Source organism: Echiichthys vipera, assembly GCF_963691815.1.
Source record: "Echiichthys vipera genome assembly, chromosome: 17".
NCBI lineage: Eukaryota > Metazoa > Chordata > Actinopteri > Perciformes > Trachinidae > Echiichthys > Echiichthys vipera.
The window spans coordinates 16,388,906-16,533,084 of NC_139842.1; the positions used below are offsets into that span (position 1 = coordinate 16,388,906).

At 38.7% G+C, this 144,179-nt stretch overlaps 1 protein-coding gene across 1 annotated transcript; it reads left to right on the forward strand.

Moving 5' to 3' along the window:
* Positions 1 to 22,761: 22,761 nt before the first annotated feature.
* Positions 22,762 to 98,807, forward strand: hs3st4 (heparan sulfate (glucosamine) 3-O-sulfotransferase 4; the record flags this gene model as incomplete). The annotated part of the gene is made up of 2 exons (XM_083931432.1): positions 22,762 to 23,393; positions 98,153 to 98,807. The coding sequence occupies exons 1-2, from the start codon at positions 22,798 to 22,800 to the stop codon at positions 98,805 to 98,807; spliced, it is 1,251 nt and encodes a 416-aa protein (XP_083787558.1). The 5' UTR covers positions 22,762 to 22,797.
* Between the last annotated feature and the right edge of the window lie 45,372 nt (positions 98,808 to 144,179).

The window sequence follows — 144,179 nt, forward strand, 5'->3', positions numbered from 1 at the left end:
TTGTGCAAAAAAAAAAAATGATGTAAGTGATTTTATTTATTTGAGAATGAGAATGCTTAATTCAGGAGGTTCTCCTTCACCTTTGTACTTGTAACTACAAAAAGTAACACACTAAAGTTCATATAACTCATGGGATATTACAACAACATTGATCTACTAACTACAAAAGATATTTCTTAGTATGTGATCTTGTGTAGAATACACAGGGTCCAAGAATCTGGAATCCAATTCCAACTGATTTTGTAAATGTATCCAGGGATCTTTTGAAAAAGAAAAAGAAATCTGTCTGGAAATGTTTCATTGTGTATATCTTTGGAACTGCATTAAACCCATTATAAGGTCATGCTATATTTGTATTATTATTATCTATTGTTTATAGATCTACGCTTGAAATTATTTCCTGATGACCAATGTGAGAGAGAGAGCTCGTTTGGACCATTTTATAAATGCACCTATCTGTTTCAATCACTGCCTGAAAAGGATGATTAATAAGCTTGCAAGAACAGTGCCTATACATACGTCGATAAATAAATAGCTCTAAATTGATCAACATAAAATAACAAAGTCTTCTTTCCAGCATGTTGATGAGATTATTTCACAGTAGCACAGAGACAGGAACGGAAGATCTAATCTCTTGAAGGAACAACAGTATCTGGCATGAAGGTGGGCTGCAATATGATGCTCATACCTCATAATGAAACTTTACTTTTCAATCTACAGCCCATTTCATCTTCACCCCTTTAGTACAGTATGTCCCAGGTCCTTGAGGTGTGCTAGATGAAATGTTCCCCCAGAGTGAATAAATGTCGTGCAGAAACCTGGTTAGATGCGTTCATTTTGTAGTCTGTTCCCTTCTGTGCCTCCAACACAAGACGGGTACTTCTGTTAACAACCCTGCCAGCTGAAATCTAACCCAGCTACTTGAAGTCTGCTCTGAAATGATATTCCCTCCTCCACCTAACAACCCATGGTCTTAAAAAATGCAGCACATATCAAGGTAGCGAACAATAGAGGCCTTAGAGGAGAGGTGTTGTCCCCTAGAGACAGAGCAGTTATTTGATTTATAAAATTATTTAATTTTGGACTGAGGGGGGATTAAGCTGGAGGAAACTTTTTCTATGATGATGGGGATCAAACAGATCATATGAATTATTAATCCCAAACATTTTGTCCCTGCTTCCCCGAGGAAAAAGTGGCTCCTGCTAGCACGATCACCATCTCATTTATTTTATACAAAGTATGTACTTAAAATCTAACTGTTGGTGCGGGGAGGGACACATGAAAATAATGAATGTTATAGCCCCGGTGTTAGAGAATACGTCTTTCAATCAGAAATTTACTCTCGATCTATGGCCATTTATTATTATTTTTTTTAAATATGCCTATTTGTTCACCTATTTTACTCAGGACCCAGTGCCGGAAACTGCTTCATCCATGCAGTAGGACTTTAGAAGGACCTTTGGCTAATTCTTGAAATATACCACAGGCAGCAGAGACAAACGTCTCCTTCAAATCTCTGTTAAATATGAATGAATTATCACAGATGCTATAATGAAACACTGATGGCTATGCAAGCAGCTCTGTGTGTCTGTATTAAGCAAAGCAGTGATTTGAGCTAAACGCTAATGTCATTATGTGAACATGCTGATGGTTAACAGGTATAATGTTTAAATTAACATTTGCTAATAAGCACAAAACACAAGATAGAGCTGAGGCTGTTGGGGATTTCATGAGCTCTGCAGGTATTCAGATAAAAACTAAAACACTGGACAAACTGGTACTGTGACCTGACGATGGGGATCATCCCTATTTTCCTCAGGTTCTATGTTCCCCGGTCCCATAAGCATCTGCCTTCACAGATTTAATTCAGTATTTTGTTGCTGCTAGAGGTAACGGTTAGGGTTAGGGTGAGGGGCAGGGTTAAGGGGTACTGTTAGGGTCTACATAGGTCTATTTGCCGGAGAATTTGACACTGATTGTGGAAAAAATAACAGACTGGGGAACATAGGACCCTTTCTGTGAACAGCAGGGAACATGCAAAGCGAGGAACATAGGACCAAGGGAACATAGGTTCTCTCCCGATGATGGAGCTAGATGAAAAGTATAGAATCACCAAAGTTATTATGGTTCATACTGAGGGGAGTAAATGTCAGAACCAAATTTGATGGGTTCCATAAACATTTAAGACATTTCACTCAAGCATAGTATATCATCATTGAATGATGAACGTCTAAATTCTGTAGCAATTCATCTAGATGATGTTGAAATATTTTACTTGATTATTGAAAACCCTATCTCCAAGAAATAACATTTTATATCCTACTGATTTGCAAAGGAAAATGCATCTTTAGAGAAACGTGGTGCCAGGATTACGTTCTCTATCAAGATAATCAGGACAATTAAATAATGTATCTGTTGATACTCAATATAACAGCAAATTTTCCATTGACTTATTAACTTGATAACTAACCTTTTTATATTTCCTACAAAGCATAAATGGTAAAACAAATTAGTATATAAATATAATATCTAGGGGTTATAGATAAAAAAATGTAACCCAGTCGCTGGATTAAAATGTTGACATTGTTAACTAAAGATATGTTGAATATCAACATTTCCGAACTGAACATTACAAAACTACATGGTTAGGTTTCAAAAAAGTTTTGGGTTTGGGTTAAAATAAGTACGTATATTATGTATGTAATGCGACGGAACATTAATGGAGCATGAACCACAGTCTCCTGGGTGCAAGTCTGTTGTGTTTTTGACTCAACCAGCCTCTCCCTGAACAGAGTTTGAGTCTTTTCACCTGACTTCCAAAACTCAAAAAAAAATGTCTTGAATTTCACATTGGAGTCAGTTAAAACCGCGGTACATCACTTACATATTTGAAAGGGGGTTAACAATGTTAAACATCAATGATTCTGTGGTTTGCAAAAATGTACAATACCAATCAGGCTGGAAAAATCGGAAGATGAATAAAGTAATTGGGAATTTTCCTCTGAAGATTATGAATGTACCAAATACTGCTTTAAGATATTTTAGTCTGGTTTAAGTGGTGGACTGACATCTCTAGAGCCCAAACACCAGCGTGGATTAACTTGAATAGAAACAAGATGATGGAGCAGGTAACCTCCTACTCCTACACTCAAAGCAGCATCCGCTTCTGATAATACAGGTGCAAATCATCATGATTTTGAAGAGTTATCATTCTTGAGAACTAGGGCTGTTTAATATTACTGTTGCTGTAAATACTGCACTTAATCTAAATATACAACCTGAATCATGTGAGTAAGCCTTCAGTGCATCATCGAGTGCAGCAGAACATCTCTGAAATCCATTCAATCAAATTGCTGCTGTCTATCTGAATTATCATCATCCCGCATTAACTGTGTAGAACTACATATGGTCGGTGTTTTTCTTCCATATTCATTAATAGAATAGCCTTGAGAGAAATATTAATGTCAACCAAATATTCAATCATAGTGGCCCAGCTTGCTTATGTTGATAAAAGTCTGCGCCGTATTACAGTGCGATGTAAACTTGCTCCAATAAAATTGAGGTTTTTTTATATCAACGCTGTGGGCACTTGGGCCTAAATTTTGCCAGGGAAATTATCACTACAATTCAAAGCTTTGCACTCCAGAGTATAGGGCTGTTTTCGGTCGGCCAGAGAGTTTGGTGCCCCCCTCTAGTAAGGATGTGGATGGCGCCCTCAGCACTCGTCTGTGATGGGGAGAGCTGATGAAGAAGTACAATGCCATGGCCAGCGGTCAGCAGTGTTTATGAGAAGTGTCATCACAGCTGACAGCCTTCCCGCTCTATGATTTATACACTTCCAATCGCAACAGGCACCTGCCGAGAAGTAACAACTTGCCTGGGGAGGAGTATAGAATTGTTTCAAGCGAGATGTGTCCTTGATGCCAGCAGATGTAATGACACTGTTTGATGTTTGAAATTCAACCGCAGGAATACTGTGCAAACATTTGCCGGGAACGCATTTCAGACATGTCTATCATCTAATAAAAAAGCTGCACACAGCAGTCACTTTTTTTCGTACAGTTAGAGTGTCGTCACCCTCATGAAAACATTTACCTTTACGTGACAGCAAACTGAATATTTGCAATAGTTCAGATGGACCTTGATACAGCTATAATCTTGTAAGTTTCTGCTGTGGTTAAACTAAAATAAAATCTGTCAAACTCAAAATCCCTTTTTATAAATACTCTCTAAATTGTTGTGCATCCCATGGGAGGTTGATTTATCTCAGCGTTTCACTCGTATGACTTTCTCCTGCACGTTGATGTGCTATAAAGTATTGAATAACACACCTACTGGCTGTGTAACACTGTCTATAAAACCAGTATAATTTTCCCTCTTGAAAGCCATCTTTAATTAGAATCTGCGTTTGTCATTCTGGGTACTATCGCCCATGGCACCCCATAAAACAGGTACTGACATAAGCAGAGATTTAAAATTATTATATAATTATGTGATATATTCTGTTCTTGATTCGTTGGACAGTTGCATTCACACATTTCTATCACATTTTTCTATTAGATGACACATTTTTGTTCTTGCAAAGCCCTGATAAGACTAATTGGACAGTTGAGAGTCTCATGAATTGATGGTATAGCTTGAGTTGCTTTTCATTCAAAACGTGGCATGAATTGATAAAAGGTGCCTCTGCAGCTTGTGCGTGTTTCCCGTGACCTTCACTGGGCTTCACACACTAATTTATTTGTTTTGATTCTTTTAGTCCCTTTTAATTTGTGAACCATTCTGAAACTTGTGAGTACACCTCATTCACACATGCAAGAGGAAACATGTGGCACTATGGTTCAAATATTTCCTTTACTATGACGTCATAAATCAAGTGATCACACTAGAACATATCCTCTCACTGCTTTAAGGGGGTGATTGTGGCTGTGTGTAATGAAGAGAAATTCAGTAGTCTTTGGTTGGATTTAACTGAAATATTTAATTGATCGTTCAGCAGCATCATTAGCACGCAATAAAAAGATGGTTTTCTATACTAGGAATGATGCGAAAATTCTACATGAATAACTGATTTAATACATTTAGCAATTACGGTTGCATAAGAGAGTTTGTGTTGTTGTTTTTTGATATAAAGATGGGCCAAATACTAGCCAAGTTATTAACTGCCTGTGCATTTGTAAAACCATTTGTGATTATTAAAATGAACAGATTTACAAATGTAACATTTAAAAATAAAAATAAAAATTTTCACCGGAGGCACCAATACGACAGTTCAGAATCTGAAGCTTTTAAGGCTCAGCCTGCCTAAGAAAAAATGCATGAGCAGAACGTTTTTAAAAATGTTAGATAAATATCTGAATCTCATATTCTTTTTTATATTCACAGTCCCATTTTTTAAGAAATTATAAAACAGGTTGAAGTGCAATACTTACTGTGGAAGTATCGAAAGGCTCAATCCACAGAGAAATGTACATCTTGTGTTTATAGAAGTGCTGTTACAGTGCCGTTACAGTCATTCCCTGGCTGCAATGGTGGTACAATAGAAATAGTAACATAAAAATGTTGACTAATTAGAGCCGACTTTTTTGGGAGGGGGACTTAAAAAGACAGGCACTAAAACTTTCCCAACTGAGGGTGAATTAAGTTATATTCAGACAGACAGTATGAGAAAAAGGGATGCTTACACATTAAAGCATATAAACATGTTCTAGTAGAAACCCTGATACAATAAAGTGTTGATTAAATAAAAAGTTTGTCTTCTGTTTTTGTGTTGCCCTAGCGCCATTGTATTTTACTTGCAGATCAGTCTGGTAACCTGAAGAGGAAATTTGGAGAAGGTATTTACAATCGACCAAAGAAGTGTGACGCAATGAGAAGCCACTGTTCAATGTAAACAACGGTGGCTTCCGCAGATGAGATAAGCGCAGCAATTGAGCAAGCCGCTCGCTAACGCTTTTTGTTCTTGAATCCTTCTGTTGGAATATGGACCTGGCACCTACTTTTGTGCCTTTTATCCATAAATTCACGTTACACAAACGGCAAATATCCTTTAGCAACATGTTGTTTACTTTTCCTAGTATGCTTCGTTTATCTGATAGGTGGTGATAGACAGGCCAAATTAACAACAACCAGTATTTCCGCCCCCTTCCCAAAAGATCTCCAACCGAGAGTTCCCAGATGGATATGCAGAACAAATGTGAATTATGCAAATCAATCAATCTGGCGGAATCAGGTTAGTTTTGCCCAACATTACAATAAAAAATGGCAACAATTTAAATATCATTCATCTTGTTAAGCTTCAAAATATTAACTGTGTAACTAGTCCATTTATAACCAATATAATCAGAAATACTCTGTCTTTAGAGTGATGTTCCGACAACTTTAGGCTTTCTATTTTTCCACCATGTTACACTTTAGTGATAAGAACTCAGTATTTCCTGGAAGAAATGGAAAAACCAAACCAGAATCTTTATCACTCGACATAGTGGATAAACTTAACCCCTGTCAGGGTGTTATCAAACTCCAGTGAGCGGGGCCATATTTCTTGTTCATGTGAACATTTCCCCTCTGGTTTTCTCTGAATGGAGAGGCACTGTATATCCTGAATCTCACGTCTGGACAAATGTTCCCTTTGCACCCTGCATGTGCTGCCCATGATAAATCTGTTAAATTACTCAATGCTTGTTCACAGGTTAAAAAAACACAACTGTCTTTCTCACAGTTCCCCCAACCGACATTAAATAAATAAGACTTGCATGGAACAAATTGTGGTGTGAGCATGCAATACAAACAGCAAACAAAATCTGATCTTCTGAGGCCATTTAAGAAATGTCTTCTTTAAAGACACTACACTACTGTACACTATATTAAAGATATCCCACATGCTGGCCTAATAAGAACATAAGGGTTAAAACGCATGTGGTTAACAGCTTGACAAAGGTACATCAGGGGGAAAGCGAGCATGCCAGATACAGTGAAAAGCTAATTAGTCAGAATAGGGTTTAAGAACAGTTTAACCATTGGCTGATCTGATGCTTTGGGGATGGCTTTTCTATTACACAGTCTAAGGGCTGCCAGAGTTAAAGCTTCATCACACATCAGTCTTAACTAGTGTGTTGAAAGAAAACAGAGCACAGAGATTTGCATTATCAACCCTAATTAAGATATAGTTTCCAGATTTGAACATTGAGGAGTCTTCCCAGAGAAAGTATGTCTTAGCGTTGTGTATTTCGTGCTCAGCAACACTGTATTACATGGAGGAATGGCTCTGAAAAAAGGTAGAGGGGGTGTTTAGCAAGAAGAGATTCAGGTCGGGTAAGGCACCCAAGGGAAGACTTGAATCTGAATTCTTTCTGATGCCTGCAATAAGCACTGACCCTCTTGTTTTTCTGACATCTGATGCAATGTGTGAAACAAAATCCCAGCTCAGCAGAGCAGAACAACTGTGGAAACTGGCTCTGCATGTCAGTTATTGGTGTATCAGGTGGAGAATCAGAGACAGCTGCCTCCAATATTCTATCTGTGCATTAAAATGTGCAGCCCTCTTCACAGCTGATCTGGGCCTCCATCTGGAAGAAAGTATTGTCATGGCGACTTTTAGACAGATTCAGTCTTAAGATATGTAATTTATATGACAGTTTAGGAATTTTCCAGGATTTCTATTATTTTTCCATTAAATAATTTAAACACATTAAACTGGTATGTTATTTAATCAGTATGTTTTTAATGTTGTGTATTTATTATGCTTGTTTTTTGGTAACCAATATGGCATCTGAAAAAGTAAAGCACTTCACTACTCTTCAAGACTACTTTCTTACATTTCATGCAGTGATATTGTATTGGATTCTAAATGCTACCAAAATATGTTTGACCTACACTCAATATGGTGATTGAGCTTGTCCTGTAGATGCAGACAGAGAACTGAGGCTGCTGTATACTGATATATAGCAGGTATAATATTCACCATCTTATTTGAGTGAGTTAGCATGCTAACATCTGCAAATAAGCACTAAACTTGAACTATAGCTGAGGAATGTTTTTCGCTGTGCTGCTATTCAGGGAATGACCGGTAGGAATCAAAACTTTCAATATGGATGGACTGCCAAGTATCAACATCATGGTGGCACTACAGAAAAAGTAGATCTTAGAACCCAAAGTTTAGGATCTACTGTGTGGGAACTGTGAATGTTGGTACTACATTTTAAATTTTATTTCACTCAATAAGTCAAAAGTTCAATCTTCTAATGGTGCTAAAAATCATGGCATCATCATCTTCATGAGGATTCTTTGAATATTGATGACTGTAGTGAATTTAATTGAAATCCGTTGTGGACCAATTAACGTACAGTATGGACAGACCAGCAGACTGAATCCTAGAGTCTCCTAAAATACATAGTTAACAACAAGTTGTATATTTATAGGAAAATGGAGAGAGAGAGAGAGAGAGAGAGAGAAGATGACACAGCAAAGGTCTAAAGATAAGATCAGAACCGGGGCCGCTGCCAGGCACTGAGCCTACAATATTTGGGGCACACACTATACCCTGTCAGCTAGGCTAGAGCCGACCAAGAAGCATCTGATTCCACCAGTCACACTGCACCCGTTCCTAGCAGAGAGCATGTTACCATTGTACTTTTTACAAGCTGGCTGTGTGCAAAGTACTGGGTTAGAGGGAGAATTATATGGAGTGAGCAGAATGCATTGCGTTTATTTCTGTTGCCGTAAAAAAGGAAAAAATAAATAAAATAAATAAATCATAGAAACAACAACAGTATAAATAGGTTTTACCACTCATGTATTATTTAATAATTATCATAGGCACAGTAATCTAAAGCAAACTCAATGCATTTTTTATAAGATGGTTGATTATGAGCAATGCTTTAAAGGGGCCATACTCAACATTAAGAACATTCATATAGCAGCTAACAAATATTTTTTATATTATGGTGCCCTGAGCAGAGAATGAAGTCACTCTCCCTCTGTGTGTCGTAATACGAGTTTCTCTATTGTTTGTTTTGATAATCCATGTTGATCTCGTTCCAGCTCGTCACATACTGCTGTTTTGTCACGAACCTTTGGTGTAACTAGTCAGTGTCCTGAGTAGCCTCGTGCGTCAAAAGCTTAATGCTCCCAATGCTCCTGGTCTCTGTTTTAAACATGTGTGATGCACAGGACAGGAACGGGACACGATCCCCGGACAACCTGTCTACCTATGTGGAGTTTTGTCTTAATTCTGGAGCACTTGCTCTGAGCGTCTAGTATCACCGCAGACAGGTTTACAGTTTTCAAAATTGGCTTAACAGCATCTTTCAAAAAATCTTATTTGCACATTAATAATTGCAAGGGTTATTGGCCAAGTTGCCTGGTCCTACAGACAAATCATCACTGTGTGGAGGGGGGAGAGATTTACATATGCATCACCAGCAGAATGCAGATGCATTTCTCTGCCAGCGCTATTAGAGGTTATCTCCATTCACTGCACATGGTTAGTGAACAGTATGGCATTCTAATTTGGTCATTTCAGAGGTATGGTGCACACACTATGCCGCTCAAGCCCCCGGGTCAGAGTCCACATGTCTCATCTGCTAAAGGATTTGAGGCCACAAGAATGATTTGTTTGTGAAACACATCATAAAGCCAACTGGAGGTGATGGTGAGGTGAAATTGGTAACGCCTGACACTGACTCATCTCTTACTGGGCTTTTTTATCTTTCAACTGAAAGGAATGGCTATGGTGCTATTCCCAATTGTTAAAATAAACCATGCATATATGCAGAAGAATTTTTTTTTTTTTACTAGCCACATTATATATTTTAGGTTACATTTTTCCTATAGGTCACACTAACATTTTATATATCTACCTACTCAACAACATGGGAATATTTCACATGACAGTCCCCCACACAAGCACAGAAAAACACACTCACAACCACATAGAAAGGACCTTTTCCAACTGTGCTGCCAGATCAGATGCATTGGCTTTGTATCATATAGAGCACATCCTTGTAATTACACATATCTTAGTCACAAAATATGCAAATGCTTCATATTGGAAGATTACTTAAAACTAAAAGAAGACATTTTGATGCAAAGCCAATAGAAAAAAATCTGTGGCCTCTTGTTCCCTTTTATAAAGTCTCTAGTCAATTTTACGGATCATTCAGATATCTTAAAAGTACAAGCTGTAAAATGTTACGTTTTATAAGTATTCATGCTGTGCCAAGTTTCTGATGTGCTCTGCTGCGTATTTGTTTATGTCTTGGAGACGGAATATGTGATTTATAGTTAGACTGGTGGGGGTGGCAGCAAGGGAAACTGTTATGTTCTTCCTTTGCTTGTCGTGCGCTGCTGTTCTCTCCAGCTTTCTGTATGTTCACCCCGATATGCACCCTCAGGCAGTATGCCTTTCATTATTTCTTTTGAAACTTTCATCTGAAGTCTCTGAGGGATTAGCCCTCTTGATTCCTGACACAGTCAATGAAAAACAAGCCTCATATACAGGGAGGCTTACAGGAAAGCCATGCACAGCCCTCCCCTCTCCTCTCAGTGTGAAACTGTATAATGGTTTACACAACAAGTGGAGTGCTACTCTTATTTTTGGTCATTTTGGCATATTCAAATTTTTGTTGGATGTGGTATGCAAGTGTGTTGTTACAGAAAAATGTATATATTTTTGATAGATGTATATCCAAATAAATGTAATGTAATGTAATGTTACATTCTACAGCACCGGGCTGGTTTAAGCTGCTTTTATGTTTTTGTCTCCCAGGCTGTACCCCCTCATTGTCATTCCCAAGGCGTCAAATACCGGTGTCTTGCCAAACACAGAGAGCTGTGACAAACGCAACAGGCTTTCAACTGTAAACCCATCCACGGTGATATTAGATGCTCAGAGCAAGTGCTCAAGGATTAAGAGCGCCAAATTTCATGCGAGGAGGCAGGTTGGGGTGGTTGAGGGGTCAAACAAACATTTTCACCCAGGAGAATGCGGTTCATGACCTGTACATCCGGTGCGTCACTTTAGCTATGCTTATTTTAACTACACCCATGATTTATTTCCTTATTATAAAAAAGTGGTTTTGTTGCCTAAATTTAACAATGTATTTTTGTGTGAATTCACAACATTATCTACGTGTTCCCCATATTTAAAACAGCACCCCTAGTGGAGCGGCATGTGTTTGAAATGCAGGGCTAACAATGGCACAGAAAAGTGATGCCAAAGGGTCCTGACAAAAGGGCAGTTTGTGACATGCTGCACATAGACAATATGATTGAGTCTCATGGCTCTCATTAACCCTGCATAATATATAGCCAGAGGCAGCTGTTTCCAGTAAATGAAACAAGTGTTGCCCTGCATGATATCAGACACATATGAGGTAAATAACAAGGCGGTGAACATATGTTTAGCAAGGTAAACATCCAGATATTTTCCTTAGAAGCTGGAATATACCAAATATGAGGTAACTCTTTCATTTTTGGGCCAGAAGTAAACAATAGTATATCTGTGAATAAGTGCTTAAAATCCACTGAACACTAAATGCTCAGCATCAAATGGCAGATAGACAAAGATAACGACAAAGAGCTGGAAAAGACCAAAACCAAAACTAAAAGCATACTAGACATTCATCATCAAGTGCCCACAAACACTTTAAATTAATTAAAATGTTGCTCTTTACCTGCCAGATGTCTACATAAGCAATTGTTTTCTATTTGCATTTTACTAGGAATTTAATGCTGATACGTTTCAAAAATGTTCATGTTTTTTTTTCTTTGCCATCATCATATTAGTATAGTATTTGTACTAAAAAAAAACGAGTACTACTGGGTCATGGTATTGTAACATACTCATTTCAAAACTTTGGATTTTTAAAATGGCGGTGCATGATTATAAGCCGGATTGATTTTCCCCAAACTGTGCTTTGATGGTGAAATGTTGCAATCTCAACTCATCACGCTGTAAAAAAAGAGTTATTAAATATCTGTGTCTCTTTGGGATTTACATGCTGTGTAATGATGCACTCCCCCCTCGTTCTTCTTTGAGCTTACTTTTGTCAGCAGTTTCATTACTTTGCACTTTGCTACGAAGCAGGTGGAGCTAATCTATCTAGTTTGCCCTTCAGTTATGGTTTACTGTCCGGGGGACTGGACACAAGTGTCTCCAATAATCCCTTAATTAGGCAATGATGGACTATTCATTTAGTATGCAAAGCTGCAAATCTCCCCATCCACTGAGCGGAGCCCTCTGCAGTCATACGGAGGCCAACGCTAATGATCTCAGCAAGTGGCAGCAATCCATTCGAGCGCTGCAGCAAGTGCACATTAATCTTGCAGGTGATCCAGTTGATGAATGACCCTGGCCCAGAAGCCCTGGCAGATCCCACCTTAATTATGCTGAGGGAGCCACACCTGGAAGGCACCAGGGGACTTCTTGCTAACTCAGGAACAACGACTCAGGAGATGGCCCGCGGTCCAAAGGCTGTTCGCTCCAGTCCATGCGCCACTGTAATGCCTTGGGAAAAGTGAGCCTTTAAAGCAACTCTTTGGAGGAAATTATAGCTGCAACTGACTTCCAAAGCACAAGTTTTGGAAAGGGCAAATGGATTTCATTAACTCAAGACATAGGTTAGGAAGTGATTTTTAGGACAGCTCCAAAAACTAATTCCAGACAATGTTTTTTTTTTTCTGTGATGCTTTCAACAGAACAATTTCACCACTGCTCTAATTGTACCCCATTACTTGGCTGTGCTCTGACATGTTAAAAGAAAAAAGCAGGCAAAGTGTTACATCAGTATAACATCAACACCCTAAAGATAGAATACTGGCACAGTGAGAGGGTGAATAAAGAAGAAAATGGGATCAAAATGCTTGAGTAAACAATATGGGGAAGAAAAACATCAAATCCTCTGCAAACTGTTTGATGAGACGTAAAAAATAGAAACACCATCCTTCACCAAATGCCTTATCTTTTAGGGAATGACCAAGGTCATATCAAAATAGTTGGTATAAGAGGTAAATAAAAAAAGCACTGGCAGGCTGGATGATATATTCATATTGCAAATAATTACTTAGTAGTAACACGTTTGTATTGGGGTTTTCCTTTTTGACTTAAGAAGAAGGTGTTTTATTTCTTGTCACTGAACAGCTGAGAGAGTGTGGTGAGTAGATGAGAGGAAAAGATTGGGAGAGTCTTGAAATTAGTTTTTGCTCCAAAACAGAGTATTGGTCATTTTGTGCTGTTGGAAAAAAAATGTCTCTTTTTCCCCTGAGAGACATTCACTTCTTTGCTTCTAGTCAACACTTCAATTTCTAACTACACTTTCTTTAAATTCCCATATTGTAAAAAAGTGAGATTTTTAAGAAAAAATATAAAGCAGGTGAACGTGTGATAAATAATACTGTGAAAGTATCAAAACATGCATGCATATTGATATATGTAGATATTGTCTTTAAACGCTGATGCTTACCAATGCTGAGCAGACTGGGTTTTTTTTGGGAGGGAGTCTTAGAGACAGGTGCTAAAACATAACATTAGTTTAACACTGAACCATGCAAACATGTTCTAGTAGACAACCAAGTACCACCCAAATATGAACCTGGGAATGAACATATTATGGGACCTTTAAAATATTCTGAATGTGCGATATCTTGATGGTAAAATAGGCCATATAAAAAAATATTCTGCCGTTACTGTGTAAGGGCATTGTAGTGGCATCTCTACTGGCCGTGTGGGTATACACGATCCATGTGAACTCCAAGCTGCCTTGATTTACACCATTCTTCATTTTCCCTCCGGTAACGGTCGACTGGTTCTCATTGGATGCTATTGAAATGGGTTATTTGAGTCTCTGGCACAACAATCTCCAGTAGGGACAATTTGGCCCTTTTCCTGCAGCAAAGCCACTGTGACTTATATGAGACCAAATTTGTGAAATCTCATTATCTTGGGTTTTGAATTAAGGATCAATAGGTATTTAGGCTTTGTTATATTCATATGCGTGGGGTGGGAAAATTGACCCATTGTCCCTTTTCAAAAATCCTTTATCTATCTATCTCTATACCTATATTTTTTCGTTTGTTTCGTTTTTGTTGAGTAAATCAATGTACCACAGGCCAATTGCTGCATCACAAACATCCTACAAATTGATATAACTGAATCCACCTATAATAAAGTTAGGATCCAAAAGGTCAGCTGGAAATAGGACAAAGCCCAAAGGAGTTCTCTTAAGGGCCAGCTGAATTTAATACACATCCATCACTTTTTATCATCTAATTAGTCCGCTCTGTGACAGCCTGGTCAACATCGGAGAGAAGCAGAATTATTGATCAAGTAAAGGATAGTATCTATCATTTCATCTCGGCATCGACACTCTGGCCATTTGAAAACAGGGAAGACAATAAAGCTGCAGCAAAGTGCGATGAGAATCATGATTTCCATTCAAAACAGGGCCCATTTGTTCTTTCGCCTCAGCCATCCACTAATAGACTTGTTGTTTTGACTTTGCAGTGTGACAAATCCTCGGAAAACAAACAGCACAGCGAATTCTGTACTTTGAATCATAATGTGATATACAGTATTAATGTAGTTCTTTGATAATAAAAGGATGTCTACAAGTTCAACACCGGGCCAACCCATAATTGATATAGATCCTAAGTAGTTAAGATATTTATCACTGCTATTTTACACCGAAATAGAGGACATAGTCATATTTATTACAGCATTACACTCACAATATTTAGTAGCAACCTCATGAGATAAGAATTATGACATATAGTGTATATATATATATATATATATAATTTGGATTGATGGTTATTTTGCGTAAAATCTGAAAAAAGACCTGTGAAAAAAAATAAAAAATAAAAAACAAACTTAAAGTAAGGTAAAATCCATCTGAAGCTGTTTTCCGCTCAAGCAAAATCTAGGTAAATGTGTATTTTTGCCTAGGGAGAATACTCAGAAATCATAAAAACCCCAGAATGAAAAAGGAATATATAGTATGGGACATCATAAGACAGTAGGCCCGAAAAATGTGTATCCTTTAGAGGACTTAAGGTTTGTGAGCCTACATCTCTTTCACAAATAAGATGGTTCAGCACCAGAGACCAAAACTAGTGGTGCATTTTTTGGTGGTCGACACAGGTCAACACAAATACCTGATAAATATATGTATATAATATATTCTAACTTAAAAGGATATCCTTTATGCACCAGTAAAGACTTGGCCGAGGTGCAAAGGATTGCTGCATTTTGAGAGCCACAATTGATGTGCTGTCTAAATTCAGCCAAACAAGGATGCCTTTTTTCGCCACATTTGGAGCAGCCTTTGAAGAGGGACAGGTCTTGTTGACCTGTTATGATCTGATTTTGGAAATTAAATGAATCTTGATTGAGGCAGCTCCTGATTTGGAACACAGCTTCAACCATCTCCACTGAGAACTGTATTGTTAGAACCAACATATCAATACTGTCAATCCCAACATCAATTAGTCATCCTGACAGTTGACCCTGCTGAGTTGTGCTAGCAAGTTCAGCAATTCAAAAACAGCTTTCCTGCAACAATAATAGGCTAAGGTGACAGATAACTTGCCTTGTTTAAAACAGCCCACTCAGGAATTCAGGAGTTTTTGCAGCTATATGCAAGGATTACAACAAGGGGACAATGGACAGTAACTATGCAGTGTGAGTGCTGGAATACTTCAGCACTTTGCATGTTCTGAAAAATTGTGCTCCAAACCTGTTTTTATTTATTGCAGGATCAGATGATTCATCAGGGTATGGGTGTTTGTGAAGAACGACCAATACAAACAGTGCACACATCAGGGGCAAACATCCACACACACACATGCACACACACTTTTTTTCCATTTACAAAATGATCTCATCAGTGCAAATGAGCATCACTATAAATCACAATCATGTGAAATTGTACATTGCACGGAACAAGCTTAATAGCTAACTAAATCAATAGCTTTCAGCCCCAACAATTAGCCATTATTTGTTATTACTTTAAATGCTCCACTTTATTCCATTTGGCCTTCAGTTTCTCTGTCACCTCATTCTTTTCTGTCAACAAAATGTGCATAACTCAGAACGGTAATATTAAACACTCAAACCTTTGCAGATCCAAAGTCGGTTAGATTTAGGTCCTCACAAAGAGGATTTTTTAAATTAATTTGCTCAAATGTGTCTCAAATAAGGGAAAGCACAGCATTTTTGTCAAGTGCTGCAATATTAAATCTGTTAAACTATCTAAACTATTTAAACTACTGTTTAAATAAAAAAAATATGCATCATGTCTAAAATCCCTTTCCTGCCAAACTCTTGTTTAAGAGTGCCAAAGCAGTCACTACACATTTTGACTATATATATATAAGTCAAATGTGTAGTGATATTTTAAGCCTAGGAACAAATATTAATAATAATAATAATAACACCAGTTAGTCAAAATATATTCATGTTTTTGCGACTGCATCAATTAATCAATCATTTCACTTGACCCTCTGTACCATGGAACATGCCAGATGGAAAAAAAGGAGAAGACCTCTTCGAGTGTACCTTTAGATTGCGTCGTCATTTTGTGTTCCAGCAGGGTGATGACCTCAGCATACTGCTAAATCCAGGGTTGTAGCCTGGAGTTATGGGCTCAAAACACTGCGTGTAACTCTAGTCTGTCTCCATTTTATCCCTGTTCCCTCACAGACATTACTCACCACATGAATTACAACAGCTGAACAATAACTGACATAACCAAACTTTTATTAGACAGCTGTTTAAAAAAAAAGTATACTATACAGTTTACAGAGTATATATATATATATATATATATTATAGTTAAAAGGTATCTTTGCGTTCTCGAGTCCATGCCCGAGCACCAAGCACAAAACAACACGAAAAATAACAATAGAAAAAACATCGGACACGATGCACAAACAGTTTGAGTAGAAGAGTCGTGTCGCTGCCAGAGGCTTGCTAAGCTGCTGGATGTATTTCACTGCGGCTCTTTTTAGTCGCGCACCCTACTTTACCTGCCCATAATTTGATTTTGGTAGGGTCTAGAATTACGCCCACATAGATTTTTTCAGTAGAGGGTCTGAAGATAATTATGAGCATTTTGATTGGTATCCAAAAAAGTGCTGCAGTACCGCGCTTGCCCGGTAAGCCCATAGTGGAATGCGACGAGAGCGCCTGTCCTGGGGACCTGAGAGACACAGGGCACAGATGTGGAAGACCGGGAAATGCCGACCAATCAGAGCAGACTGGGCTTTTTCAGGAGGGGGATTAAAGAGACAGGTGCTTAAACTGAGCATTTTAGACAGAGGGTGAATACACGTATATTCGGACCGACAGTATCATAAAAATGTGTTTTTGAACATTAAAACAGGTTCTAGTAAAACCCACAATACAATGAAAGGCAGATATTTAATTGATTTGCATTAATGTGATTTCTGATTATATTATGTATGTTAACACAAACCAAATGCTTTCCGCTGAGCTTTGTGTTATACTACTAGAAAATAAATGAACCATCATGTTTGGCGTTACTATTGAAATTCATTATTCATAGTTGTTTTTAATTAATATTAAAAAACACTGTTATTTATAAAGATGTATACAAATAAATATGACAATCCTTATTGTCCCAATACTGTTTTGAATCTTTGTTTTTCCAATCTTTCTGTGTAGGAATTCTTCAAAGACATTCATGAGGAAAAAGCCTTCAAGTATCGCTCAAGGTATTTCCCTCATGAATTTTGTTATCTTCATTAAATGCAGTCAATGAGGCTGTAGACTCTACTAAACCTGCAGCACTATACAGTGCAGGTAGCGGTTCATGCATGCTTTTTACTTCATACATTTCTTCATAAGAATACAAAATGCCTAGGGTACTTTGACTTTGTAGCTAATGACTCTTTCAGAGGTTGAAATTTATGCAATAAATTACCAGGTCATGAAATATTGATTTACGATTACTTAGTGTGTAGATTTTCCTACATTTCATGGAAACATTGCTCCTTTCATGACATTTTGTACAGCCCCTTTTGCCATTGTTTGGGGTCCTTTAATAATGGAGTTTAACTGATAGAGAGATGGTTACATCCTCTATCTAATTGCAGTCTGGTAAACCGTCTCTGCTGTCAGCCCCTGTGGAATAACAGGGCGTCCTACTGGCAAAAGTGCTCTGACTTAAATTACACTGAGCATTGTAACAGTCCGGACTGCGGTACCTGCCAAAACCTCCCCACAATAGCCTGATCATCTCTGCTTCACCAGACAGGCTCAGACTGTGGCAGAGTTCAGAATAAGGTCATTTCATATTACACAACCCAAATCTCAAGGTGGTGGGTCAGCTCCTGAGCTGTAATTGTATTGAGAAATTGCCAGGAACCTGATGTATTTTGCATTGACAGTAAAGGAACTTCAAGTGTGATGCGTCCTTAAAATTTGGACAGCAATGATTTAAATTCTTTGGAGGTTTTTTCCTTAGTATAGCACAGTGTGTTGCATTTGATGCTCTGTACTGCCACACAAGCCATGGCAGGTATTGTATAAGATGCAGTTTAGTCGTTAACCTTGTCTGTGCTAACTGCCTCCAGGCTGTCTAGGCTGCATCCCCAGCAAAGCCCCCTAAAAGGACCAATGCACTGACCATTAATAACTGTTGTGGAGCAGTCTGGTTTGGATAATATCTGCAGCTGATGGTATATACAGTAGAATGTTACGTAAGATACGTATAATATTGAAATATATTTTTTTCTAATATTGTCTATCCAGTTGTAGTTCCACTGAATACTGTGCACTGAATTTAGACATTCAAACAACAACCAAAACAGCTATGCCAATGAGTGCAGTAAAACATGATAGACCAGATGTGTCATGTGGAAGAAGACACACATGTACTGCACTAGAATAAAGTAGACGCAGTGCTGCAGCCTCCTCTCAAGCCTGTTAGATGATATTTTAAACGAATTAGATTAATAATTCTGCCTCAATTGTGAGTGGATATTGTCCGGATTGGAAGTCATAATTGCAGTGGAACTGCAGACACATTGTGTAGCAGAGACACATTTTTAATTCCAGGTATAAATGTAATATGGATAATTCATATCTGAATACAATCTAGACACGCGGCGAATGTAAATGCGAGCTGCAAAGAGGGCCACTGTGCTTGTGTGGCTCACAGCCTCATCGTGATGAACACAGAGTGTGTGCAAGTAGATTGTGACTGCAGTGGTTAGCTTGTGCCACGCTTACTGGATCAAGACGATAGGAGTCATTTCTAACCTCATATGAGGTTTTAAGACATTTAGCTTCATTTCAATAAGACCTGTTGCCCATATCTAAGATAGAAAATGATAATTTGATATCAGCCTTTTGACACGAGCAGTAAATTCTCTTCTTGACAAAGCAGCAGCCAGTCTTCAACTAAACTTCAGTAAACCCCATTTTTCCTGAGTGACTACTTGTTTGTAAATGCAAATAGACACAATCAGACCACTCAGCTTCCACAGGGATAGACAATGTCTGAGCGATTTATGAATGACTCAGATAACAGATACAACAAAGGGAAGATATAACAGGTCAATATATTTCCTCTTGAGCTCTGATAATAATTTATCATCAGCAATGAGTAACGGCAGCCATCTTAATGCCACTTCACTTGTATTGTTAACACTGACACGTTCTGTTGCAAGGGCTCCATAGCCAGAGTGTCTGAGCATGCTCAGAAATCTCTGACAGGGTGACTCTTAGACAGGTAGGAAGTCTGATAACAGTGAGAATTTACAAACAGGGCAGTTTGCTGTTAGAGAGCTCTCCGCTTCTCCGAGTGGCAATTTACGAATACACCAATTTCAACAAACCTATTGAGCTCTCCCACGCTCTCTTGACTGCCAAACACCCAGCAACCATTCTGCTCCAAACACTTGTCCATGCTTTCCTCCCCCTCACCCAATCACCTGCATTGCTTAAGTACAGGTCGAGATTGCTACTAACACGATATCCCAACATAATATTGTAAATAAAATAAGTAATCCTTACTAAATATCATTGATTTGGTAATGCAATAGTATGCTGGATCAAGTTTTCACCAGCAAAATCAAAATGACTAACTTTTGTTTGTTATTTTAGTGACTTTGAAAGATTGCACCTTCATAACCATAACTGAACATAGATGAGAGCATCATGTAGGGTTATTTGACAAAACTTTGTCATTGACATATCATTGACTTGTTATATTTTCATCTCTTTTTGTTATGACAAAAAAAGGTCAAGACCTATATGTATACTGCAAAACTAGCAAAAAGTAGGGTAGGGTTGTAATGCCAAAACCATTACAGAGTCATTATAGAGTCATTCCCTGGCAAGATCAGACCTGGAAGACCTGGAAATGCTGACCAATCAGAGCAGACTGGGCTTTTACAAGATGGCGCTTAAAGAGACAGGCACTAAAGCAGAGCATTTCAGACAGTATGAGAACAGTAATGTGTGGGTTTTTTTTATTAGTAGAACCCCAAAATTGAGTATGTAAGTATGAACCTGAAAATTCGCAAAATATGGGACCTTTCAGTTGAAATGGTGACGTTGACCAGCAGTTACAGAGAAACTGAATCAGTCAGGTTCCTGGCCACCTGTTGAATGCAAGTCCGAAATTCACTCTGTTTAGCTCTGTTTTGGCTCTCTACCAACTCCTGAGGGAACTTCCTGGCTCTTTGGCTGCTAAATGCTCCAGTGTGTTCACCAGTTAGTCGTAACTTTGTCTGTTTGCCATTTGGTGCTGAGCAGGTACAGTTTGTTTTTAGAGTTGTTTTGCTTAAAACAGATGTCTGCTGCAGCCGAAAATGATCCCATGAGAGCAGTCAGAGTGAAGGAAGACAATAAAGTTGGAGGCCAGAAAGCTAAATAATGAGCTGATACTTGCTATAGAGCTTTGTAACAAATCAAGCTTTTCTCAATAATATAAAAAATATGGACACCGGCTTTAAGTTTAGACAGCACCTGCTATACCCGCATTTCCAATTAGTTCAAAAATCTTGATTGTGTTAGGAAAGTCAGCGATAAGATGTTTTTTTTCCCTCTCTTTTCTGGTAGCTCTCATTGGATGACATAGATTTTCTGATTTGGTGGCAATGCACTGGCTGAATGCAAAAGAGTTGTCCTTTACTAACACTGCAACACTCTATAATGAAATGACTTTGTGTCACCCCTGGTTTGCATGCCGAGCCAGCGTCAGACATGTAGAAGAGACAAATGTGATCCAGCGACATACACATATAAATATTTTCTACATTACGACTGAACTTAAAATATAACAGTGGTGTGCTGCTCTGAGAGGCATGCTTTACAAATGATTTGAGACCCTGTGCTTAGTGTGACACTTACTCTCCTGGTGTGTTGTAGGTGTGTGATGAATGAGATTCACTAATACATGGAGACATTTCAGTGGCATGTAATTTTAAATCATCATATTGCGGCAACAAAGTGTACAAGTTCAGGTCTAGTGAATATTCTCATCAGTAATTATAGTCTGCACCCATGTATAATAAATGCAGTGTATAATACGCCTAAGCAGCATCGGCATCCTCAGCATTATGTAGAAAACAGGATTGTTTTCTGCATGTGCTCTCTTGCCTTTAGAAATATGTAGAGGAGAACTATTACCCCCCATGACTCATTGTTTAAATTCAAAACCCAGTGTTGCTCGTTATCCCTCTTGGTTTATAGAAGATTATTTTAGATTCATCAGACTTTTGCAAATTAAAACCATCAGTGTGTCCATTGCTCCACATAAAACCAGCAGGGTGCAGACATGAGCTTTGTGTAAAATGTAATCTCTATCAAAATAATATTTCAGAGATTGAGTTTTATAGTGAACTTTATACAGTATGAAACAATTCACAGCGTGATAAGCTCTCGCATACCCGCTGCCAATATAATTCCCATCTCTGCGAACAGTCAAATGAATGAAGAGAAGCCGGTTTCCACGCAACTATTTCACATGAGGAAATCTGACGTTTATAGCGCTACTTGTGCACGGATAGAGGAAAAAGTGGGTGTACACACCAGTTGTGCTGTGTGGCTCTACAGTGCTTCAGCTCAGATGAGCTCACTCAGCCGATGCGCACATCGTAGGAACCTACCAATGTGAGAAGGCGCAAGGACGGAGAGCAGCAGCCCGGTAGTCAGTGGCAAGAGTGGGTGCTTTTGTGCAAAGACTGCGGACTTTCTGCTACACAAAGTAAGAAAATAGACAAAGGGTTCCTCTCTTACTGGAAGATACAATGGATTTTAGCTTCCCTGGATGGATGTGAATTCACTCTTGGATCGCAGACTGGACTGGACTTCGAGATGAGCGGCTGATGATAAGAAGACCACTTTACACACTCAGCTGTTCCCTTTTCTCTTTTGTCTTTCCCCCCTTGTTATAAAATGCCAGGATTTTGTCCATCATACTCTGTCCAATTCAAGCCAGGCTGCTCATTTGGAAGGACGCCAGACCTCCAGCCTCTCAAATCTGCAAGTTCAGTCCAATAAATTGTGACATTGTCTGTCAGCCTTGGAAAAAGAAATCGATACTCAAGAAAAGGGACGCGATATTCTTCCGGAATTTTAACGATCCATTTCTTGCTATCCTTATAAATATGCGATTTGGTTGGATTGGGTTGGTTTGGTCCAGCTTCACGCTGTTTTAGCTGGAGCAGCGCTGATAGTGACTGATTATTGCTGTTGATTTTGTCCATGCAAGACTCGGGGTGGAAACATGTCTGGCCACTTCTTTGAGAGGATCACTGCTATCAGAGATGGCATTTTGGTCCAGCACTTCGGTTTTCACCTCTAAAGTGCCCCGGAAAATCTTATTCATGTTCACCCTCTCCCTCTCTGTCACCTACTTGTTCTATAGCTTGATGAGCTGCTACAACTCGCTGCAGTTCCCTCTGCAAGAGAACTACGCGTATCAAGGGAGGCTGGTGACGGAGGAGACAACTTTTGTGACATTGAGGGAAAAACTTTACTCCACTTCCCAGGGCTTTACTGAATTCACCGGGGCCGAGGGAACCACCGCGGTTTCCACCGAGAAGGATCATGTTGAGGCCGAACAAAGGACAGTGGAGTGGATTAAGACTCAGGCGTCTCCAACTAAATCGGCGGCGGCGTATCTCACCACCGCGCTGGAGAGGGAGCACCAGGAATTCAGCACCACAGACAGCGAACTCAGGGTGAACTGCACCATGGATTATGGAGAGAAGAAACTTCCCCAAGCCATCATCATCGGGGTGAAGAAAGGTGGGACCAGAGCCCTGCTCGAGGCTCTCAGGGTGCATCCGGACGTCAGAGCTGTTGGAAATGAGCCACATTTCTTTGACAGGAACTACGAGAAGGGGCTGGACTGGTACCGGTAAGTTATTTCAGTCAGCCTGTGTTTTTTCCCAAATTATTACAAATGATACATACTTAAAACTCCTGTTTACCATTTTCCCAAAAAAATGCCTTGTGTGTTTATTGCTTTCTACATAGTCACTGGTCTTCATTATTTACTTGGAGGTAAGGAAATACATTTTCAAGAGACTGAGATAGGTAATCAATCACAATGAATACTGCCCACATGTTCGTTAAACTTAATGCATTGTTGCGTGACAATTCAAACGTTTCAATCTCTGTTCTTCCAGCTCTGATAAAAAGAAAAAAAAATCACTTTTTTGTTCACTGTGGATTATGTGTGGTGAATTTTATCACTCCAATTCGAAAAACTCTGCAACTTTATTTTTATTTAGTATATTGTGATTTGTTGAAATTGGTAAAACTCTCAAATGGTCCTTTAAGACACTGTCATTGTATCGGAATGAACGGAGTTCTATAATATGTCTGAAAAGAGTTGTTCAGTTTCTACCTTGATAATTAACCTTTAGGTGTATTCTTCTTATTATTATGTGCTGAACATACATGAAGTTAGCTTAAGTTTAGACCTTTCACACAAATAGGGGCATGCACTGAGGAGTGTCATGTTGTTTAGTCTGTGAACCAAAATCACATTTTGTTTTACATGTTACATGGGTATTTTGAACAGAGCCATTTTGTTTTTCTGATTCACTTGTCCACATGTGAATGAATGAAATACACAGTGATGACAATCATATGATTGATGAAAAATAGTCTAAACATAGGGATAAAACAGAGGGGATTAGTTATTTGATAGGAGTACATTATGTGATATGCATGGGACTGTATATCATATAATGATTTAGATGGAGGTATTTATAGGAGAGGTAATAAAGGGTAAATTTTCTTCCGCGCTGGCATTTATTTTGATTGTACAACTCCACCAGTATTGCCATTAATTACCAGACCAAATTGCAAATCATATAACATGTAATAAGTGCTGTAGTTTCTGAAACACACTCTTTGCTGTCCAGCTGGTATTGAAAGGAATTTGTTTACACCACCTTTCATGTGTGTGACATTCACTTTGAGTGTAGGTTTATTAGCCAGGGAAGAACCTGTTTATCACCGTGTTTATGGGAGGAAAAAAATCAATTTGAGGGTTCATTCATGGTCAGTTGGTCATGGCTCAGTCAGGCATTGCTCTCATATAATGATGTTTGACCAAGGGGATTTCAAGATGTTTCTAATGGACCCAATGAGCTGATGAGAATGACACGGACTCAGAGTCCCCTCTGTTTCTCCGTAGGTGTATTACACTGGTGTTTGGGTTGCGAAGCATCTGCTTTCATCTTGCTGCAGAGACATGGGAGCTCTCGGCTGTTCATTTAGCCTGTGTTAATGCAAGCTGTTTCATTACGCTCACGGTGAAAGGCTCATTAGACAGGAAGATGACGTGCTTACATAAATAATAATAAGTGTGCTTGTGTATTTTAGGGCCTCTGAGCCAAAAAAAACCCTAAAGGAGCCTTGATTGCCATTGTCCTGTGTAGACCGTTCCCTTCAGAATGATGCATTCAGGAGGGAAATAAATACACATTGACTGTTGTCAAAGTTGATGGTTAATTGAAAACAATCACACGCTGAGACACTTTTTCAGATACCAGACACTGATATAAAAATTCATTCAGACCACGTTTGTTTGTTTTCTTCTAAATGATGCATTATACTGCATCTCTCTTCTCTGTCTGTGATGCTCGGGATAATGTGGACTTAATGGAAGTGAAATTATGATCAGTTACAGATGTTTGCAACCATTTGACACTGTTGTAGTTGAATGAGACCAGTAATCTCATAAAATGTGATTCATAAATTTGGGCCTGTCGCAGTAACACCTGCTCCACATTTTGATGGATATGATAGACTATAGGAAATGCGACCCAAAGGCATCTTGTAAGCTCTTGCATGTACTCAAATGCTCGTTCAGTTGGTTCTCAACACAGTGATCCAATAATGTTTCTGTTTTATTGCACTGGAAGCTTTGCTTTGCTGGCTGGTGATTTTGATCCTTTCACGCATTCAGGTTTAGTGAAAGATTGTATGTTTGTTCTGTTTTGCGTGCGTTTAGGGGTTATTCATTTCAGTTATGTTCTTACTTTGTTAATGCACTTTCCTCAGTGCAAGTGAAAGTGAAATGAAGGAAAATTCCATTGAGTTTTGTGTTGCAAAATAAAGGATAAAGGAAATATACAGTGATTCCTGTGTGGAACCTTTATAGAAGCCCATATAGAAAATATTGATTGGCTCACTGGAGATAGGTTTAGCCCACTTGAATAAGACTGTAAAAAGGTAAACAGACTTTAAACATATCTCCATGCCAATTTTCAGATCAATCTTGAACATTTAGTTAAGTTGCCACCTCCTTGTCCAGGAGAAGCCTATAGTACATGCTTTTAGTGTTACTTTTCTATAGGTAAAGAATCTTCCAAGGATGTTGTGATTATCTTAGCAAATGTCTGATATGGTGAAACTTCAGTGACAACAGCCAGAAGAAAAAGAGGAAATGTGTGCTCTTTTATGTAGGCTGCAGCACCCGCCCCCTCCTATTCCACAGTCACTGTGTTGGGAGGGAAAGAAACTTGGCTCTCACTGAAGTAAATACAGGCAGCAACTTGCCAATTTAGAATTTAAAGGCGGTACGTTTGTTATATAGAGGAGTGATGCTAATAATAATAATAATTATTATATATATATATATATACATATATATATATATTGAACATATGCTTAAGTCCTATTTTCTTCAAGAATAGCACAATATTGTTTTTACAGTCTTGAGGTAGTCCAAAGTAGAAAAGGAAAGGACAGCAAAATGAGCAAAAAGTAAGCATAAAATACGAAATACTGTAGGCAATACATCATATGCTGAATATTAGAGTAAACTTTGAAAGTAACTGAATTCCTGAAGAGAAGGCGGGAGGAAAATAATGCCATCAGACCTTTTGTATTTTCTTATTTGTAGAATTTGGTTTGGAGTTTAAATCTCAGAGTGAAGGCTTCTGAATGTGGCAGACAGAAATGTTAGCTTTCTGCAAAGACTTTCACATTCATGAAAATGTCTGCAAAATTCCAGCACACATCTAATATTCTCATCAGGATTCGAAGTTTAGTGAGGGTCTGGTATGAGCCTCCATGGACGGGCCCAGATTGGTGATTGGTGCCGCTTTCCTGTTTTTAGCACTCTTGGACAGTTTCTCCAGTGCGTTTTGGGCTTACTTGAACAAGCAATTAGCAATGTAGTGCCATCATTACCATTCACAGAGGACTTTCATCAGCCAATTGGCGCTTCAAATTTTGCATCTATTTCTGAGTAAAGAGGATGAGCCACCACCGCAAGGATTTAACGTATCTTTTCTTTTGAGCGTGCCCCAACCTGGTGCAAAGGCCCATCCTGAAATAGGAAACGCTGGGTGTATGATGACAAACAAATGTTACTCCAGCTCTGTGCCAGCATCCATATACTATAGTGGAAAGATAATGTGCCTCATAAATTCTGCTAAAAAATGTCATTGATTGTCAATCTTACATGGCGATCTACTGTATGTGTGCTGTGGTTGAGCATTCTCAGCAGGATTTCACACTAGTTAGGGAGCCGCCTAATGAGGGCTTATTAGTGAGGTTGACTACTTGTTGTTGGGTTTTTTTTTTTATAGATTTTACAAATGCCAAACAAATACATTAGGACTGACAAATAGGGTTTGAAAGGATCAATTGCCAGAGCAAGAAGCTAGAAAGAACAAAAACTAATAATACAAATGTTGACCTGCTGTCTGAAAAAGTATTTGAGACAGGTAGAAAAACATGGCATGATCAATGACAATGCAATGTAGTTGTTGACAGTGCAGTTATTTATCTGATTGCATTACATAATAGAAAAATACACATTTAACGTCTGAGTTAACAGGCAGATTAACAGTGTAAGTATCACTCTACCACATTGTTATAAATAACACCATTTTGAAAAGTGTCAGATTGTCCGATTTGATTAATTCCAGTTGAAAAGTGTGTGTGACCAGATCAAATAATTCAGCAGGAGGAATGAGGGTTTTCATCTATTCAGGCCCGATGGAATTATTCTCTGCATTGGTGTGTGAACTGGACAGTCAGCAAAGTGGGAGCAGTTATATCTTTGCACAAGGAAGAATAGCTTTCTTTGCACTCAAAGAGCCTGCTCTAGAGCAATTGTGCTGAGAAATATGCAGTGTAATAATGGAAGTATGTAATAAATATGTAATTGAGTAATTTGGGATGTTGAAGCATGAATGTGGGCTAAAACAGCTGCAATTTATGACCAAAAGCTGCTATGCCTTGGTACCATAACATTGGGCATTTGCAGTATCTATACCTGCCAGGAGTACAAAAGTTGAACTGGTACCTATCAAAAAATCAATATAAGAGTCGGAGACACAGCTACATTGATACAGAACCACAGATCTGAACAAAATTATGTGTGAAATGTATCAAAAGTCTGTGAAACAGATCAGAAAAGTTCAAGTAACTCTGTCTCTGTACCAGTGTGCCTCTGGTCTGTGTTAGTGTATGCACCCCACCGATCTCAGACTCCACGACAACACTGGCTGAGATCGCAGGAACTGTTATGCACAATGTGCAACAATAACGTAAAATATACTCACTAATTTAAAAGTTGGCACAACACCGAATAATAGGACGTCAATAAAACAAATGACCTGATAGAATCACCTTTGAATCACAATGAAATTTATCCGTAGTGTTGGCCAGCTCGCTCATTTCCACATCAATCCTTCTGAGAGGAACAATAAACAATGTTCTTCAACAAGCCTTTTTAAATTAACTAAAGAGTTAATACAATCCACTAAATTTTGTTTAAACGCAATCGACTGAAATGACTGGTCCATCCATTAAATCTGTGTTTATGAACATGTTTATAGTTTTACACTCACTTTCTGTCCCACAATAATTGTCATAAAAGTTATGAATCACTTACCTCGTAAAATGTAGAAGTATAAGACTAAACAGGATATAAAAGTGATTTATTTACTGTACTTCATCAAATAACTGCCATTAAGAGCATATGAGGTAACAGCAGTGAGGGGAACAGAAAGTCATGTGTGTTAAACATCTGTAACAGGACTGTAGATCCTGCATAACAAACCACAAATGGCTATCTTGAATAACTTATTGCTCTGTAAACATGCTGCTACAGCTGCCACCTTTTGTGTTTCACCACAGACTCTATGGTTTTGATCCAATGTAAAATGATTTATAGCAAAGCTAAAACAGTTTGTGGGGTGAATAAATCATTTATCAAAATCATAGCCCCACAGTCAGGACGCAGACAAAAATTAGGGCATTTTTTAAGGAGAAAAACACGAAGCAACAGCGGGTTATAATCCAAACAACTTAAGTTGGAAGTAGACTTTCATTGCACTGCACAAAGTCCTGAACCTGATTTACCAGCATTAAAATAATGAAGATTCTTTCAGTAACTTGAAATTTAGTCTCCTCTGCAAAGTATTTATACATAAGTTAAATCAGGTAACTGTGAGCCAGAACCAAAGTTTTACAGAGGTTTGCAGGCTCTAATATCTCTGTTTTATTAAAATGACACTTTAACCCCCTATGCAATAAAAGCTGAGGGGATGTGCCTATAAATCTTTAGAGCGGTGTTCCTGTGCTGAAAAAAGAGTCAGCAGTAGCTTCTAGCTCCATGGTGATTAGTCCCAGTAGATATTGTTTTCATTCGAACATACTCCAAAACTACTTTACTTTTGTTGCTAATGTTTTTCAGTTGTCTTTTCTTGATAATTTATGAGAGATTGGCCTTTTAGAAAGCATGTCACTGAAAAATCTTTGCCATTTCCAAGGACTTTTCTCATTGTAGGAGTTGTAATGTGCTCAAATCAATAGATCCTACACAGGAATTTTTTTACCTCAGCCAAGGTCATAAATGAAAAAAATTCAGTCTCAAAGAAATGGATCCTTTCTTTTCACTGTGAAAAAAAATTAACATCACTTTTTTTAAACATTACAGTCTATTCATGCAGGTTGTGTCAGTGTATATCGTGCGATTTAGCTGCTGGGACTTTTCAGAACAGTGTGTACTGCAGCACAGGCCTTAGTATACCTGCAACCTTTGGTTGTAAGAAATGACCCGGCGACAGGAGGTGTGTAATGGAGACATGGAGCCACTGCCGAGCAGAAAGTCTAAATCCAGCGTTTATCCCTTGTTTAGCCCTGCTTTCCTTCTCTCAGCAGCACCAAGGGCAGCTTAGCCCCTGACTCTTGCCACCTGACTGGGAGCCTGTGACTCCACTCAGTGGGGAGATGGGAAAGAGCAAGGTGGGCCAGATCCCCGGGTAGGCAGGATGCCATCCCTTCCAGCTGGGCCTGTGTGCTGCTGCAGTGCCCCCCTGTCCCACGCCTTCCCAACATGGCAGAATCTGCCTACGCCTGATAAGACGGCGCCAAGACTCACAAGGACGCACCTCTGAGTGCTCCGATGCCAGTGCTGCAGTTCTGGAATTAAACTTTTTAATTAGCAGCATACCCCTACACTGTCAAGAGAGTGGACTGCTTCAGTACAGTCACATTGCCCACCCTCCTTCCACTTGATTAAACTCCCAAACATCATGGAGCTTTGAGGTTCCAGTTACCACAGGAGTAATCATGTTTATTTCTTGTTTGAGGATCTCTTTAGATGCAGCATAACATAGGGAAGTTACTCATAATATCCTACAGCAGCAAAAAGCAGCCTGCTCTACCTCACACGGAACCACAGAGATCAGTGTACTAAACAGTAAAGTCTATTCCATGGCATTCCTTTTCACGCTGTTGAATCAAAACGATGATGAAGTCATCTTCTCTATAAGCAAAGAAATGAATTCTTATTATAGAATACTCAGTGATTATCAAACAGGCAGCTGATTGAGAAGGTTAATGGTGGAGTACCAGTGAGCGTGTGCAATCTTAAAGGTAAAACTGCATATCTACATATTTCACACTTGACGTAATTCTCATTAATTGGTCTCTCGTTTGGAAATGTGTTGTTTGCATCGGCTTACGTGAATCATTAATGGTATCTACCGCATGTATGGTCTACTTGTATGTATTTATTCAGTGGAAATCAGTTCAATATTGTTTATGTGCAGGGACACGTTGGTGCCTTAGGCCAGGAATCCACTCGAACCCCTTTGGGGATTAATCTTTTCATTATAATATTTTATAACAATTATGCTAATTTTTGAATATCTTTTTCTTAATGCAAGCGGCATGCCATCAGCATGTAGTCTTTCATATAGTATATTTACATGCACACTAGTCCCTTGTATGTCTTATCCTGGTTTCAATCATATTTGGGATATTGTATGGTATGTAAGAAACCTGGTTATTAATATCCCTATGTGATTTAATATGATAAACATTATGCTGGCTTCTGTGCAGGGGTGTGTTTGACTGTTCAACATCAAAACAGTCTCCGTAATCCCTGTGCAGACTTGTTCTTATGAATGTCCGCCACATTTTACGTTCCAATATTTATATGAATTCTATTTCTGACAGTTTTTGTTCAACACTTTGGGTATACATTAAGCAATATTTCAAAATGTAAGGAAAAAGAAGACAGGATCAGGGGTCGCATTTATAAAATAGTGCGTAGCATCCATACTATAAGTGTAAGTGCCAACTAAAGCCAAAAATTGGCGATCCCCCCACCCCTCCACCTGTAAATGACTCAGCCTTGAATCCCGCCTTCTACACACCCACATTTAACCATAAAATTATCAACGCAAAGCACCACATGAATAGTAATGCATAGTAATTAGCCTGATGATCATTGGTTCTCTACAGTGATTCATGGAGGAAGACCAAGGATTGTGTGACAGAAATCGAGTTGCTTGTGGAGAGGTTATCAGAGAGCACATACCGTAGTTTGGTGGCCCCAGCAGCAGAGTCACAAACAAAAGAAAATGCATCAATTTCAACGTGTTGCTGCTGTTGTTACTGCGGCAAATGCATTATACTTTACCTGGTATTAACCTCCTCGCCATCTGTGTCTGTATGTCTGTACGCACGGGTCGCATTCTTCTGTCAAGTTTCTTGTCATACATCAGAACTTTGCGTGGGGAATCGCATACATCTCTTTAAGCACTGTCTTGTGCGTGCACAGTGTTTATGAATGCGACTACAGATATGCAAATTCGATATAAAAGCTACTGCCTGAATCGAGTTAGCTTAGTTTAGTACAAACACTGGAAACTGGAGGAAAAAAATGACATACATCTTTATTCAGCCTTTTGCTGTATGAACTGTATGTACTTTTCCAAATTACCTAAATATGTCATTCAGGTGAGAAAATACAGGGTTGCACCGTAATTATTTTCCAGTTAAATTCCATTTTCTATAGATATATACTAGCACACACTTTATATAAAGGAATCAAATCATTAGGTTTTGAATTAATTAAATCTCAGGTGAAAATGCCCCTTTTTGTAATACACTGGATTTGAATTTCGACATAACAAGTGCACCCCCGAAGCGGCAAGTATTTAAGCACAACTAATTAATACAACCGTTACAAGACTGTTCTCGAAATTTCACATTTTCTGCTGCGAATATCCTAACACTGTACAGAGCACAGTGCTGAATTACCTTTCAGGAGGTTTTTCCTTTCAGTGGTTTTATTTTGTCTGAATAAACACATTCATTTTTCCATTCCCTTCCAGGATAACAGATTGGTTTGATCTTATTGTAGTGATCTGTATTGTAACATGGGAATTATGGAAGAAGTAATATGGCACCATCCTTTTTGCATATGAAGAGAAAAAAAAAACCTCTTGAGAAGTTAATGGGTATAGCCAATTTCATCCTGCCTTTGGTCCTGTTCAGAATTCACGTGCATTCCTCATCTCTCACACACACATTCATCTGTTTCTCCTGCCGTGCTGTAGCTACACTCTGATGCTTTCAAGTGGAAGTCTATTTTACTTATGGTTAGAATTTAATTCACCATTTTTCCTCCTTCCATTTCTACGAAGTGGCCGTGGGTTATGGTTCACCATCAAGGCTCATATCCACTTTATTTTTGTGTCCATCAAAAGGGCCGGATAACATTAACCTTCTCCTCCTTTGTTGCAGAAAAAGGAGGGAGGACTTGTGTTTTTGTTTTATGACATGGATAGATTGTCTCAAAATGAAAGACATAGCTTCATCTGTTTAATTATTTATTTAGGACCCAAAATAAAGTAATGCATAATCTGAAGTCATTTTATGCTCAAACAGATTCATCTCTCCCGATAGATTATTTACATGCAATAGAATTGCCAGGATGTGCTTCTAGTCTAGAGGAACAATGATTCTGTTCAGTAGAATGCTGGTTTACAGACGTCTTTAAATCTCTGCAAATAAGACTACCTTGGGACAAATACGTGTGTCAATCACACTTGTCAAGATTCCAATTTTCCTTCCACATCTCCTGGAGCACTTGCGCTGCTCATGCTCCTTATTGGCTGCGAGGGATGTGGTCTCATGACACAAGCTGATGCATTTGTTCAGTCAAAGGGAAAACCCTGACAGGAATGGTCATGGAGCCAAGATACAGGGACTGCTGGGAGTGTGTTTCAAATGTGAGCCCATGAGCTGATAGGTGCCTCTGTAGTGTGTTATGCTGAGGGATTGAGAGGAATGAAAATGTTGGCTTCTCCCGCTAGTATAGGCTGCATTATCATATGACCATTATGCAGCAGATATATGCACGTATGCAGCATATACCCCCCCCCCCCCCCCAACAAGAAAGCATTGGCCATTTTGAGAAAGCACAGACATTACCCTCCAATACTGGTTGCTTAACATAGATGCCCTTTTCTGCTCATTTTCAGGATTCTCACTAATTATTTTTTTTTAATGATTTAATACAATTAGAAGTCAGGAGAATTTATAGAGGTGATCTTTGGGGCCAAATGCATGTCATGCTCTTTGTAGCACCTACAGTTCACCAATAACCTGACGGACTCAATTCAATTATGGTTGTGATGTGTTGAGACTCTGGAGGTGTGAGCTAATTCCTCTGTTTACACCCCTGAGTCACTGTCACAAACAAAGACAAACACATTCATTGGCTTCCAGGATCTTGTTTACTGTGATTGTCCCATCTCCTTTGAAGCTTCTCATTGCTTTATGTTGTTTACTTATTCATGCTCTTTCTTTCCCTCAAATCACCATGGGGTATTCCTTTTGAATAATTTTAGCACTGTGTGAAACAATGTATGAGCTGAGTATTAGATGTGTAAACTGCACTCAACACACTTTGAACATACAGTAGAGACGCAGCCACGGATTTACAGCTACGATCAGTAAAATTCTGATTTTAGAACTAAAATAAATGAAAAATATTGTCAATGCCTCAGCCACCAGCACCAGTATGTTGGAATTCATTAATACAAGCTGTGGCATTTGGCCAAACTCCCCTGAGACTTGGATTAAGACAATGGAATGCAAAATTACGCTTTTAGGGATTATGCTAATTGCTAATGGCTGTATCAGAAAGTCATTGTTTTTCCCGGACAATTTGGATTATTGACATTAGAGATTTACAAGAGAGTTGACGTGTTCTGCCTTACTAATAAGACGGTTACCTGCTGTCAAGCATGAAGCCAACTCTCCCCTTGCGGGGCCTTTGATATGCATGATATTTTTCTCTGCACATAATGCACCACACATAACATCTGCACTGAATAGTGATTCGGACAAAGAGAAAAAAAAAGACTTTTAGTTGAAATAGTGCTCATAACACAGTGTCCTGTGCTGCCCTAGGGCTACTGCAGAGTTTAGTTCACCTTCACAGCCTCTTTTCATTCTGCTATTGTAAAAACAACATTCATAATCCACATTTGCCAAAGAAGCATTAATTAAAATACATAACCTACACTGCTGCAGTATGTTTTTAAGTAACAGGAGTGTAATAAACAGTTTCAAAAATCAAACCAAATCTTTTGAATCATATTAAACATTGATTATATTTTCCTAGCACCAAATGGACACATTTTACTTCAGCAATCCAACCTCTTCTTCTAAGTGTAAATATATAGTATTCTCCTGAAAAATACAAAATACCTCTCAAGTGTGTGGTGGTGTCTGTATCTGCAGAGACCCTGCCCTCTGCCTGGATTTTGTGTTTACTTCTTATTTCGAGGTGGATAGGGCACGGCCCATATGGATGTTTAACCCCAAGCCAATAACAGCGAGCAGGGTGAGCAGCCCTCTGATTCCCAACCGCCACTTTGTGATGCACAAGCAGTGTGTCCGTTTTACCAACACGACACGACACGACACACACACACACACACACACACACAATGAAGTTCTGCATTCACTCATAATCCGACAATGTACCTAGTTTTTCCTAGGTACATTGTCGGATAGTCCTCACCTTCTAGCAGGACTCTGAAGGTGTGTGTGTGTGTGTGTTTGTGTGTGTGTGTGTGTGTGTGTGTGTGTGTGCGTGTGTATTTGTGCTTTGGAGCTCGCTATCTTCGCTCACTTGACCGTTGCTGCACTCTCTCGCTCTTCCTCAGCCAATTGTAAATGCAAATTGTGCAGCAAATACATACAAAGTCAATGCAAAGAAGCAAATTGACACAAATCTGCAGCCGGTGATTCAAATGGCATCGAAATAGTATTTCAACGATAGCAAGAAATGTGTATGACACCGTTGCGAAATCAATGTTAGATCCTCCTGATGTCCTGACGACAATGAAATGAGACAATAAAATAAACAAATTATTGTACCCATCTGTGGGTACCCAGAGCTCTATAGTACTTTTTTTTTTTTTTTTTTTTACAGAGACTGGATGAAAAGGAAAATTTCTTTGAAAACTAAAGCTAGGATGTTGGACTGTCTCAGTGCTATTTCACAAAACCTAGGTAGTGGATTAAGCCTGGATTTTCCAGTTATCCTGAGGATTTCATGGAGATTTATTCTGTGCAGCAGAACAACAGCCAGGCTTTATTAATCCTGGAACCTTCTCTTATCAGTCAGCAGTCACTGCGAAAACCACTGTTTGTTTTTTTAAAGTTATTCCATTATCTTACTTTACCTGATTTTTATTCGCTAGGTAGGCTACATTTTGCCATTCTGTTATTATGTTACGTTGTGATCATTATCATTTTCAAAAGCATTCATATGATAGTCATTGTTACTGTTTATTATGTTTATGAATACTTCTATTCATATTGTTATTGTAGGTGTTGTATGTTTAATGAATACATTATTGCTAAGATGATCAGAAATGGCTGATAAAGGGGTTTTCAATAGAACTTAACAGAATTCAATAGAAATATATAAACTATCTCTACAGTATACCGATATACAAACACACATTTTTCTTTAAAACACACATTAAGACACTGGTCAGAGACCAAGACAATGTTAAATTTTGTTAGTTAATTGCTTTTTGTATATATGCTTTAATGGTAAATGATCATGTAGGGCTATGCTGCTCTTCCAAGTGCATGTGTATTTTCACCTATCTCAACGAACAGTTCTGGAGCTACTGGAACAGGTTCAGTCCAGGCCTTGTGATCTACTGGTATGGTTTCATAGGAGAGTTGGACTGCCAGAGAGACAGAGGTATACTGCTCAAAGACTGCTTCCCTACAGACATTGTCACCCTGTGCCATGCCGCCCAGCAGGCCTGAATGCCACAAGAACCAGAATGAAAGAATGAGAAAAGCAAAAAAAGAAAGAAAAAAGAAACCTAATAAGCACACAATTTGTGGTTATTAGGTTTCATAATTGTACAATCCTCCCAGATTACAGTCCCAGTTCACTGGACCTATAACTATAGTGTACTGTACAGTCATAAAACAACAGGGGGGGGATACCTCAATGTTTTTTTTTTTTACCTTTTATTAGCTAGGATCAAGTGTCTGCTGGTAACATGGGAGAGAAACAAAGTAATTGATTAATACATTACAATCATGCTCACAATGTGCACATTTTCCCTTGATTCTCTTTGTAGTTTTTGATTGATTTGAAATGCAATTTCCTTAATGTCAGTGCTCTTTCCATATATATGAGGAAGCAAAGCATATAAATACGTAGACACCTTTTCTTTGCATAAAATTATTTGAATTTGTACACCAGACATGAACAGTCCCCTGTTGACTTAATATTAATCAGTTATGTCTGTTTTTTGTATGTTTGTAAGCTAGGATTTCTGGATGCATTCAACTGAATTTATGTTATTTAATTGTATAAGAATCTGAGCCATGTGAAAAAGCTTATGCCAAAAACACATCTATAGCTATAGCACCTATGAAGTAGCTTTACCAAACTCAAGATTATATTAATTTATGTCAGAAGAGGATACTTATATTTTTACTTTAAAGACAAATCACTATAGAAAAACATTCAGCACTTCATCATGTCTTTTATTTCAGCAGTCTGACAGGTACAACACTGTAAAGTATACCAGTCTACTTTCAGACTGTTGCAGGATTAGGATCTTTGACTTTTCCTTAAGGTATGTGAGCTGCGCTTGGTTATTCATTCCATGCATTTTAAGTATGCCCATCTCCCAATAGTTGCTCTTTACTCTCCTCGACCTCTAGTTTGTTTCATGTCTACAAGACAGGAGGATGCAGAATCCTAAGTATGAATTGATTTTTGAATGAGCATACATTTACTTTTAAACACCCACAGAAAACACTGGGGCTGTGCCATGCAGAAAACACAGACTGTCTTAATTGATTGTGGTAATGAACAAGGACATGCTTTTTGTCTTTTGATTCAAGGTCATTCTGCCATCACAGTCTTAAGCTATGCCCTCTGGTCTTTATAAAAGGACCAACTCACCATGAAAGTGTATCTGGGCCGGGGTGAGAAGGTAGCTACTGTAACTAATGGGTTTATTTAATTCAATTTATTGCTTCAGCCGCTGTATCATATGAGACATGCTGGTCACTGTAAGATTGAGGTTTCTTCATGAAAGAAAGCGAGATTAACCCCCTTTTCAAAAGGGCAGAATACACCCTTATGTCATGCTGGGTTTACATGCCTATAGCTGGATGTATAAATCTGCAGAACTAAATGAATATAGGTTTGTGGTGAAATGGGGCTCTCAAGCTTATTTCGTACAAGCCTTCTAATCAGCCTCACGCTGGGGCTGTGCTCGCCAGGCTGGAGATCTGTAATAAATTAGGGCTTTGTCAACATGCCCACTGTTGGGTGGGGGAACCAGTGTCTTTTGATTTCAATGTGTCAGCCGAAAGGCACCGTGGCATATTTGCCCTGGCAAATGTTTAATATTCAGTATATCTTTATCATCTATCATGTATTTGTATGGATTGAGGGTTGCATTGTGTTTTCACCCTCAGTATATTGTAATAATTAATTAATCCACAATACTATTATGTTGGTGTCGGTCCATATCTGCCTCTTAACACACTGTCACCAATAAACATTTTCCAAATGTCTGATGCAATCTGTAGAATGAAAATGAAGCTCCAGACGGTGTTGTATTAGCTCAGAGAAAATTACATTCTCTTAAATTTATTTTGTAATACACCTACATTTTACAGGAATAAACATGTACGCTCTGCACATTGGGGAAAGTCAACAAAGGCTTCAGGGTTTAGAAAATTAATGTGCCATGATAATTAGTTAAGCAACGGTGCAATGCCAGACGAAGGAATTTTACACCTAGGGTTAATGTATAGTGTAATTTACCTTGGATTTAATGTGCATATGTTTTTCTATGTTTTTTAAATGGTCCCGGTGCTGTATTGTCACATTTTAGCAGATGGATTGTCACATACTGACACAATGCCAGCTAGTTATTTAAAAACATCTCTATTCGTCAGGATATTTCAGTCCATGTCTTAGATGTTTGTGTGATGTAAAGTATGGCAACGTTTTTAAGATGTTTATACTTGTTACAAATACTACTTCCATACTTTTCTTGTATGTGGTTTGAAGATTGTATGCTTTTGGTAACTACTGGAGGAATGTTGAGTTACACATTTTCAAGTATCACCAGTGCATTAAAGATGAGTATTCCTCAGAAAAAACTCAAGCTATAAAGATATGGTATTTTAAACCACCTTAACAGCAAACACCTTGTTACTAGATTCAATGCACTGCTTTTATTATTTCTGTACAGCCATTCACTACTCTGGTCTTGAGGACACAGATCACTGCTTCCCTCCATCCTGCCAGGTAGTTGATTGCAGGTAATTGCCTTCACCTGGCGTCCCAGGTGTAAGCCACATTCTGATTACATGTTCAGAGTGAAAACCAGCAGGCCTTTAGGTCCAGAGGGCTTGGATTGAGAACTACAGCCTTGAACACTAATCTACTTCCAAACCCTTTTACTGTAAGTGCTTTCTAGCAATTAAACAAATGTTTTCTTTTAAAGAAAGTTAATTTAGTATCACATTTCATCATAAATGCAGCCAGAACAATGTCAACAAAATTTACTCTAGTTCACAGATGAATGTGTAGGTGTTCTGGCAAAAGATCCTGACTTATGAAACAGTGGGTTGCACATGCACTTTATCTGAGGGGTTATGCCCCCTGCCCTGTATAAGTGCTAACCCACAGAGTCAAACATAGCTCCTTTTCTCCATGACTCGTTTAGTTTTTGTTTCCAGGGTTATTTTCTGTGACTTGTGATAGCTCAAAATCTGAAAAGCATTACTGTGTCCACCGCACATTCTGTCAATGATTGAAAGGCAAATAAATTATGCTGTGAAAATTACCTAACTACGCAGGCACCCATTGTTTTTACACAATTAAAAAATATGAGCATGCAAAATAGGAAAAGACATCCTACCGCCAACTGTATGTGGTAGAATAACTGTGGCTGGAGGAGGTTGGGGGAATAAGAAGCATTCTTTTAACAGAAGTGAAGAAATTGCTGGGTTCCTATTGTGGAAAACGTATAAAAAGGAACTATATTTTTAGCATGTACAATTTTCTCTATTATTCCAGCAAAGTTGATTGAAGATCTATGAATGCTGAACACAGCACACACTTTTCTAAAGTCAGTGACTATTGTGCACTACAAACTGAGATTTTGTATCTTTAGTGCTCAATGTCTCAATGTCAAAGATATAAAATAATACATGCTTATGATGAAGCCTTTCTATTCCCAGTTTTTCATTCAAAAATAGGGCTAACAAGGTTTTGGGTAAGATTTTGGTCCGTTTGGTACAACCACTGTGATAGATTGCCATGCATTTTTTTTTATTATCACATTTTCCAAGCCTTTATTATACAGGACAGACGGGAAATGGGGTAATAGAGAGGGGGATGCCGCAGCCGCTGCCTCAAGGACCTTCAGCCTCTTTACATGGGGTGACGTCTTGATTGCCAAGCAATTTTTTAGACATTCAGGGTATAGCTATGATCGGGCTAAAACAAAAAAAAATAAATCAGGCCTGACCCTAAATAAACCTACATAGTGTGTCTACGCCAGACCCAAGCCACAACAGCATTGGACACTACTGTGTCTTCATCAGAGTCAAACACAAGGCAAACACATATATAGTCAACCTAAAACATGTGAGCAATCCTCATTAGATGATTGGTTGAACAGATGTATTCTATTGGATGGTGAATCCACAAGTAGGAGTTGAGAGGTAGATCAATTATCCAATGAGGATTGCTGACCTGTTGTGTATATATATTGCCTATTCTTTGTTCTGTTTGACTCTCATGAAGACACAGTAGTATCAAAATGTTAGTATGTCTGCACTGTTAAAAAGCTGAAAATTAATCAGTGCGCTCCAGTACTTTCTTTACCCTTGGAAGTTCCCTGTCCTTGAGCTGAGAGGCACCTGATTTAGCAACATGCAGCTGAAAGATACGCAGGGTCCCCTGTTTCAATGCTGATTATGATGTTAAGCTCGAATCAGCGCTTTGAGAGCAACCTCACGCATTGCTTTTTCACCAACATGGAATGGGTTCTTTCCGGTTCGTGCATGTGATTTTGAACTATCTGTTTCGCCAGATGGCACAAAGGTTCTAAGAGTCCTGAACAGACCCGGGTTCAAGAACGAGAGCGAATTTGGTGGACAACGGGTAACAGAGCTGCTAGCATGGCTGTAGACTCTTAGTCTTGAGAAAACAAATACAGTAGTAGGGATATATACTGAGAACAGTTTGACAAAATAACAATAAAAAAATTATAAGAATGGAAACCCTCTGAAATGAAAGGAAAAAGTTTTCTTATTTATGCAGTTTTATTTTATCTCAAACACCTAAAGGAAAATAAAGGAGTATTGTGTTAAATGATGCCTAACCTTACATTTGACAATGAACAGTTAGTAGTGTTGCTGTTAGTGATACATAATGGTGGACTTCAATGTCGGTTTTGTGTGTATGAGAGAAGCCTCTGGGTGTGATTTCAGCCTCATCTATGCTTGTGTTGTGGTTTGTTTGTTTTGGAGAAGGTTCAATGCCTTAGCTGGCCTCTTTATTACTACATTCCCTAATGTCTTGATTAAATGCACTCTCAGAGGTCAGATATTGTGCTGGCAGCCACAGACCACTTCCTTAACACCATCCCATTAATAATAGCAAATAAATCAGAGCACATTGACTGAATTTCCTCACTTGCATATTGGAGCTATTTGGGATTGCTATGGGGACATCTTTATTGCAGAGAGGAGGTAAATTGCCAAACACTCATCTATTTACACCTCAATCCCAAGTCCAAAACATGTGGACCATGTCCAAATTAATTAAAGGCACTACTCCCTGTGGGATGCTTACATTCGCATTCCATTAGAAACCCCCAGAAGGCCTCAAATGTATTTGTGGTAGATAACATGTAATGTTTTCAGAAAATTATTCTCATGAGAATTTTTGTTTGTTGTCGTTTTAGGTGATTTCATGAAAAAAAGCAAACATACACACCGTATCAAGGCTTTGGTGTGTAGTTTGTAACAAACACTAACATGGTACAAGTGCATCTTTCCTTATTTGTAGCCCAATATGTGTAACCAAATGAAAGACATGCTTAAATTAGTAATTCTCAGAGCAGTACGGTGCCAGACATTTGCCTTCTTAGCAGGCTGTTTTCTGCACATATATATCCGATTTCATTTCATCATTCGATGATACGGATGTGGTCGGATAGAAGAATTACTGTTGTCAGCATGTGTTTATCTTGATTTGGCCCTGTGTAATCATCGGTACCCAGCAAGCACCTTTTGTTTGATGTGCCATCAAAACCCTCATGTGTCTTTTGAGATTCAACTTTGAACAATGCCAAATATCTTCTCTTGTTGCCGGGAACAGTCTGATCATTTAGCACAGATGCAAACTGAAAGAAACACTGTTCTGCTGTATCTTTAAAGGACTGAAATTACTGAAAATGGGCCACCAGACAACCAAATGAGAATTGGCTTAATAACGCAAGATGTTCACCATTTCCCATTGTGAGTGACTCATATTTGGCCAGCAAACTAATGTTTGGACTAGTTCTACTGTAGCTGCGGTTATCAAACCTAACATATCCTCCTAGAAGGGATTTTTCAAAAGATAGAAATTAAGCAAATCTTGAAGCACTGAGGTTTAGATCTACATGTGCAAGTACGAGATAGGTGGGATAATTCAGCTCTACACTGTCAGTGCTGTTAACCTCTCAGCAAGGCATCTGTCTGGGTTTATCCTTTACAGAATTGCCTGAGACTAAACGCATTTTTAAAAAACGCATTTTTAAAAAATGCACAAAGATAAAAAAATCATTCACAGTACACAGGTTCTATTCTTACATCTATATTGTTTGCGTACCATTAATCTTCCACAGTGTTCTACCCTTCACATTTCACATGAAAGCAGAAACTGCCCCAGGCCATTCTCAGGCAACAATGGCTTATACTGTCCATACTGTAACAAAGGAAAGCATATTCCCATAACTGCTCTCCAAGAGTAAAAGATTCAGTCAATAAGAAAAAAAAAATACATAAGACTCCACTGCTAATGGTTTGAGAGATTTCATTATACATAATTACGCTGTTGTGGAAATACATTTTGCCTGGAGTAGAATATTAATTTCAAACGTCTCTTCTGAAGTAATCAAAGATTCTGAATTAATTATATACACGAAGAATGGAATCTTGTTATTGATGATAAACACCAACGTGTGCGCGTGCGTGCGTGCGTGCGTGCGTGCGTGTGCGTGTGCGTGTGTGTGTGTGTGTGTGTGTCGGAAGGATTACATCTTCTATATGGGAAGTCCATAATTCTCTAATGATTCATGATTTTCTCAAAGAAAATCAACATACTGGTCTGCCCGACTGAATAATCAACATCATTAGCCATTCTTTTTTTTCTCCCCTTTCTATTAAAAATGAACAAACCCACTATAGCATCAAAAGTAGGCAGCAGGGAAGGGCCAATGAAATGTGTTGGCGGGGGCGGGCATTCTCTCAGATGTTAAGATGCATATATTATGCAGAAGGCAGTTCTTCCAATATTTATCATTATGTGATATTTTTTATTGCATAGGAGGAAGCAGGCATGTCAAATTTAAATTTCCCAATTACTTGAATCTGTTGTTTAAGTGACAAAAGGAAAGTGTCCAATTATCTGTTTTTCCATTCTTCAATCACAATAATCTCATTACAACCCTGCTGTCATCTCAAGTGGATTCTAAGAATACAACTGGGAGAGTGAGAGGGAATGGATCTTGTGTTTTCACTTCCATACTCAACTAAAATATGCAATGGAGCATTGTTTATCCATCAAACCAGGCCCTGTTCCAGCGATCCACTCACAAAGAAATCCAGAATTAATTGGCAACACCAACGTGAAGACACAACAAACAGACAACTTTCTTCCTCTTTCCATGATGCAAATAATATCCAGTATGGGAAAAGCAGAGCTTGCTCTCTTTTATATCTCATCCCCTTGGTTCTTATGCCAAAACTCAGTTGCTCTGTGGAGTGTTTAACCTCTCGCCCCCGGTTCCCCAAGGCTCTGGCAGGAATATCCTCACTAAAATCAATGCAGTAGTAAGCATCCACAATTGAGAAGGTAAATGAAGGATTGTGAATGACGTTCTGATAATAGGGGTCTGCTGCAGTTCTCCGGCCTCGCTCTGATCTGGGGACAGGAAAGGAATGGGAATGGGGAAGGGGCAGCAGGGGCAGCAGGGCTTACTTGGCAGAAGAACCCATTTGAAGTAGGGGCACACATCCCCCTTCAACCTTTTGCTCTAATAATTAATAGCCCTTTAGTACTCTCTTTAGTGACTTGCTTAAATATATTGCGTGTGACTTACCTGTTTTGAAAGTTACTCTTCAACTACGCTATCAGCAACCCTTATGGAGAGTGCTGTTCATGCTCGAGGGGAAGTGGAGGGGGTAGCTGCTAAGTGGTCCACCTTGGCGGGAGCCGTGTTTACCCATGAGCACTCAACACAGTGACACATGCTTTCACTTTGACTAATAAATCATTAAAGGTCTGATGTGCATCGATGGGAATACAGTGTCAGTTTTGATACTTGATTAGCATTTCTGTCACTTCACCTTACGTTAAACATAACTCCAGCTGTGCAGCTCAATTCACACTGCCCATTACCATTACCATATTACCATTATTTTTTTTAGGCATCAAAACTGCATTGTTAAGTTTAGGGAACAACACTACACGGTTATGTTTAGGAAACGCTCATGGTTTGGGTTAAGAGATGAAACGGTATGAACATTTCCTATCGAGATTATAGTGACCAATTATCAGTATTATCACAGTATTGTTAAAATCTTTTAAAATGTCACCAAGTTTTATATTGAAAACTATCTACAACAAATAACAGGACTGCACATTGGTAAAATGTAAACACTGTTGTACTGTAACTCCAAACTCAAAGTATGTTTTATATCCAAACTTTACTCAGCTCAAGTACTTCATTCAATTCACTTCTGTAAAGTCAGTCTGTAAATTGTCATTAATTAAACTAAATAAAAAAATAAACTGCTGTTCACTGTTTACCACTTAATTTTCCTCTGAGCAAAAACTCTCCATACTGTTGTGTTTAGCTGCATTAGCTCCATTAGCTGTTTGCTCTATTAGCACAAATATCAAGGAAAGATGACCAAATATGTAAATCAACCAGATTGGGGAGGCAAATGCAAATCTGTAATGATCCTGGCATTTATTTATTTATTAATTGATTTGGATCCCCATTAGCCACTACTAAGGAAGCAACTAGCCTAACCTTCCTGGTGTGGTCTGAATGATGTTTGCTCCTTAGCCACACACGACAGACTCTGCTGTCCATTGCCAACCAGCTGCTAGCAGCTAACTAGCTCACCTCCTTTTAGTTTAAATAGGGATTTGTTGTTTACAATATAATGTTAGCATTATCAGGGAAATAATAGGGTCCGCCTCTTGCATGCATCAATAGTGAGCTTACTGCGTTCTTTTGGATTTAGTAGGCTGAAAAATCTCTATAGTGGAGCACTACCACTACCTTGCATGCTGTACCTTTATCTGGGAGACTGTTGCTAGCTTTGATTGTTGCTGGAGAGTATCTACCATGAGTTTTTAAAACCATCATCACCAGGAATTTTACCATGGCTTATCATTCAACCAGTAACAATTTAATCCCTAGTACGTCCATTGTATGTGTGTGCGTGTGTGCGTTCATGGGTGTGTATGTGTGTGGAGTTTGGAGCTTGTTATACTACCTCACCTGAGTCCCGGAGCTCTTATATTGACGTGAGTGTTTTCACATTGGAGTCAGCAATATATTTTTCACAGCAATCTATTACATAATTATCTACATTATATATATTTTCTTTTTTTTAAACATAAGAAGATATCCTGTGAAATTATGAAATCTGCACATTCTCCTTTAACTACACTGGTGCACTTTGCCATTGAAGGGATGCATCATTTGGTAAGATGGGGTGTTCAGATGGTTAATTGATACCACGGAGCCTGAGAAAACATTCCCTGCACCAGCCCTTCCTTGACTTCATGTTTATTTATCATTGCACCATTCTTAGTTAAGTATAGATGCTACAGCTTGCCAAAATCCCTGAAGATCAACTGTGTCTGTCTGTGCCGCTAGTCATGACACCTTAGAAGTTGCAATCGCACGTCCTGCCTGTCGGAGCGTCTTGATGAACCTTGCTAACCCTGTATGCATGTTTTACACCAATGCTTTATTCATATACAATGTGACTCAGTGGTTAAAATTAGCTGTTTACATGCCCAGTAATGCGAAATTATGAAGTGTATAACATGCAGTATGTGGTTCACAACTCCCCTTAGAATATTATGTAAACAGTGTGCCTCTGTACCGATATGGGAATTACCATCCTGCCTTAGCGTATGTTAACCTACGCTCAGTCCTCCCCATCTGTCAGCTGTTCAAAACAGTAAAGGGGACAAATCCGTCTGTGGAGCAAAACAGAAACTTACTATCTTAGTTTAGTATTCACATCACTAATACAATGGCATCACCTTTCTGTTATCAACATGTAGCATTTGTTCACACCTCCATCATTTTGAAGATATTTTATCCTTTTGGTGAATATTTCAGAAGAGTTTGAGTCTACAATATCTGAGCAAAGTTATCTCTGCTCAAAGCACAAGCATAGAGCATGAGCAAAAAAGATGATAAAATACAACAAACACCCTCGCACTCACACAAAACACTTACTAACTTAGCTGATAAAATAACGCCCTCACATTGTTGACCCTCATTTTTCAGAGCGAATATCTTGTGCTTTGAAAAACTGATTTATTTTGACTTTTTTAAGGATCAAAGTTAATCTAGAAGTGATCTTGGGATTCAACTGTGGTTTAATTGAGGTAAGAACTTGGGCCACATTTTCATGCAAAATGTTAATATGGTAATAAGAGGATATGTAAATACCCACCTTCAGTATTGTCCTCATTCATCTTGGCTGTAGTGATACCTGTCCGTGGTAATGCCCGCTGCAGCCTTCCTGATGGAGGCTGGCCTGCCCGGTCACTATTTACAGTAACGCTGTTAGGGCAGAGCCAGAAGCGGGATGCACTTAACCCTTTCACAGATAGGACTGGCTTCCACTTTCCTGTTAAAGAGAGTGCAATTCCTCATATCAGGGTGCATTCTTTCATTGTGGGACTAGCAAATATCTATTCAATAAGTCAGTTACTCTTGACCAGGTACAAACTACCTTTAAATGCAATGGGAGTGTGTCTGTAATATTAATGTAAACTAAGGTGTGTCTTTACTTCCAAACGTGTTTTGCTGCATCAGTTTCCATTTTCTATTGTTAAATGTGCAGTCGGCAACATTTGTTTGATCATATTCACTAAAGCCAACACTATGCTCCGATAGAACAAACACAAATCATACCGTTTAAAAAATTAAGTAAAAAAAAACGTGCCTCTACATGGACGTAGAGCCTGTTATTTTTTTGCAAAAATCCACAGTTGATACTCATAGATAGCAACTGTGAGTAAGTTAGCCAGCCTACTTCCATGTAGCATGTACTCCATGCCGTCTATTAATGAGAGAAGACACGGACATGTTCACAGGAATCTGGTACATGCGCACTAACGAGCACTTGTGGAGAGCGTAAATGAGCTCGGTGGAAGTGGGGGAGGGGCTTGAGAGTTGTAAACATTTGAAATTTGACTGAGTCAACTCAATCTGCCAGATTTGCCAACTGTAGCTTTAATTTAAACCATTTTCTGTTACCAAACCTTAGGTTCCTGTCAGAACATCCTCCTCCAAAAACATCTGGATAGGTCAATTGTGCATGCAGCTTATTATGACCCATATTTGCCTGACCTTTACCAAGTAGTTCCATTTCACAATCTTAGCTATGTGTTTAAAACCGCCCCACCGTAGGATTCTTTCATTTGCGCGACCATTTATTTAATTGGCAAACAACCTAGTCTGACGTTTAGGTCGTCTTTGAAATATTACCTTGAGGTGTTATGAGCAGTTCTAGATCACAGCATTTCATGAGATGATTCTGAAATACCATGTACTTTTTGACTGTTAAATCTTAATAAACGCAATAGCAACACTGGTCACAAAGGCAAGTGTTACCACATGTTTCATTTTTGTACAGTATATCTGAGTTCATGAATGCTTTGATCATTGATTACTTTGATTTAGTATCATTAGAACTTTACTGAAGCAAAATCCTCTTTTGAAATGGTGAGATGATCAATGCGTAAAACAATTTTCCATGGCAACAGTAAACAATCTTTTTCGCTCAGCTAGCCATCTAATCAAAATCAGCTCTTGACACTGCTCAACAGATTTGCCAAAGAACTACCCTTGAACCAAGGAAAGTAATGAGTCTCGCTTCTTGTGACATTATTCAGCTGAAGAACGTTCATGTAATTTCCCACTCTGTGATGCCGAATAAATAGGGCTGCAAATGAATGCAAAATGTGCTGAAAATCCCAGGAATCTCTTCCATTGTAGTCTTAACTGAGTGGACACTGACATGATAGTATGAAAGATGGGGGATGATAGGAAATTAGCATGCAGAGTGCTCAAAGGTGTTTTAATACCAAAACTGTTCCAATAGGTTAAAGGATATCTAACAAACACATTTTAAAAGATTTTAAAGGCTTTGTCTTCCGTCTTATGTATATCTTATTTGATTTTTGCCTGTAAGTGATGAAGATAGCGATGAGGAATAAATGTGTAGACAGGGTGTTGATTTACAGATGTACAGCAGACTTATTACTTGTTAGGTCAACATGTTATAGGAATAATGTGAGCAATGCAGTGACATTCGTCTAAACAGGAATATAAACAAGGCTTCAAGACTGTCATCTTTCTAAAGTCACTTATCATTTTTTTTTAAATGCAGTTTTTACAAGCTTTCTTATGCCACTCTCAAAATGTTTTCAGTAATATGTGAGTGTCAGCAATGGCTCATGGAATATTAATCCTTTTAGAATGAACATATCATAGATAGACATAGATTTTTTTTTACATATTTGTAATTTGTAAATTTGTTTATTATTTTTTTCTGTCTTTAAAATGATTGATTATATTTTAAAATCCCTGAAACCCTGTATAAATCTGGGGTTTTGTGAGCATAGTTAGCTTCAAATGTATTATAAAAAGCAGTGCTGGTTTAGATTCTGTATACATCTTTTTAATTAAGTTGCAGACTCTACATTCATTACCTACAGCCCAGGGCTACTAGCAAGAAAAAAAGCTAAATTACACTTATGATGGTTTAGTTTGTTTTATGAAAAAATAGTGCTACTAATTCCAGATCATAGAGGAGAGAGGCACCAAAAAGGGACATTTCTTACACAGCAGAAAAATGATTTGTGTTCCACTAAAATATGTGTTTGTTTTACTACTGTACAGTATCTAATAACTTAGTAGAGAATAAAATAGTCTGGTTTTGTGGTTTTCTTCCAGAGTTGGTCAGAGAATGTCCTGTGGGGCTTGACCCGTGCTTTAAGGCTTATGGCCTACATTGTATTGCACAAAGTAAATCTTTTTGTCTTCCCCTCTGAGAGCCTCTGAATCTGAAACATAATAGATACAAAAAGACATGGTTTGGGAGGGGAAAATGCTCTTGGGTATGGTTTCTTCTTGCTTTTCTGTTTCTATTATAATGATATCATAGCGTGTCCTTGTTTTGGACTTAGGGATGGATCCACACACAAAAACACTCCATTTAAACTTTAGCTTTATTCGTGGAGACCAGCCTGTGAAGTCAGTCAGTCTGAAAATCAGAAATGAAAGCATGACACAGCTTTTAAATAGTCTCATCTTTCAGTCTTTGGTAAATCTACGAGTCTTTAGATGTAACGGCAGTTCATGCTGTCCAAACTTTACACAAATGATTATCACGCCATTATTCTGAAACCCTGCAAGGTTTAAAATCATTGCAACAAAGCAAAATTACATAATTGATTGGAATTCATGAAGTAAACATTGACAGAATTTAACATTTTCTGTTATACATCAAAGACATCTGTCAACTGGTGAAATGGTCGACAATGAAAAATACTTTAATTTTAATTGGATTCTCTTTAACTACCAGTTTTATGACTCTGCATCCACAGCTATCTCTATATGATTGTTGACTGTAGCACCAGTAATAGCATTTTAGAGCTTGCAGCTGTACATCTACCCTGCTGTTACAGACTCTGACAGGTTTAGTGGGACGGCTGCATTTACCCAATACCAAAGGAAAGAGCTGAGTCTGCCGGTCCCATTTCCACAGGCTGATCTTCCACCGGAATAAGCTTTGTATTTTGATCCGTTGAGCAAGTTCTGCCAGAACATCTCAACTGCCTCTGACTTTTCTCCTCAATCTAGCTTCAGATATGTCCTTGTTTCGGAGGGCACAAAAGAAGAACTAAAATATTAGGGTTTAGGGAAGAAATGCATTTGCCTGAAAATATAATAAAATTGCTCAGTTGGATTATAATTGACGTTGTTAATTCATTGCTGGCGCACACTTCTTTTAACCATGTTTTCATTTTAAAACTTGAACTTTAGTACACACTTTTGCATCTCAATTTACATCCGTTCCTGAAGTGGCACACAATGATATTAATGCCTTTTCAGTTAGACACTGTGCCAAGTATTGTGCTCAGTCATCTCCATTTCATAGAGGCTGACTCCCTTTGTACTAAACTTCACAAACATTGCATATTCTGCCTGTTTATTTTGAATTTGTAAAAAATATTACTTTATTTAAAGGTATGAACAACAATACATACAGGCTTGATTGTTGGCATTTCACCAGCAAATGTAAGCAAAGTCAAAGAGGTGCAAATTGGGGGGGGGGGGGGGGGGGTCACTCTTCTCTCATCTTCACACTCCCTTTATCATTTTAAATGGAGTTTAAAAGGACACCACAGCTATAGCGTTGCAATGCAAATTTGGTAATTGTTAACAGCACTGAAGGTCATATATTTGAAGTAATTGTTACTCAAAGTCTATGTAATTATGTTGTTGAATAGCTAATTAAAATCCTTGTTAGAGGTTGAGATATATTCCTTTATTTACCTTCTCTCTGTGGACCTTCTTTGCTCTTGTCATTGCTTCAAGCTTTGCACACATTCACATTCACACACACACACACACACACACACACACACACACACACACACACACACACACACACACACACACACACACACACACACACACACACACACACACACACACACACACACACACACACACACACACACACACACACACACACACACACACACACACACACACACACACTAACACACACACACATACTACTTGCAGCCGTTCTCACGTCTGCTCTTGTCATGCTGGTTTAATAAGAGATAGCATAGAATTAGAGAAAAGACAATACTGGGTGTTTGCACTCCCCCATACTGGGGTAATGGTCTGGGGAAGCTGATTAAATACCATGGGAGCTTCTGTCCAACCAGCTTAATCTGGACAATACAGTATGTGGGTGAACACTATTCCCTAGTGTTCACACCCACTTATACTAAAGAATGAATTTAGCCACACATCCCACACACTCAAGTCTTTTCTTTCTCTGGAATTTCTTCATGTATTCTGTCACACACCATAATTATATCAATTGCAGAAAGAAAGCTATGTGTTATTGAAGCAGTATGGGTTATTTTGAGGAAATGCAGCCAACAGACAACAAACTACATGAAGAATCCTCCTGTCAACACCTTCACCTACAGTTTTATCAGCTCTGGAAATTTGAGTCTCCAGGTGGAACTGTGGGGAAGTGGGAGGGGATGTTAGAATCTGAAAATAAACCTACCGATGAGTAGAAAAAACAGACCGAACAAATGTGTAGGGCTCACTCAACATATGTGCCTCTCTCTTGTGTGTGTGTGTGTGTGTGTGTGTGTGTGTGGGACCGACCGTTCCCCAATCTGTGAAATACCAAGGGTTTTTCACGGCCTCTTGCACTAATATGCATGTGTTGCTAGCTCAGCTATTAAAACAGATACTTATTTCTTTGCTCAGGACACCATTTCTCCTCTATATCTTTACAGAGCAAATATTTGTCTGCTGTTATATTAATGCTCTGAATGTTGAGTACAGCTCCTTTAAACTGATGGTTCGTCTTTATTGCCATGGGGTTGTATGAGGTACTTATCGGTAGTCAATGTATTACCTACAGTAGATGACGGTTAGCACGCCGCCAGTTTGAAAAAGCAAGGAGGAGTACCGACACAGAAACTAAAAAATGTACGGCTGTGGATGGAAGAAGCACATATTAGATTTTATTATATTTAAAGCTATGGCTATGACTGTGTCCTCCTCTGAATACTTTTAAAGGTCCTATTTCTAGGCCTTTAGTAACTAACAACCATACCATAAATGCACTGCCACAGTGTCCCCAGGGGTTTTCCAAAGATGCCACACTAAGCATGGACGATCCTTTCTTATTATGGTACACTCTGCACGTTGGGCCCATCATGCCTTGAGTGCTTGCTTGAGCAACATGACATCATTCAGCTCGACCACTCTCAAATTCTGGCTTATCCTCTGATATCCAGGGTAACAAGAACAGAAAAACTGGAAGAGAAAAAGGTAGAATAAGGGTTTTTGGCAGGGGCGGGGGGAGCAGGCAAAAGCTCGCCCGGGGCAGAGCACACCAGAGAGCTCTCTGTGGTACACACTAATCTGGCCACCCACTAGTTGTGACCCATGTATTCCCCATGTGAGCAGCATACTCCAGGACAAGCCCACCCTTCCATCACTGTCACACGCTGTACTAATGAGTGCCAGAGGGCACAAGGTCAATGACTGGGCTGATTTGCCTGCTGATAAGTGATCGCCAGAAGGTACTGCAGTGGAGAAACTGAAAAGAAGCCCTCCCTGCATTTACCAGAGCAGCTCTCTGTTTCTTTTCCTTTTAGAAAAAAAACAACCTTGTTCTATATTCTTAACAGTGAAACATCTAGGCAGCTAAATTAAGAAAATTACCAATCCACTGCGAATATTACATTGGCGTTATTTAGAGAATGGATGTTGCCCTTGGTATAAACACACCCCAGATGTGTTTAAATCTTAAGAAGTGTTTTGTGCATTAAAAATTCCAACTCTTTATCATTCTTCACACTTGAGTCTCTGATATTCCTAATGGCAGAATAAATTATTCGAGAGTCAAATTGCCCCTCAGTGATTTCAGCATGCCATTGACAAAGGTAAGCAATATCGCCCCTTAAAACTAATTTACATGTGATTATGCAGCTGTTACTGTAGAAAAGAGGATTGCTGTAATTGTCTTACTTTTAGCATGTAATTACATAGCAATTTACTTTCTGTAATCTGAGATGCTATAGTGAAAGCTATGTGGTGGAATTAATGAAAGCGGCGTGTTGTCTTGATACACAGTCCTGTTCTTTCTTTACATCTCATCAATCCTCATATATTTTTTTTAATGAAGTGTGCTTTTTATGTAACACTCAGAAACTTCTTTAGGGGCACAGGTATAACTTCTAGCTTTCCTTTTATGATGTATTGGACTCCATATCCTGTCAGAGGTAACATCTAACACGGCAGTGGATAAAAGGAAGATGGGAAAACTGTGGTGTAATTATCCTATACCTTGTAGAGCTGAACATATTGTTTATTCTTGCTGCGTTATATGGACAGCTCCTTATCATGTTTCCAGTCTATCCAGCTCTCTTTAACTTCACCAAACGCTTTTGATGACTTTAATCTTCCCTAAAATGAAGCCTACATTTAAGAGAAAGATGAAGCCTTGAGCATATGGAATTTCAGCTATCAGATGGTGATGTGTCTGTAGTCCAGTTGCAGAGTGTCTTAGTTTTGTAATTGTAGATACACACTTGATGCCTTTATTTTGGCAAGACATTGGATATTGGCAGTTCTCAGGGAGACTGGCAGTAGCCGTAATCAATCAGGTCATTTGGTGCCAGGGGGAGACAGCTGAGCTCAGGGGCTGTCTGTCCATCAGGGAGCATGGCAGCCATCCCAGGCCACAGGACTATACCTGCACTGACTCCAAACAGAGTTTTAATTAACCAGTGCCTCCTTGAAGTTTATTCAATTTTCAGACTGTTTAGTGTCATTAAAAGGTGGTTAAATAATAATCAGGGGAACAGGGAAGAGAAAGTTTTTGTGTTCCCACTTTCACAGATATCTCTGAAATATTTATCAGATTGAGTTGAAGCTTTTACAGTAGAATGGTTTCAGCCTACCTCAATGGGAACTCATGCAGACAACAGTTTCAGTAGTTCAGTTGATACAGGGAGTTCGAAAGTTAAAAATTCAAAGAAACTAACAAAACTTGTCTGGTGGTTAGTTATCAAGTGCCAAAAAGATACAATCATCCAGCATAGTTTTTGCGTGACTTGTGACAGAGAATGTGAACTAAAAGTTTTGTACTCATTTTGGGTCCATTTTGAGATCATTTGATTAGATTTATTTTAGCAGGACGGAGGCAACATATGCTATTGCAGGTGGTGTTTGTTATGAACATACCCAACAGCAAGTCCATAAAACTAAATCCATTAAAATTTCCTCTTGATTTTGTCGGTATTACATAAAGACACATTCAAACATCTTGTAGGTGCAGCTGTGAAAGTAAACACTGGCAATAAAAATATATATGTTTTATGCTTTCAGACTCTGAATCCCTGCCATGTTGAATACATTAAAGAAAAAAAATTCCAAAATTGAAAGGACACTTTAGAATCTGAATATATTGTAATTTCTTCTTACCAAATTGGTTTCTTCACATACATTGACAACTACAGTGCATTAAAGTTAACATATTATTCTCATCTTTTTGTTTTTTTATTTTGGATATGTTATAGAGCATGTCAACATGAATTGATGTAATTTTTTTTCCTACTGTCTATTTATATATACCTGTAATGATGCTCTGTCTGAATCGCTCTGTTTAATCGCCTGTCTCTTTAAGCCCCCCTCCTGAAATAGCCCAGTCTGCTTTGATTGGTCAGTCTTGTGCATCTGTGCTCTCTATGTCTCTGTACAATATTTGTCGGGGAATTACTGTAACAGCACTGTAGCGTAGCACTGTAAAGTAGAAAACTACAAAATAACTTGAATAACAATCAAACGGTTCTTATCATCATGCATAAGAATTAGGTCTTTAATGAAGTCAGAAATTGATTTTAAACTTGTGTTCATTCTGTACGAATTTCTACCGTCTGTGTTGACAAAACGAGATTTGACTTGTGTGGGTGTTTGTGCATATTTCTCCTGAAACGTGGTACAGAATTTAGAAAGCCAAAGTTTTACGGATTAAGGAGATGTAACTACCTTGAAGGTCCAGGACAGACTATAACACAAAGCAGAGGGATCAAATACTAGAATGTTTAAAAAAACTCATATAATCTATAGAGTTTATTTAATTTCAACTATTCATCTTTTCACAAACTGCTATAATGTTCCTGTTTTCCTGGAATCATATTTGGTCTCTGTTGTTGCCAGCCCATGAATGATGCATGCACATGTAGCGCTGCGGGGGCTTTCTAACAGTGACCCTGTGTCGCCTCGCTCCCAGGACTGCAAAGAGAAGAAAAGTGGCAGCCTGTAACCATGCTGACATTTTGGAGTGAGTGATCCACAACAAATGTCCATTAATGGTGTGCTGAGTTTCATGAGAGTCTGTTGTATTCTTCCAGCCCAACACAGGTCACCCTAGCCTTGCCAGCAGAGGTGATGCTTCACCAAGCTGCACAAATCAGCTTTCCATTTCACTATGCATGAAAGATATGGTTTATGCAAGATAAGTGGCGGCTTCCCATGATGAAAATACAAGTAATACTTCCACTTCCATGAGCAACAACCACATCGTAATAGTCTCACATTGCCATGATGGTGAATTAATGCTCTGCTGGTGCAAAGTCTACACTCCGTCTCCCTCCTGCTGAGTGTTTGGTAATCAGTGCTTAGGAATGGAGGAATGGGAGCTATTAAATTGGAGTTTAATAGATATGAAGCCAGGCATTATTCTGCTCCCACTGTACCTCAAGACAAGGGTAGTTAATGTGCATATAACCTTAAGAATTAGTTTTTTAGTAATGACAAGTCAAGTCACTTTGTATACAGGAAATTGAAACTACCTTAACACCTTAATCGTTTTAAAGACGGGGCCCTTTTTTCCAAAACCGCCCCAATCACGTTGTGACTTGTGAAATGAGAAGTGGGATACAATGAGTGGTAATACTGCTGTTATCCCACTATGTATAGAAGAAGAAGAAGAATTTCTTTTATATATGTATATATGTATACATGTTGTATGGGCCTTTAGATGTGTCCTGCTTTTTCTGATGATGGATGTTTATACCATTATCTCTTCAAATTATAGGCTGATTGCAGGAATATGTGCATGATGTCCACATATTCACATTTGACTGAGGTGATGTCTCATAGAAAACAGTATGCCAAGGAAACAACAAGTTTCCCTCTCCACAAACACACACACACACACACACACACACACACACACACACACACACACACATGCCCTGTTAATTGCCTGACAACTCGCTACCATGAACCACCACTGGGTCCTCAAGCTGAGACACACCTACCTGCTAGATTGTACTTAATTTGTGCCATTTATCCCCTGGGAAATGAAGGACTCAGACATTGTATTTACTTCAAGAACTTCAGATACACATGATAATGAGAATAGTGTCGGCATATTGGAACATCAGGGGCACAATAAGGCTTAAAGGAGGTGTTCTGCAATGCACTCAATCCCATTCTCATGTAACACTCTGAATCTTAGCAGATTATTTATCCTCTTCTTATCCTTTGATTGAAAACTTGTTATTGTAACCATGTTTAAGAGGGAAGATAAAATGAAGCTTCAGGTTACAGCTTGGGAATCTAGTCCCAGTTATCACTGTGCGTGAAAAGAATTCTCACAGTCTGCTTTCATGCATGCAAATAAAAGAAACATAGGACATTATCCTGCCAAAGGTCCAAAAATACTAATTACCTGCTGTTTACTGGGCTTTGTACACCCCACCTTTCTTGGGACAATCAATAATTACACACAAAGGCTAGGAGACTAAAATCACCCTGATAACCATTAGCATGAAACTGGATGAAGTTCATTAGCGATTCTGCGGGCGTAGTATGTAATATCCAATATCGGAGACAACTAGCTCTGTTATCCCTTTGTCTTTTGTTCTCAACCTGTGAAGAAGGCACACTAGTTGGTATTCTCTGACAATTCATTACAGCGTTACACAACATGCAGTCTAATATAGTGCCTCATAATAGCAAGATGAAGCTGTTTTTATACAATTTCTGACTTTCCTCAGGTGTAACATTTTAACAGGTTGGATAAAATCCCAAATGTTAAGGTGACAAAAGGAAAAATATCTGTCAGGTGAGACAGTTGTTTCTGTATCTCACAATTATCATGGTGGCTTGTAGACCAATAGCATATTATCTTTTCATTATGTGGCAAGTTCCAAGAACACAATTACAACCATTTTCCATCCCTGTCAGAATGCCTTTGAATGCATTTAGCGGTCATTTAAATTCATTCTGATTCACTAACCAGGTACATTTCACAGACACACACACAATATGGAGGGAATAGGGTTGAACATGGGCTTTTAGCCTAATTCCACTAATGGTTTAATAGTTGTGTTGTGAAAAATTAGGAGATTATTTGAATGCGTTAAACTAGGAATCCTGTGCCTCACCGTGGATACTGTGTAGTCCCTTGTGCTTGAACATGCTCTTGCTGCATGCTCTAACATTACCCTGCATGACTGACTCCTGATAGTGCGGCTCCTCTCACATTCGGGATGGACGACACAAAAGGACCGTGCATGCAGAGAATGAATAAATGAAGAGATGTTAAAAATTAAATATCTCTGCTTTCTCCCCCCGAAATGACCAAGTGCTGTAAACCTTTTGATAGGCGAAGTAGACCGGGGCTCAGGATCGTCACTTACTTGAGCCTCACTGGCTCTCAGCCTACTGTAGTGACAATAAACAGAGGGGAATACTCTGATTATTTTCTGGTAAAAACTAAACTGATTTTTTCTCCCTAAAAGTGGGCCCCAAGCATTAATTCCCTGTTCAGCATCCTTGGTCATCATCTGTGTTTACTGGATTTTTACTGTCTGGGCAGTGGACCCTAATTTGTATCCAGTATAACCCACTGTGGTATTTTAATTAGTATGCGGAGGCATATTTACTGAATATTTATATTGAATTGCATGTTATTAAATCTTATCGAAATGTCTTATCAATTAGACTAATTATATGCATATGCTGCTCATTAAATCAAGTAAACCGTAAGACATAACTGAGACACAGTGTAAATACATCAGAGATCAGTGTTGGAAGAAGTACTTGGAGGATTTGCTGTTGTAATACCACAATGCAAAATACTCCATGACAAATAAGTCCTATATTTAAATCCCTACTACTGAAGTACAGAAGTATTATCAGTTAAAAGTACAAAGTAATAAAGTAGATCCGCAGTAAAATATATAGTTGACTAATGGGGCATTATTAAATTGTTGATGGTGACTCATTTATATGCAACCTTTTTGGAGTGGCTAACATCTGAAACACAACTAAGAGCTCTAACTAGGCACAGCTTTATTAAAAAGGGTTACAAGTCAAAAAGGTTGGGAACCACTGATTTATTTTACCTCTTATTGTGTTTTTTTATGTAGAATCTTAAAATGAGGCTACAGACTATTTATATTCAAATAAATGTTGTGGAGGAAAAAGTACAATATTTCTCTTTGAAATAAAGAACAGTAAACAGTAAACAGTAAAATACAAATTGTAAAGTATATAAGAAAAGTACTGTTCACAGGTAAACATATATATTTAGTTAAATTATACCACAGGAAAAGACCACAAAGACAGGTTTTGTCTGTGTGGTCTAAACAATTGAACAGTGTTGAGATAATTAGAAGTTTAAACTTAACATGTACAATATCAACATGTACCTGATAGGTGACTTCATTCTCAGCTGCACCAGCTAAGATTTAATTTGAAATAGTCTCAGATGGAACAAAAACAGGATCATTCACATCTTTATCCTGTTACACTCTAATTACATGCATTTACTGCTGTAAATGATGAAGATACTTATCCACCTAGTTAATGCCTCTAACTCCTTGTGAACCTATTGGAAACTAGTCCGTGTGAAGTGTTAAACATAGAGAATGTTTGCCAGATGTCAGGAGCAGAGAGGGGAATCGTAATTTATCACAGGAAAGACCTTTTCACCTCTTTATCAGTCACTGAAGGGATATTACAGACCTAGTACTTTATAACAAGACATTTCAAGGGAAGATAACATGTTGTCTTCTATGGCAAATGTTACTTTTATGTTCAGTTTATTCTTGCACAAGAAACTCAATAATGTCGGTCACTGCTCCCTACATTTGCGCTGTTTGGGCCGAATTAGAAGGCAGTTTAAATGCTCTACAGGGAAATTGTAAGTACTGACATTTGCACACAAAAGGCACAGAGGGCAAACTTGGAGTTGCAGGCCTCTTACTCAAGGGTTTCTCATTGCATCTAATGACAGAGCTGTGGGATAGCAATGAGCTATTAGGCATGTAAATGTCACAACAAATAAAGCAACAGTCCTTTGAAAATGTTGATTAAAAATACTGACAAGATATGAGCTGCAGCACAAGTAATCTCTATAAACAGATAGGGGAAACAAGATTTTTGGTATTGAAAGCGCTCTGCCTTTCATTTGTAGTCCAAGTAGTATTGATCAATGACGTTTGAGTAACCTTTGTTAGCATGCAGGTCAACAGTCCGTGAAGAGCAAAGAAGGCGTAATGCATTGACCAAAATGCAATCTCGCAATACATTCTCTTGAACAGTTCAAGAGAATGTATTGCGAGGAGATTGTTTTTTTCTGCAGAAAGATTTGTATGATATCTTACGCAACTGTTGCTTTTGGTGTAAGTTAGGTTTAGGCCCCAAAGCTACCCTTAGGGGACTGGTTGTAGCCTACAAAAGGTGATGTTTAGGGTTAGGCATGAAAATGACTTGTTTGGGATTAGAATAAAGGTAGTGGTTTGGCTTAGTATGTGAACGAACTGTGTTTTGGACGACCAGCCTCCTTAAGCAGATATTTGCTGTTTTATACTACCCTGCTTAAATACATGGACAACGCACAAATCACTGAACATTACTTTTCAGTGTTATATGTATGAAAAATGCATTGGAACAGCCTGAACCTGGGATGTGGGATGTCTATCATGTGACAACAATTTAGGTTTTCATTCACTTTGTATCTACTCATGTATCTGCGTTCATATGCAGCTATCTGTTTATAAGGTCAACAAGAAGAACTGTGAGACAAGTAATGATCATGGTGATGTGCTGAAGAATTTCACATGCAAACATATACAATGTTTTTCTACAAAAAATATATCACTCTTAACAGATGTCCATCTTTCCCCAAAAGGCTGTTTCCCTAGTTATACTTCTGCTTCTAAGTTTCAAAGTGAAAAAGATAATTTACTGTGTGCTGGGGGAAGCCTTGCTTCACTCTAGTAAACCTATGTCTTTCAAGTTTTCTTCTTTGCAGTCTCTCCAGTAAATCAAATAAGCACACTTCTCTTTTCTCCTCTCCTGAGACATATTTTGTTTCAGTTTTCTGAAAATCACACAGTTTAGTCAGGGTTTGAGAGTGTTGTTTACTACAGTAGAACACTGCTTGGGAGGAAAACTGTTATGAAACAAAACACTTTTCAAACTGAATTTCGAAACTAAATGGGTTCATATTTTGCTTTGCATTATATAAAAAAGTCACTGTGTCACTCAGCTACCGATGTTTGAATTGTGCAGTGTGCTCAGGCTGTGATCGTTAATGGTGGTACGTGATGACCACTGATAACCTTTCAGCGTGCTTCTCAGTGATTGGTTGGATACTTGATGAGAGACAAAGAGTGTCTCAAGAACAGAGGGGATGTTAAAGAGCTCAGCATACCCTTCCGCTGACACTATCTCAAGTGAGACTTACTGCAAGTAGAGAAGAACAAAGAGCAGAAAACCTAACAGAAAAGGGAGAGATAACATTGATCAAGGAGAAAAATAGGATCCTAATTCAGAGTCGTTCATCATCACCTCGGTAAACGCTCCAAAGGATACGTACCTCTGATTACTGTTTAGAATAACAGGGTTTGAATCCTGCTTTCTCTATGAAACCAGAATAATGAAATGATTGTATCTGTTTATCTCAACATCTCTTTCATTTCTCCTTCACTGCCACTAAAGATGCCAAAATAATGGAAAGACACTTGTGCAAGAGTCTGGTCCTGATGTATCACAATGAAGGTTGTATTGCAGTGGTGTACATAAAAGTCAGGTATTTTGCAAAGCCTGAACTTAACTCAAGATATTGAGTAGTATTGTATTTTTTTAAATGTCTAAAAACAACTAGACATATATTATATAAGTTGTTGAGTTGTGTACATTATCCCAAATATATCCAACAATGTGTAAATCCAGAGATGTATGTAATTCTAATTAAAGTAATTGACCGACATTAAGTTACTTGTCAATGGGTCGAAGTCTACTGTATCTCAGTTGTACATGCACCAGTGCTGGTTGTCTATCATTAACTTTTTTATCCAGTTTAAAGCCTCACTTTCATGATACACTTTTTGGATTTTGATTTGTTTTTAACTATATATTTTTGCTGGATGAATGATTTTAGTCATCCAACATCTGGATCATAAGTTAACAGAGAAACAAGCTGAGGGTTGCAGCCCTTCTGAGAGATCCCCAGAGGCAGAAAATTATATATTATACATTTAAACGAAGAGATGAGGAAACATCTCATGGACAAAACAGAGTTAAATCCAAATCGATGATTAGTGTGTCATATATTAAATTATGAATTATTTCTACCTTATTTTAAGGCAATATTGCTATGGTTAAAGGAAAACATATGTAGTTTCATAGAGGTGGGCTTTTTTGCAGTTCATGTTCTCAGAAATGTGGAAAAATAATGAAAAATTGGTTGATGGTTATTGAAACATTTTGTACTCGTAAACCATCTGAAGACATACAATAAAATGTCAAAAGTAGTAATTTTCCCTTCTTTAAAATCAAAAAATTCGTAACTCTTCAGACAAAAAGGAAAAAAATAAAAACACTTCTGTGACCTCATTAATTACTCGAGCATATATCAATAGAGATGCTCCACCACTAGCATTACAAACATAAAGAAACATCAGTCCTGACCCGACTAAGTGTTTCCATGCCATTAAGCATACAAGTGGAACTTGAGCAGACCTAAGCTTTTAACGCCTTTTCACCCCAAGCTTATTGCTTACAATGGCAGAACACGGTATTTTTTAAGTCCCCATCCTATTCAAGGGATATTTTCAGCAATTCTGAGAGGAAGAGTACTTTGTAAAAATATCCTATAACAACTGAAACATCGCAATAAATAAATAAACGCACATACTGGTATGCAGTTTACCCCTCAGTCTGAAGTAAAACCACTGTAGTGCATCCTCTGTTTCAAAGTATGACAATTTAAGAACATCTATTTGACTGGGTTGTTTACTTTAATACATGCTTTGATCAGCAGCTAAAATTGTTTGCTTGCTCAGTTTTATTCAGTGTTTATCCATTCTGCCTGCCTCTCCCATCCGGATTAGCTGGGAATCTATGTGGCAGTTTAGAGAAGGGTTATCCCTACTTGACAGTTTTTCCTATCTCTCTAAAATGACAAATGCCATCAATGAATCTGGAGGCTATAATAATACTCTTTGGCTTGCAGTTTCCCTGGTAATTAAAATGGGAGGGCAGCTACCTCCCTAATGTCAGAGGGATTTTGTTATCAGCTTCGCAAGGGGCTATGAAATGAGTCTCTGTGCACCATAGTCTTAAGCGTTCATATCTTCCTCCTCAGACTCTGGCTTGAGTTGCAGTTTTAGACAAGGTTGCCATCCTGGGCCTGTGACTCGATCATTAGAAGGTCAAAGACACACAAAAAGAGACAGATTGCGCCACCACCTCTCAACAGGACTCATCTCATCTCGTTTACAGCACAGTGGGTTGCTTTCACAGTGCTATGTACGAGGATGTAACATGGCTAACCCTGACAACTTGAAATGTACATAAAACGCAGCGAGAGCCGGCGTTCTGTCCCGCCCAGTAGAAAAAAAGATTTGTTCTGAGATGCAAATATTTCTCCCAACACATTTCTGACAGTGTAGTCACATGGCTGAGTACTGCTCCCAAAGCATTCAGCCTAATGATGCTGCCATTGATGAGGCAGAGTTTGATGGCACACTATTTAACGTCCAGTGAATAAGAGCACTCTGCATTTACAATATATGCAGAGAGCTGGTAGGGAAATGTATGATGAAAAGGGTGAATTCCTCAGTACTTTCAATAGAATGATAGCCAACACAATACAGTGGAAGTGAATGCAATATCAGCTCTGAGCATTGAAAAAAATGACATTCAACAGCAATGAGACTTTATAGAACTACTTACGTACAATCCTTTTTGAATTACTTTCTACCAGAGAAAAACTATTCACATCAAGGTACCTTGTATTTCCACTTATTCTCATCCCAGCTCATGGGTGAAAGTCCTGTGTTTGTTTGACCTGTCTACCACACTGACCTCCTCCCTATGTGGACTTTGTTGTTTGGCCGCCAAATATTGCCACAGATGGGTTAACAGTTGAAAGCGTAGTACGTTTCATACTGAGACACAAGGCTCCCTTGAGCCTCGGTATCAAACGCTGAGGTTCATGAGAATGGGCTGTGTATTTGACTGAAGGCAAAAATCTCAAACGGATATGTCAAAGCTAAGAGGAATCAAACTAAAACTATCCATGGTAAGTGAGAAAATATGCCTTATTGAATTGTGGGTGAATCAATCGCTTGAGGAGGGCAGGGCATCCTTGAAGAATTTCAAATGCACATGACAGCGTTCAATGATCTGGATCCTGTGTGAAGTATGCGGGGGAGTGGACTGTAATGCTATGTTACAGGACAAAAGTTCATCAGCTCCAAATCTCACTCACTGTTTGACATTTCAACTTCATGCTGGATCAAAATATTGTGAAGTATTTCCTTGACACTGTCATCTTAAGGATTGATGCTGAAAGTAAAGGCTTCAACCATCATCGCATGTCTCCATATTGCTTTGCCAAATCTGAAGCACTTTTTTACACACATCCTCCACACTACCAAGAATTCCCTTGCACTTAGTAATGACTTGTAACATCTCCAGTAATGGCTTTCTCACCTTGCCAACTTCTAGCTGATGGCTGTGGTTGTAATTTACACTGCAGGTTTCTGGATCTCAGTTATGCTAAAAGTGACTCTCTGTATGAAGCGCACACACTACAATGTACTGTGTTACATGGTGACTGGGCCCGATACCAAAACTGAGCATCATCCTCTTGAGTGCTACATCACCTCAAAAAAACAAAAAAGCAGTGCTCTCTTCATCTACAGCTTTGGGGAATAATTACATCCACTGCATATGTAGCAAAGGAGTATTTAATTATATCAGTTATACACTGTGAGGCACTACTCCTTCTGGCTGTGTTGATGTTTAAATAGAACTACCCCTTATTTTCTGGTGTTTAGAAGAAACTGTTATTCTTCTATCTTATGTTTCCCATCAATCTCTTTTGTTTTCTGTGGTCTGCATTTAACTCAGAGGGGGATTAGCCGATTTGTTAGATCAGCCTCAAACTTACTCTCCCACTTAAGGTTTCAGAAATAAGAAGTTTTTAGAGACCTTTTAGCTGGAAAAGTGAACAAAAATGATCAATTCTCTGCCTCTTTCTTTCCCTGCTTATAAAGCTTTTCAATATTGATGGTGCCTGCAGAGGGCATGGAGGCCCACGTGGGAGGAGAATTAGTGACCTCAGGTGATTTTGAGCACCTGGCTCTCAGGAGACGTGTGCGGAGCGCTTCCGTAGTTTGCTTTTAGACAGACGTGAGTAACAGACCCACTTTTTTCAACTGCTGATGAATTCCTTTTCTTCTCATCTGTCCCAGATGTGCCTTTGATCACCATGTCTATTTTTACAGTCTTTCATTGTCACCAAGACGTAAAACTAAAAGAACACATAGAGACCAGTATTTTGCGGTATGGAAATCTGGAGGAAACGTGTCTCAGGCTCAGATGTTTGACATCAATGCTGTAAATAACTGATTGTATTTTCATCTGTATTTCTTGTGTCTGATTTCCTTTAGTGTTTCTTGGAAGCTCAACAGACATCACAGTGTAATGAAAAAGACAGGCAAACAGAGCACACAGCTTATTTATGATTTCCACCATAGTCACAGCACATTTAGAAATCATGGGGTTGTTCTTTGGCATGCAGTTTTCTGCTGATTACTGATTTTACCTATCTGGCATGGAACCATGCCCCTGCAAGCTGTGGTGTTTGGTAAAGAAAGCATTGACTCTTTGTTTTTCCAAAACCTAATGCTGCTTCATATTTCCAAGGATGCATTTAGTCATCCCTCATTTGGTTTGAGGAAACTTAACATGCTCAATTAGATGATCAGTTTTTGCTTTCATTCATTTCAATAATGATCATTGTCAGCTTCATTTTGAATGAAACAATCATGGCTTATACAGCACAAACCTATGATCATGTGAATCTTTGCAATTCGCTGTTGAAGCTGCACATTACAACTGTCTCCCCAAACATGTGCTGAAAGACAGTAATTTAGATGTCAAAACCGTCTCTGTTCACCACGCTGCTGTGCTAAAGCAGCATAGGCATATCAGAGTGGTCAAGCATAGCATTAGTTTCCCAAATTCCCTGAATTTGTTGGGTTTTAAAGGATAACCAGGGAGTACACAGCTCAGTGCTGCTCTACAACTTCCAGATTTTTGTATTTGTAATAGTTGATATTTACAGCCCTTTAAATCTCTGGCTGATTTTTAATCTATTCAGGTTATATATCAGGGGTAACCCCCCCCCCCCACACACACACACACACACACACACACACACACACACGCACACACACACACACACACCCTCCCAGGCATGTGGTGCACTGAGAATCAAATACATTTTCTTGTAAAAGAGAAATGGATCTTTGTAATATTTATTCTGGTATGTGTCAAGGCAATAATAATATATATGATTGATAAAACACTCACAGTAACATTGATTTTGTCTGAAAAGGGTAAACTGCATGACACACTCCTTTCTTTCATACAGAGACAATATTATTTTCAAAATAATTCAACTCTGGTGGAAAGGATAGTGTTTCCCCCTTTGGCCATTGAAATTAAACCATTCCATGAGGAAATGTAAATAAATATCATAAACTACACTCAATGTACATTATCATTCATAGCCATACTCATATATAAACCCATGAAGGCTTATAATTCAAACACGATCCATTAAATGCCTTCTCTAAGCTATTGCTCATTAACGCTTGCTAAAAAATTCATAGTGTTAGCATTTAAGCAGCAGTTAGCAATTAAGGCCAATGTAGGGACAGGCACTGCAAATTACCTTGAGGCTATGAATGCTATATGTGGCTTTAGTCTAATCAATTAATATTTTGTTTGTGATCCTATAAAAATAAACAAATAATTTATCATATTGACAGGGGCTTCTCATTACATTTTGTTTATAGAACTACATGTCTGGTTCAAACGATCTGTTGACTTTAGATACCTTTATACAAACATGGATAAACAAACAAAGAGGCATTTCATCTTTCTAAATTTTATTTATTTAATTATTATTATTTATAGTGCTCGGTTTGGCTCAGGTCCAGTGGGTCTATACTGCTATCGTTATTATAGCATATGAAAAAGCAGTGAAATGAGAGAATACAGCTGTTTGGGGAAAATAACTGGGTTAATTTGTTAGTAAATTAATCAAATAATTTTTTTTCTCTGATGTGTATGTGTTATGATTTGAGTATAGGCAGCATGACACTAAACAGAGAATGTAACCATTGCAAAGTGACACATTCTTCAGTAAAACATATGACTAGAAATACACAACAGGCTGTTTCAGTCATTGCTTGTTGGAATATAACATCCTCTTATGATCCCAATTGGTTATTTTCTTATGCTTGTTACCATCTGGCTCAAAGATGGCAACAAAAAGGGAGGCGTGTTGTTTCAAAAAGTAATTTATTAAACCAAAATTAAACAAATTAACTATTCATCGGTGTAGAGTATGTAAGTGTATTATATCAGTTGTGTTAGCAGTGTGTGGATGAGTGGAAATATGGTGTAGGCATGTTGAAAGGTGCATCAAACCAAACAAAGGAGAAACTGGTGGTGGTGCTACAGCAGGCTTCAGTCAGAGCTGAGCTCCCAGCTGGCAGGCCTTTTATGCCTTCTTGAGGCCACGCCTAAAGAAGGTGTGGTTGATCAAACAAGGCTCTCCATACCTGCCAGTAAAGCAGTAGAGAAAAGACTGGCAGAGAAAAGATGCCGTAACATACTGTACCTCCAAGATGAACAGCAGCTGACTGTTTCATGAATTTAGTATAGTGTAGACAATTATTTTTTTTATTTACTTTGTAAATATGTGGATTTATTTATAACATTTTGATACATTTCAAGGTATTTCTTAACTCTGCAATGTATGAGTACTCCACTGCTATTGAATATTTTATTACTGAATATTAGAAATGCACAATTTTAAGAATATTTAACACTTAAATTCAATTATTTATTATCTTTTAACACATGCTGGTTTTAGTTTGGAAGAAATGTCAGCCAACATTTGAGCCCCACATCTGCTGAATTTTTCATGTGCACAGAATCACATGTGTATTTAAATGTTTTTTTGTTTTCTTTATTTCGCTGCATGTCTTATTTTTTTCTCCAATAAACAGATGGCCCTGACTTCATCCTGTCTTATTGTTACCATGGTAACCACGCAGTGCAGGTGCAAGCTTACCCCTCACCCAGGTCTTAAACGAGGTTTGAACAGGTTTATATTTACATTATATGTATGTACATTGCTCTACATTAGCGATACTGTTTTTCCTCATCTGTTGACATGTCAGTGCTGTGTGTTTTTTTTCATGGCTGTCATGGCTGTCATGATCAGGGACATTTCCTTTTGCCGTGCCATTTCATTTCTTCCTCCCCATATGAAGTGATAAGAGTTTAAAAGTGTTTTGACATGTAGATGATGAACGGGGGAGCGAATGAGACTCACGGCTATTCACTTCAGATAGGGTCTAAAAGTAAAACTGAACAGAGGTTAAGTCTTCCACTGGAGATGAAAGTGGTTATATACTAATTGACAACTATTGCATTGTAAATACTACTAGTAATGCATTTTATTGACAATTTTAGCTTTTTCTGGGACCGCAGGCATCTTTTTAAGGCAGACGGACTTGTCTTAATAAGCTGGGAGTAAAGCTTTTCATGACCAACATGTCTTAATTTCTGCGTCATCCATCTATCATCACTGCCAAGGACAAGAGACGAGGAACCAACGAAAAAGGAAGACACAACACAGCTTATCATGAACGTCGAAGGAGGACCGCCATAGCAAAAGGAGAGCGCTGACCATGAGAGACACCAGAGCAAAGAGGAGAGGTGTCCATCCCCCTCTACCGCCCCCCCTATTTCGAATGCGCATGAAGATCCCTCCCTCACACCCCCCAAGCCTCCATCCAGGTCTCCATCCTTCTCCCTTCCTCAAGTAAGCCTTTCTCCCCCCTTCTCCCCCTTGGAGTTCCGGGAGCTACCCCCATCCACTCCCCGCCCTACTTCTATTTTTACCCCCCTTGACCGACCTCAGCAATCCCCCCCTCAGCGTCATCTCAGTGGCAACCCCTTCTCACCTCCAGCCCTCTTTCATTGTCTGATCACTTCTGTGTTTTCTTTTATATTTATTTAATTTCGGAAACACAAACAGAATCAAAGAATGTCAAAAAGCGCTACATCAATGAACATGCTAATGTACTCTTTAAAAATGCCATCTCCTCGCTACCACCTCTAAACGAATGCCATGTTTATGATCTTGTAAACAACTTTAATTCCAAAGTTGTGAATATCATAGATGTCATTGCACCTGTTGCAGTTAAAACGATTTCTGGTAAGCAAAAGGCACCCTGGAGAAAAGCTGCTGTTGTAACAGCGCAGAGAAGAGCGTACAGGAAGATTGAACGAATCTGGCGAAATACAAAACTTCATATTCACCATGACATCTATAAAGAGAGGCTCCAGGCCTACAATTTAGTCTTAAAAAGTGCGAGAGAAACATTCTTCTCCAATATCATGAACAGCAACACTAATAAGGCCAAAACCCTATTTGCAACTGTCGACAGACTGACCAACCGCCCAACACAAATACCAGCCAACTCCATTCCACAGAGAAATGCAATGAGTTTGCATTATTTTATACTGATAAAATTGAAGGCATCAGACGTGCCATCAATATCTCAAACAAAAAAGTTGGATCACCACCCTGTTTAGGCTTCCACAACAACCTCCAGTCAGGATTTAGACCTTTTTATAGCACAGAGACGGCCCTTATTAAAGTTATAAATGACATCCGTCTTAACACAGACTCTGGCAAAACTTCAGTATTAATGCTATTGGACCTCTGTGCTGCATTTGACACTGTCGACCACTCAATACTTTTGGACAGGTTGGATAACTGGGTGGGGCTCTCAGGCACAGTCTTAAACTGGTTCAAGTCATCTACAAGATAGGAACTATTTTGTCTCCATTGGCGACTTTGTATCAGAACAAACCAACGTAACGTGTGGAGTCCCCCAAGGTTAAATCTTGGGGCCGACTTTATTTAACATCTATATGCTCCCACTAGGACAAATCATGCAAAATAATAACATTGACCACCATTGCTATGCCGATGACACCCAAATCTATGTAGCCCTGTCACCAAATGACTATCGCCCCATAGATTGTCTGTGCCAGTGCATTGAGCAAGTCAAACACTGGATGGTCCAAAATTTCCTTCAACTAAATGAGGATAAAACTGAGATAATTGTTTTTGGTGCTAAGAAAGAAAGGTTTAAAGTCATCCAACACCTTCAATCACTGTCCTTGAAAACCTCAAATAAAGCCAGAAATCTTGGGGTTATTATGGTTTCTGATTTACATTTCGACAGTCACATCAAATCAGTAACAAAATCAGCCTATCACCTTAAAAATGTAACAAGACTTAGAGGGCTCATGTCAGCTCAAGACTTAGAAAAACTTGTCCATGCCTTTATTACCAGTAGACTAGACTACTGTAACGGTCTCCTTGCAGGTCTTCCCCAAAAAACTGTCAGGCAGCTACAGCTTGTTCAGAACGCTGCTGCTAGAGTTCTAACAAAGACCAGAAAATGTGAGCACATTACACCAATTCTTAAATCATTACACTGGCTTCCTGTACGTCAGAGAATTGATTTCAAAATCCTCCTGCTCACATATAAATTACTACATGGTGTAGGGCCGAAGTATATCACTGATATGCTACCACTACATAAGCCTTCTAGATCACTAAGATCCTCTGAGGCCAATCTGTTAGTGGTTCGCAGAGTAAACTCAAATCAAGGGAAAGCATCTTTCAGTCATTATGCAACAAACAGCTGGAATAAACTTCCTGAAGATGTAAGACTTTCACCCACTCTGACCACTTTTAAAACTAGACTGAAAACTTTTATGTTCACCTTAGCTTTCTGCGAAATCTTTCCACTTTGAACGTCCGCACTGTTTTTATTATTGTCTATGTTTTTATTCTCTTTATCTTTCTGTAATGCATTTGAATTCATGACATGTTGTGCTGTGAAGCACTTTGAGTCTGCCCTGTGTATGAAAAGTGCTATACAAATAAAGTTTCCTTACCTTACTAAAAAAATATCTGAAATGCAAAAAGGTTTTTGTACCCTGAAGGTAAGAGATAGAAGGAAATTATATTTATAGATAATCTTTTTGGGTGAGTTGTTGTTATACAAATACCACACCTCACAAACAAGCAAGATGGTAGTAATTAGCCAATAGCAGACAAATCCATATTGATTTCATTGACATTTGACACCGGTGGTCTCACAGTTTGATCAGCTCACCTTAAGCGAACTGCAGAAAGACACAGTTGTGACACTGATGCAGAGGATACCTTATTGGAGGCACATATTCAATATGTGTTTTATTTATTTTACAGCTGGAAAACATCGTCTTTTTGATATTAAGATATTCAAACCATGTCATGACAGAAAGAGAAAAATCAATACATTCCCATCTATTAGTGGCATTGGTGCAGTGGTCTGCTAACACTTATGCCAGTTAGCAGACCGAGAGGAAAATGGAAGAGGCTATTTAGACAAAAGCACGTGTCTGACCAAGTACAGCTCAAGGACTTAAAGATGAGCTGAAGAACCAGACTTGATGAACATTGGACATCAGAATAAAACATCAAAGACGATAAAATGTAACTGCTGAAGACAGCTTGTACAACTATGTAAACCATGTAAGTGTGTGCAGTTTTCCCAAGCACTTCCACTACAGTATCTCCCCACTGCAGAGTAGTAATGTTTAAGATATGCACTATTTTTCATCGCGATCATGTTTTCTCAAAGGGCCGTATTGTTTTGCTTGAATAGCCTTTGTGTCTCAAACGTTATGTGAAAAATCCATTACTTGGTCAAATACGTTGTTTTAGAAGAAAAGGCAAACATCCATATTTAATGATATTGTTTGTTTCTGACTCTCTTTTTCTCCAGAGGGCCATCCGGCGCTAGTGTACTGCATGTAGAGCATCAGATCATCCAAATTCAAGTGTATTTTTTTTATTGTGTCAACCTGTTTAAAACTGGGGCTTTAATGTGGCTGAGTGATCAACCTGTTAAACTCCAGGCGGAGTGGGATGACTGCCTCACAAAACTGACAAAGGGCATCAATAATTCAGTACCTGGTCTGCTGAATGCTTAAGGCTGGAGCTTAATGTTGCATTATTTGTTTAGTTGTAGCCAGTACATAAACTCTGATATTGCACTAGGGATATCAGGTTCTATGACAAAACAGCCTCTGGAGCATCAGGGTCCTCAAATATATTATTCTTTTATTATTATTTTGCATGCACCAATGCAAAGACAATCATTAATAAAATATTGAGACGAAAATAACATGTATAATTTTCAACAATAGAGGTTAGATTATAATACTCGGATTTAGGACTAGAAGCTAAAATAAATAAGGCAATCAGGCACAGTGACAATATCCAATGTGTGTAGGTCAGGATTAATTTGGCAGTTCTGCTGAATTGCACTAACACCGGTTCAATCAATACAAACACTTCATTTAAATATCTATCACTTCCTACATAATCAATCAAGGTTGACTTCTTTTATTCACCACACATTTGCTACTTAATATCGAATTAGTTTAAATCTCAAAAAGGCAGCATACCCTCAGTTTAAACCATCCAGTCAGCTTATCTTCTTTCATGACCGCTGGGGGAATTAATGGCAAACTGATTTTCATTTCCATCTGTTTGTCACCATCACTCCAGTTGTTGCTTTTCTCCCCAAACGCAAGCACTTCAAGTGCAGTCCCTGCCAAAGTTTTAAATAGTTTGAGTCAATAAAGCTTTTTCAATTAGTCTCTCCTGATGAAATTAGCAAAAACTTGTTGCCACTAATGTAATAATGTCACAGAGGTTTGCATATGTGATCACTTTTAAGTCATACAGTTTCATATTTTGAAACTGTGCAAAACAGGAGCAGAGAGTTCTCGTTACATTGGCCTTTCCGCTCTGTACAAATTGTACACATTTTATTCACCGTTGCTGTGTTTATATTAGCAATGTTGGCATTAGATTTTAAACCTGAGCAAAGGTTAATTGAGTGCAGACAAAAGTACAAGCACAAGGTGAAAGTGTATGAGCTGTCTGGCTCGCATGTTGTTCCCTGATAACCAGGTTTATCATAGTTCTGCTGAGGTCAATGAAAAAGGTATATTTGAAAAAGAGTGAATATACCAATGTGCTCATGTCACTGTATACTCAACACCCCCCACTCGGCCTTGTGTTTTATGTCCTTTATATTCCCTGCAGTTGTTTGTGTGCTGGAAGACAATGGAGGTAAATAATTGGAACCACAGGTCAATTTTAATGGCAATGGTAGAACATTAAAAAGGTCATACAAAATACTTCTTTATTGTTCAACCTCATAAAGGCCCTTTGTTGGAAACATGAAGGGCATCAACAAGCGTGGGGTGAAACATGGCTTAGGGGCCATGGGAACTGCCCTCACCGTGATATGTACATGTTACAATCGTAGGAAGCACTGTACAGAAAACTTGACAGGCTTTGAGGCAGCAAAGGTCAAAGGCTTTGATGCAAGCTAACTGATGTCACCTGTGCCAGGTCTACAGAGCACCTCACACTATGCTGAGCATCTCAGCCGTCACAAGAACTTTGACTCTACAGCAGACTAATTGCTATGAAATAGACATGACCTGATAACCTAATGTCTATCATATGAGTCCATGGCATATTTATCTTTAATTGGCTGCAATGAAGCTGTATTTTAGACAACACTTAACAGCTCTGACTGACATGTTCTTATTTTTATTCACAATATTTCACAAGACCACCCTATCAAGACAGCCATCAAAACACTTCTGCCTATACGGGTAGTTGCCCCACCATCCCTTTGTGCAACCTTTTAATAGCTTTGCTCTGGAGAAAGGACAGCCATTTAGACAAGATTTATTCTAATGTTAAAGTGCAACAAGTGGTTTGTGTGAGTGAAAGGAAGAACAGAGATTCAGGATAACCTTCTACAAAATAAAGACAGAAAAGTCAGAATGAATTCGTCTGTGAAAAAAGAATGACAATGTGCTAAAACATGGTTATGGGACAAAAGCATGAGCATTTCTCTTTTTTCTTTTACCACGTCTTGACAGATTTAAAAAATACTCCTGGATTTGCATTTGTTATGCAGAATCAGTACTCTATTTCAGACGATCTCTTTATGTGAAGGAGCGCTATTCCCTATAGAAATCCTGAGTTTGTTGATCAGTGTCTGCTGACTCTTGCTGTAATGAATAAGAGCCCATGAAATACAGTCAATCTGCTGACATAACTAGGTGTAGGAAGGAGAGTATTGTGCACAACTCCTAGCTTTAATCTTCACCTACACTGTTAATGAGAGAAGATACAACTCAAAGACTTTGAGAGGCAGTTGGTTAGTTAGTACAATAGCAATGGTCTAGAAGGTAGTTTGAGGGGCAAAATGGACAAAAGATACTCATCTGCCAAATGATGATAACGACACCTAGTAACTTTGACATTAAACTACATATAACTAACACGTTTGTGTGCTTTTGTTAGTGTTTGTTTTGTGGGCCATTATTTAAGGAAAAGAAGGGAATATATAGGAATATAAAGGAGGGAAAATGTGCCTATTTCACAGAATTGGTCCTGCATTACTTTCTTGCTGAGAGTCACATCATTGAGGTCCGCCATTGACCTTGAATGGCTCAGGTTAGCATTGACCTCTAATGGTTAAGATTAGATGGTTAAGGTAAGGCATAAACCTAGAATGGTTAAGATTAGATGGTTAAGGCTAGGCATTGACCGAGCATGGTTAAGGTTAGGCATTGCCCTTGAAAGGTTACAGTTAGGATAGGTCAGCAATTTCTCTTACAAGGGATTCCACGAGTTTTCGCAAATCGAGTGTTACCATCTAGACACTATCCTGTTCGCCCTTGCTTCCCCTAAGCTACGCTAACTGGCTGCAGCTGCATATTTATCTACAGCCTTGAGGTTGGTATCAATCTTCTCATCTAACTCTCGACAAGAAACCGAATAAGTGTATTTTCAACAATCTAGGTTTTTCATTTGTGACAGAAAAAACTGCATCATCAAGTCAGGTCATGTGTCTCCATCAGTGTGGTGAGTTTTCTTTGTCTAACCACAGAAAAAACTGTGCTGTGATGTCATTTGTTCTCAATGGAGATGACACTGCTAAATGATTTTTGACACAGATAATGAAAACACTAAAACACCACCAATTTCAGTGTCAGCACAGCTGTTAATTATTTTGTTCTCTAAGGCATTGCCCCTGGGGTGGTATTGAAGAAGTCTGTTCAGCATATTTAGGACAGCTTATGTTAATTGAAACAAAACAGTAACAACTAGCTTAGTGCTACTTTTGTGCCAACAAATGTGAGTGTCTTGGCAAGTGATGTATTGAATTCAAATCTAATTTAGAAGAACATCTCCATTAATGGTAAGATACACTGGGTTTGGTTACACTTAAGCAAATGTGTCATTGCACACTGACAATTAGGTCCAATAAAATATGATGCAAACATTAAAGAAATTGTTTATTGTTGTGAAATGATGCATTATTTACTTAAAGTAGAATCAGAGAAGTGGAAGTTTTCCACACAACAGGATGTTTGGAATCATATTTTTCTAATATGGATATGTATGTATTAGGGGGATTGCTGTCATGAAAAAATACAACAAATTGTCAGCGTAGTTAAATTTGCTAAAAGTAATAACTATGATGTGTCTTGATAGATATTCAGAGCCACCTCAAAACTACTTCTGTTACAGACAATAGCTTTAGCACTAAAGCTTGCAGGGTCCAAACACAACATTCTAACTTAGAGTGGCAATGGCATAACATAGGCAGATTCAACGCAGATGAATGTGACACTCAGCTAGCAGCAGGAGTCTGAAGATTGTCAGGGGCCAAGAAGCCTGTTCTTGAAAACACTGTAAGAGTGGGTGTCTTGTCATCATAACACATTTTACTGCAAGTGAAATAAGACTGGTGCAGAACTTCAAACATATTATGAAGGAAAGTGCATTGTGTTAAATAATGAAGTTTGTAAAGATAAGACAGTGATTTATGTAATTGATTATCCGCTTAACCCCGCCCTTTGATAGCCGGCAACCTCATGTGGTTGTAGTCATTTTCAAGGAAGTCAAGTGACGTAGTATTAGAGCCCCAAAGTCTGCATTGGGAATAAGGTTGAGATGGTGGATGGGTCCAACAAACACAGAGTTCATGTCCGGCATGAAACCAAAAGTCAACTTTTCTTTTTAACCAACTTTGTTATAGGCGCATTTCTGGAATTAGTTCTGTTTGTGTTGTACTTACATCCGTGACCAGAAAATGACATAATTTTAAGGCAATATTTCTCTACCCTTACCCATGTATTTTTGTTGCATTACAACATTAACCACATGTTCAAAACTGTGACCCTTTCACAACCTTGAATAGAAACGCTATAAATGTATTTATAATTTAATTTTTTTTTCAAATTGGCAAACAGTTTGGTTAAAGCAAACATTTGAATTACATTAGTACTGTATCATAGGTACATAACTACCTATACCCAGCAGAACATGTCTTCTACATGGATAATCATCTGGTGAGCATGCTACTCTCAATTATATATAGTTTTAGCCTCAGTATTTTAACATGATATCATGTTTGTAACCCAAACGCATGTTCATGGCTTTCATTTTTCAGGGAGATACTCAGTATTATGTTCTCTTCCACTATATTCTTTGGGACTATACACTGCATGTACAAACTGGCTTTTATGACAATTTTGTCATCTGCAACTTATAGAATCACTCCATATTTGTTTAACACATTTTCCTTTTTTTAACTTTATCGTGGTTTCCCAGATTGCACTGAACATCTGCTCTGAGAATGGCAAGGACATATCATGGGTGCACTATGTTGCTAAATACTAATAAAATCACCATAAGTGTCTGATTTGATTTCTAGCATGTCTGCGACATTACAAAACACAGTCTAGGATGACAAAATTAACCTTTAAGGTATACAAACACGCAACTTAGACATTCTAATTACCTTGGAGCAATTAGTGTTATAAAATGAGTCAACAACTCTCTTTTAAAGACCTCCTGGATTTGCCAGTGCTTTCAATGTATGAGGATTCCAACAGAATGGAGAAGAAAAGTCCAATTTCCTTCAAGCAAGCTCTTTCTCTTCGTAAATAAGTCAAACCGAACACTTTATCCGTTTGTGAGCACTTAAGCAACATGAATAATTACAGGCTTTATTGAGAATGTCTGACAACGTGGTCATGAGATCGGTTGTGCTTGTCACAAGCTGCTTATTAAGTCGTCATGAATACCAAACTGTTCAAATGGGACTTGTGCCATATCTTTATCAATAATTTAAAAAAAGTATGTTTCTAAGACTCCATCATTCTGTCCCAGAAATGTCTGAAGCAGCTGTGTAGAGACCTTTGTTTCCTCTTCTTTTTTGATCAGGTTAGGCAAAGATCAGTTTAAGAGATGCAATGTGTGAAATGAGCACATAAAAAATAACCTTATCCTGATTTCACCTCCTCATTCATTGGCCATTTAAACAAAATATAAACACAGGGGAAATTAATGCATATGAGGCTTATCTTGACTCCCCTTGACAGGCCTGAGGTTGGTAACTCTTTGTTTGAGATGTCAGCATCCTTAGCTGTGAGAAATAATGAACATCCAGAATAAAGCATCTTTTAATAGCCCTCTGTCTTGCTAAGGTAAAAGTCAGTGTGGAGACCATTTATAATGAGGCAATCATCAGGTGGACCTCATGATAATATTGTTGCTCATAATTTGCCCTGAAAATCTCCTGGCTCGCAGACCCTCACCCCCACCCCCTCTACATTATATGATTCCACAGTGTGTGTGAAAGGTTTTGCACACGGCATTCTGCTGTGCTTGTAAAGATTAGCAGTGCCTGTTGACTTGAAAACGTACATTTGAAATGTGAAACAACCAGGCAAAGGATTAATTGAGGAGAAAATTCATTCCGTCAGGCTTTTAACCGCTATGCTCAGATATAAAAACTATCCATTAAAAACATTAATAACTATACCCCTTTCAGCTCATCTGAGATTATCCCTGCTGAAACCACTCTCATTTTCATCATTTCTAAGAGATACAAGTGGTTGGACAGTTTGATATTTCTGGTTTAAACTGTGAAGCATAAATCCTTGTTGTGTGAAAGATGACTGTAGTGTGCAATATTAATTACAACAAACATCTGTTCAGAAAAAAATGCAGGAACTGACAACAATGAATGCACAGAATCCAATTCTACTAAAACAGAACAGAAACAAACATATTATGTTCTGCATCATGATGGCATGAAGCTGAAGCACATAATGGAATATATTTCAAAATGGCCTGTTGCTCTTTTTTTAAAGATACAAGGCAACACAGCATACAAAAGTATGTGGACACTTGAACATTACACACGTACAGGATTGTTGAGCTACCACTCCAAAACTGTGTGGGTTAATCTGCTGCGATAACAGCCTGCTCTTCTGGCAAAGCTTTCCACAAGGGTTTGGAACCTCGCTTTAGGGATTTGCTCTAGTGAGGTCCACCACTCATGTTGCTGATAAGGTCTAACTCACAGTCTGTGTCAGCAACGTGTCAGTCACAAAGGTGTCGGATGGGCCAGTCAAGCTCTTGAACACCAAAACTGTGAAAACCATTTCTTCCAGGCTTTGTGCACAGACATTTGCTATGTTTCATTAGTAGTTCCACTTCTCCTACTTCACTTTCTATCAACATGCAGAGTTTGCAATCTATATAATGATATATCATAATTAATATTGCTACAAAATCAGCATTTCCCATGCATTTACAGATACTTTTGGGAAAGTATGACACAAGCTGAACATTACCACAATGCAAGTAAATATTGACTGCAAAATATCAAACTACCATTGAGGTATTCTTAAGAAATTCTGCTCAATAGGTGGAACTAATTTCCTTAATTTATTCATCTTCTCCTTCTTTGGCCAATTGCACATTACTGACACCTAACCATGGATGTCTTTTTTTTGCACCAACTGCAATACATTGTGGGTGATATACGTACATCTTGGGAGTGACTATTGTTGTGCCCTGCTGGAAGCACAATGTATTGTTGTCATAGTTTCTACTTAATATTATTGTACATTGTCATTGTTAACATTGACTTTAATTATGTTAAAATAAAATATTAATAATATTTTATATAGTATATAAATTATATAATATAATAAATGATAATAACATACTTATCTAAGCAGAGATAATTGACCTTTCACTGTGCAGGCAGTGGGAATTTTGTGCTCAACTTACTATAGAAGTTTTTATGTGCAGATTATGACAACTACACAAACAACTGCTGTACTGGTAACGGTTTCCTTAGAAAAGGAATACACTAAATGCAATAGCAGCTGTATTGTCCTGCCCTCACCTGCACACCGGAGAAGCATTTACAATGTCTGACTGGTGGAGATAAACATACATCACTTCAATAAACTGTTTGCCTTTAGCACATTTCTTGCATTTGAATGATCTGGAAAAAAACACTGGAGACAGTCTTTAGCAAAGTTGTTTTGAGCTTTGTTTGCACATTTATTGCCCAAACAGATACTTATTGAAGAAAATATAGAGTCACACTATTTTGTAAATTATATCTGAACTTCTTATACAAGATTATAAGACATGTCTGCTAACAGGGAGCTACAAAGGGCTCTTGTTCACTGCTTTTGTAAGCTCTTGACTAAAGCATACGCCTTTCAGAAGCCCTCAGTTCTATCACTGCTTTCATTAGAATATATTGTTTGTATGTGCAAGAGTCATTAAGCAATTCATTTATTGTGTAACTTTACACACCCGGGTGTCTATTTCGATTCATGAGAGTGTAGTGATTGTGAAATTATATTCTTCAGATGACCGTAGCATTTCTTTTATGTGAGGGGAAGGTCCACTGCAGAGAGTTCAAGGATTGGTCAGCTCCCCACAGAGTTGACCAAAGACTTGTTTTTCGTGGATGATAAATCAGTGAAGTGCTCACATTGGTTAATGATGTATAACATAGAATTCACTGCCTCACTGACAGAAAAACAACATTGAAAGGTTAATTTTCCTCTATTTGAATGACAGAACATCACAATAATTTGGCATGTGTTATTTAAATATTGTGACATGTGGGTATCCACATAAGACCACATTCATGGGATAAAATAACATCTTAGTGACATGCTTTCAGTGTAAGATTCTCTTCGGTAATAGGAGCACTAAAAAAGCCGCAATGCAGTTTGCTCTTCCAAATCATCTGATCACTGTGCTTAATTGAATACTGATGTGAAACGAAGACAGCTACAGATAGCAGAGCAGGTTCCACAAGTAATTAAAGCATGCTACTCAGCCCATATGGATAATTTGCTTTAACTCATTTATCCTCTGTGGTGAAAGCATACCTACTTTAAGTGTTGGTTATTGATAAGGGATTTTCATGGTTAGCAATATGTTTGCAGAAAATGAATGTGCAGCTGCCAATACATACAGTAGAACTTTGCAGTAATGGAGTGCATCCAGCTTTATAATTTAGCAAGTTTCACCAGGTAGACATCTGAGATTTTCTCCATTGGAAAATTAAATCAGAGTCATTCCCCTCTGGGTACAGGAAGCAATCAGATGCAAAAAGTGTACAGGAATGTGTTTGGTAGTGCAGGAATAAACTGTTAAATTATATTTTAACACAGTAAATATGGCATAACATGGTACAAGGACAACAGGAACTTTGACTCCACAGACTATAGAGTTTACACATTGCTTTGCAAATATACATTTTTCAGTTAATATGTATGCATATGCATGGGGACAGTGTTGGATGTAGTGTATGACTCCCACTGCATTATCCAGTCAGCAAGATATGGGCCAAAATAAACAGCCTCTCTGTGGCACAAAATTGGTGGAGAATGATGTCAAACTGTGACATATCATTACCACAAGTTGGGAACAACTGATGCAGCTTTCTACAGAATTAAATTTCATCCTCTAACCAGAGGAGTCTGGTATGAGATCATGTTTAGGTGTGTATGCATACCAGTGGCATTGTTGAACAGGCTGAGGTGCAGTAGGGATTAAAAGCTGCAGCAAATTGGATGGTTTTCAAAGCATAGTTACCATGTTATCCATCCATCCATCCATCTTCAACCGCTTGTCCCTATTAAGGTCGCAGGGGGGCTGGAGCTGAACCCATCGGGCGTGAGGCGGGGTACACCCTGGACAGGACGCCATTCTATCACAGGGCACATAGAAACAAACAAAGACGGACAAACATTCACACTCACATTCACTCCTACGGGCAATTTAGAGTCATCAATTAACCTAACACGTGCATGTCTTTGGACTGTGGGAGGAAGCCGAAGAACTCGGAGAGAAAGACACGGGGAGAACATGCAAACTCCACAAGGAAGGGCCCCAACCGGGATTCGAACCCCTTGCTGTGAGGCGACAGTGCTAACCACCACAACACCGTGCCGCCCGTTACCATGCAACCCAAAAGCAAATTATTTTCCATGATGCTTTCAATGCCTCTGACTATGGAGTAATTGTCAAACATACATAGTGAAGGCCCCCATGTGGGTCTCACATTATGCTCATTTTCAGGTTTGTCTTTTGGCTTTCGACTTAATTTGCAAAATGTTTTTGTCCTACAGTCTGTCTCCCTCTGTCTAATGTCTAATATATATATATATATATATATATATACAGTGCCTTGCGAAAGTATTCGGCCCCCTTGAACCTTTCAACATTTCGCCACATTTCAGGCTTCAAACATAAAGATATAAATGTTTAATTTTTTGTCAAGAATCAACAACAAGTAGGACACAATCGTGAAGTGGAACGAAATTTATTGGATACTTTAAACTTTTTTAACAAATAAAAAACTGAAAAGTGGGGCGTGCAATATTATTCGGCCCCTTTACTTTCAGTGCAGCAAACTCACTCCAGAAGTTCAGTGAGGATCTTTGAATGATCCAATGTTGTCCTAAATGACTGATGATGATAAATAGAATGCACCTGTGTGTAATCAAGTCTCCGTATAAATGCACCTGCTCTTTGATAGTCTCAGGGTTCTGTTTAAAGCGCAGAGAGAACCATGAAGACAAAGGAACACACCAGGCAGGTCCGAGATACTGTTGTGGAGAAGTTTAAAGCCGGATTTGGATACAAAAAGATTTCCCAAGCTTTAAACATCTCTAGGAGCACTGTGCAGGCAATTATATTGAAATGGAAGGAGTATCAGACCACTGCAAATCTACCAAGACCCGGCCGTTCCTCCAAACTTTCATCTCAAACAAGGAGAAGACTGATTAGAGATGCAGCCAAGAGGCCCATGATCACTCTGGATGAACTGCAGATAACTACAGCTGAGGTGGGAGAGTCTGTCCATAGGACAACAATCAGTCATGCACTGCACAAATCTGGCCTTTATGGAAGAGTGGCAAGAAGAAAGCCATTTCTCAAAGATATCCATAAATAGTCTCGTTTAAAGTTTGCCACAAGCCACCTGGGAGACACACCAAACATGTGGAAGAAGGTGCTCTGGTCAGATGAAACCAAACTCGAACTTTTTGGCCACAATGCAAAACGATATGTTTGGCGTAAAAGCAACACAGCTCATCACCCTGAACACACCATCCCCACTGTCAAACATGGTGGTGGCAGCATCATGGTTTGGGCCTGCTTTTCTTCAGCACAGACAGGGAAGATGGCTACAATTGATGGGAAGATGGATGGAGCCAAATACAGGACCATTCTGGAAGAAAACCTGTTGGAGTCTGCAAAAGACCTGAGACTGGGACGGAGATTTATCTTCCAACAGGACAATGATCCAAAACATAAAGCCAAATCTACAATGGAATGGTTCACAAATAGACATATCCAGGTGTTAGAATGGCCAAGTCAAAGTCCAGACCTGAATCCAATCGAGAATCTGTGGAAAGAGCTGAAGACTGCTGTTCACAAACGCTCTCCATCCAACCTCACTGAGCTCGAGCTGTTTTGCAAGGAAGAATGGGCAAGAATTCCAGTCTCTCGATGTGCAAAACTGATAGAGACATACCCCAAGCGACTTGCAGCTGTAATTGCAGCAAAAGGTGGCGCTACAAAGTATTAGCGCAAGGGGGCCGAATAATATTGCACGCCCCACTTTTCAGTTTTTTATTTGTTAAAAAAGTTTAAAGTATCCAATAAATTTCGTTCCACTTCACGATTGTGTCCTACTTGTTGTTGCAACAACTTTTATATCTTTATGTTTGAAGCCTGAAATGTGGCGAAATGTTGAAAGGTTCAAGGGGGCCGAATACTTTCGCAAGGCACTGTATATATATGAATATGGGCTGTGGGCATTTTTCTATGGATAGAGGGTTTATGGTATTTATATAGCTCCTGAACCTTCTTCAAACAGACATGGTAGCTCACATTTTACTGTTCCATTAATCCATACCATTTCTGAACCAGTACATTATCTCATATGGCACAGCATGATATCACTTGGACCAGAATTGTGTCTGCTCTCTTTTATCAGTGCAGTCTTCAAACAAAACATCACAAGAAACACAGCGGCTGCTTTAGTTTTATTTCTGTGACTTACTGTCAGAGAAAATGTGACCTCATATTGCTCAAAGCCGTTTTTGGAGCGATCAAGTGTGACTGCTCCAGCTAAGGAGTTAATTACTGGATACATTTTGAAATTCATTCTTTTCCCTCTCCATGCCCTCTCCCAAATGCTCTATGCAGAATACAAAAACATAAACCGTTACACTCACAAAACCATGTTATTATGCAAATCCCACAACTGCACAGTAAACATATAAAAAAAAAAAAACTGGACATTGTTTTTCCTTTTTAAAATAACACAGAAAATGAAATCACCATCAGAAGATGTGTTTTAAATGTCTGTTACTACAGGTCGCAATTTATTAAGGTTATTTTTTGATCCAACTACATGGTTATTAAAACTACATTTTTTGTATCACTTCACAATTGTCCAGTTGAGATAGCATTGAAGGGGCTGCACATCTCCCAAAAAAATAACTTTTGTTTATGTGCTTAGGGCAGCGGGCACCCTTTTCTTTCAAATTAATTACAGATTGCTGTGTGACACTGAAGCACTCAATCATTCCATTAAATTACTTGGAAAACCCATTTGGATGAAGCTGACTTAACTTAGTTCACCAAATTCCCTTTTGTTTTAGCATCTGGATTTGCCTTTAAATCCCTGACATTTATTCAAAGAAGTATTTTGTATTTTGTGTGATTTAAACTGGAATAAACTTAAAACCATCTGTTTTGCAACAACGATTTATGCAGTTTAAAGGTGAATTAAAACTAGTATTATTAAAAGTATTTTACTCCATAGTTTTGTAAAATATATATTATTTAGGTCACTTACATCATTGAATAGAATTGTAATTGATCTTCCCTATACTCCCAGAATAGAGCAGAACATGTGAGGACAACAATAGATAAAAGCCATTGAGATTAAGGTTTAATATTTGGTTTTATTCTATCTATAAACATTTGACACATTTCTCTTTAAGCTCTCCCTTTGGCAGCCTGGATTACACAAGTTAATCTGTGTATCTCTAAAACATTATCCTGCATTTTTTACGTGTGTTTATGGCAGATTCCCTTCACGTGTCAAATTATCTCTGCTGGGGAGATTAAGGGTGTGTACGGGGGGTGTTACTGGAAGTGCTCAAAGAAGCTGCTCAAATGGCTGAGGGCTACACGAGACCTATTCAAGGATTACACCCTCATATCTCCTCCCATCTTGAGTATTGAAAACCATGCAAGATGTTCAATGGCTTGCAACAGCCATTTCACAGCCGAGGAGTGTGCCTGTCCATTTTCTCAACGATAGAGGATATCTTTCTCTTGGTTTGGTGCTGTAACTAGCAGAAATAGTGTGTGAAAGATACACAGGTAAGAGGTCCTGCATAGGCTTTCTGTGCAGTCATGTGAGATGTTTGGTGGGTTTCGCCCAATATTTTGGTTGCAGGTCTATGCGTTGGTGGAAGAGAGGTTCTTGGCATGCTTTGATCCTGAAAATTATTAAATATACATGACTGAAAGAGAGACATTTAATTGAGTGTTGAGTGAGTTACGTCCTTTTCACAGTAGCTCTAATCCCTTCAGTCTCTTGCAGGTACGAAACTCCAGGAGGAGATGCAGTCCGTTGCGATTAAAGTGTTAGATTAAATTTTACAGTGATTAAATAACCAACCATTATATGGCTGTAGCAAATGAATTTCCCCTGAGTCATGTTAACCTGTCTAACACAATGTAGCTATGGAGCCAACTGTGAGCTACTGATTAGCTGTAGTCATTCAAGCTATGGAGTAAAATGGATAATCTAGTGTCTGGACTGTGCAAAGGTCACAGTACAAGTCTAAAACAAAATAATTGAAAGATCCCACATTATATGCTCTTTTTCAGGTTCATACTTGTATTTTTGATGTATACTGGACTTTTCTTACATGCTTTAATGTTTTAAAAAAATATCATGAGGTCTGGCTGAATATACCTATATTTTACTTTGGTCTTAAACACTCTAGCGCCTGTCTCTTAAGCCCAGATCAGACCAAAGATTTGCAACTAGTCAAGTTGAAACTTGAAACTACTTTCAACATTCAGGTCTGCAACGTTCCGAAACCTGCTTGTTCAGACCAAGGAGATGAGACGAGACAATGTACCGTCTCCATAGCAACACCTCTCTGTACTTGGGTTCTAACCTCCGACTTTTCAGGCTTGTTTTCATAGCTGGCTATAATTTGTCGCATTATAAAATATAAATTAGGAAAGAGATAGTGAGATACTTGCTACAGCTGCATTTGTAGTTGTGATGAAATGGCGAAAATACCGTTTTATTTCCCTGATTCACTGCTTTGTTCTCGATTACAGCCGGCACTCCCTCTCCTAATTCTTTGTTTTGCTCACTCAACCCTCTCTCTTTCCGTCAGCTTTTTGTCAGACATAAGTGAAAACACTAATGTGCATGTGCTGCTAGAAGTAAACACGATAAATCTTACATTGAATAACTTTTTCTGTGCTCGCCCCTGTCTGCAGTCATGAATACAACTGTCACTCAGTACATTTGAATATGATGTAAGGATGGCAGCAGGGGCTGTTAAGCTTGTGTTGAATGAGAGCACGCTTAAGGAACTTCAGACTGGTCATAGCTGGCATTTATGTGGTAAGCAAATAGAAAATCCTCCATGACAATGTGCTTCTCTGACTTATAAAATGGCTCAGCGTTTGTGCATATATGATACTGAGAGATAAATATCTTATAAATGATAGCAGCATGGCATGGCAGGTGAACTATTTTTTTCTTAGTGTCTGAATTGAGCAATCTCTGCCAGCTAAAGCACAATTTGGATTAGCAAAAGCCCCACTGATAGGTCAGCTTAGCCCGTAATGGAGCAGCTTAGGCCTTGTCTGCATGATTATAACATTCTTAGCAGCCTATTTTCATGCATCCAGATGTTACAGTACAAATATCTCTGCCTCCCTTTAAGCCAGACACACATTTTGATCACAGGGCCATGTAATGATGCCCTTTTAAAACATCTCTATATGATTTGTTTTGACGAAAGACCTAATTACTGCTAAATAAATTTGTAGCTGTACATTATTTCAAGCGACACATGTATTTGCCACATGTAATTAATTGAACAGGGTATTATCTTGGACATAATTTTGCTGAATCAAAGCATCATAATGTCAACTTTAACCACATTTCTTCACTACTTTGGATAAACCAGGCATTTCAGACACTTTACTGAGATGAAAAATGTCTTTTAGTTAATTGACATTTAGCAGCTCAGTCTCACAGTTCACACTTTGCTTTTAAATTGCCATAAATCCTTGTACAGAAACTATATTTCTTAAACCTTTCACTTGTAATTCATTTTCAACAGCTCAGTTTGTGGCTGCGCTTTAAATAAGAGCTCCCTCTAGACTGTTCAAATTCCAGCTGTTCTAATGAAACACTGACACTAAAGTGAATTATCCCTTGTCACAGATAATGTGTGTGTGTGTGTGTGTGTGTGTGTGTGTGTGTGTGTGTGTGTGTGTGTGTGTGTGTGTGTGTGTGTGTGTGTGTGTGTGTGTGTGTGTGTGTGTGTGTGTGTGTGTGTGTGTGTGTGTGTGTGTGTGTGTGTGTGTGTGTGTGTGTGTGTGTGTGTGTGTGTGTGTGTGTGTGTGTGTGTGTGAGTGAGTGTGTGTGTAAAACTCAGTGCACTCACCTACAACAAGGATTCGAGGGTGTATTGGTAATAATAATATATAGTGATGCTCAGCAGCATTTTCAGAACAATTGATAAACAGACACAACATGTCAAGACAAGGTTAAAGGTTTTAAAAGTTAATAAGTGGTGTTGTCAATGATGGAAATTAGTAGAAAAGGAGATTACCAGAAAAATCTATATTTTTTCTTGCAAATGACATAAAAAATGTGTGTGTGTGAACTACTGTGTCATTGAGACAAGTGCAATCTGGTTTAAAAAGTCTCCCAGGTTCTTCTGATCACAAGTTTCCGGACTTTTACCTAATCATTTCCGAACACTTCCACTATATTACTGTGTTTTCACAAAAAAATAACACATGTACTATATGGCATTTTCATCAACCCCTCCACCCAGACCCATCCACAATTTTATGAGTGGCGCTATATTTTTCCAGCAGTTTTCTGTAGGGCCATCCCAAAGATTTTTGAATGCAGGCTATCCAGGAAGAAATGAGATTCATATTTGCTTTTGGATGCACAATGTAATTGTTTAGCCTAAAAAGACTGGAGTTATCCTGCACAAATTAATGTGGATAATCTGATCAATTCATTGTGGTTTTTTGAAAGTCTTTTACATTAAAGTACATTTAATCAATTTGGAATCTAATAGAATAATAGAATGAAGAAGAATGGGGAATAAGATGATGAATATTTTAGGCTACACATATTATTTTGATAGTTTTAAAGATATGTGTTATGTTAACTGCCTTAGCTGATCAGTTTTGTTGTTCTTAATATATACTTGGGATGTTTACTGTTGTATTGGATGGAATTCATTTAAATATCAGTTAAATACCAAACAAGCCAAAAATAAATGTGCTGAAAGATCAGTCAATGTTGAGCTAGTGTTTAGAACAGTCGCGATAGCTCTACGACTGCAAGGGAAGCTCAGTTTCCCCTAAAATGTCACCAAAAAAAAGTGGTGCATATTCCTTCTCATTCATCCCCACAGCATTCATCGGACGCTCAGCTTCAACTGACTTCAGTGGGGAAGTGTAGAGCGGGTTGTTAAACTGCAGTGAAACTAGATGGTCATTGAATAAATGCTGGGCTTTGTCCTGCCCATCTGACGCTCAGCATCTCTGGGGTCTATGGGACAGTGGGCTGGCCCGGAGGCTCGGCTTCTGCATGATGATTGGATGAGCTGTCTGAGGCGGAATCCTTTTTTGATTCACAGCTAAATGAGTGAATCAGAGATCTTGAAGAATAAACATCCAAGAGCATTTTCCAAGTTTTTCATTCCATTGTTCTGACTTTACCGATCCCCAGCAACTTTGTCTTTGTTAAAAACGACTAGCGTTGTGTTTGGGGACTCTGTCACTATGCGGTTTATTTCCCCAACGAGCAGTGGCAGCTACAGAGCTTCTCCCCCCCGTCCCGATCACTCACAATCACAGGTGGTCACACTTCACAGTAGCCTGGCGCAGCAGCTCCAGCTGGGCCAAGGCTGTTTAAGCAGCCTAGCTTTGTTGGCCATTGAGAGGACACTGGTCAAGTCCCTGGAAAAGACGCCTAGTTGGTAGGACAAGGTCACAGATAATTTTCTTTAAAAGGAACGAAAGGTAGAATTTACATATAAATAAGCAAACACATGTATGATGTAGGCCGGAAAAATTAGCTTCCCCTCCTTGAAACCCCAGCAGCCACCACTGGTTTAGAAACATGCACAAATCCTGAATTTTGGATGATCCTGGAGACTAAAACTAGCACCAAAAAACCCTAAAAAAAGCTTCACCACACTGTAGCCTTCCTCCATATTTACACAGGGACCCACTTCCATCCATTTCCTCTCCTCTATCTCTACCAGCTAACATCAATATTTTACAGTGAGTGCTGGTGTTGGCCAACCTGCTCAGATGACCTACCACAGCAGCTGAAAAAAATGTAACTTGTGCCACAGTATTTGACTGGTGTTTAAGGTGCCTTTGCGGCACACCGCTTACCATAGTGCATTTTGTCTGTATTAAACGTGTTAAATATCTTTCGGCAAAAAGAATAGACACAGAGACTAAATATATCATACAAAAGTAATGGCTTTACTTACATCACTTAATGAATTGAGTTGATGCCATATGATTGGCTACCTAGATATTTGCATTAACAAGCAGATGAACATGTTCCTTAATAAAGTGGCCAGTGAGTGTAGGCTTATATAGTGTTAAACGCGGTAAAAGAACACGTCATTACAGAATCTTCCAAAGTGTTTCACTTTTTTTTGCCAGACTAGCACCTCGCATAATCTGGTGCATCTGATAGAAACCTGACCTCGACTTCACTGGCTCAGGACTAAAGAGAGTTACACGCTAGAGGCACTTCTCTTCTTTTGAGGTTAGACATTCATCCACTGAGGATTTCAAACATAAAAGAGAAGGCTGGAGACTCTATATAGACAGACTCTTGAATCGTAATGTATTCCACATTAGCTTAAATTCAAAGTTATGGATTGGCAGGCTAAGCCCGCTAATCCTTTTCTGCTGATCATTATATAAATATTTCAGGGATGTGGATGAAATTGGCCGTTGTCATCTTCATTTCCTTGCTCATTTTAATTCATGACAAAGCACAAGACACCCACACCATTTATCCATGCGAAAGTCCTGCTGAGCTTGCTGAGAATGGTGCGAATGCATGTTGTTTTTTGTCTGTTTTAGGGCGCGGAATGCAGCAAAACTATTGATTTCAGTTATGACTATAAAATTGAACGTGGTCATTTATAAAACACGTCAAGTCTAGTTTTGCACATGGCTGAAGGAGATCCCATTTTTCCCCACAAGTCCTGAAACAAATCAAAGTGTAGCTTTAAGAACAGGAGTTGTGTCCCTGTGTGACTCATAGCTACTCAGAAATGGATTCTAACGTGCACTAAACAGCACTATTTAGCTTTTGAGACTAACTTAGACAGAGAGAACTAAGGTTGAAATGATGCCATGAGTTCATTTTAACTCACATACCATTTTGCTAATAAACTCCCAAAAGCATCTTGTTTATTCAAAACTTGGTCTGAAATATTTATAGTCCATTTGGTATAGTTTTAGATTTGTGGCATTGTTGCAATTAATGTACATTTGATATATTTTGTGCAGTTACTGCAACCCTCATCTACCTTTTGCATTGTTGCTTTATACTTACTCCTTTTACTATATTTTCAAATAATGCTGGTAGACTAACAAATGCATTTAAAGAACAAATGTGGATCAATAAATAGACAACTCAGAAGCATCCCTTGGTCTGAAAGTGTAAATACGTAAAGGCTGATTTAATATGTATTGTAGACCCAGCGGTAGCATTGCTTTTCTCTGGGAGACAAAGACCAATGCTGACATTTCTCAACAAGTTTTATAGCTCACATACCCATTTTTGCAATATGAGAAACGGCAAAAGTAACAACTCTGCCTGCCATAATTTTTCCCTGATATTCGTCCTGACATTTTATGGGTTACCTTAACTTTCTATAAAAGGAGAAAACTCTCAAATGGTCTGAGTCAAGTTCTGTCTCTCTGGATATATCCTCTAATGTCTCGCATGGAGAATGGAAAGAGTTTGTGCAGCCTCCTCCTTCATGGTGTCACACTGACCTACACCTCTGTAATGAATTGGAAAAATGGAGAAAAAAGTGACTCTGATAGGTAATTTCCTTGAAAGGTTCGTGTTCAGGCGTTTAACTCAAAGGGCTGCCAAAAGAAAACCCTGGATATAAAAGAACACAAAGTTTACCCTACCTCCGGGCAACATGCAGGCAGAAACAGGTATTAAACAGTATATCATATATCAGTATCATATTCAAAATAAAGCAAGAATAAGTTTTGGTCTCTGTTGCACGGAATGGAATCAGACACAGATGCTGTTTATTTAGTGTCTTTAATGGACGGATTTATTCCATTTGTTTCTAGTGATGGCTTCAACATATGGCTTTTCTCTGATGGAAAGCAGTTTTTACCTTCTGTAGCCTCTTGTTTATCTAAAAAGTAACTGATGCCTTTCGATTGTGTCATCTTGTCAGATGCTGTATCGCTGCAGAGTTGGTGCATAGTATGTAAAAGAAAAATGCTAAGAATGCTCTCATTTTGAGAGTACTTGGACAATCACTTCAAATGAACCCAATTAAAGTTATACTCCATAAGATTCACATCTTTTTTATTGCCTGATTGATCGTATGACCCACTAATGAAAGCACTTCTACTTGCCTTTTTGCCGAGTATTCCTATATTTAGTCTGTGGCGACATTCCCGAGCTAGATGTAACTAAGCTGCCATGTAAGTGACGCTGCTGACAGCAGTTGGTATTCCGGCTGAGTTGGAGTTAACTTGTAATCAGAAATCAGGAATTGCAACTTCTGAGTCAGTTTTGTAGTAAGGGCAGAAGTGTAGTAGGAACGTGTGTGTGTGTGTGTGTGTGTGTGTGTGTGTGTGTGTGTGTGTGTGTGTGTGTGTGTGTGTGTGTGTGTGTGTGTGTGTGTGTGTGTGTGTGTGTGTGTGTGTGTGTGTGTGTGTGTGTGTGTGTGTGTGTGTGTGTGTGTGTGTGTGTGTGTGTGTGTGTGTGTGTGTGTGTGTGTGTGTGTGTGTGTGTGTGTGTGTGTGTGTGGATACAAGTTTAACCAACTGAATACCCCTCACTTTTCAAGCGTTTAGTATAACCCATGGTGGCCTTCAGGTTCTGTAAAAATGCAACAGGCCCACTCCAGAGACAATGTTTGGTTTGTCAGTTCTGGGCTACTGTAGAAACATGGCAGTGTAACATGGTCAACTCGATAGAAGAGAACTCTTCCCCTTCTATGTGGCTCTTTCTAAGCTAACAAAAACCCTACAGTTCTTAGCTGCAGGTGATTATAGTAAAATTAAAGCATAATATTGTATTCCATGTCTGCCAATAGATTCCAAAGGTGTCCTTTTAACACAAACGTGCCTTATAAAATCTTTTGAATATCTGCTTGTGTGAATGAGCATGATTGAGCAAAGCAGGATAGCTCAAGGAAAATATTGTTTGTTTGCTGTGGTCAAACAGTGCAGAGTTTTCCGCGGTCAACTTCAGTAAAATGATTATATCCTGAAGGGCCAGCCATTTTTCTCAGACAAGGAAATCTATCATGTTCAAACTGTCATATTAATTGGTTCTGCTTAGCTGAGCCGGATCTGCAACATTTCCAGAATGTAAATTTAAACCTTTGACTCTGATGTATTCAGGTGTAACTTCCAATTACAGTTGGCCATTTAGTGCTTTTCTTTGAGTTAATACACATTTGAGAGGTTTTATACTGTCGGAAGATGTAGGGATGAATGAATCTTTTTTTCTTGTTTAAATAAAAGTCATACTTTTTACTAAACTAACGGGATATTTAAGTCAACTGTAATTTAAGAAATTTGAAGAAAAGGCAGTAACTGCTATTTTCCATTGACTGGCCTATTAATATTGTTAACCTGTGAATACAGTTGACATAACAGATGGTATGTTCTCTTTTAGTTTTCTCTCTGTTTCAACTAAATCAATAAGTGACACGGACATGTGTGCTTGCTGCCGCTGCAGAACTCAGAGCAGCACAACACAACTGCTTGTTTTTGTACCGGCAACATCAATAACAATGAATATTGAGGGCAATTGTGATAAAATTGAATGAGCTCTCATCATCTCATCCAAATAAAAAAAACAAACAAGCTAAGAACAATAATAGAGCCAAATCATCTTTCAGAAGAGTGGCAGACCGCTGTTGTTTAACTACAGCGCAGATGAGCCATTATGTAAGAATTTTAGAGTTTTAGTTTAGGGATTGTACTGTATATTTATTTCTAGGCTTGTGAGGAGACATCAGTGTCTTTTTATAGCCAGTACTGTTAAAACTAGACACTGAAGTTGAAAAAAAGCAATATCCTCTGAGTCTGTAGTGTGAGATAAGATTTCTTCCAAATTCTCCCTGGACTTGAATGCAGTTAAAAATAGACTAATTTTCGAGCTCATATACAATGTTATGGACTAATGATGCAGGGTGGTACAGCATCCCAAACATCCTCATATTTTCCCTCATCGCCCCGCTTTTATTATATGATGTTTTATGGCTAAAGGGCATCTGAACACAGCTTCAGATCTCCTTGTGCAGCCTGGTGGAGAGAAGTACCTGGCTTTTCCACTGTTGGAAGTGGAATAGTCTTTAGGGGATATCAGGAAGAGAGCTGGGAATAAGGTTTTTGATCAGGACCAGCTGTCATTTCTGTCCTAAACTATTCTGTTGAAGCCCACAGTCCTGTAGACGTATAATCGGCTTATTTAGAGTGTGGGGCTCTGTTGTGTTTTAATTAGTCTCCTTGTTTTATTTTTTTGCCATTCAATAGACATTTTACTAGTTTATTCAGTAGAGACTAACAATATCATTGTAGATGTACTTAATCATGACAGGATAATTTGGCTTAGATCCCACCACCGGACTCGGACATGGATGGGACACATAGAATGGTAAAGGCCTGGACACTGGAGGTGGTATAAAGCAGACACAATAAAGGACAATAGTGATCAACATAATGTATATGATGTAAAGCATTACAGTTAGGGGAGATTGGTTAAATGATATTAAGAGCCTGTTTGCAGCAGACAAATAACTGTTTTGTTTGTTCAAGTGTTTCTTTACAATAATATATGGTCTTGACTAGATAAACAAAAGCATTATTTATCATCACTCAAAAGTTAATCCTATTCATCCAAGCGGCAACCTCTGGTTCTAGAAAAATGAGGCGTTAAGTTTTAAAAACTGCAGTTTCTTGAATGGCCACTTGAGGCCAGCTCCAAAAGTGAGTCAATCCCCACAGACCTCCATATTAAAATGCCCACCTTAACTGCAGAAATAAACATGTTTACTGCCTTAGCCAAGATGGCAACAGCTGGAGCCACCCGCATTGAGCTTCATTTTGGCTGTTAAAAAACCTGTGGGTAACATGTAGGATCCTAAGGCTCATGATAAGTAGGTGATCGAGACAATATGTTTTGCCTTGACCTTGTAAGATAACCCATGTTCACAGGTTTCGTTACTGCCTACACCTCACTTCTGCTAGAAGGTCACTGGTCTTTGTGGGGGATACATCTGGACACTTTAGTATTTACATTACAAAACATATGTGGTCAAATGCATCCCAGAACACCATGGCAAGCGAATTAAGTAATAAAATGACATTGCGTCTTTGTAGTTGTTTACACTTGTATTTAGCACTGTCCACTTGGGATTGGACTGCCAAAGATGCTTTTAAAAAACAAGTGTAAACAGACACTTACTTTGGAGGACTTGTTGGATTTGGAAGTAACCAAAAAAAAAAAAGAAACTGAAAAAATGGTAAACCAAAAAGAGCAAAACAATTTGTAATCTGGTTTGGGAATAAATGTGTGAAGAAGATGAAGTATACTAAATGATTAAAGAATATGGAGAAGTAATTGGTTTGAGTGAGGAGTGTCAGCGCTAGCTAGCCTTTGTAGTTTCCAAAAGAGCTTCATTACACGTCCAATTAAAGAATAAGAAGGCAAGAAAAGATATGATAAAATATGTTGTTATGTCCATTTCTGAATATTATAGACATGTTTTTGAGTTAAGATTTCATAAATTTCATGATACTAACAGATGGTCTATTTATATTACATAACTAGATTTAGTGGATTCAAGGCAAGCAAGGGATTCTTCCACTACTCTCAGGTGGAAAGTTTAAAATATAAACAAAAAACTCCCCACCATTACTTCAGTTTGATCTGGTTACTGAGAATGGCAGTATACACTTTGTTTGTTTTCTTCTGTGAAGCTGCACCTTAACCGGAACAAAAAAATTGCCTCCCACTCCATAACAGACCCAGTAAGACCCCTTGTCCTGGCCTGTAGGCTTGTTTTTCTATGTGTGGCAAACATGGGCACATCCACTTGTTGAGAGCTTAGTGAAGAATGACTCATTTGACCGACCGTTTTTTTCGTTTGTTTTCCTCCACCTAGTGCTGTAATCACAAAATCACAGACTCAGGGTGTAATAATGGGATTATTCATTGCAAAACTGACCACAATATCTCTCACTTCAAATGTCTTCACTGACTGTTGCTGATGAATAGCCGCATACACCCTTGATTGATATTTGAAATCGGACTCAAGAGTAACACCTTAATATAAATACCTCCCGTTATCCTTTCTATTATCGGCCTGCACTGACAGTTAAGGTAATGGTTTAATAAGAAAATGCCAGATATTTGAGAAAACACTTTACAAATTGACTGCAGCTTTCATCTTTCATCTCTTCTATAAAACATACTTGAAATGTGTTTTTTTTGCAAAGGGCAAAGATTCCTACACCTTCCTAATAGGGGGATTAATCACTGTCTCAGTGTTGAAAAAAACAACAACAGACATTTCTACTACATAATTCACACTTCAATATTATTATTTTTGAGAAATGATTTAGTTGGTCTGCCCACATCACTTGCACCATCTCCAAAATGTGTTCTCTGAGGACTGAGGAGCTTATTATGAGTGGACTTCTTTAGAATAATTGATTGTATTTGACATGACATGGAGAACGCTTGGCGGATTGATACTCTGTAGCAGAGCCCTGATCAATCCATATGAGAGACTGGGGGAGCTTTTATTTCCCTGCCAGAGTTTATTAGAAAGAACTCAGCATCTCTGGAGAAACTCTTTTCCTCCAGAAACAGCTTGGACCTATTAGTATCTTGGAATGTAAATTAGCATGATCCCTCACCTCATCATGCCTCAAAATATTCCCCGTACACCAGTTTGACAGAATATAATGAAACATTGAGTTAAATGCTGGGCCATGTTCCAAAGCACTTTTGCAGTGGGCGTTAAGGCATGAGGAGTTGTGATTATCTGCAAAGCTTAGTTTCTGTCTTAACAAACACTGATTTGCTGTGATTTGGTATACTGTACGCATTCTGAATGATAAATCAACTTGGCATCCTCCAGACCTGAATTTCATGTGGAATGGGTGTGAAATGGATTTCCTTCCTAAGTTACAGTCCACAACCTCAATACAACTGTAGTTTTAAAGGTTGATTTTCTGCTTTATTATTTATTTGTCTGACTTGGATCATGTTTTTTTCTCCATTTAATGGATCTGGTTGCAAGGGATTTTTCATACCATTTACAGTGCAGTAATGACACTACATTCAGCTGTTTTCCTAAGAATTTTAATGGCTCTCAACTTGCTGTTAAGTGAAGTATCACAGTCATATTGTGCATTTGCTGCTGTTAGTTTGTCTGTATTATTTACTTGCATCTACTATTATCTCTCAAAGCAACAGAGGTAATTATCTTGCATGCCTCTCACCGTAGATATCATTAAAAGTTACTCCATGCCCCAAGTATAAGTTGCATCTATCTTCTGTTTCATCTGCTTTGAACATGCGTTGAAATGTGAGAAATTAAATGTTATGTGCTATGTCCTTGGTCTGAGGCAGTAAACAGCAGATGGTTTGCAGAGCCTCTTTAGCGCTATGTATTTTATTTACCTACCCACCTGAATGACCTGTGTAGAGCTGTGCAGCTGATGCAGAGAAAAAAAAAAGAAGAGTTAACAGTTTGCTCTTGTTTACTCCAGTTCCACAAGACTGCAAGGCCAGAGGAGTCATTTGCCTTGCACAGAAGAATTAGCTTGTTTATCAGCATTTTGATTTTTGTCGCGCCACATCGTCCCACTGACATTTTAGATGTACATGATCCATGACTGATTCCCAATCAAAATGAAGCTTCTGTAACATAACATATTTTGCGTGTGCAGTTTCCATTGCTCAATTAAATGTATGATGATTAGCGTGGAGCCCATGAGGACAATAGCTTATGTGCACGCCTTTAAAAAGGTAACCTTGAACATTGGACATCTGTCCTGTCAATTGGATATGCTCCAAAGACGCACAGCACATTACCAGTGAGATGCTTCAGCTCGCATCCATACAGTAGGATATGGGTTGTTTCAAGGTGATTTGCAATGGTATAGTTGAGGTTTTTTTAAATACCATACATGGTGGTGTTGCACCCTTGGACCACCTACTGTACTGAGTTAGATGGTACACCGAGCTGAAGTCCTTGAAAGGTTACAAAAATCTTTAGCCATTCATTACTTTAAGGGAGGAAGTGTGGATAGTGATGGAATATAATGAAAACTAATACTCTTTCTGGTCACTATGCTATCAGTAGATATGTTTAATATCCCATTACAGGCCCAGAAGTAACCACAGTTCTATGCTGTCAAGAGACAAACATAATCCAGAGGGAAATTACCCATCAGGAAGGCAATACTGTTACTGAGATGCAATTACCAGGCCACTTGTGAGACTTTCAGCCCAGTATCCATTGGTGCATGTGTGTGTGTGAGGGTGGTCGATATGTGCATAACAGCTCTTATGTTTTGCAGAGTAAATTGGATTCTTTGCTGGAGAACAGTTAATTTAGAACATGTCCAAGATGCAAATGATTGATGTGACTATATCGTTACAACTGTAGGTTTGTGGTGCAGGCACCCTAATGGAAAAAAATATTGCAGGGAGAAGGAAAAAGCTTTTATCCCAGAATTATAGAGATTTTCTTTTGCACTGACTCTGTAAGTTTCGGGGAAGGAATAATTAAAATTTTTGTGTTGACTGTGTATACATTAATTTCCAAGCAAACATTCCTAATTTGGGGAGGAAAAAATTGAGTGCGTGCTCGGATTTAGTTTCACTTTATATTAAATTGTAGAGCTCCTGTGCTTGTATTTGTTAGTAGTGAAATAAATAGCGTGTCTCACAGAGGATTTAATGTACCAATTTAGCACTGAATCACATAGCCTACAAACAAAGAAAACAGCACGGATTGGAATGAACATCAGTGTAAACATTTGATAAGGATTTGCTTCAGGCGAATGCTATGCTTTATTATTGATGCAAAAATAGAAAGTGTAGAAACAAGACTTGCTTCTGTGCATATGACATACCCTGCACCGGCGTATCCTACAACTCATCCTCACTAACCAAGTTGAACATAATATTTGTGGCGGTGGGCGGTGGCAAATGGCTTCCCATTGTTCCTGAGATAAATGTCTCAAGTTGGGGAAATTTTTATTGTACTACAAATTATCACCTTGAATCTGGTAATTAATCACTGCTGCCTTCAATGAACAGCCCCTAACCTTAAACGTATCACAGAGAAGAGAAGAAAAGCCTGCACCCATTGCAGGGGAAGTGCATGTGCATGAGAAATAAAACTGTCTGCACAGAGTATGAGCCTTGCATGCATAATAAATGTATGACAAAACAATACCCCAGGCACCCCAGTATTAATGATATGCAGCGAACTCATTATTAAAGTTCCAAAACAGCTCCTGGAGTAACACAGATGGAGTCAATTAAGCAATGAGCATACTTGCTTGCTTGCCGTTTCATCTTCCTTCTTTTATCTCTTGAATATTACTCCATGGATGTAATTAGCTGTACGTTTCTCCTCACAACATAATGTCCAGTGATAATAACAGTTATTTTCACTTGTAATTTCAAATAATATACTGCTTAATAAATGGACCAAATTTGCTTGCACTGTGTCCTTGGGTATTCCATTTGCACAGCAAGAGGTGTTGAGGATAATACTGTGCTAAGCTGTTTTGTTTCTCTCCCCCTGTTTGTGTTCCCAGGGACCTGATGCCTTCGACGCTGGAAGGGCAGATCACCATGGAGAAGACACCCAGCTACTTTGTGACTAACCATGCCCCAAAGCGCATCCACTCCATGGCCAGGGACATCAAGCTTATTATAGTGGTGCGTAATCCTGTCACTAGAGCCATTTCAGACTACACACAGACTTTGTCCAAGAAACCCGAGATCCCCACCTTTGAGGTTCTGGCTTTTAAGAACCGGACGCTGGGTCTTATAGACGCCTCTTGGAGTGCGTTACGTATAGGAATATATGCGCTCCACTTGGAGAGCTGGATGCAGTATTTCCCTCTCTCCCAAATGCACTTTGTTAGCGGGGAGAGGCTCATTGTGGATCCTGCGGGTGAGATGGCCAAAGTGCAGGACTTCTTGGGACTGAAAAGGATTGTCACAGACAAACACTTTTACTTCAATAAAACTAAAGGATTTCCGTGTCTGAAGAAGCCAGAGGACAGCAGCACTCCCAGATGCCTCGGCAAGTCTAAAGGGAGAACTCACCCCAAAATTGACCCGGATGTGATTCGGCGGCTGCACAAGTTCTACAAACCCTTTAACATGATGTTCTACCAAATGACTGGCCAGAACTTTGAATGGGAGCTGGAGGAGGACAGTGAATCTCGTAGCTCTCAGGACTAGTAGACTGCGGCATGGCACGGCACAGCCACACCACCAGCCTTCTTCAATAAGACTACTATTGTCTCGCTCCATCTTCAGAAAGAGTGCTTGAGCACGCCAATCAATCATGGCTGTCTTTGCAGTGTCTGTATCCATTAGCAAGAGTTTACTGACATGCTTTTTCTCTCCCTTCAATACTAATGTTGTTGATGATGGCAAATCATTATTGTATATACTAAACATAAAATATATTTATATTTGTGAAAAGGAGATGATCTATTCCTTTTGTTTTTAAAGCATAGAGCTGATATGAAAAAAAATAATGTTGACTATGGCAATGCATGCGATAAGTTAAGTGTCCTTACCTCATGAGCCCTAAGGCTAAACTCTGCCTGTTTCTTCTCCCTTTACTTTCCTGCATTTGTTGCCCTCACACCCACTCTAGAGCATTCAGTACAAAAAGATATTCTATTTCAATGGCTAAGGCCATGAAGTGCTCTGTATTATGTCTTTTCACACTGTCCAGCTGCTTAAGAAGAGAAAGAAAAGAGAAATATGATAGATGTTACAATAATCCTCTGACAATTACTCATCTTTTCAGTTGTGCATATTCTGAATGGAGACAATCCTGTTTTTGTCAGTCTAAGTTTACCAAAGTGTTAATTTACTCAGTGTCAGTGTTCTGGTTGCTCTGCACTCATTAATTGCACACACATTGAATAAGAGAGCTGATGTACAGTTGCCATCATTCAATAATTGGATTGTTTCACGGCATAGTTGATCATTAGCATACTGATGACCATGCACTCAGTTATGATGCAGTATCAGTGATTTTGGCATAATTTGACAAATGAATCCATGTACAACAAATATCAAGGGTAAACTGTGCATCAAACAATCCTGCATCGTGACAAAAACAATTTCCGGTCACTGTAACGCACCCAAGATATCATTCAACTCTTGCGGCCCTCAACTGCTTGCCTCGTGACCCTCCTCTTGTTGCCGTAATACATGTCAATGAGGGTGAAGAACAACACCGAAGGACCGAGCAGAAGTTTGTTAGCAAACATCTGGTGCAACGCTGTCGTCTGTCGTTAGAGATTAATGGCGTGTTAAATAAACCGCTGCTACTGGAACAATGTCAATGTCAGTGAGAATTTGCTGTCAAGGAAAAGCTACATACATGCCCAGGTAAATTACTAAATCATAACTGTATGTACCTTAAATGAGATGATGTGTGAAAGGGAAATGTGCTGTAATCAGAGGTTCACCTGTGATCGGCAGGTCTAACTGGGCAGATGCTTGTGTCGAAAACAACAGGGTTTTTTGCTGTAAAATGCTCCTTTACTCACGCAATGAAATAACATTACCCATCATATTTTCTTTATTCTTTTTTTCTTATTTTGCATAACTCACTGTGCGTCTGTCTGTTGTCTCTGGACATTTCATCAATTGAGACAATCAACACAGCCAATGAGTCAATAAATACAGTCTGCTACACGTCACTGGTTGCTACAGCTATGATGCATTACTCTGTTAATCCTCCCTGTTCTCTGGCCATGGATGGCTGGATTGGTTCACTCTCCGCGGACCTCTCTGTCACCCTGGGGAGGCCAGCACCAGCAGCTACTTACACAGAGCAATTGATTCAATCAAAGTAAGCACTATACTGCCTTTTGTAGCACCAAGCCTGAACACTTACCTCTGAGTCTCACTATCCCAGAGTCACAACTTCCACTTTGAGGTTTTTCTGTGCAGCCATCCCTCTGTGTTTACTTGACAATCTCTCTGCACTTATACCTTCTGTCTTTCTCTCTCCAAACACACGCCATCCTCTGAGCTGTTATGATTTTCTGAAAAGGCATAGCGCTCTGTAATAAGATAACTACAAGCAAGACATGCTAATCATACATTTAAGAAAAGCCTTTATCATTATTTATTTATTCACAGCTTTAGAACGTGTATAATCCACCTCCTAGACCAGACAGTCCCTCCTACTGAGTGTAGAGATGCTCAAATAAATCCTCAGAAGACACCCTACAGTGTTATTAGGAGGATGAGGACTCCATTTTCCCTTCTATGAATATGCACTACTGCTGTCATTTGCATTCCAGGATCACACGCATGAGGGAATTCCTCTCCGAAGTTAAAACTTGGATCCAACCTCTCATTAACAGAAACACACGCACACACGCACACACACCTTTTTCTTTTATGCCTTTTGCTTGTTTTAGGTACAGGCTGAGTACTGTGATTTTTCCTGCGAGAGTTGCGATGCATGAAAGGCATGCCAAGCTGCCCTTCATGTGTTCCTCCCCCCGAGGGTCATGATTCACTATGGGGTTTATCAGCATCAAGTAAAGAAGACTGTGATGATAGACGCGCATTGCCTGCTCATCAAACTGTCACTACTTAAGTGCCATCTTTTGAAAAACAAATTACAAACTCATATTTGTCAGTCATTCCTGACAATTTGCCAATGCGCTGAATAGCAATTCATGGCATGAGAAAGCTACCTGGGTGCAACTAAAAAAACATTTGCAGTTGCAGCTTAAGTGTGTTTAGCTTTGGTTGAAAGGCTGTAATCTCTGTATTTTGAAGTGATCCAAAGTGTTCACTTTTCCTTTTATATCATCTATTATTACATAGCGCTGTAGGGCATAATGAAAGGGTACAGCAAAAAATAAGGTCAGTTCGTAAAAAACAAGTGTGAATAGTTTGGCTAGACAAACATGAATATTTGTAGCCTCTACTCCTGACTCATTTATTTTCACTTAATCTGAGTGAACAATTACCAGCTGTGTAAAGAGGCCCAATGATGTGAACTTCTACAACTAACTTCCCACAAATTCACTCTGAATTAGCATCTAATGTCCTTCTATTAATGCCCACTGACATCCAAAATCCTAGGAGCGATGCATGTTGTGCTGTTAAAGCAAAGGTTTGAAATTCAAATCACAGAAAACAACAATAATGTATTATATATCATAAGCACAGTCAAGCTTTTTTAACAGATGTGAATCATTGTAAAACAAATATCCACAAAATGAAATAAGCCAATAACAAGATATAACTGTACACACTGCCAACACGCTTGTTTTTCTCATCCGGAATTAAATCATGCATTTATCCATACTGCATTGTATCAGCATGGAAATGTCCCCAACCTGGTTTACTAACTCATTGAATTTCTCTACCCATGCAACAAAACCTCACTGATCACCAAATTAAGGATTAAGCACAACCCCTGTCTCTCTCTCTCTACAGTCACCTTTTCTCTATTTTTCAATATCTTTGTCTTCAGGTGTATGGAAGTGTGAAGTGTGATCAGGAATTGAAGAGAATGCATCTATTGCTTGTCAAGGACAACCTGGACTTTGGTAGCTGAACATACTGAGATTCACAAGCCATACGTAACAGTTTATCCTCCTGTTTCGTCAGCAAGACTACTCATTAATGCAGTGATATTTAAAGCAATTCTTACCTTTCTGGCATTTTTACACTTTTCTTTTGTAATCTTAAAATGCTCTCATGAAGGCTATGGCACACTAAAATGTGAAAGAAATCCACCCGGTCTCAAAACTCATCAATATTCAATTCTCATATATTTCTGATGAAAGTCTGACTTTTTTTCAGTCAGAATAAAATTATTTGATTTGAAACCTACTTCCACCCCTGTATTAACCCAAAATACAAGTATGAGCCTGAAAATGGGGAAATGCTATGGGACCTGTGTTGCTTTGTGGAGTATAAATGGTGTTTCACCCAATCTCAGAGCTGAAACTAGAACTTATTGTTTAATAGGTCTTCAATCACACATGGTTTCTATATCCTCAGCAAAACAGCTCCTGCCACATCTAGAGAGCAGAGTCTGTACCATAAGTAATCATTTCAGCTACTGCTGCTTCCTGAATCAGGTACGTCCTCTTCAACCACCTCAGGAGAGGAAGAGCATCCTCTCATAAATCTTGACTCAAAACCCATTCTCTCCTCTGTGCTGTTGGAGTGATTTTCCATGCCAACAGCCCCACTCTCCAGCCTCGTCTCATACACAGGCCTGCATGAAGCTTTCCAGCAAGTACAATTTGAGTCATCTTTTGTGTTTTAGCCATGCCTGAATGCTCCGAAACATCTATTTGTGCTTTCTGATCAGAACCATTTCCACTGCAGATACAAATGAAGAGAAATTGTTAAATAATTTTGGTATTATGGGATGCTTAAATGGTCAGCTTGAGTGAGGGTAAATTCAAAAGCAAAATAATTTTAAGAAATGCCATTTGTCGTCACAGTTATGATTTAATCACCAATTAAACACTAATCACTAAAAGATAAAGCTGTTGATAATATAGACCAATAAATTAGGCATACATAATTAATGTATGTTTAATGAAATCAGCAGAAAATCGAATTGGCTCCTCAAACTGTGCTATGATAATGTGCAGTAATCCAGTTGTAACTGAATAATATTAACCCAGTAGTCCCCCCCCCCCCCCCCCCCCCTCCTTGTGTATTATTACTCACAATGTGACGACTACAACAACTCTCTCTCCCACACACACACACACACACACACTCTCTCTCTCTCTGATTCTGCTGCTTTGGGGTTGACTTTTTAAATACAATTGAGGAAGTCCTCATTCACTGTTTTTACATACTACTACCAAAAGTAATGCAATGTAATTTGTGTGTATTCCATGTATTTATTAATGACTAAATCATATGAATCCTAAAACACAGGACTTTAACCTGTAGGACTGGTCTCCGGAAATACCAAGCCAAACCACAAGCTTTATTCCAATCCTAATTAAGTCATTTTGATGCCCAACCTTAACCCTCCACTTCTGTACACTGGTTTATGGCATTACAAAGAATGTCATATTTGGTATATTATCATACAAACCTGTTAATGAGAATATGTTGAACCTTGCTAACAGTACTTTTTACATGTTAAACAACAAAGTTACCCTGCAAATGTGAACAAAGATTACATCTATTTAAAAAGTCCCATAGTAAACTTGTCTCTTTTTAAAAAATATAAAGCAGGTTTGTGTTTCTTATTGTTAGGTTTCACAAAAGAACCCAATAGCATGACACAAAAAAAACAGGGGGAGGGGCAGGCCAGGTGAATGGAAACAGCAGATAATGCAGAGCAGGAGGGAGTGGCAGAGTCTGAAATGACGTGAGAGTGGATATGGCAAAAACAGTAAATGAAAAAATGTCTGTCTCAAGTTGTGACACTTGTCTTCTGAAGAAATCTTGATACCTCTGCATGCGACTTGGACATGTTAACAATAGGCAACTAGACTGGAAGAACTGTCGAAAGACATTTTCATTTCCCAGGCTACTCTGTAGGGAGAAATTAAACATTTTACTTCCCCAAGGCACCTTAGTCTTGTGCTCTTGGGGCCAGTGTCCTGCAAATGTCTGATCCTCCTTGACAGTTAACAAGCCACACTTGGTCTGCACTGTACTTGGCACCAAGTGGGGCACATTAACTATCAAGGAGGATCAGAAGGAGGATCAAAAACCTGGAGGACACCAACCCTCGAGGAGCAGGATTGAGTGCTTTGGCTGCAGGCCAAAACAGGGGCTTGTCATGAAACCCGGCACACCGGTAGATATGCTCTTCTCAGGTGGTCGTCTGTAACCTTGAATTGAAGGCCTTCAAACTGCAGAATAGAAAGCAGTAGTGTAATTTTTTCTCGAGGAAATACACAGCAGAAACAGGAACTCTGTTGAACTTGAATGTTTTGCACCAGACAACCATGGAGAGTTCTCTGAGAACCTGTGGGACCTTTTCGGACAGGAGTCGATCTCCAAATGACATTAAAGAAATATTACTAATGTAACATTCAAATGGGTGTAAAGTTGTTGTATTTTCTGCAAAATATCATACAAGAGAAAGCAGAATCTTTAGAAAATGACAGAACTGAGCTTTTTAAAATAATTTTCTATTCATTTCTTTTAATTCTGTTAACAGTGAGCCCTCAGAAGGCAGTATGAGTAAGCCTGAGGCAACTACGCCATAGTTGGATTCAGTTGGATTCGTATTCAGAAGCAAAGCCTTTGTGCTAATAAACATACTCTGAAGTCTGTGCTCATAGTTGGCTGAAGGACAGTGATGTATTTATGAGCTGTGGTGTTAGAAAATTCAAGCCAGAGGAAAACCATGTCTTGTACTTGTGTTAAAAAGAACCAGATCCAGCAGTGTGATGTATGTATTCATAAACAAACTGAGCTAAACAGTTCCCAGGATCAGTAGTGTTGTTTGGTTAATTATTGAAGTCACTGATGGTGTAAACAACAGCAGCCTGTCAAGAATAAAATGGGACATTTTTCTAAGAAATTAGGATTTTAGCTGAATATGGGACAAATCCGTTATTCAACAGAGTCATTAAGAGTTATGAAAAGAAACTAAAAAAATGAACCAGATATAATAGTGGGTGCCAGTCTCGGAAAAATAATTGAGATTACTTGGCAAAAACAACAGAAGAAACTCTTTTTTGTCACTATAATTTTAGAAAATTATCCAATTCAAAATGTGGAAGTATTAAGGTCAAATATCGGCTAAGCAACTGGCTAATACAGCTAAGCTGGATTTTACCTTGGCAGGGGCCAGCTCAGGCTATACAGTAGAGCTTTAGTACATAAACTGGCATTATAGAGAAAGGGCTATAACAAAAGTAGTAATAGAAGATTAGAGATTAGAGTTTCTAACTAAAAAAACAAAGTGCAACTCAGTTGTTACAACACAACATAAAATACACACAGTAGATATCTAAAGACAGATCAGTTTAACTACTACAAAACAGTGTCAAATTCACACAACCTCTGTTTGGCCTTTTTTTGTTTTCATCTTTTACAAACAAAACTTTATATTAAACCATGTTCCCCTTTTGACACACCAGCGTGTGTTTCTTTAAAAGCTGTTTATTATGATCACTCATGACTTTTCACTCTTGTCTTTCTGCTCTCAACCTCACAGCAGATCAGCTTTAAACTGCAGTGGTAGACTTTTGCCTGCATACATCAAACTACACTACGAGTGTTGTGCACATGATCGTTTCAAATAATTAAAAAGTAAAACATTGTGGTCGCATAAATAAGCTCAAATAAAAAATGCAGTAGGTAATGGGACTTTAAAAAAAGATAAAACAATAATAAATTATCTATAGCTACTACAGTACTTTTTCAGAGAAAAAAGTTAAAACATATCAGAATCAGATTTATAAATACTTTAATAATCCCAGTGGGGAGTTATATAAGCATTTAAGCATAAGCATAAAAACAGCAGTTACATGACTAGAAGACACCTTTAGGTTGTTGTTGTCGTTTTTGTCAGAGGCTCAATATAGTCACTTGGACATTAATGGTAGATTTTTCTTTACAAAGACAAGCATCTCTGTCACCTGAAGGGCAGCTTTTTTTTCTCACCTACCTGTTTCTGCTTATCGTTGTGGAATCCACTTGTCGCAGGTCAAAAGTTGCACCTGAATGCACCATGAAGTGCCGCCAGTGCACTACCGTTCATTGTTTGTTTATTACTCACAGAGAAGGCAAACCTGTTTCCACCCCGGTGACAAGGAAAACAAGGGGACTTCAAAGTTATGTTATGTTATGTTTCTCCATCATCTCGGACTATGGTAGTGGCCATGGTGTGGGGAAAAGCTCAACTTCAGGCTAATGGTAAGCTAACGTGACGCTCACGCTGCACGCTTCCGCTGGCGAGTGTGTGTGAGTTTTCGGTGTTGTTCCTTGCAAGCTTTCTGTCTTCTTTTACGGTGTAGAAATCCCACACTGAGGACATGCTGACTCCCTGACCTTGGCGGGCAGCGTGTCTTTTTCAAAATAAAAGTCAACTCACAGTTGGCTAGTTAAAAGCCGTAACTTATCTGCACTGCGCAATAAAGATTGTTTAAGAAAAGGACAAGGTATATACCTCAGCTATAGGAAAGGTGTCCTTAATATAATGGCAGGGTAAACCAAGCCCCCACCACAGCGACTTCTTGGTTGATCCAATAAGGAAGTGCCAAAAACTGCAGTTCTCAGAGTGTCCAGTAGGAGTAGTTTGCACAATAGAGCAGTTTCTCATTGACCCCCATGTTAAACAGGCCGTTTTCACAGAATAATTTAACCTATTTAAGGGCTGTTTACAAAAAACAAAAAACTTGTCTGTATGTTTAGGTCATATCTCCATGACAACACTTTGGAGGGTGAATTGTTTTGTAACGGGCTAGTTTTTGTTTAATTGGAGGTTAAAGTTTACGAATAAATAGGGGCACTGCCTCTTGAGTGACAGTTAGCCTCTGGCCATCATTTCGCCTCAGAGGCTAGTTGTCAGGTTTATCACGCTAACTCTGTTATCTCGACCTTGACTGGGGTCATTTGTGTGAAGGTGTTACTATAAATGATGGTTTGCTCTTCGATCAACTGTACCAACAGATGGTTTAGGAACACACTGTGTCAACGTAAGCTTTGTTATGCTGATTAAATAGCCTTGCCCCATGACTTGCAATACAGCCTACTATCGATGGCACATACACCAGATGCTAATATGGAGGATTTGGGCTGTGATGGTAGGTGTTCTACACACAAAACCATGAACCAAATGTTGTTAGACCTTCACCGTGCTGCCAGGAATACAATTTGGGGAGATACTTCCAAATGAGGTTGATTATAGAAAAATCGAGGTAACCAGTTGTCTGTTTTGTAAACATTTAGTTTATGTTATAATCTTGAGAAAACTAAAAAGCTCACTCCAGCTGCAGGCTGGTGCTAATATGAGATCTCAGTTCTATTGCAGATTTTGTTTGACTGGTTAACTTTGAAGTGTTGCTCAAATGAAGAATTGAAAGATGAATCAAACCATCTCTTGGGTCTTCTCTAAGTACTGTCTGACTCCCTGCCAATTAATAACCCTGCACAATTTTCTGCAGAGACATATTTCATGTGTATGAATCACTCCTGAAATTACTGTGGGGACCTGCTGATAGTTTAGCTCTTCAAGACTGCAAAAACAGACCGCTGCAAGAAAAAACCTCTTCAGTAAGATTAATACGAGAACTTTTACACTGCTGAAGAAATACACTATTATTTTAATATAAGTGAAATTTAGAACTAGAAAAAACAAATTAATGTCAGTTTAACACTCGCCCAATATCAACAAAACACAACATTTCTTATCAAATGTATGAAATTCCACAAAATTTTAAATAATAAGAATGACGTTTCATTCCAACCGTAACTGTTTCATTGGCCGTGACCTCCAACAGTCGGAATCGCTCAGTACAGGCCATCTGGTCAAGGGCTTCACCAACAGATGCATCTTTCTTCAAGTCAATACCTCCACATCCTAGAAAGTCCTGCCTTGAAAGAAGACTAATTTCGTTATCAATCCATGCAGGTAATGATCTCATTAATTCACTGTTGATTCATTTTCAGCTGAGTGGATATTAACCTTTTGCCAGTAATCATTAATTTTCTGTGGGAGAGGTGTGGTATGTTGTGATTGGAGCTATAAACAAAACAATTAATAGGCTCCCGACGTTAGAGGTCCTTCATGATGTCCAGCTGACTTCTTACACTATAATGATCGATTTATTGACCCACTCTCCCTGAACTACCAACAGAACTGTTTTAATCTCTCACCTCCCACAGTATGTTTTGTCCCAGAAGTGACAGGGGGGATTATTTGTGTTGTTTTTGTGAAGTCATGCATGCATTTTGAGGACAATTATCATGCTCTGAATACTCATAGCTTTGCAGAAGGAATTACCGTGCAGCACCTGGTCACATTATTTTCAATAATATTTTTCAGTTTTAAACACAGCTCTTTGCAGGAGGTATAGGGATAAAGAAATGTATCTATTTGTAGATATTTAAGAATAGTAATGTTAGTATGACAATTGGTGATAGACAGATACATCAACGATATTATCGGCCAATATTTTTCGTTTTTGAAGGTGTATCGGTATCGGCCGAAGCAGGTTGCTGCGTTCGCCTATAGTTTTTTCACAGCATTATTTTCAGACAGGCGTTCACAGTGTGTGTTGCTGGAGACGCCTTTTTAAGTTCAATAGATGTGACTTTATTTGCATATTTGTATTTCACAAATATTATAAGACAAACATTTGCAGAACATTTCGGCATCGTACTTCCCAAAGAAAAAAATGGATATATAAGACAGTCTCCTTTTGACTCGTAACATTTGTTATCATCGTGTAATTTTTATGATGTAAAATGAGGGACCAAAAGAAGTATCTGCTCCAAATATTTAGTTTGTCTGTAAATTAATTTATTTTTCTCTTTGCTGATCCTACCCCAGTATCAGCCATGACTAACGCCCCAGCTATCACTGATTTCAGTAATTGAGTATTCTACCGATTAGTCCATTGGTTAATTGAGTAATCGGATAAGAAATACTCTTGCTTAACTAAGAGCAATTGCCGCCACTGCTCTTGGCAGTGGCAGACTGACATACTACTCACTGCAATACTTTCTAGAAAAATGTAAACATAGTCTTCGGGGACAGCCAATGTTCTCACTGTTGGTCTCGTTTTCTGATATAGGTCGTATAGAGGCATCCATATTAAATCGAGACTTCTTTTGTAAAGAGTTAAAAACGCCTTGTAGCTGCTTTAAATTTACTGTTTTTGCTTGCAGTACCACTGACATGAGCCTCACTTCAGTTGATGGGCTTCCACACTCATTCATTTTTACAGACTGCTCTGAAAGGCACCTACAACAGAAGTCCAGTAAATCCTCCACCAAACTGGGAGATTTACAGAAACAGGACAACTGCAAAAAAGATCTGTAGTGTATGTGCTTGGAATGGTAAGACCTGATATAGTTCAGTCAAGTTTATATATTGATAAATGCAACATGCCAGTTGTATGTGGAGGAGAGACATTCTCCATTCTCCCTGAAAAATGCTTAATGAAGAGCAAAGGATACATCAAATTAGAAGTATCATGAGTATGTATTGGGTTAAATAAAAAAACAATTTGTTTCTTAAAAGGATTCAGAAATCAGTGTCCTGATGGAGGACGAACTTTGCGTAGGTAGAAGAAAGAAGTGAGTGTGTTGCTTTACAGTGAGACTAAAGGGAGGCAGAAACTTTCACACTTAAGGAAATCAGCGCCAAGTGGCCCACTGTCTGACACCAATGAGGGCAATTTGTGTGGGGAAGTGTCAGAAGTGTGTGCATTCATTTTCCAAGTTGATTTTTTTGTAAATACAAAATGTGAGCATGCAAAATATGAAATATTTTAAAGTAATGGATGAATAGGTACAATATAAAATTTTAGTTTTCACTTGTCAGTGGCCAGTGTTGTCATCAGAGTTATCTAAAAATTTAGCCAGTCTATGTATAATCTTGATATAGTTATTTAAGTGGACTGGGCAATCAATGAAATAAAATGTCACTATTTTTGACCATATACCTGATTATCGATATTGAACAGTTTACTATTGGTTCTTTCAAGTAAGATTTACACAATGTATATATTATTTTCCCCTTGCGTACCTACCTTCAGACAAAGCTGGTCAGGATTGTTGACAAATCTTTTTTTTATCATAATTGATTGCTCAATTTTCACTGTGGTCATGACAATGGTTTAGATTTCCTGTCAACATTATTTCCCACCCTAAATGTTACTAAATTATATACTATCCACTCCTGCGCCACCAGTACCTCTGTCAGCCTGGAGATAAAGTTTGAGTGAGTACACTTGACCCTACATGTGGCAGGCATAAATCTTAAAATGATGAAAAGCATTGCAGGCTTGAATGCAAATAAGACCAGAAACCTGATTTTAGGCTGTGAGCAGTGTAGAAACTTCACTACTGACACACTGTATTTTTCAGCCCAGATGGTTGCAGATGACGGGAGTTATTCCTCCACCTTAAACCAGGACTTGTTATATCTTCTGCAATTTAAACTTTGTTCAATCAAGACTTAATTTTCTTCTCTCTGATCTCAAAAACAATCTTGATCATACTGCATCATACTTCTATTCCTATGAGGACCCTCTACTGACAAGTCATTGATCTTTAATAGCTTCTTCAACAGCTCTGACTATTTGGTGGATCCATCATTACTAATGCATGCTGTATGGCCAAGTATTGTGTGAGCTGATATAGCGTAATTATAAATTCTTGACAAGATTCTGAGGTTTTTAAAGACTCCAAATAATTTCACAAATTCATCTTCATCGTAACTATTTTTCATGCTTTTTGCCCTGTGTTCATCTGCTTGATCACTAAAGCCGAAACTCCACGAGACGCGGGAGCAAGACAGCACCACTGCTGCCCGAGCAAATTGCGACCATTCTAGTCAATGCTTGTGATTCCACCAGGCACACTGCGGCACATCCTCGTGGCTCTCCGGAAGTCAGAAACGAAAGGCATGGAGCTACCGGTGAGTTTTTCAAAAAATAAAACTTCATGTGCAGACGTCTGGTCATATATTAAATCATTACATCAGTAAACAGTAAAAATCACAGGTAAACGATCAAATCACCAGCAAGTTCACAGGAATAGTAACCTTTAATTTGGTCACTGTCATCTTCAACAAGGCAATGTAGGTTGAGTAAGTGATATCCAGTGATCATTTTCAGGGTGAAGTATTTCTTTAATTCTGCCTCCCTGATACCGTGCCTGATCTCCCTTGGATTTGTCTGCCTGCCTGGTTTTATGACTAATGTTTATTTCTTGGACTAGATTAAAAGATATTGGACACACAGCTACTGCCTCTGAATTTGTGCTTTGGGATTTCTGGGTCATTAAAGGACGGTATATGGTGCTAAATTACAAATAAATGTGTATACAAATATTAATTTCTAGTTGATATAATGGTGCAGCATTTAGACAAGACTGCATGACTTCAATTATGTCAGCGCCATTGTCATAGTCTTCATCAAGAGGTCATATTATAATGCATGAGGCAGCACATAAGGACAAACCCCTCAGGTGGAGTCACTTCACCTGAACGAGAGGACACTTCCTTGGTTCCTTTGTTCTTTCTTTGACTTCAACAATGTTTTGTGTCCTACTGTAGCTTAAACCAAACACACACACACACACACACACACACACACACACACACACACACACACACACACACACACACACACACACACACACACACACACACACACACACACACACACACACACACACACAGATACAGAACATATAGAAATCTACAAAGAAATGAAAAGGAAAGAAACATGCATTTTGAACTTGCACTCCTGACTCATCTATGGGTGTCTCAAACATACTTAAGCCTATGCACTATGGCCATTAGAGTTCAGAATCTAACATTCATGCTGTATACTGTACACTGCTAAAGCAGCAATAGAATTTAATGTGACATGGGAAACTCAGACCTCAACCTTTAACTCTATGAATGTGTATTAAAGTATGTGCAAAAAAATGACCTCACTTTAAAGACATGTTTTTATTCTTGAGGTCTTCTGCTCAAGCTGGCTCTCACAAACAAAAGAACCCAAAATGAAAAACCTGTCAAGGCCAACACAAAATTCTGCATTCGCTAAACATGGACAGATCCATTCATGTGCACATATATCACACATTTATTTGTGTCTGGAGAATTTTTGCTGTGAGCATTAATCCATTTTTATTCCATATTCTCTATCATCTCTAATGAAATTACGTTCTTCTCTTAATTTATTTGTCTTCACTCACAGCTGACGATGAAAGCAGTAGTATGAAATGCACCACAAATGCAAAAAAACTTTTTTTTTTTTTTTTTTATGGAATGGCATGGAGCGAATTGCTCCGATTGTAGTAGGTGGCGACATGTCAATATGTTTGTTCACTGGACTGGGTCTGTTGCAACCATTGCATCCTGATGCTGACAATGCATAAATGATGCAGGACTCAAAGTCTTGTTAGGTTTTCGCCTCAAGCAGTCCAACAAAGCAAAGCAGTGAGGAGCAATGCTAAAGTGAAATCTATGTTTAGTGTATTAGTCCCATTAGTCTCTTACAGAACTAAGACTTGTGTCCCTGAGACACATGCTGGGTCATATTAAGAGTATTGATTTCAGTATTTAGCATCATATGTCACAGTACAGATGTTAACAGTGACAATGAAGGAAAGGCAGTTAAAAAAAGATGAAGACAGTAACTTAGGAGATATGCCGTCTTATACTACATCCCCAGCTGTTAATACGTTGAGTACCCAAGACATAAATACACAGAATACACAGCATATTTTGTTGTTATATGTATGAAAAATTCACGAGTATGCAGGTATGTCCAGCCTGCTGGCCAAGCCTTCAAAAAACAAGTGATATGTTCATTAAATATGACTATATCGTGTATGTTGGAAATGTCAACCTGTATGTTTTTTAGCAAAAACCAGCTCTCAAAGATTTGTTTTTTGATCAAGAGAGAAGATTTATATAACCAGAAGTGCACGCAGATTCAGGGAACATACTGCATACTGCTGCGGAAATTGCACAAATCCTTATAGGTAGAACAACTGAGGAACGTTTGGGGTTTCAAGGTAAATCTTTTTGAACAAAAGACCTTAAATTGTAGAAGAATCACCTCTGTTCCTGAAATTGTTTGGACACTCCGTCTTCATTTGAATAGTGAAAAAAAAGGCTTATCATTTAATTGAATAGGAAATTGACAGCATGAACAGCAGATAGTAAGATGAGGGAAGCTGTGCAGAAGAGACAAAATAACGGCATCCCATGATGGTCTATAGAAAGACAGAGCAGGCAGGGGTTCATTGTGGGGGAATTAAGTTTTAATGATCCAGAAACCCCACATTTGTTTCAGAAATGTGTGGATGACTGGCAACACAGGAGCATCACAGGAGCAATACAGTATATTGCACCTCACAATTATAATTTCAATGCATAGCTTTTAGTGTTTGAGTAACTGGTATGTTTTAGGAAGGAGAGCAGGCTAAAACGTTACGAGCATAAACGTTCATTATTGTTTCAGTGATATGCAAACAAGAGACATATACCAAGGACAATCTGGTTTTGATGTAGTCCGTCTGCAGTGGGCTGAATAGATCACCATAAGAGCAAGTGTCCAAAGGCATTTACAGTGGTGACTTGTATCAAATGGAAGCCTGAGGCCACGCACAGAAATACTAAAACATTTTGAAAACCATTTCAGTTTCTGAAAAATAAAAGACCCTTCAACATCACACCTTGAATTTCATTTTCAGACCTATTTTTGAAAAGAGCAAAACTTGATGTTGTGTGTCACGTCATGTGGCACAAGAAAATCAATGATAAAATACATTAATATGGCATATGTAAGCATGTATTCATCCCATGGGGCATAAATAGTAATTATACAAATAGCTCTCCATGTCATGATACAGACCCTCATAGCTTGTGGCACCACAGATAAACAAACGCACCTCCCCAAACAGGACACCAGGCTGACATGCAGCCTTTCACCTTTATGTTCACGCTCACTCCTAGGCTCCTAAGTGTTCGATTTGGCTTAGAATCAAACCCCATGGATCCTCCTTCAGACATCCACGTCCTGCTGTTTGGTCCAACATATTTTTCGCCTTAGTCATCATAGTTGAAATTATTTTAGATCAACAACTACTCGTGCAAAAATGATCTCATGTTAACCTCTTAGTGTGTATATATATATATATGTATATATATATATATATATATATATTTATGGCAGCTTCCTATCCATAGCGAAAAAAAATGGTGCAGGGATGTAGAAGACTAATTAGGGAGATAACTCAAAAACAAGAAAAAAAAAATGGCAATATGAATACTGTCTGTTTAAATACAGCATTTATTAACAACATCATTTATCTACTTTATAACAACAATAAACACTGAAGTCTAATGCAATTGAAATACATACAATTCTTAAAACATAGAACATAGAACATAGGACATTTAAATATGTTTTAATTGAAAGCCTTAGTAATCACTCTATATACAGGATACAATCTGCGCAGCACTTTGTTTTCCTTACAGCATCATACATTAGCCACTCTCTACCTGCCTTCCACTCTCTTCTTTTTCCACCACATAACGATATTTGCTTATCACGTCTGGATCTACTTCTCTAGTTGTAGCTGTTTTTCTCAACTAAACAGTTTTTTTTCCCATCCAACACTTAAGTATCGTCCGTCATGAGTGCTCGTGGGAGTTCTAGTGTCATTGTATACCTTTGCCAACAGTTTATTAATTCAGATGACCTTGAGAAGACTAGCTTGGCTATAAATTTAAACAGCCAAAGTGGCGAGTAGGAGCAACTGTGTTACCTGCCACAGCGGAAACTCACCCGCATTAGGTGGGTGGGCGGGTATTAATGTCAAGCCCTGTGTATATATATATATAGAATGGATATCGCACTTTTTATGGACCTTTAATAGAATATAAATATGGCCAGGAAAAAAAAGGCTCGAACGTCAGTATGTTAGCTGTAAAACAAATAACAAAAACAGCAGGGACCATTACATTCTATCGAAAATGAATGTGCTTATATGACAATCAGTACATTTCGATGTTTTCGCCACTACAATTTCACTAATCAAATTATGAAATGTATTTGCCAAAGATCTTTATCATTTTTTAATGCCTGAAGCATGTATCAGTGAATATGGATGTTTTAATGTTTATATTTGTCCTGGGGCTTAAACCAGATGTTTGTGAAAGCAAGCAAAACTGTCCTTCTGTTGTTTGTGAGGCTTAAAGATGCAAGTGCGGATCTTTTCAAGATTAAGAGAATTGTTCTGTGCATACAAGAACGTGCTTATACTGTTGCTTTTACAGAATAATATTTGATTTCAAGGCAGCTATATCTGCCTAACAAATCAAGGTTATACTGAGCGACCGAGGATAACTCATCCAATTTCTGGGGAAGAAGTGTTCGCTCTTTGGACGACAAAATGAACAACAACTCTCATTGGCTGCAGTGTGATATAGATGACACGGTCAAAAGGAGGTGGCAGAGGAGTCTTAATTAAAAGTCGCTGGTGATACGACCCAAATTCAGCCTGTCTGGTCATTTCTTTACTGACAAAGAATCATTACATTAGATGTCAGTGTGGATCAATATTCTGACAGGGTGAGGTACCCTCATTCCCATCTCCCTTTCCAAACCTGTGCATTGACTGCAAACCATAAGCAACAAGAAGGATGAGGTCAAAGACTTGTTCAAATCAGCACCTCCATCCCCGCAGCTAAGACAGGCGGAATCACTCTTCGTTTGTTGAGGCAGACTGTAGCAGCGAGGCATCATTAAATTCCTTCTCACTCCTTATTGTGCATAATTCATACCCAGCTGTTGAAATATAAATGTTGCTGTGTTGCAAAAACTCTGCTAGACCGAGGCACAAGATGAGGGCCAGAATCAAACCCCAAGTGAGACTTCAGGTTGAGAGAAAAACAAACAGGCGAGGAAGGACTCCTTTGGACAGTTCTGGATCGCCTGCAGCAAAATCAATTGTGAATGTTATCCCGAGACACGCAGGGAACAGATAAACAAAGACAGCAGTTTAATTGGTCATTATGTGAAACTTTTTTTCCCATTCAGAAATGATAGCACAGTGTGACACTAAGATATTAAATCACAGCAGTAGTAGAAGTACATACAAAAAGCATTAAACAGTAATGTATGTTTTAGTCTTGTTCTCATTGCTGGAATGTGCAGTCTGGATTATTTTGTCACTAAAGACCCTGGGCAAAGTATAGTGGACACAATATTGTAGCTTGTGTCGTCTAACCTTGATAGAGGTCCCTTAACACATAATACCGATCCTTTTGTCAGTCATTCTGCAAAGCCTTGGATGCAGTTCCAATTGATTTAGCTCCAGTACCTGCAAACATTAAAGTAGGGGCTACTCATGTATAACAAATAAACTATCATTAAAGCTGCTCTCAACAATATTTTATGTTAAGTGTAGGTGTAATGTCAAAAATGTCACTAGTAGTTATGAATCCACCCAACTTTGCAATTCCCCCAATCTCTACGGAGCGTTTTAGCATCCTTCAGCTCATTATTATCTACCGTTTTGGTTCTGTCTCACTGTTCTCGCCAGCGTCATATCCATATTCAGCACAAAGAGGAAAACAAAGAAGCTGCGATAAACCCACTGTACACAACCTGCTCACCACCAAACAGCAGACTAAGTCAGCGACTAGAGCATAAACAGTTAGAAGTATAATTCAGTTCAAGGAGGAAAGTATTGAACTAAACTCCAGTGCATTCGGTAATGGAATTGTAAGGACTGCCTCTCAATAACGATCTAGCTGGCTGCTAAAGCTTGTAGCATTAATAAACTCCTGGTTTCGCTAATTACGTTGTTCGTGCTTCACATTCATGTGTAGGGTCTCTTATCACACTACTGCAGAGGTTTCGTGTTATTTTGCTAATGAAAAAAAGCCAGTTTGGATAGTTCAGCGCTCCGCCCGAGCTACTCAGTGTTAACAATGTCTGGCTGGTAGCGACTGTTAATAGGTGATCAATGGAAAAAACTGTCTCAATGGCTTATTTGATGTATATTCATGCTGAAAATGACCATGGAATGCAAATACGCTGGAATTACACTTTAAAGAGCCAGATATTTCCCACAGAAGTTGGGGGAGACCAAAAATAGAGAGAGAGTGAATGTTGAATGCTGATGTTGTTCTGTACCTACTGGTGTGTACTAGGCAACTGTTTATGTCAGTGTTGTGTTAACAACTTTTTGCACTGCCCCCAAGTGGCCAAAAAATAGAACCGTTTTTTCAGGTTTGAGGTTAGGCAACGGACAACTGGTTAAGGTGGTGGTAAGTTAAAGAATATGAATGTCGGACATACTATGCCCATGTGCCACCCCAAACTCATACTTTTCACCCACCTATATCACAGGTTATAGATAGTGGGCTGCATTATACTGTACATGTATACTATATGTTATAATGTATATAGTATACAGTTATATATACTGTATATCACATTCTCTTTATGGCTTTACAAATTTCCCAATTGAATCCTTGTTCCCTTCTTTTCTTCTTTTCTATATAATTATGTGTCACATCTCCATGAGACTTCTCTTGGTGCTTTGTTCACTGTACACTCTAAGAAATGATTCAGGAGGTTAGTTAGTTTGACTTAAAAAACATGAGCTTTTTCAGCATGAAAAATACAATTTGTTACATGTCCATTGTTTTATTAAGTTGATAACTTATTTCAAGTAGTTGATCAAAATTAAAAATGAAGAAAGATGTCTTAACTCAGAAATATATTGATTTTGGACAAGCATTTCTGCTTTCACTTAACAAGGAACGGTATTAAGTTAATGAAACTTAATATTGTATTATAATATTAAGTTAGTGCAGCTTCCTTTCATGTGTGCATGTGGTGACCAGCAGCCATTTTATGCTGCCAGACTACCCCAGCAACGGCCAGAGGGAGCCATCCGAGCCCACAAGGAGTGAAGGTCAGCTCAGACTAACTTTACTTGGTGAGTAAATGTTTTTTTTTTATGTTATTAATTCTATTTGCAACAGCAAGTAACTATCAGCGCTCAGTCACAACACTAAAATTGAAATGTCGCAGCATGCTTTGTCCTCGGCTTTTAGCTAGCTAGCTAATGTCTTCAAAGTAACTTAACTTTTAACGTTAGAAGTGTGTTAGAGTAGGCTACAAGGTGCCTAAACTTGCGGTCCCAGAACAGCTGCGGGCATGAATTTTCAGCCCTCGCGTTTGCAGACACATAAATGAGCTTGCATTGGTGAGTAATATGTTGTGGAAAGGCACTAGCCGTCAACCGCTAATGCTAATAATGATAAATGAACAGGGAAGCGCTAGTCGTTAGCCGCTAACGCGCCAACTACACCAGGCTGTTTTTGTTTATTTAGAATGTGAAATAGTTGTGGCTTTTTTGTGAATTTATCACATCATTTTTATCCACCGGAATTTCCTAATCTCTGCCATTTTACTTTCATTACATTGTGCTTCAGTGAAATTCATTAACTTTAAAATGCTGTCCTCCTACTATTGTCATTTGCCATAGAAAAAAATGTCTTTAAACAGATGTATATAATGGTCTTTTCGATTTGCAGTAGGATTTGTAGAAGTTTATTTTTTCTTTCAAAAATAAGTAAGAAAATGTCAGTCTAATGGAAAAGCTAACTTCTTGAAGTAATGAGCAGCATAGAACTTTCCTGTATGCTGGTTAATATTGCAAATTTGATAAAGACCAAATCCAGTGCTTGTATCTCAAATAAATTGCAGTGTTAATATTCTCCTCTGATACTGAATGTTTAGGAGATGTGACTGCATGTATTCTATAACTTAAACTTAAGAGAATAGTTCATTATTTCCTTGCCCTCATGCTGATGGAAGTTCGGGTGAATTTTTTGAATCCATGAAATACTCCCAGGGATTCAGGGGAAAACAGATTACAGTATTCACCCAATTGTGACAACCTTAAGAAGGATATTGTGTACCAAAAAATGTTAAATTACTCAAAACAAAAACATAAAAATGCCCTCAAACTGCTTGTTTGCCTTAATCAAAGTACCCTGAAGTGTCCATGCAGAGTTGAAAAGACATCATTTACATTTTATTTGCCAATATCTACACTGTTGCTGCACACCTCAGAGCTGAGCGTGTGTGCACAGTCCCCACACACCAGTCAAGATGGTGTGTGCACGCACACATGACCGTGGCTGTATGCTAAGATGTACAGTGAGGCTTTAGTATAAAATCACGGAGTAAATTAAGTCTTTTTCAAGTCAACTCTGCATGTGGAGAATTCAGGAGATGTAGATTAAGGCACATGAGCAGTTTGAATGCATTTTTATTTTGTGAAATTTAACATTTTTCGGTAGTCACAATTTAAATCTTTTTTTGTGGAAGAATGCTGCAAGCTGTTTTCCTCTGAATCTCCAGAAAGATTTTATGGCTCCAAAAACGTTGCTCAACCTGCCACCAGCATAACGGTGAGTATATGACAGATTTTTCATTGAAATGGAACAACTCTTTAAGTGATGTGTTTTCACATACAGATGCTCCAATGTCTCAAGCCAAACTTCGGGTCATTCTTCAGGACCATGATATACGCAAACTGGACTTGCCTCATGGAATTCCTGAAACTGTGGAAGAACTTGAGTCAATTGTGAAAGAGACATTTAAGCTTGATGGGAACTTCACTTTGCATTATAAGGATGCTGATTTTGGAGAGGAATATTTCTCCCTTTCCTCAACAAGTGACATCAAGGACAAGGACTCTATTAAGGTGTTTCACATTGTTGAACCTCCCACATTGACTATGACCTTCACTGATGTGGACTATCCTGTTGAAAGTGCAGCTGAGACCTCCATCACAAGTGCAGATGCAGCCTCAGTCAATTATACAGAGACTTTCAACTATTCTTCTACCAGCACTTGCTCTTCTGGATCACAGGATACAGTGATACTTTCATCCTCTGAACATGAGCGTTCACAGCGTTGGCCAACTGAATTCCAAATACCTCGCTTTGCCTACGACACAGAGCTTGTGCTTGCCGCAGGAAATGAAGCTTTCAAGAAAGATGGAATTCATGTCAACTTTACCACAATTCTTCCAGACATCCTTGAGAAACTGGCAGAGAGCATGTTTCAGTATGTTGCCTACCCAACAAACGCACATAGGGCTGATGTTGCTGAAGCACTGATTCGCAAGCATCCTTGCCTAAAAGAGCCAGGATCGTATAATGGAAGCTATGGATGGCAACAAAGACTAAAATATAAAATGGGCAACTATACATCTAAATTGAAAAAGGTTGGATGTCTTGAGCTTGAGGTCAACACTCTGTCAAAGAAGCGAGGACATGAGAAAGCACCGGCAAAGAATATCAAAAAGCCAAGAAAGGCAGAGGTGAACTTTTTACCTCCTCACCCACAAGGAGAAACAGAAAAAAGTTTGGAACATGAGAGATTGGATCTCCTTAGTGAAGTAAAGAAGAGGAACAATCGCCAGATCATCAGTGAAAAAATGGCAAAAACATTTTCAATTCGCAGACAGGAAGTTGTCAATGTAGCACCACCAGTCAGTGGCTTAAAGGACCGATGGCCTGCTCTTTTCAATGCAGCTCAGGTAAATATTTTTTCATGATATGGTTTGCATTATTTGCTATATTGAAATCAATTTCACTACATTAACAAATTGTGCTTTTTTATTTGTGCCTTTTTATTTTTATACAGATAAACGAAGAATTCAGAAGAGTCACTACAGTTAACTTGGAGACAACATTTATGGCGAAACTGGACGAGTACACCCCAAAGATCATGTCCTTTGTGTTGTCAAGGGGAGGGGCTGCAAGAGTGGCTATTCAGCGCATAATGAAGATGCTGCAAGAGGTATGAATGTATATAACGTGGTTCATATCAAATAGAACACCTTCCCCCCCCTCTTCCTCCCCTCCTCTACCCGTTTTTCTCTTTCTCTCCACCACTGCTCCTGCTTGTTGTCTTTTCCTTTTACTCCTCTTCTGCTCCTTCCACTCCTCTCCTCATCCTCTCCTCCATCCTCCTCTTGTTCCTCTTTGTTCTGCTCCTCCTCTCTCCCCCCTCCTCGTATGCTGCTTTCCTCATCCTCTCTTCCTTTTCCTCCTCTTCTCTTCCTCCCCCTTTTCTCCTCATGCTTCACAGCAAAAACTCAAAATCTTACAAAGAATATTTGTCATATTTCTTCTCAAAATGTGTCATTACTCTTAAAATTAAGACATTACCTCAAAGTAAGCTGTTTTTGACTTATTTTCAAGTTGAATTTCACCCATTAATGCTAATTTTTCACTTGAAATACGTAAAAAAAAACTCTGCCCCCCCCCCCCCTTCTCCTCATCCTCACTTCCTCCTCCTTGTCTGCTCATGGCCCCAACATTTCCTCCCCTCCTCTTCTCCTTGTGCTTCTCTCATCCTCTCCCACTTTCACATGTCCTTGTCCTCTTCTCCTTTTTGTTTTGTTTTAGTTTTGAAAAATCATCGGTAAAAATGTGTATGAACCCTGATTAGACATCCTTCCTCATTGAGGAGTATTTTTATACATATTTGTTGTCGTCTTATTCACAGGATGATTCTGTGGAAATGAGGAGAGAGGTTGCGATCCGTGGAGTGATGGTGTACCTCGGAGAAAAGGAGGAGAATCTCTTTAAAGAGCAGTTGGTAGGTAAATCTGGCACAGAAAAACTATACTTTGTGTTAGTCTTGTTTTTAATTGTTACTCGTGTTTAATTCTGACATTGATTCTGACCTATTTATGCTAGGTTGATGGAGATCTCACTTCTGAAGTGTTGAAGATAATTGTAACCAGAGGTGTCACATCTGATCCAGCCAGCGCACAGATTGTGATTGAGGGAACAGAAGTCCTGGAAGACGTAGACGTACCCAGAGCCTGTGCCCTACTAATGGGGCTGATCTACTCACTCAATCTCAGCTACCCGAAGGAACTGAGAAACACTTTTGAAGTGTTTCAAAAGGTGTTCCTTGAGCTGGATGGTCTGAAAGCAAGTCCGAAGGTAATGTCTCTGAAAAGTAAACTGCTGTACTAAAAAATGTGAAGACTGTCCACTTATTGAGCAGGAAATGTTGCATTTATGTTTATACATTGTGTTTGTACATTTTAAAAGTTTTTGTGTGCTTGTTTAAAGTAATTGAAGTACACGTTTACACCTGAAGTACACTTGAAGTTCAGTAAAAGTTAATGTCTCAGCTAAGATCTAAAGTAAAATGCTGTACTAAAAATGTGAAGAATTAGGGTGTCCACTAATTCTGCAGTAAATGTTGCATGCGTTTTATACATCACATCTGTACATTTGGAAAGTTTTGCTATATTACTTTTTATTCTGTCACAGATGTATCATATAATCACTCAAAGATGAAAACGGTTTCTAAAATGTGCAAGTTCATCACACTGTTTATATTTAAGTACATTATACTGTGAGTATATTTTTCACAAGGGGAATTGAGTGATTGTTGATGGTTTCTGTTCTTCAAGTGCTGATATCGCACAGAAACAGGATATTTTGGCAGGTCTTTAGTGTTTACCAAATCTGCAACAATGTCATTCACCTGATATTGCTGGTTCATTGCAATAAAATTGTTATTGATTAGAAGTTTACAATAAATACATTGACAGTAAAACTGCAATTGCCAATTTATTCTGACTTAAGTGAAATAAGTTACTTATACTCAATAAAATTGAGGTAACAATTTGCATTGACTTTTCTGAGTTGAAGGAAATTAAAATAAAGGCATTATAGCAACTTAAATAGAGTAATTTGACTACTTATTAACACTAAATCTTTGATATAAAAATTGAGTTGGTTCAACATAATTAAGCTTGAAGAGGACAAAACAAGTTGTGTTGGTTGTACTAAACTAATTGAGTTAATCCAGCTATAAAAGTCTCATGGAAAATACTCAATTATGGCTTAGTTGGAATTACTTAAAAAGATAAATGCAAATTGTTACAACAATTTTTTTAAGTTGAGCCAGTGTATTTTTTTTTAGAGTGTAGGGATGACTGCTGGATCAATACAATGTCGATGTATTCCTGCCTTATTCACAGGGATCTGGCTCCCCCGGCTTTGCTTGCATTTACGAAGCTGCTCCTCTTGTGCAGTGATCCCCACAGAATGATTCACTGTCCAGTCTCTTTCCTACATCCCCCCAAATCCCTCTAAGTTGGCCTGCTTTCAACCCCCTGAAACATTATCAGTCTGCAAGCGTCGTGTTCACCATCAGGCAAAGCATCATTTGCAGAAACATTACATTTTCCAGCTGTTGGCGCTTTCCTGTACCAAAATGAGAAAAAAAAAAAAAAAAAAAACTTCAAAGAATGAAGTGCCACCTGTAACCACAATAATGGACTGGAATTTTATCTTCTCAACATGATGTAAACAAAAGATGTTAGAGATCTGTTTTGTTTTTTATCACAGACCAATATTGGACTAGCTCATATGTGCTTTCAGGATTTGATTGCTAAGGTTAGTGGGTGTGTGTTTATGTGGGCATGCATGTGTGTGAGCGGTCACTTAGCGGTGGCCTTGAGAGCAGCATACTTCCCAACTGTAGCACACTATTAATGATGGGAGTGCAGGTTGGTGTAGTTGATCCTATCTATGGTGCTCATTTATTTTACCTTTCATGTCACAACGCTGTGTGGAGAATGCAGGTAATGAATAATAACATGACTAAGAGCAGGGTAATTACAGGATAATGAATGCACCTGCATTTTGTCCACAATGTCAGGGAGAAAGAAACAACTCGCAATTGGAGTGAGGCTTGCTTCACAGAGCACCAACCAGTTTGTGTTTTGATAAATTCAGCCAGGCTGTTGTCTGTCAAAACAGTATGTTCCAATGTGCGGCCACACTGCTCACACGTATATGTTATGACGAGCATTTTGTGTTGCAGCATTTAAGTATTGATGGATAGATTGCCAAAGGGTAAACAGAACTCATGCACCAGGATCCCAGAGCAATATGAGCAGGAGCTATACAGTAAAACTATATTGACAAAGATATTAAGTTTTATTTAAGTGCTGTGTCCTCTGGGTGTCCAGGTCACTGGATTTTACAGATGTCTTAAATCCATACATCACTGCTCTTATGTCTAACATAAACATACTCCGAGGTTTTACTTATAATAATAAAAAAAAACATTAAATCCCACTCTTGTGAAACCATCTGACATAAATACATCAGTAGAAATACAGCCAGAAAGCATGCACCTTGGTTTGTTTTATTATAGAACATTAAATCACATAGAATAAGAAATAAAGACTTTCCTCCTATAATGGTAATTTTAACAATCTTTCATTTTTGAACGTTATGTTTAAATATTCTGTTCATAACTATGTAACATTGGCTTGAAAAGTAAATCCCTTCAAGAAAAGAAAGACAACATCACAAACCCAGGATGCATATTAAATATATTTAGCATCTTTACAAGACTTTTCAAATAATACATCAACCAGCTGTGTCAAATATCACAGGCCTGCCATACCTTATAACGAGAATTAAGCTCAGCACCAGTTTATAAACAGGGATATAGACTGGACATGTGTATGTGCCTATTTTATCTATTTCTGGTCAATTTTATACTTGAAAAGAAAACCCTTTATATGATTTCAAATGTTACCACAACAAAAACGCTAAAATCTTTTAAATGACCACCTACTGGCTGTACATTATTATTGCCGTCGCAGCTTGAAAACCTTAGATAATCCAATAGCAGTCATTCAACCACCAGAACATAAGGAAGAGCCAAATCACTGTTGCTTTAAATCGATGCATATGTATATACATTTCTAGCCTCAGTTGCTAAGGGATGGTGAGATTCAGAAGTTTTGTGGCCTACTGTGAACATTTTGCAGTATAATTTGCAGGAAACATATAGGTTATGCAAAAGAAAATCACTGTATGTCAGCTATGTTCCTATGGATCTGTCTAATAGAGTGAAAGGCAGCATCATTACCCCTGAATACAGCCACTGCTACACACCAGCCACTGCTGAGAAATTGAGTTTTGCTTTGTGCTGGGGGCACAGTGTGCTATTCATGTTTACAGTCCCAATGATTTAATCAATGAAAAGTATTTTTTTTCAAGCTAAGCCGTTGCTGCTTTGCCCTCTTTTATTTCTGATATACTGTAGCTAGGCCATGTTTGTTGAAATCAAAGTGGACTGATGGGCCTTTTTTTGTTGATTTTTTGCTCTAAGATTAAAATAAAATTGTACATATCCTTACAATTATTTCATGCTTTACCATGGCATTTCTATTCTACTGTGTCACAATGATCTTTTAAATAGAAATTATTTTCGGTTGGTCTTTAGAAAAAAGAAAAAAAAAACAGAATGTCTGCAATTGAAAACCAAACCTGTGTTGCCAGGGGGCATACATGAGGTGTTTGTGGCTCAGGGGTGAAAATTGTTTCTTAGTAGTGTGAAGGGCATTTTCACCATCTGTTATCGTGGAATTGTGAATCAAAATCAAAAGCATAGGAGTGGATCTTTTAGTACGTAGGTTACTAACAGAGGAAAAATGGGATGACGTGCAAAAAATAAATGACTGCCCCTTTTAGCCATGCTAGCAGCATGGCTCAAGGGAAGGCAATGTCAATGTCACTTTGGTCCAGACAGCTCAACAACTATTGGATGGATTGCCATGAAAGTTTAAAATCAATCCCCAGATAACATAACCCTTTGTCTTTAGTGATTCTCTGACCTTTCCTCCTTTTACCCCTCTTAATTTGACATTAGTAGGAATTTAATGTTTCAGCAACTATTGGATGGTTTACAGTAAATCTAAAAGGGGGACCAGAGGGTGTGTGCCATATACAGGGGTATCACACTACTCAGCCTCCCTGGTAAAGTCTACTCCAAGGTGCTGGAAAGGAGAGTTCGTCCTATAGTCGAACCTCAGATTGAAGAGGAACAATGCGGATTCTGTCCTGGACGTGGAACAACAAACCAGTTCTTCACTCTCGCAAGGATCCTGGAGGGGGCCTGGGAGTATATATGACCAGGTCCCTCAGGAGATACTGTGGGAGGTGCTGCGGGAGTACTTCTGTGGGCCATCCAATCTCTGTACACCCAAAGCGAGAGCTGTGTCCGGATCCTCGTCAGTAAGTCAGATTCGTTCCCGGTGGGGGTTGGCCTCTGCCAGGGGTGCGCTTTGTCACCAATCGTGTTCGTGATTTTCACAGACAGGATATCAAGGTGTAGTCGTGGTGGGTAGGGGTTGCAGTTCGGTGGGCTGAGGATCTGACGATCTCTGCTTTTTGCAGATGATGTGGTCCTGATGGCATCTCACTGGATCGGTTCGCAGAGGAGTGTGAAACGACTGGGATGAGGATCAGCACCTCTAAATCTGAGGCCATGGCTCTCAGCAGGAAACCGGTCGATTGCTTACTCCAGGTAGGGAGTCCTTACCCCAAGTGAAGGAGTTCAAGTACCTCAATCATGTTTACGAGTTAGGGGACGATGGAGCGTGAGTTTGGCTGGAGAAACGGAGCAGCGGGGGCAGTGTTGCAGTCGCTCTACCGCACCATTGTGACTAAAAGAGAGATGAATCAGAAGGCAAAGCTCTCAATCTACCGGTCAATCTTCGTTCCTACCCTCACCTATGGTCATGAAAGCTGGGTCATGACCAAAAGAAGGAGGTCGCAGGTACAAGCGGCCGAAATGGGTTTTCTTAGGAGGGTGGCTGGAGTCTCCCTTAGAGATATTGTGAGAAGTTCAGCCATCCGTGAGGAACTTGGAGTAGAGCCGCTGCTACTTTGCGTTGAAAGGAGCCAGTTGAGGTGGTTTGGGAATCTAGTAAGGATACCCCCTGGGCGCCTCCCTAGGGAGTTGTTCCAGGCACGTCCAGCTGGGAGGAGGCCTCTGGGAGGACCCAGGACTAGGCGGAGAGATTATATCTCCACAGTGGCCTGGGAACGCCTCGGGATCCCCCAGTTGGAACTGGTTTATGTGGCCTTGAAAAGGGAAGTTTTGGGTCCCCTGCTAAAGCTGCTGCCCCCGCGACCCGACCCCGGATAAGCGGTTGAAGATGAGAGATGGGAGATGAGAGACTATTACTGTGTAAGGATAAAATAACTTGATCCTCTGACTTTTCATCTGAAGTGCAATCATCAGGGCAAAATGAGGAAGGGCGGGGTGTCCCTTGATTTATTTAATAACATGCCTGAAAAACTAATGATGTTCCCAGTAAGTTACTCGCATGCACTAAAACCCTTAAGTTATCTAGACATTAACTGGTGGAGCTGTATGTAAGAATACAAATGTCTAAATCAGTTGGGCCAGACATCAAACCGTGTTTACCCTGCCAGCTCTCTAGAAGAAAGCCGGTGTAATATCTAATTTGAGCCCGTGTGTGAATAGAGCAGGTCATTGTCTCCATAATTCACAGCGAGCAAGTGGCCATGCTGATGGCATATCTATCATGCAGCTGGCCAGAAACTAGAAGAAAACAAACATCAGAGGGACAAAAAGAAGGCTGATTTACACATAGATGCCAATGAAAATGTCTAACGCCAAAAACATCAGACAAATTCAAGGAACTGGTCTTTGTGACCAAATTATGAGCCAGCTATGTGGCAACGGTGTAATCCGCATCGTGTGCTACTGTCTGCACACTTTACTCGTACGTGACCCCTTGCCTAATCCAAAAGAGAGTTTTTCCAGTTAGTTAGAACGCATCTGACAGATAATCTAAGAAGTATACAACTTGTGTGAAATGGCAACTTTGGACAATGTCTGGAGCTGATTCTCCAGACATCAAGTTCATATGGCTTGTTTCACTTCAGTGTTTTCTGTCATTCTGTCTGATACCACCATTAGGAGTTGCCAACATCCTTAGGGCTTTAAATTGTGAAATATTCTTAATTCTCAAATATAATCCATATCATTTTAGATTTACTTTGGATTGGATTCAGCATACTGTGCATACACACGCATAGAAACCTCTTACAGCATGGTTGATATAAGACTGACAAAAAATTCTCTTGAGTTTTGTTGTACTCCATTGTATGCTGCACTGTTACACTTGAATAACCTCAGTAGCAGTGATTGCATTCAGTGAATGACAGAAATTAAGTTTGCTAATGTTTGCTATAGTCACACATCTGACAAATGGAAGTATCTTCTTGATCCCCAGCTAAAAAGAGGCAGAGCTGGTTGTTTATTAAAACAGACTGCAGAATGCAGCAAAATAATGACATACACTACTGTAAAGTCGGAGCACAAACTCACTGGTGTTTCCTGCATGCAAACCCTGCACGAATCACTCTTTTTCGGTTGGAATTTATCAAGGCTGCATTTCAGGAGCTTTGCTGACAGTTTCCTGCCAGGTCACACAAACAGTGCTTTCACAAGTTTATGTTTTGAAGAGAGGGGAAATCCAGTATCTATACATCAGTAGTATAGTTTCATATTTTTCCCCAAAGATCAAAAATTGAATACACCATAAGAGCACATTAGCGTACCTTTTAACGTTAGTTCGATTCCTACCTGCGGCCCTTTGCTGCATACACCAAACCCCCCCACCCACCGCAAGCATGTGTTAGATCATTCCAGTAGCCATAAGGCGCAGTAAGATCAGCTGGAAAGTACTGGGACACGGTGACTGAGGACTGACCTTGTGTCCAGAACAATCTTTCAAAGTTATTGAGCCGGGATGGTGATGACAGTTGAGAAATGCCGGGCTACAGTACCGCGGATATATCATAGGCTAAAATTGACTTCATATTGACCTCCTTAAAAGGAATTAACTCATTCTCGCAGTGGCCAGGATGGAGATCCTGAGAACTAGAGAGAGAGGATCCTGAAAAGTGTGTGTATGTGTGTGTGTGTGTGTGTGTGTGTGTGTGTGTGTTTGTGTTCGTGTGTGTGTGTGTGTGTGTGTGTGTGTGTGTGTGTGTGTGTGTCTGTGTGTGTGTGTGCGTGTGCGTGTGCGTGTGCGTGTGCGTGTGCGTGTGTGTGTGTGTCTGTGTGTGCGTGTGTGTGTGTGTGTGACAAATCTGTATCCGTTGTATTTTGGTATTGGAGTAATGGAATGCACAGCCACATAATGTGGTTTACTTATGTTGTCAGAAAAAGTGTTCTCTTGGCCTATTTGGTGATTGCAGAATTTCAGGACATACAGTCTACTTCACTTCTACAACTTCTGATCCGTTGACAGTGACTTTGCCTTTAGAGCTTGTTGGTTTTTTTCACGCAACAAGAAGGTTTCCCTTTTTTGAAAGCTATGGTGTCAACAGCATTACATTTGCAAATGGGGGCAAGTAAAAGGAAGCACACTGTTGCTGTTTCTCAAGTGTGCAGTGCATCATAAAACCTTCACCTGTAAAACAAAAATAACTGTAGTGCCATATATCACCCACACTGCTCCCCACTCACCCCCCTCTGCAGTGTACAGTATGACCCTGGCTGAAAGTTAGTGATTATAAGTTTCATGACTCAATATTTGTACTTGTATGCCGCCCTCCTATTCAGACAGATTTCAAGCCGGCCAGACCCTGGTTGGGTCAGTGCCAACCGTTTATCTCATAAGGGTTGGTTTTTATACGATGACTGACATCTTGCACAGCACTATTCTGCCTCTGATTGGCCGGTACGTGCTGCCCCCATTGGTTGGGTTGGTTAGGTTTAGGCATGGGGATTGGGATTAGTTAGGATTAGGGTAAGAACACCAGGGTAAACCAATCAGAGTAGGGCAGGTCATGCTTTCGCCATTTTCAAAAACAACCCAGATTGCTGCAGCTGTTGTGGAATTTTCTGTTGAAGTACTATTTTTAAATTTGCACGGCCAAAATGGTAACGCTCGTTCACTCTGCTAAACTTCGCACGCTGTAGTCAGGCTCAGCCCGATGTCACATGTTTTGTTGCTCTGATTGTTTGTAGCTCTGTCCAACTGTGTCCAGAGGCATTTTGGTCTACAGCTTTTGATAAAAACCGTTGGAAATCTAAAATAAACAGAGGAAAACTAGCCTTTTTATAAAATGTTCCCCATTTTTAAGGTAATGTAATTGGAGTAGTTAACTCAAATACAGTAAGTCATCATATAATATATTCAATCAAATCCTTGCTACTCTGCCCTCCAGGCATTTGTATTCTGTAGTGTACTGGCTGTTGCCTAAGGCGCAACTTCTTTGACACAACTTTCTTTGTCAAACAAGAAGGAGAAGGTCCTTTGAAAATAGAAAGTAGGGAATGAGAGCACATGTAGGCCACAGGGGGTTACATTTCAGGCAAACCAGAGCATGGAAAGCTGCTGCTGCTCCCATTTTGTTGTTGTGTCATAGGAAAGCATTGTTCACATCTTCATACATCTTGAGTCTGCAGTAAATATTGTTGTTGAATGCTGCATTCTGAAAAGTATGTTTTTTAATTAATGGAGTTTGGCTAGCTCTCTAAGGTTGCTGCACTTTAAGGAGGACAGTCTACTTTCCATGTTCTCTTTACTATATCTTCACTACTTGCTTGTTACAGTCTGAACTCTGAACTCTTGCACCCTGATCTTCAGGGAGTGAAACATGCCCTGTTTGACTTTAACTTCTACCATTACTTTATTAAAGGTACTGTATGTAGCTTTGTGCATGTAGCCTATTAATCATTTTTATTGTCAGGTGAACTGGTTTTAACAAGATTTTAAAAAATTAGACTTTCCTCAACTTTCTTTGTTGCATATAACAGCCTTTGGACTGACTTATATGTAGAGGACGTGAAACAAATTTTCCAGAAATAACCAAAGGATTTGACGTTTTGTGCGCTTCTGCATCCTTCGCCTCTCTTCAGCTCCGCTACAGTGATGGCAAAATGGGGTCCACTAATGTCAGCAAATAAACCAGCATGAACAGATGTGATGTAAAGCACGGCAGCTACACAAGTAATAGACTAAAGGGTGAAGTAGATGATGTTGACAAAACTTGTTCAGTCTGTTATATTTTGATTACATATTCCATGAATAATGGCAAATAAACAATGTTTTTGCAGTATTCCATAATTATTTTCTTTTCCACCTGTTTTTTTCAACATTCATTTTATGGATGCTTAATTAGTGCACCTATTGTGGAAGAAATATGTTGAACACAAAAAGACGCACCAACTTAATTGATTGTCCGTCTGCAGATTGTGCTGCAAAAGAAGAGACAAAGGGAGAGTTTCCTTCTGTGTTTTATGTTGAATATTCTGCTATGTTGATCATTAATTTAGTATTTCTGAGGCCAGTTATCCTTTTTCTCGCGCCCTGTGGGTCTGCTCCACTGCCCTGCTGAAGTGAGTGGGTAAAGACTTTCCGTCCTAGCCTCTGCAGAGCTACGATGTTGTTTCTCCGCATTGCTCCGCACTACTGCTCTTTATTAAATAAATCTTGAAGACATTGGACGGAGGCACAGTAGCCAGAGATAAAAGCTATTCCTTCCAGGGAGGATAAAAGAGATTTAGATTTTGCTTATTTAAACTGGAATATGCAAATAAACAAGAGGTTAAATGAAAAGAGAATTGCCAAAATAGCTTATATATAAGCACCCAAAAAAACGTGCAAAACCAACGATTTAATAGGCTATTTTTATCTGAAGGATTATTTTTTCCCTACATATGTTGGGCGGTTTATAGCTAGAGGTAGTTCATAATGAGGATAAGTGGCTTTGTGCAGGATTTGTGAAGATATGCAGCACTGGTACGTGCTATGTATAGTACTATTCTCATTGGATGCTGAGTTAACTTCTTAAGTGACACTGATGCATAACATCTTACCCTGTAATTAAGAGAAATTGTCACTTGTTGTGATTTCTGTTACAATAGCTGCAGGACTGACAGCAGTGGCACCAAGAATTAGTCCTTTTCACCAAGCAGTGTTTCTTTTTTTTTTTTTTTTTAATGTGACCCAAAATCACTTGATGTACTTTTTTTTTGCTCTTGCAAAATGTATTTATTGGTTCACTCTGTTGTTATACAAATTACACACAGTCCCCAAAACACGTACACGTGCAAACAAGACCTTTACACATGCATTAAATGGAGCAGTTAAGGAGTCAGTGCCTTGCTCAAGGGCATCTCTGCAGTGCTCAGGAGTTGAACTGGCACCTCTCCAGCCACACTCCATACTTGGTTAACTGATCACAGCCAATCAATGGAGTGATAATGTATGTATACATTTTAGTCAGTTTTGACTGTGTGCTTGTCCATTATTAAACACAAACAGGGTGTAGTTGCTGATTGGAAAATACCTTTGCAGTTAGTCACTTTGCCTGACTTGAAGAGCAATATTTCACGTTACAGTATGAGGTGGCAAACTAACGATAACAACCAGACAAATCAAATGTTTCCGAATGTTTGGCAATGTCACACAGCCGCTCACTCTGGCAGGAAGCCAATTTCAACATTATTTTCACCTTTTAAAGAACATTTGGAGGGCGGAATACTACTTTCCAGTGCTAATGACAGTCTTTTCACTTTATTAAGAGAATTAAGCCAACCAGAGTCAAAGCAAGATTACTACCTTGAAAATAATAACCTGTATCACATTCAACCTCAAGAAAAACATTTAACTATGTACCTTTTGGTTAGTACCTAGTAGTTAGTAGCTGTGTCAATGGCTTCCACCTGTTTTCCGGTCATACAAACTGAACCTACTTCCTATTACCCTTGCTGTCCTTGATATGATCCTTAATCTGTAAAATTAACAAAAGAATTGCAGTGAATCCAGAGTTTGGAACAACACAAATGTCTAGCCAACAGGTTAAACTCAATTGCACAGATGGGCTTTAAACTTGTTAACAGGGACTTTAAGCAGTGACATTCCAAAAGGTTGCAATAGTGCAATAGCTACTTCTTGTGAAAACATATGTTGTTCTGTGCTAATGAATTCCATCTAGTCTCAAACAACCAGAAAAGTTGGTTAAATTAGTGGGTATCTTTAACAAATATACTCAATCTATTAAATGGTAAAATCTAATATAAGCCAAATACAGTGTCAAATACAATAAAATCCTATACAACTTCCACATATTGCTGAACAAACCAGTTATTCTCAGGGAGGATAGATAATTGGGCTGTAAGGTCAGAAAGTGCCAAGATAGAATTGCGCATGAGCAAAGTGGAACATATGTTGACGCCATAGCTGTCCCTTCAAGCATTACTGCTTAAAGTCCCTAATTACCACATTGCTCCTGAGGTATTTTTTGTGAGGTAAGGTGAGATAGGTGGACTGTCCAAATGCAACTGTTCATATAGTGAAAATACCAATGCTTTTAAGTATGCAATGGAGTAAATGAACAATGTTTTATCTCATCTCATTCTCATATACAGTTATTAGCTCAAGTCTTTCCCATAATGTTAACTTCTGTATCATAGGATAAAACTAGCAGCTGTCTCACACAAATCCTGTGTTCTTAGTAAGATTTCTGCTTCACAGGTTTACAGTGGTTAACAGACTCAATTGTGGTTATAGCAATGCTGTTAGTACTACCTTTTACATTTACCTTGTTTTGCATTAGGCTTGAAAAGACTCATTATTGTGTTTGCATGTCCGCATATTATATTAACTTGAGAATGAGCTGTAGCGTAGATACTTGACCTCTTGCAGAGTCACATTTAAATGAGAAGCTCCAAAGCAATTTTAATCAAAAGCAACTGGACTTGGTTATTTGTCTAGGAAGACGGTTCACCTCTCATCCAAGAGGCTTCATCAGTTCATGTACGCATCTGACCAGGCTGGGACTGGTCCAACTAACTGGTGTGGAGATCCAGGTATTAAACCTCTCGGCGGTCGTTGGCACTTAGAGCACAAAGGGTTCCAGTGACATCATTGGCCTTGTGAGAAGTTAAATACCTGGATCAAATAACCAAGTCCAGTTGCTTTTGACTGAAATTGCTTTAGGGATAACGATGACCCGGACAAATGAGAACATTCACAGGCTGATTTAAATGAGAACTTGAGACAATTTCCTTTTCCAGACTTGTGTAATCTGCAGTTGTGTTGCCTTGTACAACTCCATAACAATTGATATGGTAAATACTTCGACCGTAACACATCGCCTGCCTCAATATGGAGTGTCTCTCCTTTATTGTCTATTTGTATTTGAACAATTTTTGTTTAACCCGCTGTGTCTTTGGACAATATGATATTTTACTAGATCCAACTCCACAGTATGTTGACCTGGCCTTTTCAACAAATAATAACCTTTAGGGAACCTCCGATTTATGTGAATAAATCTCAGTCTTTGTCATAGGCTATAAAGTGCCAAAAACAGTAAAAGTAAAAGTCATATAAAACATATGCAAAGCTTGTTTCACTAGTTTAATATCAAGGGAGAAGTTGTTCTAGAGCACAGATGGAATGCACAATCCCCTTTGAATTATAACCTTGTCCTCAGGACAACCAGACCCAGGTGAACCTAAGAGATTTCCCATTTTTATAGGACAGCAATTCAAAAATGCATGCAGGAGCTTCACCACATAGACTCTTGCATTTAAACTTGTCTCTGCATTTAGTTTTCCTCACAAACCATTAGCTCAACGTCTGCCTTATTTACAAATCTTAGGTGAAAGATGCATGTGTGAACAAGTTACTTGATGGACAAGAACACAAACAACTTTTAATTAGGATTTTTGTGAATCTAAAACGTTCATATTTATTTCATACCAGTAACAAACCACTGTGTTGTCCTTTTGCATGTGGCCTAATGTTTAACAAGTATTAAAAGTTTCACTCCATATGAATTGAGATACCTTGTTTCTAGCGGCCTCTTTCAGAGCCCTCCATCTTGTCACAGTCACCCCGTTTGTTGCATTAACAGTTACTCTAATCGCCTTAGGGCAAAATATTCCCTGCTAGAGGGATGGGGAAGGTGTAGTTTGAGTTACATTTTTTTTCTCCTTACCATTCATAGCATTTTGATGAAACTAATCACAAGATTTAGTGTAGGATTTGCGTCATTCAAGGCTTTGAAAATAACTTGACTATTCATGGTGACATTGTCATGGAGCCCATGCCTCTGGATAGATTTGGATTGAATGTGGAGAAAGAGTGTAACAACTTAAATACTCATGCCAGGAGCCATACAATCTTCTCCGATGGTTGGTAATGAAAAAGACTGCATATTGTTCTCTTTACAGAATATAATTATTATACATTGTTAAGAACATCTCATTTGCAATTAGTTTTTTTTCTTTTTGTAGATCGCTGACATTTTTTGAAAAATTACAGCTAGTGTATGGAGTCACTGACTTTGATATAATTTCCATAACAATTTTAAATAACTGGGTATGAAGATTGGTTGATTATTGTGCTCAATCCTCACTGACGGATAGGCAGGTCATTTAGTCACTGACACTTATATATTCAAATTTTCTTGAAGCATCAAGTAAGGAACTATACACTTATACTATGGCCACTTACAGGTATATCATCACTTTTTTAATGCCTCTGTTTCAAAAATGAAATATAGCTTCTGACCTCTGAAATTCTCAACACAAAACTGGACCAAGAGTTTTACAATGGTTGAATGGACGGGTCTGCCTCAGATTGATTAGTACTGACTGGCTTCATTGGTTCAGTTGGTTAGGTTTAGACATGAGGAGTATAAGGTCAGAATATTAGGGTGTAGGGGAGGTTTTATCTTCCACCATCCCTCCAGACTGTCAATTCTAGCATCAACCTGTTCCAATCCTACAGTTAGTTGATTTGGAAGCCCAGAATTAATTGGAATTAAACTTCCAGTAAACTTGGTTTTTCAGTGGGAAGAAAATGACTTACTAAGATTCAATAACTAACTTACATTATAAAATTCTGTCATTATTATCTTGAATCACGGAAATAATGCTTACACTAGTTGGAGTGCTTTTTGGGGCTATTTTTATTTGCTTTTTACCACACATATCTGACTGAATTAGTCTAAAAGAGATGGCTTTTACACCCCACCTCTCGCGAGGTGTCAAATTATTCTGTGTGGCAAAAGAAGCATGATCAGGAGAAGTTACATTTGATTTGTTGCCGTGATCAGTGAAGCAGGAGGCTGTCTTCAATTAAATATTTTACTTTCACTTGTATTACGAAAATTAAGCCCCAGGGCTGTAGGCCATCATCCATCACATAGGAGAGGATCTAATAGTGAGAAGAAAGAAGTTATAGTTTTCTTATTGTCATTATGCTTCATATGACAGCTGGACGGAATGTCTTACTTTTTGTTTTTATCGCATAATTGACTTAGTCTGGCATCAGACCTTTGGGATGACTAAAGACCATGAACACAGAGAAATTCATACAAATGCTGGGCAATGTGACATTAGTGCGGTAGCTGATCCTGCAACAAAGTAGCAATACATTTAGATTACCTTTATCACACTGGTTAGCCTTTAGCTTCTAGCTTGACATTTTTAGATATGAAGCTGTTCTTAATTTGTAAATATAACTATGTAAAAGTAATGCACTGTAATTTTTATGATTGTAAGATACAATGTATTCACAGCATTGCATACAACATCATATTTTGTTAACCTGACTCTCGCCAAATAAATTTTGTTCCGCCTTGCTTCACTCATCCATCTTGGATTGCTCCATAGGAAAGTGATTTCAGGAGGCTGGGCCTTATCAAAAATCCTTGCATATGATTGGATGAACCACTTGTCAGTCATCTTTATTGACATGCTACTTCAACCACTCACATCGAAACCAACCCATGATGCTGATGAGAGCGACGCAGGGAAAGCCAAACAGAACAAACAACAAAAGCCTTCAGAGCCATTCTCTGGTGTTCTTTTAAAGAAGAAATATTCGCTAGATTGGACAACACGGATGAAAGAGCATCGATGTTGACATCTGCTTCCTCGATGCGAGTCGCAGCGGTCGTTTCTCCGCTATGTCACATCCATAAAACCTTGCCTGGCTGTCCTGATTGGCCTGACCATCTTTTGCGGACCCTGAAATCACTTTCTATTGAGCGAATGCAGATGGTTGAGTGGAGCTAGGCTTAGTCAAGACGGAAGCAATGCGGAGCGAAAGTGATCCCCCTATAATCAGGTTAATGTTTTGTAAGATATCATGCAAACTGTTGTGCATAGGTTTTCATAAAATATACAAACCTGTTGATGAGAATACATTGCTGCTAGTAATAACTATACCACTTGAATACCATTTACAATAACCCTTTGTTATGCAAATACATTTCCTGATGGATTAAGATTTTTTAAGATTGAAGTCCTAAATGACAGCAACTTTAAAACTGATAAGGCATTTCTGCACTGGAAGAAGACTCTACCTATTTCGAACTTCCTGAATATTTTGAACATGTTGTACGTGTTTGTAATCTGATGTTACAAAGAAGATGCTAATCATTCCAAAAAAACGTGTATCCATTAATGAAGCTGTTTGGATTTAAATACTTACATTTGAGAGAGAACTTAAAATAGTTATTCTAAGACGGTACAAGAACCAATACTTACTTTAAAGCAGTTACCTTTTTTGTTTTACAATCACCTGACTTGTGAAACATGTGAGAATTGAGTTCAATTAATAAAAGTCAATAAATGTTTGAAAAGCAATGCTGAATTTTCCATGAAAATATGCATAAAAGACAGTACAGTTGGGATTATATTCTTACAGCCAAAATATAGTAAAATATTAAGGTCAGCCTTAATAGAAAGGGACCCCATAAAACAGCAACAACAACCAAGGGAACAATATGCTGCAAAACCAAATTGTCCAAAAACACTCATATTACTGAAACATACACCGAATATTAATTTTCACCAGTACAACACTTAACAGCATGAAAGCATCATAATACACATACAAAACAACAATCTAAAGGAATGCAGTTAGTACAAGAAAGCAATACCAGTGCAAACAGTTTACACAGGTGGAGTATATAGTGTAAATTAGCAGCAAGCAGACAACAAAGAATTTGCCAAAAAGCCGACAAGCAAGAAATAAAACAGCCAGCACCATCATCAGCCTCGTAGCTTAATGTAAGCGTGTTGCTAAGCAAATACATAAAGACTGAAAAGGCCCAATACATACACATGTTAGCACATGAAGTGATGCCACACATCTCTATTAAGAGTAAATTCAATGGGCCTCATGCAAGAACATTTTCCTAGTCTTAGCTTAACCTTCTCTTTTTTTCTTACAGTGGGCTCGTATGATCAATGTATTCCTAATGTCTTCGTAATTCATTTGGAAATTTAGAGTTTCTTCTGGACAGACAAATTAGTTATATGGTAAGCATGTCCTCTTACCTTTTCTTAGCTGACAGTTTTGGCTGTACTCAGAGCAGGAGAAAAATCATCACATCAAAAAACAACCAGATACAGAAGATGAATAAAGGAGGCCATAGAAATAAGGAGGTGTGAGGGCAACACCATGAACAGGGACAGCGGCACCAGGGCGAGGAACGGACACAACCGGGTCGGGGAACTTTGTTTCCACGTCATACCAGGAAGAAAATAGCAGCTCTGAGAAAGGCTGGTACCAGGTCAGATTCAGCAAACTCTCCTTACTTCACGATTAGCTATAGTTTTTACTCTATTTTGTTTCACTGTACCTTAACTATCTACTTATGTTATATGTTAGTTAAATTACCTAGTTATTTACTGTGACTAAGTCTGGCATGGGTTGTTGGGAGGGATGGTGGGATTTATGTTGGTGTTTTTTCTTTTTCACTTTAAGGCAGATGCGTTGATGTACTATGCAACTGTTTATAAATTATATAATTGACTAATATTAAACTGTTTTTGCCTGTCTGCAAAATTCAATAAAAAACATTTTGAAAAAAAACTACCTCTCCTTACTTCAGGTAACTGTATAAATGACCCATGTAAACATGCTGAATACCGCATCGTGTGAATGAGCGCCTGTTCATGAGAATTGTAAATTAGCATGATTAACCCCCCAATAATACCAAATAAGGCTTTGCATCCTACCTCATGTCCGGAAATGTTCATTGATGAAAATGGCACCAAAGACTAAAAGAATAACTTAAAATTAGAGTTAAAATAAAGAGTTCCATGAATGCTGTGTCACTGGAGGGTCGTACTGTCATGTAAATAAAGAGAGAAATGGTTTGATATGAAAATGTCTTCAAAAAAATGTTGATTGCCACAGCAAGGTGATCGACAACTGCAACAAGAGGGGGTCAAGGGGAAGTCTCTGTCATGAGAGACGGATGAGAGAATACGTGCCATAATAGGTGATCAGACATCACAACGAAGGATGTTTCCCTAGACAGCGACTTGCATAAACCTTACATGTGAAGATACGGCCAATAGATCTCACAGTTATATGGAAAGTTATTTCACATTTTTTAATTAATAAATGTGATCAGCATAAAATTAAATCTGATTCTTCTCCCTCTGAGCCAACTCTTTCATTCTCTTTTGTCCAAATATTGTAAATATAAGTTTGACAAGAAAAACTCAATCGATTAGCGAAAAACTGGGGTTTGGATAACAGCAGAAAACTGCACGACTCTTACGACAGATCTGGACCACTCAACTTGTGTCTGTAATCATAGAAAATTCTAATAATGAGATAGCTGGTGAATGTAGCAAGTTCTCCTAAATCCCCTGCACAAGCCCCTAAAGAATGAATCTGTTTAAAAGAGTCTTTTTTGCATGAGGCCCATTGACTCACACACTCACCAGATCCCAAGAAGAGAAAACTTCTCCTCCTAAAAGTCCTCCTGAAGCCACATGATGGAACTGTTGGCAGGTGGGCTTCGTTGTGAAATGCCACATGGGTGTAAGAACTAGGAGCAGGCCAAAAGAGTGGGCTGTGCACAGCAGGCAACTCAAACAGCCGAGGAGTTGCTAAGGGCGTATTGAATTAATTTTGCAACAAGTTGTCAAAGTGTAGCTGTGCATTACTTCCACCTTGATCTATACTTTCCTTATGTAGACTCCTTTCCATTGGTTGCTGTAGGATTTTGGATACGGACTTGAAAATGGTCATTAGACACACCGAGTGGTTAGTAAATCACTTCCATATCCACTCAAAGACACTATCTGTAAGATTTTCATCTAGTTAACTGTCTTTTGAGTTACTATCATCAAAGAGTCGGTTAAAACAATGGTGATTGATCATATGACCAACTAATGAAAGCATTTGTACTTGTCTCCTTGCTGAGTATTCCAATCTGAGTGTCTGTGGCAACATAACCTCCCTAAATGCAAATGCCCGCAAGGTTAGTGTTTCTGTTTACGTCAGTCAGTAGTTGATGGTCTGCCCAGGTGGAGCTTAACACTGAAGTGTATGCTGCAATTCATTGTATTCGGAAATCGGGAACTTCCCACTTCTCAGTGAGGCTTGTAGTAAGGGAAGAAGTGTAATAGTAACATGTGTGTGTGTGTGTGTGTGTGTGTGCGTGTGTGTGTGTGTGTGTGTGTGTGTGTGTGTGTGTGTGTGTGTATATATAATCATGTCAGTAACATATAGGGGACAGACTGGAAGTAGAGAGGTGTATGTGTGTCCATAAATTTTAGAAAATAGGAAAAAAAAAGTCAACACATAGCGACCACGAACCTGACAAGATGGAGGGCTCTGAAAGGACAGACCCGTCTACATCTTACCACCAAAGAGGCTGCTAGAAACAAGATATATCAAATCTTATGGATTACAGTTTTAAAGAAGATATATAATGGTCAAGGGGCAGCTGTGGCTTAGTGGCAGAGTGGGTCGCTTACCCGGTCCACATGTTGAAGTGTCCTTGGGCAAGACACTGAACCCCGAATTGCTCCCCGTGCTGCGCATGGGTGTGTAAATGTGGTGTGAAGGGTTAGATTAGATGGTATGTAGCTGTCCACTGCCATCTGTGTGAATGTCTGTGTGAATGGGTGAATGTGACAAGTGTGAAAGCACCCTGAGTAGTCAGAAGACTAGAAAGGCGCTATATAAGTACAAGTCCATTTACCATTTTCAAAAAGACTTGGAAATCCTCTAACAATCACGTTCAATAAGCTAGTACACCTGACATCCAACTTAAATGTGTTGTCTTTGTCTTGAAAACAAAACAAGGCTTTAGAATGTGGGAATGGAAGAAAAGTATTAACTTTGTTTTAACAAACCACAAAAGAAAAATAAATACAATCTCACCATCAATACAATCACACACATGTTTCTGCCTCTGATACAAACCCTTGTCACATTGCTTCCTGTACAATAATTGTTCACCCACTAAACTGTTATCTTGAGAAAGCCTCTGTCGTTAGAAGCCCAGATGTCAGCCCAAGTTATTCTCAATGGGGTGTTGTGAGCAGAAGTACAGAGTTCAGACACCTTCTGTACTGATTATTATCGTTTTAGGTTGCCACTGACAGGCGCAGTGTCATATATCTGCGATTTACACATCTGTCATCACAGATACAGATATGGAGCACTGCATTCTGAGATTGTTCAGCAAAAAAGGACACTACATTTTTCATGAAAGATTGTTTTCTTTTGTTGCTCAGAATTCTGACTCGCTGATATAAACGATGAACAGCAGTATTCAAGAGGCATCCTTGTGCCCATGATACACATTTCCCAAGGTCTACAGTCTGCACACAAATAATTCTTCTTCTACTACTACTACTACTACTACTACTAGTGTAATACAATCAGTACAGAGGTGAGTTTATCCTGCACTGACAGTTTCATAGAGTTATGGAAACTTGCTAACAATGGACAGATATATATGTCATTTCAAGTTTGATTTATAACGCACCTTTTATATGAAGATTATCTGATTTGCAAAAATGTATTTGTGATCTGTTTGCTCGGGAAATTAAAGAGGAAAATACCACCCAGCATAAAGTAAAATATGCTCCCATTTCTCCTATAAGAAGTCAGTGTCAGCTGAGAGAGTAATGACTACAACATAATGAGAACAAATCGGGGGATTGTGGGGAATTGAATAGCTTAACTTTAATATGCTATTCATGGGAGAGAAAAGAAACAGATTTGGGAGGATTGTCAGAATTTATTGTTTAGTTATTATTATTGTTGTGGCCGTAGAAATGGAAATTACACTATTACATGAATTACACTATAAAACTCTGAGTTCTTGGTATCCACAGCCCCTATTGCTGCAAAGACTGCTATACTAAATAATATTAAACATTATGCATGTTCAATTAGATGTTTCTAATGGAATGATAAATGTTAGATCGAATATATTGGGTCAGCTGTTAACTTAAATAAGTTTCTCACCTACAATAAATCTGATACAATTTTTGTCAGTTAATGTTCACTGATGATGAAAAAAAAATGTGGCTGTATTTTAAGCATTGGTCTTTCTGTCCTCACTATGCACTTGAACGTTGTTGTTTTTTTCATTCTTTCTCTCTTGTCCATGCCTTTGAATGAATCTATTCATTAGCATTTCATACTGCAACCAATGCTGCCCCTTGAGGCTCTTAAGGTGCTGCTGTACACAGACTCATTATTTGCTCTTTGTCAACTGAGACTTCATTAAAAAACCTAATTACAGATTTTAATTAGAATCCTTGGATTATAGTTTTATATTATCAGTATAATAATCACATCCACTTATAACCCTCTGTGTTAACTTATTGTCAGAGTAGCAACATTTAAAATCTGATTCATACAAAAATAAATCTCTAAAGTTAGTTTGCAGTCAGAAATAAATAGCAAAAAAACACTAATATTTTAATCCATGTATTTCTTTATATTAATGCAGTGTGCAATCATTGTATTACCATAAAATTGAAACAATCATTGACTAAAATACCAACACTTGACCCTGTGATTACTTTAACACCACCAGCAGCACTTTAAATTAGGATGTCAATAATCTGAACACCAAATTTAATTCTTTTTAAAGTTGTGGTCTGTTGCTGTGTTTTATATGAATTCAAGTATTACAAATGCAATAACATTGGTTCTAATGTTTAGGTTGCAGTGAAAACTTGTGCACAAATCCTAACCAACCTACAGTATTAACCTGTTGCTTTGACACAAACATCCTATTCAGTAAATTGTGTTTTTGTTTTTTTTTACTGCTTAGCCTATTTTATTTTATATCTTAACAGAGTGCCAGAATGACCCATTGCAATCCTTGTATAAAGCCTAAACATGATAGTCACCCAGATTCGTAGTGAGACATATCAATCAGTCAATCATATCAAGAGAATAAACTAATCCAAGGGCTTCAGTAGTAAAATTTGTAGCGAAGGTAGAGGTTCTCCTAAAGTCATTGAACAGCCTTGTGCCCACTGCTAACAGGAGTGTAGTCCCCTGTGAGACAGTCAGTGGTTGTATCCACTAATTTCCTCTATCGTGCCACAAGTGTGACGGCCTCTAATGTGATGAAACCAGCCAAGTGCGGAACACTGTATCACGCTGGCAGTGTGCCAGAGATAACACTGTGAGGCCAGCAGAGACGCTTACCCCTGTTGCGGAATCTCTCAAGAAAAGTCAAACATACTCTGCATTTCTGCTCACACAGTCAGTCATGCTGATAACAGACAAGGTTTTACCACTGTTATGTTTTAAGGCAAAATTAGAAAATAAAGCATCAGAGGATGTGGACGCCTGGGGTGTCAGGGCAAGACCTGCCAGTGGTCTGTTGAGGTCCAAGTCACTTATCCTGGGGGCTACAGATGATCCAGTTAGGACCCTCAGCCTTGCGTTTCAGATGCATAAAACATAACAGGAAGTGAAAAGATAGACATCATGTTGTTGAGTATTCTAGGTTGTTCATATGCACTGCAGGGTTCTTTGGCCAGTTTCAACAATAGTGAAACTCGAAATAATTGAATTTGCCTAGAAGGCAAACTACTTCCCACTCCCATTTTTAGTGGGATGTTTTTACACACAATAGAAAGTGTGTCTTGTCAGAAGGCCTGTTAAAAATCATCTACTCTGATATAATGTCGGACACCAACCTAGCAACAA